Source organism: Perca flavescens, chromosome 21 (assembly GCF_004354835.1).
Source record: "Perca flavescens isolate YP-PL-M2 chromosome 21, PFLA_1.0, whole genome shotgun sequence".
Taxonomy (NCBI): Eukaryota; Metazoa; Chordata; class Actinopteri; order Perciformes; family Percidae; genus Perca; species Perca flavescens.
This window is the reverse complement of record NC_041351.1, coordinates 24,726,735-24,870,913: the sequence shown is the minus strand read 5'-3', so window position 1 is coordinate 24,870,913 and position 144,179 is coordinate 24,726,735. Positions and strand designations below refer to the sequence as shown.

Genomic DNA, 144,179 nt, shown 5'->3' with positions numbered 1-144,179 from the left:
TGTACTCCGCTTCACATGTAGATAAAGCTACTGTTGGCTGCTTCTTAGATCTCCATGAAATAACAGGTCCACATTTAGTTAAACTAAAACAATACCCTGTTATGCTTCGTCTGTCACTTTGATCTGCTGCCCAATCAGCATCACTATATACTATGAGGTTGAGGTTTTCCACCCCCTTTTTGTAACATAACTCCTGAACACATGTTTAGCTGTTATCCATTGTTGCTCTTTTGGTTCTGATAGGTATTGTGACAGTTTGCTGACAATCCAACTGATATCCGGTCTTGTACATGTCATCACATATATCAAACTGCCTATCACTTCACGATATCTTTTTGAATCAATAGGCTCACCATCAACATCAAAATTTGGTTTTTGTTCACATGGTGTTGACCTTGTTTAACAGTCTGACATACCAAACCTCTCCAGTATCTTGTTTATGTACCTTGTTTGGTTCATCTTTATCTTCCCTTCACTTTGTGTAAAATCAATGCCTAGGAAATGTTTAAGCCTCCCAAGATCTTTCATCTGAAATTTTTCACTTAACATTTCTTTTACACTTGTGAGTGAGACACTATCACTAGCAGCGATAATTAGATCGTCCACCCAAATTATCAAAATGATCCTTTCTGTTGCAGTGTGTTTGTTATAAACACAGTGATCAACTGGGTTCTGTGTAAAACCATTTTCACTAAGGTGATCATGCAACATTTTGTTCCAGTTCCTTCCTGACTGTTTCAGGCCGTACAGTGACTTGTTTAGTTTGTTTCTGGCCACAGTTGAAGCAGGTTATCTCGGTCCCTTTATCTCTTCCTCTTGGCCAGCTAACGTTAACGTTACTTGCCTTCATCACGTTGTCGTCAGTGGAAATGGCGTTAAACTTCTCGGTGCTTTCGTAGCTCCTCAACTTAGTTTTGAACTCGCCAAAAGTTATCTGCTCGTCACTCTGCGTTATGTGGATGGCAAATGGCTTAAATGATTTCAGAATCATTGCAATCAACAGCCCGTCACTTAAAGTCTCGTCACCATTCCTCAGTGCTGTAATAGCCATCTCAGCACGAATGATATAGTCTGTAACACCTTCGTTAGTGGCTTTCTGAAGAGAATTTTTGCTCAGTGTAGAGGCTAATCACACGTGGCTTCCCTTTACCTGCATAATGTTCCCTCAATATCTTTAACGCTTTTCTTCCATCATCTGCTGCTTCTCTCATTATCAGGGAAAGACTTTTATCATCCAACACCTGTATCAATTCGGCGTAGGCTTCTTAATTTTTCTCTCCATCTTCCTCCTCTTCATCCACACTCAATATGGCGGCCTTTAGCCCTAGCAAGCGCAAGTGCCCCAAAAACTTTGTCTCCCACAACTCATCTTCATCTCCGTCGAAACATAATCTATTCCATCGGCTTCCATGTTCCCTCCTGGGCCCATAACCTGTTGGTGCTGTCATCTTCAGGGCAGGAATGCCGGCTCACTTAACAGAGGAATAAACACACATGTTCACCGTTGGTGTTTTAACCAGAACGGGGGAGATCCACCTTTTTTATTTTTCCGCACATGCGCAGTTGTACATCTCTCATAGGGCAATGACTGTACCAGTGTAAGAACACAATTTAACAACATATTAGTCTATATGTTAACACTACAACTAGCAACATTGTGACAGCAGTGACAACCATTTGGGATAAAATATATTTTATTGGGGGGACATATTTAGTTTGAATGAAACGTAAAGTACGTTCTGCGCCTGCGTGAGAGGAAATAACTCTCAATACCAGCTGGCGACGGTAATCTATTCATCATTCAACAGGGGAAACCGAATAATGTTCCTATGATACCCACAACAAACGGTTTGCCATCATATGGACATAATGTGCAAAAATAGATATTCCAATCGTTCTAACCAGTTTTTATTTTAGAAGGAACATTCAAATGTCATTTTTGACAAGTTTTGATAGCTCTTAAAATGAAAGGAGCCTTGTGTGTGCCTGTCACAGTTGTTTGTTTTCCTCACTCTCGTTTTCAAACTGAACAGTCAACAGCTAATTTTCTTTTGCCGGGCCTGCTAGCTTCGGTGCCACGCCGTAGGGAGCAACCTCCGTTTCCAGGTCTGCTTTCACGCTTTGTCCGTAGGGACTTCGCGAGCCAGTTAGCAGTAACTTCGTCTGGATCAACGGAGGTACATTTCCAGGATAATTGCCTGACATACAGCCCATGTCCTTCACCTTATGGTCTCTGTGTGTTGCTGTTTTCAAACTCTGTTCGCTTCAGGAAACAGCAACAAACTTTGAAATTATAAGTGGCTTCATCTGTAAGTGCAGGGATTTTCCCTGTTTGGGCAGTTCCTCATTAAAATGTTAGCAGCCACACAATAACTATCCCACCCATTATATTACACTTCAAGACATCTAATTATTTGTCCTGTCTACCTGGGAACATATAAAGTGTCTCCAACTGGATATATAAAAGACAATTGTGACCCCGGTTGAAACCACATGAAAAAAACTGAACAAATGAAAGAAACTGAACAGATGCAGCATTTGTAGCCATGTTTTTACAGGTTAATTTGAATAAAGTTTGAAGCTCAGAAAATCAGCTGGTTGATGGTCAATTGGAAAGCACTCAAACTCAGGAGAGTTCCGTTTCTCGACCCGTGAAAGAAATGTACTCAACTCTGTCTGATGGCACACTCGACAATAGTCATAGCAATTACAGCCATGCACCAAGCACCCATCTTCCTATCTCATTGTTAGCCCAAAGGGTTAAAGAGTTCTGTTACCTTTCTCTGTCTTTGCAACTGTCTCTTTCTCCCTCTTTCCCTGTCTGTTTTTCTCTCTCAGAGTAAATAATTCCATTAAGATTCTAGCATGTTGCAGAATGGAGTAGAGCTGATGGGCTCGAGGCTGCCCTATATCCGCCATGACAACCAGTGATCGATGACGAATGACGGCACTCTCTAATGATCCCAGGCAAAGGGATTAAAAACAACCTTCCATAGCTTTCGGGGCTGGTTTTACATTCACCAATCATCTTCCTTCACAGAATCTCTCCATTGCTCTCCACTTCTTCACTCTTCAATTTTTGTTTTATTTACTCAAACCTTCACACGAAGAATATATTGTAGTGAATACAGAATATGACCAATTTTTTGTTGCAGGATGATTTTAGTGGTGTTGTGTGCAGGATGGTAGTCTGACAGCTACAAGGTAGTTGTTTTTGGCAGCTTATATTGTTTGGGTTATATTGTTTAATTTGCTTCCAATCAAATAATTTTCTAGTTTTTTCATTATAACTATATTGGTTTTTAATACCTCATAATTTGTTAATAAACTTGAATTGACCTTTTAAACTGAACCATGTCTCTGGCTATTGTATAATGCCTGTATGCCTTTATATTATTGGTAACATTACAATTAGAAGTGAAATATTTCCCTGGGTGAAATTTCCAGGGTGGTGTCTGTTTTTTGGTCGTATTCCATCTTATTGTCTCTTTTCTTCATCTGTTGTATTACACACATGTCGCGCACCAACGCCCTCTTGCCACATTTTGTTCATTGGAAGGTGTGACATAGAGCTAAATTAACCAAAAAAAAAAAAAACTTAATTTAAAAATATTTGCATTGCAAAAAATAAATACATTTATTTTATAGTGTAGTAACGTACTCGTTTAACCTAGCTGACAGCAAAGGTAGTGTCGTGTTGCTACAGAGCAAAATCAAAAGTGTTGGATTTTAAGTGTTAGGGTTGAGTGTAAAAATATAGTTATTTCAACTCAGGTTTAGTGTTTTTTAACTACAAGAGAGTTATTCTTCAAAAATAGTTGCTGTTAATATGTCCAATGTCATATCCTATGGAGAATATATTTATTCATAATTCAAATTGAAAGAGAAAACGAAGCAAGATCAAATTAAAAATATTATTTTACTACGCTGCTAGGAAAAATCATGCCATAATTGAATTTAAAAAAGAAAAAGAAAACTGAAAAAGCAAAGTTGAAATGTAAAATGGTAATTTGAAAATGTAAAGTGCAATGCAAAAACTCAAATTTAAAATACAAAGTTTAAATATAAATGCTTAAACTGAATTTTGGCAATGCCCTTTGACATTTCGATTTAATATTTGGCTTTTCCATTTTGATTTAACATTTGGCTTTTCCATTTGGACTTGACAGATGTCAAAAATTTATGTAAATGAGGAGGCGTGGCCCAAAGGCTGGTGAGAGGGTCCGAAATGAAAGGGGTGCAGAGGCACCTTATGGACAGCAGGGGGAGCAGACTGCTGGGAAGCACACTGAGTTGAGGAGCATCTGGCTGCAGCTTCGCTACCAGGCTGGCTTTGCCTCTTGTTTCACATTAGATGATAGAAACTGATGATGTAGGCTAAACACAAACAACATTTCAAGTAACAACAGTGAAGTTTTCATGAAGTTACTGTAATTGGGCCGTGTACTTTTTCATTCATTTGATTTCCGATTTTTTATTAAGATCCATCCATCCATCTTCGTCCGCTTATCTGGTGTCGGGTCGCGGGGGAAGCAGCTCCAGCAGAGGACCCCAAACTTCCCTTTCCCGAGCCACATTAACCAGCTCCGACTGGGGGATCCCGAGGCGTTCCCGGGCCAGGTTGGAGATATAATCGCTACACCTAGTCCTGGGTCTTCCCTGAGGCCTCCTCCCAGCTGGACATGCCTGGAACACCTCCCTACCTTCCTTACCAGATGCCCGAACCACCTCAACTGGCTCCTTTCGAGGCGAAGGAGCAGCGGCTCTACTCCGAGCTCCTCATGGATGACTGAGCTTCTCACCCTATCTCTAAGGGAAACGCCAGCCACCCTCCTGAGGAAACCCATTTTGGCCGCTTGTACCCTGGATCTCGTTTTTTCAGTCATGACCCAGCCTTCATGACCATAGGTGAGGGTAGGAACGAAAACTTAATGGTGGATCGAGAGCTTGACAAATCGCAGCCCTGGCGGAGGCCAACCTTCATCTGAAACGAGTCTGGGATGGATGGGCATACTCCCAGGCTCCCTCCAGGATCCTTGCGAGAGTGAAGATCTGGTCCATTGTTCCACAACCAGGACGGAATCCACATTGTTCAACTATCGGTCGAACCAGGGGCGATTCTAGGATCTGACCTTTGGGGGTGCTCAGCCCCTAATGAAAAGTTGATAGCAGTTAAGCTAGGGGGTTTTGGGGGCATGCTCCCGTAAGATTTTTTTTGTTTTAAACCCTTAAATCATGACTTCTTGTGAGTTTTGGGGAAAGAAATAGACAGATTGAGATATGCAATTATGACAAACTATCAACAGATTTAAGGCATCTGGTGTGAAAAAAGATGGAAACTACAAAGCATGATTATTGCAGCACACATACCCAGGGGTGTTGGACTGGGGGGGAAGGGGACTGAGTGCCCAGGGCCCTCATGTGAGGAGGGCCCAAAAATATGCTAGAATTCATAGTTTTGGCTGCAGGGAGGGGCCCATAGAAAATGCCTTTCACAGGGCCCAGAATTTGGAGCTACACCCCTGCACATACCTTGAATGGTAAAATAAGCCTTAAAATATTTTTAGACAAGATTATTCATGTTTTTTTCTGCTGCTGATTTTCAACTTTTTCATCTAATCTAATAATGCCTCTGAACCAGATGGGGAAAACACAACATCTCTTTTTCTTAAGAGCCTAGTCCTCCATGAAATGCATATGTAAATATAATGTGAATGGAATGTTTTAAGTGTTTTTGCCCGTATAATATATGTCCACTTTCTCACCTGGTTCTTCCAGGTCCCTCTTTGTCCACTCTCTCTCCATCCTTCTCTCAACCTAATCCTAATCAACTAGAAAATAATCTTCAAATAAAAGAGAAAATAAAACACAGTAGTCCTACTATATACATGTCTTATAGGCTACCTAGCCATTTTCTCACCTTGTTCATTTTGCTATCTCTGCCCTTCTCCCTCTCTATTCTCCTCGCTCCTTTGTGCTGTCAACCAGAAGGCAAATGTAATCAACTAATCAACAGAGAATGCATTGTGTAGGCTACCAAAGTAGAGCTGATGAAGGTCCTGCTACTCCCGAAAACATGTCTTTTTGCTTTTTTCTTTTATTTGAGCCGCTTGGGTAACTTTTTTTCATTTTTGCGTTTAGACCATTGACATAACAGAAAGGTTTAGACCGTTTAGACTCGTCTGTCTCCGTCTCTGTGTACTTCCCATTTCTCCTGTCACCGTTTATCTTTGGCGGCGCACTGTGGGACGGACTAGCCATTTCATTGTGAAAGTAGGGGGTGCTGACCTCTCTCAGCAAGCAGGGCGACTGCAGCTGCTGGGGGCGCTGATCTGCCAATTCCCCACACAGTGAAATGATAGAAAACAGAAAAACGCTTCGCAGCACAGAGGATTATTTATATATTTTTTTAAGTTATGTGTCTGCCCGGTTCGCCCGTGCCAAAAACCGCCACTACTTTGAGCACTAAACGATCTCACATTATCACAATAAGGACTTTATTTTTAGGGGTGCTGAGATGATATTTAGGGGTGCTTCAGCCCCCCTAAATATCATCTAAATATCACCCTAAATGCTTCAGCACCCCTAAAAATAGCCTAGCGACGCCTATGGGTCGAACCCTCCTTTCCAGCACCTTGGAGTAGACTTTACCAGGGAGGCTGAGAAGTGTGATACCCCTGTAATTGGCACACACCCTCTGGTCCCCCTTTTTGAAAAGGGGAACCACCACCCCAGTCTGCCACTCCTTTGGCACTGTCCCAGACTTCCATGCAATGTTGAAGAGGCGTGTCAACCAGGACAGCCCCTCCACACCCAGAGCCTTGAGCATTTCTGGACGGATCTCATCAATCCCAGGGGCTTTGCCACTGTGGAGTTGTTTGACTACGTCAGGGACTTCCGCCTGGGAAATTGACAACGATCCCCCATCATCCTCCAGCACTGCCTCTAACATAGAGGGCGTATTAGTCGGATTCAGGAGTTCCTCAAAGTGCTCCTTCCACCGCCCTATTACCTCCTCAGTTGAGGTCAACAGTGTCCCATCCTTACTGTACACAGCTTGGATGGTTCCCCGCTTCCCCCTCCTGAGGTGGCGAACAGTTTTCCAGAAAAACCTTGGTGCCAACCGAAAGTCCTTTTCCATGTCTTCTCCAAACTTCTCCCACACCCGCTGCTTTGCCTCTTTCACGGCAGAGGCTGCAGCCCTTTGGGCCCCTCAGTACCCTGCAACTGCCTCCGGAGTCCTCTGGGATAACATATCCCGGAAAGACTCCTTCTTCAGTCGGACGGCTTCCCTGACCACCAGTGTCCACCACGGTGTTCGTGGGTTACCGCCCCTTGAGGCACCTAAGACCACAGCTCCTCGCCGCAGCTTCAGCAATGGAAACTTTAAAGGGGTGATAGAATGCAAAACTGATTTCACCCTGTCATAGTTGAATAACGACAGTTCGGTGGGTAAATATGACATACATAGAAGCTCAAAGTCCCACTGACACCCCTTTACTATGAAAATCTCATATTTTGAAACTGACACTGAAAACGGGCGAATCTCAACAAAGCTGGAAGTTGACGTCAACCTCCCAAAAACTGGAACCTTTGTCAGCCCATGGGTGTATTACATGGGTGTCACGCCCCAACATTTACATAGGCTACACAACTGACCTGAGATCAGGTAGTCTTCTGAATCTAGCTAGGTCACGCAGATCTCTGCTATTCCATTACAAAATTCACTTCTGAAACTTTTTTATGCGAGAAATCAACTATGTAATGCTCAAATATGGGCCGCTTTACGAAAATGGATGGCTAATTGCCAATTTTGTCCGACTGTGTGTCGGAGTTCAGCGCCGGTGCTGCCTCACCGCCCAGCCTGCCTTCCTTCACAGACCCCGGCCTGCTATGAGGTATTTGGAGCTCCGTCACGACTGGCAGCCCACAGCACTCCATACCCGCGCAAAGTCACCGTATCTTGGGGTAATAGACAACTAAATGCCCCTGCTCTGACAGAGCTCCAGGGCCTGAAACTCCCCTCTTCCTGCTAGCTAAATGCCCGGTGTATGTGAGTGAGAGCGCGGTCAGCGAGCTTGTTACACCAGCAATCTCTTACCACAGGTTTCAGTTAATCTTTTAATGTGTGTAATTATAATGTGTTGAGTTATTTAAACAAACGATTGGGGAAATACACGGCTCTTGTCCGAGAGTCTCATTGATAGAGCCTGCGGCTGGATGGAGCTAGCTAGCCTCCTCTTAGAATTCCTCTGGAATTCACAAACATTCATTAACTTGAAATCGGACACGGTTGTTAGCTTTATAAGACATTTAGTTAGATGTAGTATAACTGGCGTGACGAAATTCAAACTGTAAAAATACTCGGAATTACGCCGAAAATGAAGCTAACTATCCGTGTTTTGTAGCTACACACAGCTAGGATTGAAGGGACAGTCGCAGCTAACAAAACCCTTACAGCTCACAAATATTCATTAACTTGAAATTGGACATCATTGTTAGCTTTATAAAACATTTAGTTAGATGTTGTATAAGTGGCGTGACGAAATTCAAACTGTAATTATACTCGAATTACGACCAAAAATGAAGCTAACTAGCCGCAGTCTTGTACACATAGGATTGTAGGGACAGTCGCAGCTAACGAAACCCTTACAGCTCACAAATATTCATTAACTTGAAATCGGACACAGTTGTTAGCTTTATAAAACATTTAGTTAGATGTTGTATAAGTGGCGTGACGAAATTCAAACTGTAAATATACTTGAATTACGACCAAAAATGAAGCTAACTAGCCGCAATCTTGTACACATAGGATTGTAGGGACAGTCGCAGCTAACGAAACCCTTACAGCTCACAAATATTCATTAACTTGAAATCGGACACCGTTGTTAGCTTTATAAGACATTTAGTTAGATGTTGTGTAAATGTCGTGACGAAATTCAAACTGTAAATATACTCGAATTACGACCAAAAATGAAGCTAATTATCCGTGATTTGTAGCTACACATAGATAGGATTGAAGTGACAGTCGCAGCTAACGGAACACCTAGCTAAACTTCACAAATATTAACTTGAAATCGGACACCGTTGTTAGCTTTATAAGACATTTAAATGTTGTATAGCTAAGTGGCGTGACATTGTGTGTAACGTGGTAAGAGATTGCTGGTGTAACAAGCGCGCTGACCGCGCTCTCACTCTCACACAACGGGCCATTTAGCTAGCAGGAAGAGGGGAGTTACAGGCACTGGAGCTCTGTCAGGGCTGCCAGCCTAACGGAGCTCACAGCAGGCCGGGGTCTGTGAAGGAAGGCAAGCCGGGCGGCGAGGCAGCAGCACCGCCACTGAAGTCCGACACTTACCATACGTCTTACCATATTTGCAATTAGCCATCAATTTTGGTAAAACGGCCCATATTTGAGCTTTATATACTTGATTTATCACATAAAAAAGTCTCAGAAGGGAATTTGGTAATGAAACATTGCAGTGTCTGGAATATGAGATTCTGTCGCTTCTCTAATGTGTGTGTATTGGGGATTTGCTCAACCAATCAGCGCGCATCTCTAATGTCTGCGTATGGCAATTTGCTCAACCAATCAGCGCGCAGCTCATCTAAATATTCACGAGCATACCATATTTGGAAGAAAAGCTCTTGTTACAAATAGGGCCAAAACACAGGGATGCATAAGGGCCAATAAAATATCAACAAGGCCATTTTCAGCCCAACCAATGTTACATACCCCATTAGGAGACCATAAGGAACAGTGTGAAATACTCCATATGATCATTCTATCACCCCTTTAAACATTGTCCACTCGGGTTCAATAGCCCCAGCCTCCACAAGTGTGAGTTGAAAGTCCGTCGGACAGGGGCCTCCTCCAGACGTTCCCAATTTACCAGCACTACCCGTTTGGGCTTACCAGGTCTGTCCAGAGTCTTCCCCCACCCCCTGACCCACCAGATGGTGATCGGTTGACAGCTCCGCCCCTCTCTTCACCCGAGTGTCCAAAACATATGGCCTCAGATCAGATGAAACGATTATAAAATCGATCATTGACCTTTGGCCTAGGGTGCTCTGGTACCAAGTACACTTATGAGCATCCCTATGTTCGAACATGGTGTTTGTTATAGACAATCCATGACTAGCACAGAAGTCCAACAACAAACAACCACTCTGGTTTAGATCAGGGAGGGCGTTCCTCCCAATCACGCCTCTCCATGTGTCTCCATCATTGCCCATGTGCTCGTTGAAGTCCCCCAGCAGAACAATGGAGTCCCCCACTGGAGCCCCATGCAGGACTCACTCAAGGTCTCCGAGAAGGCCGAATACTCCACCGGGGTAAACTCCAACGTAGCGGCTCTCAGCCGGGGTCTTGTGAGTACCTCCGCCATCCCGTTTTTGTGGCGCCTCCCCAGCAGGCCGCCTCGCGGGTGCCTCCCGGCTTATGGAGCGTCCTTTTTGGCCGCCTCCCGGCCACCTCATCCAGCACATCCCTAGTAGGCCGCCTCGCAGGCGCCTCCCGGCTTATGGATGGGTTCCGCCATCCATTCTGACATACCCTCACTCCGACATTGACGTCTAATTGTCGGGAGTGGCGGCACTTCCATTGTTTTCAAACGTCCCACCACTCGACAATTTTTGTTTCCATTAGGGTTAGGGTTAGGGGATAGGGTTACGGAATAGCAGTATGTCTGAATAGCGGCATGTCTGAATAGAAGCATGTTGGAGTGGCGGCATGTCGGACTGGCAGCAATAACTTAGATCACTGATTGCATGATGGGTTTGTTTAACATTGCTTAACCATTTTAACGGTTACTGTTCAAAGTAAAATAGCTAATGAGCTAGCTATCTTTGGCATATAGTTATTTGGTAGCTAATGGGACAACGTGCCTTTAAACTTTAACTAGCCTACACCCATTTGCTGCAGAAAATAGTAAACTAACGTTATATTCAACCAGCACATCTTTGTCTTTTTCAGCCTTTGTAATTGCAGTGTAACGTCTAAGTAATGCATAGTGCATTGCATAGTACTACTGAGAAATGGATAGGTAACTCTTAGTTGAACCAGTCCTAAATGATGAATTTGAATATATATTTTCTTTGTTAACAGGTGCAAAATGCTGTTGCGTGTTCAAGTCGGGGAAGAGCAGAAATATGTCAAGCTGTCTGAGCTGACATTCGATGCTTTCTTGAAAGAAGGTGGGTACGTTAGGTTACAGGTCGTTCCTTAGAGCGTCATGTGGCGTGCTAAGAATAATAAGTTCGATCAGATGTTCATTCAACTCCTCAGCGGTAAATTGGCATTTCAGCGCTAAAGTCTGGCTCTAGTCACAAAATCATTGATGTTTTCATCCTGTTTCTGTCTGTATTGCATTGGTGGAGTCTGTGTATTCTAAAGTTCACATTAAGCTTCAACTGACCCTCAAAAAAGTTCCACAGAACGTCAGGCTTTTTCTTTTCATCATTGCTGAGTCCGCTAGCATTCAGTCTTTGTAGTCCTTCATCTTCCTAGCTTGTTTAGCTTCGTCCTCTGTTTCCTCATCGTCTAGGTAAAGACACATTTACCAGCGTCTGCACGCACTTGTGTTGCTCCCCTTAGCCACCTAGCTTTCTCCCACTAGCTGCTTAGCTAGCCTAGGTCTCACTCACCAGTCTGGCAATAGCAATATTATCCTTGAACAATTTCACCTGACACACAGAGCGGGTCTTTCACTGCTGCCACCTTGAAGTATTATTTAGGAGTCAATGATGAGGACTTGAGGATAAATCCAACGCATCTTTACTTCCACTGTAGGACACATTACATACATGCAGGAACTACTACGCTACTCATGTAGTGCATATCACTCCGCCTAGGGTGGTAATCTAGTTCCAAATAACATATCACAACAACGTTAGGTAAGTTAGAATGTACAGTCGAGAATGTTTACAAGCATTTGTGTGTGTCGATATCATGCATGACCAGAAAAATACAAATGTCAGAGGCCGAAGGAGTAGAGTCATTAAAAAGACAAAAATGTCTGCACAATGGAGACATGAAGAGATTTGCAAGCTTGCTGTTCTGGCCGACACATAACGTTAAATAGACGCTCTCGACTATACCACTCAGGCTCTTTTAAAGGGATACTTCACCGATTAGCATTAAGCTTTGTATCAGTAGAAACCCAGTAGTATTTTTTAATGACCATGCTTCCCTCCCTCATGTCCCCCTGAGAAGATAGGTCTCTGTATTGTGTCTCTGGAAAAAAACCTCGGTAACAGTTTACTTGACAGTACCGTCATAATCGTGACATGACTCTGTCATAACTATGACATGACACTGTCATGAATGTGTCATAAACCTTATAAACATGTCATAAACGTTTATGACTTCTGTCATTAAGTGTCATTCGGTTTTTGTCATGACAAGTTGACATTGTTTGGGTTGTCTTGATTATGACAACTTGACATTAATCAAAGTGATATTACCAGAAGTTGTCTTGGTCATGACAAGTTGACATTAAATTTGTCTTGATTATGACAACTTGACATTAACCAGGATGACATTACCAGAGGACGTCTTTGTCATGACCTCAAGTAAAGTGGTATTAATATACACAGAAATATGGCATACATACAGATAAACTAACTGAAAAAATAAAGTGCGCACATAAAAGAAACCCTTTTCAGTTCATTGAGCTCAATTGTTCTTTGATGACAAGAGTTCAGAGATGTTCAACATTGGGGCCCATATGAGTTTGGTTTCCGTTTGTCCTTCCACCATGAAGAATGAATCAAGGGAAATCCGTCTAAGTTCAGAGTCTCGATCCTGTAGCTCGCCACCCAGCCCACTGAACTGGGAATCTCTAAACCCTGGAAGTCTCTGGGATCTGAAGAGTCAATGTGATTCAATATCCCTCTGTGGACTGGACCTCCCCTGCGTAGCCTTTTCACCTCTTCCACCTGTAGATAAGGCCAATTAATTTCTCTCAATTACTATTAAAGTATTCAGTAATAAAATCAATTGCTTAGGCTACAATGAAAATAAAATGAGGTCATATTTCAGTTAACCCTTATTGAAATATCTAAACCTCTATTTAGTTTGTACAACCGTTCTTAAATTTCTTCTCTTCTCTCTCCAAAAGCACATTTATATTAATAGGCAATTCAAGTTGTATGGAACCTTAGTAACATTAACACTATACCAAATATAATTGCATAAATTATATGTAAACATCTCTCAAATTGTATTATTTTCCCATAACTTAAGCTACAGTGTTGTAATCTAGAGGCATTAAGACATGCGTGCTTATTTATCCCTCTCTGCACCGCTAACAGTAGAAAGAATGCACCAAAAAATTGCCTCTTTAAGTTAGCTACTTCACCATAAACTCCAGTTAAACAATTAAACTCACAATTTGTACTAACATTCATTCAACAAAAAACCCACAGCTAGCAATAGTGTTGAAAAGCAACATTACTTTCCATAACCAATAGATAGAATCATTAGCCTTTTCACAGGCAATATGCAGTAGCTAGTCTGCTAGCCTTTTGTGGCTAATTACCCTATTAGCATATGAATACAGCACCTTATCTAACCCGTTAGCTTAGCGCTATTAGCACCGATTAGCATGGATGCTAGCAAACTCTAGTGTTAAGGAGTGACTCACGATAGTTGATTCAGGCACAACTCTCTTTCGCTCTATTTACAACAAGGTATAGCCAGTATTAGATAGTATTTAGTATGTAGAATTGATTTATTTCACTAACTGTTGTTCTTTTTTATCTTACTGAGTGAATAATGGCAGCCTCCTACGTTCTGATGCGGGCGCCAAAAGGGATGTGAGGAGACGTAAATCTGATTGGTCAGCTCACGGACTCAAGTTCACCCATTGGCTTATTTACAAGCCCATCAAAGTGTTTTTCAAGCTTTAAAGTAAATAGGAGGAGTAAATAAGAGGAGTGTTCCGTCCTTGTTACAACCCTTGGTGTAAATTGACAGACAGTTTAACTCCTCCTCTAGTCACCACACTGGACGAAGGTGAATCGTTTACTTCTTTAATGATGACCAAAGGTAGGGTAAAACGACGACGCTCGTTTATAACTTGAACGTGAGCAGATGGCCTTAGATTGATTCACAAATACAAGACATTAGGCTCGTTCGAGATGAGCCAGATCTGCGCAGAATCGATCACCGGCGGTCGCCGCCCAATGCATGCCGGTTAGATTTGTGTCCGACTTGATCCCGACTTGCTCTGACGTCATGCACACGTGGGCAACGATAATCTCACGAGACCAAGGCGGCCGCAGTTCTGAGACGCAGGTAGCGCAGTTGCTTTTCACCAACTGCAAGAGCCAGGCGGACGCAGGTGGACCCACTGCATGCTGGGAAATGCCGGCCTCTCAGCTGATCGAACAGCTGATTGGTTCAGAATCGACTCAACATGATGACGTTTTATATAAACTTTTTTATTGATTTTTAATCGGAGGGATTTTAACTGCTATTTGTCTGATTTAAAGGCTTATTCTGTACAGAACACCTGTTGTGAGGCCGATAGTTACGTTTAGAAGTCAGAGAGACTAAATCTGTTCAGGTTATGGATCATCTACAGCCTGTTGGTAATTAAAATCAGCAACAGATCGCATGTAGAGAATTTTGACAGCTACTCTGTCATAATAAAATCAACTGGAGACTGTGTAGGAGCTGATATATGGGTCTGATAACATTTTATTAAATCGTAATCGAACCACAGTGTTTGTGTCACTTCCTGTTCAGCCTGAATGCTGCTGGAATCAGCTGGAAAACTGTCCGACTTGAGAGCGGACTTTTGTCACCGCCCCCGGCTGCTGCCGCCTGCTTTCGTCTACTTTACAGGCGAGGCGCAGTTCATCTCGAACGAGCCTAATGCTGTCTGGAGACATTCCTGAGCGCTTCCTGATGACATCATTAAAGGAAGCCACAGAAAGACATGACTGCAATATCTTTTAGTATACCACTAGGGGGAGACAATGAGTAACAATACAGAACAGAACAAGGAGACTGCCGTTATTCACTATTATTCACCATTATTCATTCATTGTAGTATTTGATATGGCATTAACATTAACAAGAGAAAAGCTTTGCCTTGATTGCAATTGTTAAGTTGTGCAGTACAACAAAACAAAAAGCAAGACTTTCCCAAACTTTACTTACTTTACTATTCATGGTGACCAGAGAAATATGGTTCCCAGAGGTGACCTCAATCTCATGGGTGCACTCACATATTGCCCTACTTGCAGGTAAGGGCAACTGACATATAGCAATGCAAAGAGGTTGTTACATGTTTCCTCAATCCAGAAGGTATAGCTATACTTGTCATACTAGATAATTCAAAATCAACATCTACAAAATAGACCACTCTACCATATGTCATTATCACTGCTTTCTGACTAATAGCACGTTTTATAGTCGAGACAAACAAAAACAATTACTTCAGTCCAACAGTGATTAAAATTTTGACAAAGTCTATCAACAAAGAATATTTTTGGAATTACTCTTTACTACTCAACAGAACTTGTTGAATGAACATACTCTGCTCACAAAAGTGAAGCTGGCCATTTTCATCCATCACCACAGCTCCAGGCAGCCATGGAATAGTGCCTCCCTGTCGTGGAACACATTCTTTTTGTGAGCCTCTATGTCGCATCCTCCACATTGAAATTCCATGTCCAGTGGCACACAATCCAGGCATCTAATTACTGCCTCTCTTGCACCGCACCTGTGGCATTTTTGGTTGATGTCTCTTTCAGCTGACAGTTTAGCATCGAGTAGCACTTGCCCTCGTATCAGCGTGTAGCTGCCACTGTGCCCATACTGTTTTTTCTGCTGCCACATTGACCTCAACTGAGTCAAGAGTGCCCCTCAACTCTTGAAGACGTGTTTCTGAAAAACATGTAAATAAATAAACTGTTAAACAACCGTTCAATTGAAGTGAAGGAACAATAAATAAAAATTACTTAATACTGAATGGTACGACAATAATAATGACTTAAAATCTGACTTTTCACCATGCCACATACTACAGTGTCCAATCAATGTTGGTTTAATGTATTTGGACTTGCTCATGGTATTGTAACAGGCCCCTGTCGATGCCTATGGTCAGATTAAAATGTCGTTCTGGAAAGAACAGGAACATTATGAGACCGGCAACAGGTATTGCGTTTCCTTCTCTCGCTTCTGCCAGACTTTATTTTACACATAAACATGTACTTTAAAAATGTTCTCAATTTCACATTCCTTCTCATAAGGAAATCATCAAATTACCATAATCACCACATAACTTGAACTCAGTTTCCCAAATAAACATAATTTTCAGAATCCATGTGTGCTGTTTGTCTTCATATCCAAATCAAAGTAAAATACACTTTTTCCCAAACATCTTTGGTCTGCTGCTTACAGCTTTAATAGCTGTACTAATAACTGCAACGTTGCTCGTTACAAATAAGATTCCAGATGCACAGGCTGAATGCTAACATATTAGCAGAATGCTGTTAATTCTATTATAAAAATAGTACAGCTGGCGTGAGACATTACACAACCAAAAGTTAACTCTATACATGTTAACAGTATTTCAAACACACACTTGCTTAAACAGCATTTAACATGACAGGACTTTACAAAATAAAATCACATAGGAGCCTCAAAATAGGACAATTTACCCGACGTGACACACACGTTCTGTAAGTGAAACTAGCTTGCTCAGCTTTAGCTGTAGCATTCCAACCACGTTACTCTGTGTTCATCTAAATACCTTCTAACTACAATCTTTATCCAGTATAAAACACGGAAAAGCATTCATACTTGGTACTGACATTATTTTGACATAGTTTTTGCTAGTGACTAAGGGAATGTTCGTTATTTATTTCAGGGGCCACCGGAGGAGTTTTGGGACATTTAGCCAAAAAAGAAATGACCCTCCCATCGCCAGCAAAAACATTTCTATGACCCACCAAAACCAAGGCTGGGTCATGACTGAAAGAACGAGATCCAGGGTGCAAGCGGCCAAAATGGGTTTCCTCAGGAGGGTGGCTGGAGTCTCCCTTAGAGATAGGGTGAGAAGCTCAGTCGAAAGGAGCCAGTTGAGGTGGTTCGGGCATCTGGTAAGGATGCCCCCTGGGCGCCTCCCTAGGGAGGTGTTTCAGGCACGTCCAGCTGGGAGGAGGCCTCGGGGAAGACCCAGGACTAGGTGGAGGGATTATATCTCCAACCTGGCCTGGGAACGCCTCGGGATCCCCCCGTCGGAGCTAGTTAATGTGGCTCGGGAAAGGGAAGTTTGGGGTCCCCTGCTGGAGCTGCTACCCACGCGACCCGATACTGGATAAAGCGGACGAAGATGGATGGATGGATGAAGATGATATATGACAGAGTCAGTCTCAAAGAAAACTAAAACGGCGCCGCCGATATGGAAACATTTTGATTTCAAGACGAGGAAAGAGGTGAGCTGAAAATGACAGGGCAAAGTGTAAACACCTAACCAAAGAGGTTATTTCTAACTAAATATTCCAAACCATCTCTGTTATAACCACCGCCACCATGTGGTCTGGAGTCACTATACACTCTCAGATGGGCTTTCTCATCAGTCTCACTCCGTCCAGTGTCCGACTTGATATCAAACCGGTTTGAACATTCTTACACCGGCCCAAGCCTAGCTTACAGTATATTTCAATCTTCTTCCCCACCAGGTAAAATGAAGATACATGGCTGATTTATATTTTTTAATTCATGTGTTTTCATGTTAATTACATTTCATGTGGCGGTAGAGAGCCGAAGGTTATCAAAAGGGAACTATAGCATTTTCAGGTTCATATTGTAGGATATATATTTTTTGTGAGAATAAAGTGTGAGGCTTTAATGTTCATGAGCTGACCTTGTCGTCTCGCATTTCTGGGTTATGAGAGGCCATCTGGTTTTTTAAAGTAATAAGAGATTATAAAGGGAGTGCGGGATATTGGCACCCGGGGAATGACTGGAAACTGAGAAAGGTCTTGTCTGACCGGAGCAGTGTTTTGCAAGCGCAAGAAGTGTAAAGCAGGTTGTGAAATGTCCTTGGCTCTCACACAACTCCCTAGGTCTGCAGAAGATAAAGAAATACACAGGTATTCAGTAATATGAACATCATAAAGCATTTTGTAACCAGTGTATAGATTTGATAAATAGAAAGTAACCATAAAATATCCCAAGAGTAACAAATGTCTATTTCGGCCTGGGAGTGTGAGAGTCAAGGTAACATTTCATACATTGCGCTACTTCGTGGTAAAGCCCGATTGGAGCCGGGAGGATCTGGACTGCATCCAAACTGATGACAGCAACACCAAGAAGATGGGACAGAAATGGATAAAAAGACAGGTTTTTAAGATAACCGCATCAGATGCTTGGCTATCTTATCTTATCTGTTTGATAGAAGAGAGATAGACTTTGTCTTGTAATATCTGATCCATCTACACGTAATTGTAATTGCAATATCATTTATCACTAAAGCTTGTTATAGCTTGTGTACTGCCTCACATTGTCTGTGATGAGGGTTTGAGGCGTACCGTGAACAGAGAAGTGTCTCTTCAGATTTGTGACCATAGCTGCTGAAGTTGCGTCATGGAGGTCAATTTCATACCATTCTGAGTACAAGTCTACCAGCACCTGGTATTGTTGTCCCTGCCATTCAAACATATCAGTAGCCACTGTGGACCATGGCAAGACTGGAACTGGATGTGGTTGTAGAAGTTCCTTCTGCTGATGTCAGTCCCTCCAGGATTTCGCGATGTTTCGATCGCGCCAATTCACGCGAATTCAACCAATCACCTCAACTTTGGTGCGACTCGCAATTTTCTGCAACTTTGACCAATCATCGCAGTCTCCTGCAAAGCGTGGTCATACGTCAGCAAACTCACTTCCTTGTTTTGTTCAGAAGATGCAGCAGCATGCGCAGCAGACGTGTGTGCTGCCAACGTCTCACATTTACCTACAAAAATAACAGCAAAGGACCGTAAAAAACAGTATCCAGATGTTCTTTACAAAAGCGGGGGTAAAGTGTTTTGCAAAACATGCAACGATTTAGACTTTAACGATTTAAAAGTCGCTGAAGTTGCTGCCGTTTCAGTCCTGGCTGTCGGCTCTCTGCAGCGTGTGGGGCTACTGCTCCATTCCCTCCGCGACTGACGCTTGCACATACACAAACACACACACAGACACACACACAGACAGACAGACAGACACACAAACAACACACACACACAGACGCACACACAAACAACACATACGGTGGATGCAGGAGAAAAAGGAGATGAGACGACACAATGACCTAAATTGAGGACAGCTACGCTCGTTATTGTAAGTGCAATGATCAAATCAATCAAAGTCAGTACTTTATCAAACTGTATGAATGTGAGTCCCAGGCCAGGTTAGGAAATTAACTAACAACGTAAAGATCAACAAGCCACTGATAGATATTTTCAAATTTGATTCATTCAATAAATTATTATTTTTTGTCTTAAATCCACCAGCCATTTTCATATTATAACAACATTTGCAGCATCCTGAACCTTTTTGGTAAGGTTACTAGGAAAACTCAGCCCAGGATAGTTTTATTCTCCCCAAAACATGTTTCCTTTTTATTTTTAAAGAACTATTAAAAAAAAAAATCGCAACTTTTTTGCAACTTTTACTGTCTCCCGCAACTTCATTGCAACAAACATACAAAATACATCGCAACTTTTATCGCAATTTTTTACAAAAGCTCCTGCGAAATCAGGCATTTTGGACCACAACAATCTCAAAAAAAGGCCGCGAAATCATGGAGGGACTGTGATGTGGTCTGGTGCTATTGAAGACGGAGCATGACAGCAGCTCCTCTGCAATGTTGTTGTTCATCGTTGGCCAAAAAACTGTACTTGTGGCTTTGCGCCTGGTTGACTCTAAGCCTGGGTGACCTCTGTGGATGATGTTGATGTATTCCCGGTGTAGAGAGTGGGGAATTACTGTTCTGTGGCCCTTGATAATTATCTCATCCTCCACTACCAACTCGTCTCTGTATGGGAAGAACGGACGAATGGAAGGGTGGACGCTGCGTTCTTTGCCAGGCCATCCGCGGTGGATGACTGTGCTGAGAGTCTGTAGCACCTGATCCTGTGCTGTGTAGGTCTGGAGCTCCTCTAGTCTGTTAGTTGAGATGAAGCTAACAGACATCGCCTCAAACGTGTCATCTGCAGCTGAACTTTGTGAGATAGTTTTGTTTGGAGCTCGTGGTAGGGTATCGGATAGGTACTTGCTTACTTGTGCTTATCCTTCTTGTAGACTAGTGTGATGTCATAGGCCTGTAACTGTAGTAACATCCTTTGCAGTCGGGCAGGAGCAGTGTGGATGGGCTTCTTCAGGATTGTGACGAGGGGTTGGTGGTCAGTTTCAACAACCGTAATCCTTGAATTTGATGCATGCAAACACCACTGCCAACAGCTCCTTTTCGATTTAAGCATATCGGGTTTCTGTGTCTGTAAGCGTGCAAGACGCATAGGCAACTGGTCTCCCATCTTGTAGACATGCAGCACCAAGTCCGTAACATGACACATCACAGGTCAGTGTGACTGGTTTTCATACGTCGTAGTAGGATAGAATCGGTGAGCTGGATAAGCATGACTTGAGACGATTCGTGTTCTGCGGCATCACAGCCTCCTATGATGATGTCATCAACTATGATAGCACACGGATACCATGCAAATATTGCTGAGCTTATGCCGAGTGGCATGTGAAGGAATCTGTAGCGCCCGAAAGGCGTGCTAAATGTGGTCAGCATTGATGACTTGTGTGCATCTAGCACAGAAAACACTGTAGCACCTGACATCTGGGTAGCAACGTCCTCGACGCTGCGCATTGGATAGTGAGGCCTCTTCAGGGCTGTGTTAAGGTCCTTCGGATTGATGCACAGCCTGATTTCCTGCTTGTCCTTTTTTCTGTGCTGCAACCATGGACGAAACCCACTCTGTAGGTTCAGAAACTGTGGTAATGACGCCTTTGTTCTGCATGCTGTTGAGCTCAACTTTGACTCGTGCTTGCATTGCCACCGGGATGCGGTGTGCTGGACGAACTACTAGTTGTACAGCCAGATCCAGTGTCATGGAGTATGTGATAGGGAGTTCTCCAAGCTCGTCACTAAACACGTCTTTGTATTATACATGGATCTGTTTGGTGAAATCAGCATTGCTCTCGGTGCTGACCTGATGAACGTGTGGGCTCATTGTGACTATTCCTAAGCGTACACACGCACTGAATCCCAGTAGCGGCACTATGTCTCGGTCCACTAGGAAAAAAGTATTGTGTGTTGCTGTCCATCTAAACAACAAGGCAGTGTGATTATGCCTATTGTCTCTCTTTTGCTGCCTCCATAAGCCACTAGGTTGGTATTTTTGCTGTGTTCCACTGGTTGTTTTCCATTAGCCAGCTGTTGGAAAGTGTCTTTTGACATTACATTGCATTTTGCACCTGTATCAACCTTCATCTCAACTTGCCAGTCATTTACATGCAGTGAAACAAATCCTTCATCTTGATCTTCTGTTTGGGGATTGATAATGTCCACTTTGACACCATCCACATAGAAAGTGTTGTCACTGCCACTGTCATCGGGCTCTTTTAGCTCTAACTGGTGCACCCATTTTCTGCAGTCCCCTCTCTTTTTGTAGCCTTTGTTTTCATAGCTTTAGCTATGGAGTTGCAGCATTTTTTGTAATGATTGAATTTTTTAGTTCATCCGTCAGGTCTCCAAAGTGACAACTTTTAGCTTTGATCCTCAAGTCACTAATGTAGGATTCAATAGTCTCACCTTGCTTTTGATTTTGTGAAAGGAACTTGTGTCTCTCCATGATTTTGTTGTGTTGAGGGTTACATACTTCACGAAATTTCCGTTTCAAGCACTCTGGGTTTTCTCTGGATTCAGCTGGAACGATGACGGCTCCATCTTCACCAAGCGCCCTCACCTCCGCTGCGTAAACAAATGAACGCTCCCGTTCTATGGCCTCTACTCCTGTGAGATTGAGGAGGATATATGCTTTTGTTTTGGCAGGCTTGTCCGAGTGCGCCGCTGCTATGAAGATATCACACTCCTATTCAAAAATCCGTCAATTCTCGGCGATGTTCCCGTCAACGGGGGTCTGGTCTGCGAAATCCATCTGCCATTATTTCTTTTAGCCGTGATGTTAGCTCAGTTGTCCACTCCGCTCGAGACAAAAAATCACATGGAACTCACAGGGATGAATTTATCCCTCTTCTGACACCATTTCAAAATAGGTGAGGATTCTTTACTTTTAATCCAAGCCAGTTATGTTTATTTATAAATTTCCAGAAACATATAGAACTTACCCAGTCAGAGTAACAGGCAACACATTACAACCTGGCGGGAGGTGTGCACCCGAACCAGACATTGACATATATAAAATGGACCAACAGAGACGGTTGCTCTGGACGGAGACCAGTGAAGGATATTAGAAGCACTTTTCCGGTTAGCGCTGAGCATTCTTGCGCAGCCTCCAACTGAGAGAGACAAAGTAAATGTGACGTGAGCAACCTGTCTGAAAGTTGTAAGTCTTCTGGTAGCTGTGCCAAGAGAAATCTCAATCATTCCCAATCTTACAGAGACAGAGAGTAAGTATATGTAAGGAGATAACATGGGCACAGGCTAATTATTGCTAACTAAAATGCTAGTTAACATCAGTAATTAAACCTAAACAGCTAATGTAAGTTGAAACTGCCTGCGAGCTTCTCCTGTACTATACGGTAATTCCTCTACTATGCGACAGTAAGTCGCTTGGTTATGACACAATCGTTAGCCTTACAAATGTTGTAATGTTACCTGAAATTCATCTTCTTGTGTGTAGGTGATAGTCATCGCTGTGGCCTTCAGCTGTGGCGCTCACTGATCGTACTTTCCCTCTGCAATTGTAGCTAGATGATGCAAAATTGCACAACACACGTATTGTTAGATTAGCGTCACATTTGGTTACCGATAAGGTTGTGTAACTTAGAACTAGTCACAGTCTAATGAGCTAATGTCTAATAATATCAGCGATGACTCAACTTATCTCTGCTAATACATTCTAAAAACTTTCTGTCGGACTACGGTTAAGGTTAAGGTTAGGGTTAGGTGCCTTAAAGGCAGCGGTCGCAGCGCTGCCTGGAAGGAACACAACATTGTTCTCACAAAGAACTAACGTGCAATGGCGCTCACTGAGGTGGTCTGGTTTTTTACAAAACACACATAGGCCTATGGGTTAACTTAACGTTAGCTAACAATGTCTAACATTAGTAACAATGTCACATTATCACTTAACTTTAGATTTAGATTCAACTTACATTATGGAAAAGTAAAGCGCTGTGACCGTTGCTCCTCTTCTTCAGTAGTCAGATGCTCCTCTTTCAAACCGCCTTGTGCAATGCAGTATTAACAGTATTAACTGTATATACATAATTTACAGTCAGAACGTAACTTGCTTGTAATTTAACAATATGTTACCATGGAAAAATGCCGTCAGCTACTGTAATTATTTTCGACCCACAATGCATTGCGATATACAGCTAAACTTTGTAAAATGTCAGAACAAGAAGTAACTGTAAAATTTTACTGTAGAAACTACAGCAATTTGTTACAGTGTAAATATTAAATCTAAATCTTCATCTAAATCTTAAGGTTAAATCTAAATGTCTTGCCGAATGTATAGCTAAATGTTAAAAATATGCAAATAAACAAAATAATGGACACAAAAAATGAACTCACACCACAAAAAAAAAAATACAACTCATTGAGCTTTGAATTTTTTTATGACCAATGTTTGTTTCATTTATAAGATACTGCATGGATTGTTTGAGAGTCCACACCTCTTAAACAATTCATTCTAACAGCTCATGGTGAAATAAGACAAACAAGATCAACAAGGAGAGGCTGTTAAAGGTCCCATGGCATGAACATTTCACTTTATGAGGCTTTTTTACATTAATATGCGTTCCCCCAGCCTGCCATAGTCCCCCAGTGGCTAGAAATGGCAATAGGTGTAAACCGAACCCTGGGTATCCTGCTCTGCCTTTGAGAAAATGAAAGCTCAGATGGGCCGATCTATCTCTGCTTTGCCCGCCCAGAGAATTTGGCCCACCCATGAGAGAGAGACATCATGGCTTTAACCATAGACAGTATATAATGGACCAATAGACCCCGTTGCTCTGGACGGAGACCAGTGAAGGCTATTAGAAGCACTTTTCCGGTGATGGCCAGCTTTACTGCGCAGCCTCCAACTGAGAGAATGTGACGTGAGCAACGTGTCTGAAAGTTGGAAGTCTTCTGGTAGCTGTGCCAAGAGAAATCTCAATCATTCCCAATGTTACAGATACGGAGACTGTAGGTGTATGTAAGGAGATAACATGGGCACAGGCTAATTATTGATCACTAACATGCTAATTAACATTAGTAATTAAACCTAAACATCTCATGTAAGTCGAAACTGCCTGCGAGCTTCTCCTGTACTATACGGTAATTTCTCTACTATGCGACAGTAAGTCACTTGGTTATGACACAATCGTTAGCCTATTTTTACAAAAACGTCTGCTACGGAGCCATAACGTGAGGTACAAGGTAATGGAGCCTTTTATACATTGTCGTGTTTCTTTGGAACTAAACAACGGACAAATAGAGTCTTTAAACGCTTCAGATGTAAAGTTATTCGCAGTCAAGTGACGTAAAAAAAAAATGGCGGTCAGCGGAATGCTAACAGGAGGTGATGGCCAGTTAGCAACAAAATGGCGCCATGATGGCTCGAGTTCTGAAGTGAAGCTTACCCCCTTGGCTTTAACAAGCAAAGTGGCAGTTGGTCAAGGCCACACCCCCACCCTCCATCTTGCCCCCTCCCTCTCTCCTCCTCAGTAGCTACAGACACAGAAATGGCACATACTAAGGAAAGCTCATTGTGGGACTAGCTCTAGTGGCTGTAATTCTGCACCAAGGCTGAATTTCGGGAAAGAGACTTCAGATACAGTATTAGGGGACCACTAATATGGGACCTTTAATATATAATATTGCTCGAGAACATTTGCTCAAACTGCTTTTTTCAGGTACATGAACAAAACGTTCATGTACGTTTTAGTTAGTTTGCTTTCTAAGTGAGCTTGGCATTGCAGAATAAATTGCTTTGCTTGCTCCCCTCACCTGATCCCCGGCAGCGTCTCACACCTGAAGCTCATCCCCCTATCAACCTGCTCTCTGATAAACCCCGGCTCCACAATCAATCTTCAGCCCTATTTACACAGGATTAGTACTACCTGGTGACCTCTAGTCATTTGTAATAATTACGGAGGTTGTCTGTGATCTTAATCCCATGCGAATCGGCCATGTCTGTAATTTGTCAAGTAAAAATTCCCCCACAAATGATCTACCATATTCCCCCGAACACCAAGGTCCTGTGACAATATTAGTCTTGTGCGAATCGATATGTTTGTGATTTGGCAGGGTCGTATATCATTTTTTCAAGGTTTATGTTTCCTGTGCGCCTTTTTATCCCTCTCGCGAAGATGGATATGGGATTGCAAGGGGCTGCGGGCGCCATCTTTCATGACCAACCTAGTCTGGACCACTGCCCGACCAAAGTCCTGGGTTGACGGTTATGCTGTGTGGGTGCTGCCGCGGGTGCACCATTTCTTTTTGCAAATAAACCTTCCTTAGCTGATTCACCTCTGCCTTGTGTCCGCTTTTGAATTCTTGTGGAAAACGTAACAGTTTCACCTCAGACGCATGAGAACATTTTAGGTATCCCCTCAAATACTGAGCAATTTCTACTCCTGCTGTTTTTTGTAAAGTAGCATTACAGAAGGCTGTAGCCTTGCGCTGAAGTCCCGTGGGAATTCAGTTGTAGCAGGAAAAGGTAAACAGCAGTGTGCAGATCGGAGCGTAGTGTGTGAAGAGTGAAGAGCGGAGGTGTTCACAAGGGAAGAAGCTTGTGGTAACGTAACTATGGAGCTAGAGCTAGCCTTCAGTAACTCTATTATACTGTACAAGAAACAGGCATCATTTGGTCTGTTTCCATGTAGTTACATAGTCACTGATATGATCATAACCACTACAGTGCTCAATTACATATTTTTGAGGGGGGAATAAACTTCAAAATTTTGCCGCAAAAGCATGAACTGTCCTCTGGAGGACCTCCACCAGACCAGCGGGCGCCTGTGGATTGTTGTCGGTGCGGCAGGCGAGGGAGGCGGGGTGAAAGTAGAAGCTGGATGCCGGTCAGGGCTGCTAGCCTGGCTAAGGAAACTACCACACAATTCGCCACTGCAGAGACTCATATTCACCAACGACAGCACACAAAATGGATATATATCAGCCAGCTCTCACGGCAGGTCGTTATATAGTTACGTTATTTTAATCTATTAAGTTGTGGACAGGTTACGTAAAAGCTTTTTTTTTCGTGTGCCAATTACAAAATAGAAAGCAATGCATTTTAATGGGAAAGCATTTTTCGTGATCCCAGAACGCTGACGGTAGCGAGTAATATTGATAAGGCGAAAGTCCGCGTAGGGAGGTTGGTCGGGGTGGTGGATGGGTCAGAAAACACAGGACTTTCACCCCGGAGACCGGGGATCGCAACAAAGGTACTGCAACATGCATTACCTTTGTCGGTGTGTCCCGCGTGTGACGGTTCCTTTCCCCATTCTTTTTTTTCCCTAACCAAAACCGTCCAGTTATTGTGGCGTTTGATTTCCCCGTTGTTGTGTGCCCCTGCGCCCGTGGATCGCGTCATGCGAGTGGCGGCCCGCGAGTGGCGGCCCGTCCCGTTGTTGTGGCCGGCGTGTGGCGCCTCATTTCCCCGTTGTCGCGTCCCGCAGAGCAGAATCGCGTCCTGCGAGTGGCGGCCCGCGAGTGGCGGCCCGTCCCGTTGTTTTGGCCGGCGTGTGGCGCTTTATTTCCCCGTTGTCGCGTACCCCAGAGCAGGTTCGAAAAGCGTCACCTGTACACGTTCAAAAGTCGTTGCATATACACAAAAAAAAACGTCAAAATCGTAACCTGTACACAAATTTAAGAATCAAAATAACGTGACTATTACACGACCTGGCGTGAGACCGGGTTGTATATATGCTACAAATACACATGGAACTGCTGCGTGATGATTATTACCGGAGCCTGGCTGAACACACTCACTCATCCCAGACGGCAGCCAGCAGCTAAGAGGGTAGGTGAATTTAAACAATAGCTAAGTTGCTAAATGCATCTTGTTGTCATGTAAGGGCCCTGTTCATGTTGCACAGACATTTTAATTGCATTTTGTGTCTGTTAAGAGGCACAAAGGCACTCTTTATCTTATGCCCCCATAACTGCCGTTTTAGCTGAGTGGGAGCTCTCAGCATTAGCTGCAGCAGCTCCGTGTTGCTAGCACCGATTCGGCTCGTTTTTTTTGCTATCGGCAGTACTCATATACGTATAGCAATCAAGATTAATGGAAACTTGCCCGGAGTTCTCCTTTAAATAAAGACACTGCCTAAGACTGCCCTAAGATTATTTACATAGATTGTTATAGATTTTGACAATGTCTCATTTTAAGGATGTTTTTGATCAATTATTGATGTGTTAATTGACTGTAGGAACTCACTTTAGAGGGGTTGTTGCAGCCCATGGCTCTGGTGTAAATGTGTAGTTTAATATTGTAAATTTGATGCCTGACCTTGCTAGAACAGATGAACATAGTTTAACGCTTTCCTTGCATTTTTGCTCTTCTGTTAATATTTTTGGAAATACAAAGCTTAACTGCCTGTTAAGCTTTGTAAAGGCCATGCCTTATAATTTCTAGGACACGGGTTGTTCTTTGTTTCTCATTTTTCCTGTAAGGGACTGTTCATTATTTATTTCAGGGGCCACCGGAGGAGTTTTGGGATCTTTAAAGGTCCCATGACATGGTGCTCTTTGGATGCTTTTCTACAGACCTTAGTGGTCGCCGAAGTCTCTTTCCCGAAATTCAGCCTTGGTGCAGAATTACAGCCACTAGAGCCAGTCCCACAATGAGCTTTCCTTAGGATGTGCCATTTCTGTGTCTGTAGCTATTGAGGAGAAGAGAGGGTGGGGGTGTGGCCTTGACTAACTGCCACTTTGCTCACTTCAAAGCCATGATGTCTCTCTCTCATGGGTTGGCCAAATTCTCTGGGCGGGCAAAGCTGAGAAAGGGGAGGTAACCTTGCTTGTTATGACCTCATAACAAGCAAGATTCCAGATCAGCCCATCTGAGCTTTCTTTTTCTCAAAGGCAGAGCAGGATACCCAGGGCTCGGTTTACACCTATCACCATTTCAAGCCAATTGGGGACCATAGGCAGGCTTGGGGAACGCATATTAATGTTAAAAAACCTCATAAAGTGAAATTTTCATGCCATGGGACCTTTAATCAAAATAGACCTGACCCTCTCTTCACCAGCAATACATTTTGGATGACCCTCCCTAACAATTTATTGATGCCTTCTGTACTTCTTTGCACTTGGCAAAGATGTACAGATGGGGTTCCGCCATCCATTCCGACATACCCCAACTCCGACATTGACATCTAATTGTCGGAGTGGCGGCACTTCCATTTTTTTCAAACGTCCCACCACTCCAACAATTTTTGTTTCCATTAGGGTTAGGGAATAGCAGCATGTCGGCATAGCGGCATATCTGAATAGAAGCATGTCGGAGTGGCAGCATGTCGGACTGGCAGGATGTAACCGTATAGATGCCCATTGTTTTTCTACAGCCATGACATATGTGACTAAACCTCTGCATTTTCATCTGACGCATCACACTCCTCTGTTATGGTGTGGTGGCCATTTCAGTAGATTTACTCACTAACATTGTTGTGGAAACACAATAAGCATGGAAACTAAATGCACACTTGCTGCATTACTGCATTACTTCAAATACTAAGTTACTCATCTAGTAAACTAGTATTCACATGAAATAAAACATTGAGACCATTTAACAAAGCACACAGGGTAATAAGACATTCAACACTGGTTGCTATGGACTCGTCACTAGGCTTCCTCAGTCATTGTATATTTTAGCACTGCATTGTATATTTTAACATTATCCAAAACTCAAAACTGAAAGGATATTTGAGTTGGGTATGGCTGCAGCCTGGAGACCCTCCGTCTCATGCCTTCCCGGCTGGTGCTGTCCGTGTCGTGAGCTTCGACTTTTCAAAATAAAAGCTTGCGTCTGGTCACCCTCCCATCAACAAAGAATAAAAAGACATGACCCTCCCCTATTTTCCTCCAGTGGTCCATTCCATAAATACCGAACTGTCCCTAAATATTTAAATTGTAGCTATTAGGTATTGGTGTGCCTCAAAGGAAGTATAGGTAAGATTTCTAAGGACACCAAATGGGTGCTGATTTTACTGCCGGGGCAGTTAATACAGTATGTTTAGGACTGATTAATAATCTGTGATGAACTGGAGATCTGGGGAGCCTGTACTGGGGCAAAAGGAATGACTCCAACAAACTGGCTCAGAGAAAGACAGCAGCACACGTCTTCATTAGTTGGGGAGATAACATTACATGTCATTTAGATGACACTTTTATCCAAAGCGACTTACAATTGCTATATATGTGTAGGAGCAACTAGCTAGGGGTTAAGTGTTGTGCTCAGGGACACATTGGTCTATGTATCACAGTGGGAATTGAACCCAGGTCTCCCACACCAAAGGAATGTGTCATATCCACTGCGCCATCACCACCCAGATAAGTGTCAGTGATGCACTTCGGACATAATTGTCAGCTGTATATCACATTTAAGGGAGGATGAGTTTTTACCTCATGTGGGATTCGTTATTAAGAAGAGGAGCTCTGACATTCAGCAATGACAGATTGAGAGACTGATACGCAGCCAGGGATGCACCCTGTTACGAATCGTAAACTTGTGACATTTATGGAGCAAAGACACGCACGCACGCACGCACGCACGCACGCACGCACACACACACGCACACACACACACACACACACACACACACACACACACACACACACACACACAAGCTTTCACTGGAAATGCACCTGTCCATTTCACCAATAAGGAGCATTAGAGCTGTGAGTCATTACAGGCACTCATAATCACCCAGAGTGAGGCGACATCATCAGTAATGGGAAACATGGAGGAGATGAGACGACAAGGATCTGGAGGTAAGGGATGATAAGAGGACAACCTCAGCATCAGTGGCCAACCAAGGCATAGCAGAGGGCTGAAGGTGGAGTGGATGTGATGATGAGCAATGTCCTCTGCAATGAGATAGACAGCAGAAGACAGAGGGCAACTGGTGAGTGTTTGTGTGTGAGCGAAGCAGTCCATGTCCACTAACCAAATAACTGAGAGACCAGGTTGATGGAACACGCAGGTCAAAGTGGGAATCAGAAAAGTGAGCACCCTCAGTAAAAGGAGATGTCATTACGTGTTGGGAAATTTGGAGGCAGTAAATGAAAAATTTCCACAAAATAAACTAGACACTTTTGGGATTGCACGTTTTTATTTTTAGTAAAATTAGCTTTTCCTGATAAAGTTAAAGTGTTGCTTTCAGTCTGCTAATTCTAACATTGTGTCTACAGAGATGTGAGCAGAACGTTGGCAGAGCAGCAGCAGCAAGGAAGATTACACTTTTATCATTATGTCACAATTTAATACAAACATTCAGTGACAATGTAGGATGTAGTATTTTTATGAAGTGAGGCCAAAAGTAAGAATTTGAAGATCAGGGTGGTGGATGGGTGTGTACTAAGGCCGCCAGATTCACTTAAGAAGTTAATCCATCCAGACAAATGCAGCTGGTTTGAAGAAATGTAACAGCCACCTCACTAATGGTTTAAAATATAAGCCAGTACAAAACTTGACAATTACAATTACCTACGTAAACCACCATGTTCTGAACAGGCATCTTACAAAATAGCATTAAAATGAAATAACAAAGTTAACACAATACTGGAATCCTAGAACTGTGGACTCCATTTTTTCTGTTTTGCTGCTATTTAACAATAAAGAACACAGTTTGGAACAATTTTTCTGTTTATTTATTGTACTGTATATCATTCCATTAAAGAGAGCACTTTGACATATTCTATTTAACTTGATTTCATCCTGTGTACTATGAATTGGATTATCAAATGTAAACTGCTGTTTTGAAAAAGTGAAAAGTGCTATAGAATTAAATTGACTTACCAGTAAGTACACAAGGCTGAATGAATTCAGTGATAAGCTTAGTGTCTTTGCGCTAACTGTAACTTGTCTATGTTCCAGCTGCTAATATTGGAGAAGAATTACTGCCTTCACTCCCTGAAATTCAGTAGTAGCGTGAAAAAGGTAAATAGCAGTGTGCAACTAGCCACAACTGCAGAATATCATGGTCATGGAAAGGAAGACGATGAAAGTTTAGGTTCTTGTATTTTCTCATTCTGTTGCAACAATTCGGAAAGGCACAAACGCGAACCATTTCTTTTCCATAGTAAATCAACCCTTGTTTTTCAAACTCTAAGCTTCTTCCCTTGTGAACACCTCCGATCGTCACTTTTCACACACTACGCTCCTCCAACCGGCACACTGCTATTTACCTTTTTCACGCTACAACTGAATTCCCACAGGACTTCAGCGCGAGACTACAGCTAGCTGTCTAAAACACTATTTTACTGTACAGGGCATAAACATAATTTGGTCCGTTTCCATGTAGTTACATAGTCACTAATATGGTCATAACCACTACAGTGCTCAATTACCTATTTGTGAGGGTGAAATAAAATGCAATTTTTTGCCGCGAAGGCTTGAACGGTCTTCTGGAAGACCTCCACCAGACCAGCGGGCGTTTGTTGGATTGTTATCGGCCTCGGCAGGCGAGGGAGGCAGGGAGGAAGTAGAAGGATGCCGGTCGGGGCTGCTAGCCTGCCTAAGGAAACTACCACACAATTCGCCACTGCAGAGACTCATATTCACCAACAACAGCACACAAAATGGATATATATGCTACAAATACACATGAAACTGCTGCAGGATGATTATTACTGGAGCCTGGCTGAACACACTCACTCATCCCAGGCGGCAGCTAGCAGCTAAGAGGGTAGGTGAATTTAAACAATGGCTAAGTTGCTAAATGCATCTTGTTGTCATGTAAGGTCCCTGTTCATGTTGCACAGACATTTTAATTGCATTGTTTGTCTGTTAAGAGGCACAAAGGCACTCTTTATCTTATGCCCCCATAACTGCCGTTTTAGCTGAGTGGGAGCTCTCGGCATTAGCTGCAGCAGCTCCGTGTTGCTAGCACCGATTCGGCTCGTTTTTTTTGCTATCGACAGTACTCATATACATATAGCAATCAAGATTAACGTAAAAATTGCCCGGAGTTCTCCTTTAAAACCAACAACTTTCCTGGGCTTTGGCTTGAAACAAATACAATTTTAATATGTAACAGGAAGAAAATGCATGTTCATATTTAACTAACAAGTAAAGGCACACAATATAATAGAAAGGTATCCTATTAAATATTGTAAATGTCTAAATGTAAATGTATTATAGGTGGAGATTATGTATCTTTCAGGTCCTGGATGAGCTGCAGAGAATTATTCAACCAAACAATTCCCGGTACATCTTGGAGATGAAGATGCGAAAGCTTCTACTCAAAAGTGTCAAAAGAAAGTAATGAAACCTCCAAAAGCTTTGAATGGAGGTAAGGTCACAAAATCTTGATCTATCTAATTTATATTTAGAGATTTCATGAGTGGTTATTTATGTTGCCTTGTATTGTGCCTTTTTTGTCAAATAAGTGGAGCATGCCAAAGCTGTTTTCAGAGCCCTGCCACTGTTCTGCCCATCCAGCACCGTGCCACATAGGAAGCTGGGCGCAAGCAGTGCGGCTCTTTTCCATGTCCTTACGGTGAAATTTGGTAAAGTATTTTATACTGTATGTTGCAGGTATTCATGCATACAATATGTACTGTTTTAGTTATTTTTCATGAAAAGCTTTGTTGTTTCTGGTCTTTTTCTAATCTTCTACATTGACATTTGTCATTTAGACCTCAGAAGACCCCGATGCTATCCTGCACCAACGACCTCTGTCTTGTCCAGTAAGCGTTTTGATGAGGGACTGCTCTACATCATGGCGTATTACTACACTATGCACCTCACCTACCCAAAGTGTATTTCCACACTGCTGTCAGTATTGCAAACCGAAATACTGCAAGATTCCAACAATGAACGGGATTTAACCTCCTCCTACAAAAAAGCCATTGGCTAGTGGAAGTCCGTCATTGGAAGTCCTGGGATGCAAAGCACTGCCTCTTTCTCTCACTCTCTCTCTCCCTCACTCTCTATCTCCCTCTTTACCAGTCTCTCCCTCTATCTTTCTCCCTCTATCTCCCACTATATCTTTCTCCTTCTAGCTATCATTCTCTCTTTCACACACTCCCTCTGTATGTATTTATTTCTATCTCTCTCAAAGTTGTGTTTTCAAGTTAGTTAGTTATTGGACAAGCCCTAATTGAAAGTTGCTTCTCAATTTGTTTTTTCAATTGTTGAGATCTGGAATCATGAGAAGAAAGAGGTTCTGTCCAGAACAATGGACTGAATGTTGTGAAATACAATTTAATAATGTGATCATGCTGATACTGTCTGATACCAGTCTGTGTACTTTTTCGTTCATTCTTTATTATATTTTGCAGGTCACATGGGAAATGAAAAATAAGTGATATATGAATTTTTACACTTCTGTATCACTTGTTAAATGGAAGTCAATATCATGTTTTCATCTGTTTTAAGGATTGAAAATAAAATACTGAACCATTGAACAAAAGAAGAAATAATTAAAAATTATTTTGGACCTATGTTTTGGTTGACCTGGAAGTACTACTTTTTGGGTGGGTTGGGAATTGCTTTGGATGGTTTTGTTTATATTTTCATCTGCATGACATGGCGTCTTTGGAGGCATATTCCGACATAATTTGTGACATGTTGCGAAGGCATGTGACGCATGCAGATATTGCACAGCACCTTACGGACATTGGCACAAGACGTGGCTGCTCTGTGATGAGTGTTCAAAGATTTTGTGATGTTCACAACCTCAAGTGAGTAGTATCTAATGCACAGTTGGAAATTCCCATTTCGTCAGCAATTGAAGAGGTACGTTTTTTTTTTATTATTATTTTTTGGGCTTTTCCGCCCTTTAATTTTTGACAGGACAGGTAGGAGAGAAAGGGGAGAGAGTTTTCATCACCATTTTAGACCTCTGCTGAGAAACAAAGTTTGTTACAAGCTACTTGCCAAAATGTAAACATAAAAAGTATCGAAGTATTTGTATTTCGTTACATTCCACCACTGCTTAGTTGAGGTCTGCAGTGAGTGATTGATGCATGATTTGCATCCGATTATGGCTCTGCAGCATTTTGAGAGAATTGGTTCCTTCACTGGCCCTGCAAGACAGAGATGATAAGTACTTAGACACAGAGTTGCACCTGAAATTATTCAAAACCCTTTTGCAAATTATTTTTAAGCAAAACATGAATATTGGTACTCTCTGAGCAATATACTGTATACATGTTCAAAGAGATGCAGCCAAAATGCCACTTCAAATGACTACTGAAGTGTCAAATTATTTAGCCACTTTATGAAAAGTGTCTTTTGTACTTGCTGCGTATTGATATCCACGCAGCAGGTCTGGGAGTGCTCCTGAGGAATATTACAACATACTTCGACAGCCTCCAGTTCACTTACTTTAGATTTGTATGGATTGTTATAAACGGTTAAATATTTTCTCTTGGGATTTCCAAATTTATGAATGAATCAATCCTCCCCTTCACATGCTGCAAGTTTCTGTGCCAGAGAAAGTCATTTCCCAGCTTGACTTTAGATGTTGGACTTTTCTGTGTATGCTTCTTTCTTCCTCCTCCTGACACACTACTATTGCATAAGCCCAATCAGAAAATAATCATGAACCAAAACCATGTATATGAATCAAAGAACTTTTTGAGGTAACTGGCTTGGTCTGGAGGATGAAAAACTAATAGACCTTTTTCACGGCAGACATGTTGACATGTCATAATAGGAAAAGCACAGGTGTATTCAAAACCATTGATGATGGCTGAATTCCACTTAGGAGAGGCCCTGGTATTGTGCATGCTGACTCACTGAAATAGCTTACTGGGACAATTGATGGAATTGAGCCATCGTTAAGGCTATCAATTTCAGCTGTGCTTTTCCTATTATGACAAGTCAAATGTCTGCTTTGAAAAAGGTCCATGAAGAAGTACGAAAGCAAAGCGTGGGTGATGCACGCGGGCTGTTTTGCTCCCTCTGGCACTGGCATTTTGTATTGAATTTGGGGTAACACTTTATTTGACAGCACCGACATAATCATGACATGACTGTCATAACTATGACATGAACATGTCATAAACCTTATGAACAAGTCATGAACGTTTATGACTTCTGTCAAGTGTCATTCGGTTTTTTCATGACAAGTTGACATTGTTTGGGTTGTCTTGATTATGACAAGTTGACATTAATCAAAGTGACATTACCAGAAGTGTTCAGTCAATTCTTTGACCTCAAGTAAAGTGGTACCATTTTCATTTGTCATTAAGATATGAAGGATAAGTGTAACCCTTATTACGTTGTAGTAAGAATGTACATTTATGAAATAGCTTGTAGTAGTGTTATGTAGTTGATACCAGTGTGAATTTGGACCAGAATCAGAAGAAAACTAAATTGTTAAGAGCCAGAGAATTGAACGTCAATAAAGAGACTAGGAAACCAGGATAAAGTTTGAGAAGTGTATTATTATACACAGAAATATATACAGATAAAGCACAGGTATGAAAAATAACAACTAAAATAATAAAGTGTGCATATAAAAGAAACCCTTTTCAGTTCTATGACCTCAATTGTTCTTTGATGACAAGAGTTCAGAGATGTTTAACGTTGGAGCCCATATTAGTTTGGTTTCTGTTTGTCCTACCACCATAAAGAAGGAATCCAGGGCAATCCGTCTAAGTTCAGAGTCTCGATCCTGTAGCTCACCACCCAGCCAACTGAACTGGGAATCTCTAAACCTTGGAAATCTCTGGGATCTGAGTTGATTTTCTCAAATCTCCACCTCCTCCACCTGTAGATAAAGCCAAATAATTTATCTAAATTACTATTCAGTAATAAAATCAATTTCTTAGGCTACGATGAAAATAGAATGAGGTAATATTTCAGTTAACCCATATTGAAATATCTAAATCTCTATTCAGTTGTACAACTGTTCTTAAAATTCTTCTCTTAGGTATCAAAATTATATAAATCACTTTCAGATATCAAAAGTACATTTATATTAATAGACAACCTTTATTCAAAAACTAAATTTCTTTGAAATAATTCAAGTTAATAAATTGCATGTAAACATCTCTCAAAGTTATTTTCCCATAACTTAAAGGAACACGCCAACTTATTGGGAATTTAGCTTATTCACCGTAACCCCCAGAGTTAGACAAGTCGATATATACCCTTCTCATCTCTGTGCGTGCTGTAATGCTGTCTGCGGCTCCAGCGGCATCAGGCCAGCACAGAACCTGCAGGTGAATGGTTCCAGCAATCCTACTGCTCCGAATAAGTGACAAAATAACACCAACATGTTCCTATTTACATGTTCTGATTTATAGAGTCACAGCGTGTACAAAAAACAACGTAACATGAGACACAGCCGTCTTCTAACTGTAAACAAACCGGGAACTATATTCTCAGGCGAAGAATATAGTACTTGGGCGGAGTGATATGCTCGCAGCAAGCCTGTCTGAGAATATAGTTACCGGTTTGTTTACTGTTAGAAGATGGCTGTGTCTCATGTTATGTTGTTTTTTGTACACGCTGTGACTCTACAAATCACAACATGTAAATAGGAACATGTTTTGACTTTTTGTTTTTAAATTCAGTTCAGTTTTAATTTGTTTTAAAGCGGGTTTGCTAGTGTAGTTTAGTTTTTATTAGGGCTGGGCAACGATGGCATGATTTCCCTGATTAATCACGATTAATCGCATTGTTATGCGCAAAATCCAATAATAAATTCAAAAGTAGTGTATAGCGGGAGAAGCACGTGACCGATGGCCGCTATGGTTGCAATAGACTGAGCTCCTACACTCGCCTCCAGTATTTCATTCAAACATTTCACATGCCAAATCGTTTTGTCTGTTGTCAGGGTGACTCTGTGAAACGCCTGCTGGCACGAAAGAGCGGGTCTCGTTGTCGCCTGGGCTGTCTACTTGTTCAAAGAAGTTTCCTAACATGTCTGCGGCTAATGGAGTGGTGGCTAATGGAGCAGCTAATGTGAACACGCTCTCTAACATGGAGGAATTAATCGACCAGGTCTTGGAGAAGCAGCTAAGTGTGCTTAAATCAGTGATGTACAGCGCGGTGAAGGGAGTGCTGGTCGAAATGAATGCCTCGAAGCAACACATACACAGGCAGAACCTGAGATGCAGGAAAGCATGGTATGTGAGCCGGACCAGTCTGACTGCGTCACACTCAAGATCCAGCGGCTTCGGCTTCCTGAAGAGATACAACACGAGCTGGCACTGCACGCTGAACGCAACTCTGACTCGTTCATTTTCTGCGCTGCCCTGGGAACGTCCTGCGGGGGGAGAGGATTCGCCTTCGCTCCGGCTGCGAAACCGGGTATTTTACTGGCTGGAATTGGAGGAAGAGGAGGACGCGCTACATGTATGGATTATCCCCCGCTGCAAGGAACCGGAGTGCAACTGTGGGACTTTGATTCAATACTGGGGGCTGCGACTGGAGGACTCAGCACCTGTAGACTAACGGTATTTGGTCCACTGTCTTTGATCCTGTCTGATCACTAAATAACCACATTCCGTTGGGATATGTTAGGAGAAAGATCTAGAAGGTGGTAATGTAATAATTCCCTTCTCCAAAACAAAGTGTTTGATACAGAGTTTAAAGCCAAACTAGCGGAGTTTATCAATCAATACTGGCTCAGTTTTGGACCTGGAGTACATCTGGCAAGCCACTAAAGGATTTATTAGAGACTTCACATCTTTTGTTGCGGTAAATTTGAAGAAAAAGATAGAGACAAGGATTGCGGAGTTGGAAGAACGTTGTAAATCGTTAGAGCGGTCTTTAAAGACATGTTTTTCTAAATCTACGCATACTCTTTTAGTCACAAATTGAGCAGAGCTAAATGATTTGCTAAGAAGGAGAGCTGAATTCATAATGCACAGAGTGAGGCAAAATTACTATTTTAATGGTTGTAAACCAAGCAAATTGCTAGCTCTGAAATTAAAACAAAGTGAGTCCAGAGCTGCTGTCAACAGCATCCGCAAGGACTGAGGTATCTCAACGAATCCTAAAGATATCACCGACACTTTCCAATCCTTTTATTCAAAGTTGTATGAATCCTCCTGCAATCCGGACCTGACACAGTGCCAAAAGTTCCTGAAAGACCTAAACCTGCCAGAGGAGGCAGAAGAACTGGGTCAACCTATTACGTTAGAGGAACTCAAATCAGCGTTAAAAACAGCTAACAAAGGGAAAACACCGGGGTTGGATGGAATTCCGTCAGAACTTTTACTACAGTACTTTAACATACTAGGACCTATCATTTTACAAACTTTAACCTGAGCAATAGAGAGGGGCAACTTTCATCAACAAACAAACACTTCACTGATTTCGGTCATACACAAAAAGGGCAAAGATCCCACAGAGTGCTCAAACTATAGGCACATCAGCCTCATTGGGACTGATATTAAGCACTATTCCAAAGTCTTGTCACTCCACTTAGAACGTTTTATTGAAAAGCTAGTCCACCCCGACCAATCAGGTTTTATACCAAAGCATCACACTGTAGACAATATATGCAGATTACTCCATGTAATAGAAGAAGCCAAAAATCTTCCAGCAACGGCAGCAGTTTTATCACTGGACGCAGAAAAGGCTTTTTGACCGCCTAGAGTGGAACTACTTGTGGCAAGTAATGGAGAGACTTGATTTGGGAGTCAAATTCATTGACATGGGGGGGCTTGAGACAGGGATGCCCGCTATCTCCCATGCTATTTGCAATCTCTCTCGAACCGTTAGCACAGGCCATAAGGCAAAATAAAATATGTAATGTCAGATTAAATCCAATAACAACTCAATATCGTTATTTGCAGATGATATCTTGCTGTATATATCTGACCTTCAATTCAATTCAATTCAATTCAATTTTATTTATAGTATCAAATCATAACACGAGTTATCTTGAGACACTTTACAGATAGAGTAGGTCTAAACCACACTCTATAATTTACAAAACCCCAACAATTACAGTAATTCCCTCAAGAGCAAGCAGTGCGACAGTGGCGAGGAAAAACTCCCTCTTGGGAAGAAATCTCGGACAGACCGAGGCTCTTGGTAGGTGGTGCAGTAATCGTCACATTAATAATGGAACAGTGACTTCAAATGGTAGTCGTGAGGACTCTGTTCCAAAAACTCTTAAAATCTTTAACGAATTTGGCTCAATCTCTGGCTATAAAATCAAATTGGAATAAATCTAATCTTCTTCTTTTGAACAACAGACAGGTGACATCAGCTATTAGTGATACAATACCAACCCAAAGCAAAATTACATATTTGGGCATCACCATTCACGCATCGCTACAGCGAATTGTCCAAGATAACTATGAAATGTTAGTTTAAAAAAAAGTTAAAACATTGGTGATGTCTGATAAAAATGTACTTTAAGTTGAATGAACACTGTAGCTGGAGGAAGCACTGAATCAACCGATTGCATCACACCACACTAATCAGCATTTGTCTGGCTCACACCTTCTCATAAATGTAAAAGCGCTAGAAAGACTTATTGTTTAAACAACTTTGAGAGCCATTGCCAGTTGAGCCAGACGTGATTAAGACAAAGAACGAGTATTGCTGTAGTTTGGAAACAATTGACACCGTCTCAGTAAGATCCTGTGACCGGGTGTAGCCTCAGGAACATACAACTTTTCTTTTGAGATACATCTGACCAATAGGGGAAGATTTCATTTGAGAAACCACCCAGATGTAGGGGAATAAATGTATGATCCGGGGAATGTCTCAGGACTGTTCTTCTGTAACTCCGCAAGGAGAAGCATGAGATCAGTCCGCTGTCAGCTGCAGTGTTTTATGTTTTATGTTTGATTGTGTTTTGTCTTGTCGTTTTCATGCAGTTTCATTAAACCTTTTGCTTAACTTTCAATTCGACCACAGCCTCTCCTTTCTCCTCCAGAAATCAGAACGAACACGTCTTTTAGAGAATTCTTAACAGATGGTGACCCCGCAACGTGGATTTTTGGAGGATGAAAGAAAAAAAAGGCAAATTGAAAAACTGGAGTGTGACTGCTGATCTCTCACACAGGGCCCAAAATTGAAAGGTGAGCCAGAACCTGTTTTTATCGAAAATCTGCAATAGTTAATTTAGAAAGATTTAGGTGGGAGAGATCAGCAGCGTCAAACTCGTAAGTCTATTAAAATCTGTACAAGTATTGATAAAGTAATGCCCAATTGAGAACTGCGTTGAGAGCGATAAGTCAAAGGCAATGTATGTGATTGTGTGTGATTTGTATGGGTTAAAGCTTAAAAAGCCTGAAAGAAGGTCCATGGTATAGTAAATGCACAAGGAACCGACCGGGACGGGAGACCCGAGGTAGCGTTTGAGCCACGTGCAAGTAGGGGTCCGTTTGAATCGGCCGGGTTAGAACCAACGAATAAATTAAGAATTTAACGTGCACCAACATTAGGTTGAAATCGTTTGAGTCGTGTGCAAAATTACAGGTCCATTTGAATTGGCCGGGTCAGAACCAAAGAATAAATTTTAGATAGAAAGACCGGGGGACGGCGACAGAAAATTAGTTTCTGTGAAGGCACGGAAGAAAACATTAAGACTTTTTTTAAAGCCAGTGTAAACAACTGTGAAGGATAGGACTTGGTAATGCTGATCTCGCGGCGACGGCGGGGATAAAGCGCCATTGGAAGACTCTTCAGTTTTTTTTTCTCGTGCCCATAGTATGGAAATAGGAAAATCAATTTAATAATAGGTATAGTCGAATTGTGTGAAAACACTTAGGAATTGTAAAGAAAGACCTACTGTAAATACATTTTAAAAGAATTGTGGTGTTGGGATTTGAGTCCGCGGCAGCGAAGTTGTGTTTTGATAAACTGTAAATAAGATGTGTTGAAATTGTGTGGTGATAACTTCATTGTAAATAAGAATGGTTTGTGGACGTGTTGAGGTTACAGACGCAGTCTGGTTGTGGATATTCGTTTGTGTTGAATTGATAGCATTGAGGATTCCATCCTCTGGGTGGCAGAACGAACAGCGTCTCCATTAGGTAGATCTATCTTTTGAGGAGATTGCAGTGTGAATGCAGTACAGTATATTTTTGATTGGATGATTGGTTTGAATTTTGTGAAAAAAAAGCATGCAAGCTCAAGCAGTGAGAAAATTGATTAATCTGTATGAATGTCTTTGAAGAGTTGGGCGCCGACCCTGAAGTTATGAAAGACGTGGAACATTTTAAAGTTTCAGTGGAGTTTCTCAGTGAATGCATGAATGAGCAGCAGTTGAAAATGGTAGCAAAATGTCTGCTCAGAGTTTTTGTGAATTAATGTTTGTTGCTCAATGGTTCAGGTAGTTGAGATAAGTGCATTTCATTTTTAATCATCTATTTTCTTTTCTTTTCGGTTTTTGCCTTGAGTAGGATTGTGTCTGAATGATTGATAAGCCCATTGCAAGTCAAAACAGCGGCTGTTAGAATTTTTTCACACATATTCTTTAAGTCACACTCATGAAACAAAGACAAAAGGTGCCTTTGTTTGAATTTACACTCTCACCGATGCAACTCCGCCATCTTACCTGTGAGGGGGGTCCAATGGGGGGTGGAGATAAATTCAGCAGTATGGAGAAATTGAGCTACTTTAAGCAATTTAACATTAGCTACAATTGTAACAAAAAGAATTTAAGATTCTTAGGGGGTTTTCAATGGATAATTTAGTAAATGCATATTTGGCATTTTGGGCATCTTGACTCAAAATTGGTTTGTTTTTCACTAAAAATGATAAATAACAGGCACATGGAGATAAATTAATTGTATTTTTAAGCATTCTGATCTTACTGTAGCTAATCTTCTTCCACTATTTTTTGTTTTGTTGGTTTTTATTCTTTTTCATGTTTCTGATGATGTCTCTGAGAAATCATTGGGTTGAGAGAGTCAAGGTAGTAGCTTTTCCATTGATATTTCTTTATGGTTTGTTGATTTTTAATTATTTTTATTCCCTAGTTGTAAATATTTTGTTAAAAAATAAATAAAAAATGGGGGGAAATCAGAGGATTTGTAAAGTTTCACTGTACTGGCCACACAGAGTGCTATGCAAATCTTTTTCTCAGGGTATTAAATGTGGCACAAAAGAATGACACGGGACTTATATAGAAATTGATTTGCTCAAAAATAGCAATTTGCTGATCAAGTTTGTTAAAAATGTTTGAAGTAATAGTAAAAGATGAATCACGCAGCCCACATTCCCCCATTGAGAAAGAAAATTGTGGAGTTTTTATTTTTTTGTTTTTTGTGTTTTTGTAATTGATGATCTGTACTGTATGTTTACAATGGACTCATGACTTTTTGGGATCATTTATTGTGTTATGGACTGAAGCTTTTTGCCCATTGTCTTAAGGACTTTGGAAAACACAGATGACAAAGGAAATTTCTCCTCCATGAGAAATTAATGGACAAATCAAGGACAAACCATCACGTTTTTTCTTCTTCCTTGTTTTCACACCTAGACATTGCCCAGCAATGAAAACAATAATATGACCTTTCGCAAGGCAGTGTGTCGGCTTGTCACAGCCATTTTATTCACAGATGAAAGCAGCCTCCAGATTCCTGCTGATGAAGTCATTCAGCCTGATGACTTCATCTGTTTAAGGGGTCCAGGTCCAGATCGGCATCAGCATCGCCCAGGGAAACCCCATATCGGTCGACCTCTAACAAGGATCCATGTTCACACTTCAACTATAAACCCAGCAGAGTGCCTACAGGAACCCAGTTCATCTGACCAGACGCTGACGGAGAGCATGGAGCATCCCTGCTGCTGACTTCCTGCGTGGTTTCCTGACAGAGCAAGGAGACTGGATCCCACCCCCTGACCCTGGGCCTGCTGACACACCAAAAAAGCTAAGGATGGCTTTTTCCTACAGGATGTAACGCTTGAATGCCAGCACAGTAAGATGGACACCAACGCCAACAAGGGGAGTGAGGAGAATTGGGTCAGCAGTAAATCCACAAGGAGACCCTGGGCTCCCCTCTGATCTGTCACCTTCATGTTTCAACGGTTAAAGAGCCAGAATGCTCAGGAGGATAAGAGCATTTTTTACAGCAGCTGCAGCCAAGCTAGGCGCGCAAATGTGACGTCAAGAGTGCGCCATAGCCTGCTAAGGTTTTTGGTGACGTTGCCGCCTGTGCTGGGTGCATGAGAATGAACCAGCAGCGATCTGAGATTTTGTCCCAAATTTTCAGATTGGACAATATTGAACAAGGAACTGTCAAAATCTGTATTTCAGACTTTTATCACAAGTCTGCATCTTTCACTACAGAAAGGACATTGATGAAGACTGTTTCTTTGTGCTCACTCCATCTGAACTGATAGCATATATTGAAGTGTGTGTGTATCAGTTTTTAGCTATTTTGAGATTAAGATCAAATCTAATGCATTTTTTTTCCTTGAGCCAGATAAAAGATATTTTCTGCCATAGAATAGATTTCAGCCCACCTGATTGCATTACAGATTTGAGACAAGTTATTACTTGTGCAGTATTTGAAGTGCAGTGTGGAAAGTTGAATTTGGTTTTGTTTTCTTTGATTTCTAAGATGTTTTCCCTTCCATTGTCTTTAGCTGGTCAACAGCTTTTATATCTTCTGATTTAATTAAGTGTTTCTGTTTTTGTTTCAAATGGAATGCAAGTCACTGTGAGTAAAACCAGCGAAACATATTTTGTTAAGAGAAAATAACCTTCTTGATACAAAATGAGGAGTCAGATGATGAGGTCAGAAGAGGACATGAATTTCTTTTATAAATTATGATTTAGTTCTTACAACTTTGCTAATGTCTACATTTTTGGTCAATAACATTTATAAGTGATATTCACACCTTTTTTAAGGTGTGAAGGGGTGGACTGTTAGTTTAAAAAAAAGTTAAAACATTGGTGATGTCTGATAAAAATGTACTTTAAGTTGAATGAACACTGTAGCTGGAGGAAGCACTGAATCAACCGATTGCATCACACCACACTAATCAGCATTTGTCTGGCTCACACCTTCTCAAGCTTCTAAAGAATTGATTAGGTCATTGCTGATTTACATAAATGTAAAAGCGCTAGAAAGACTTATTGTTTAAACAACTTTGAGAGCCATTGCCAGTTGAGCCAGACGTGATTAAGACAAAGAACGAGTATTGCTGTAGTTTGGAAACAATTGACACCGTCTCAGTAAGATCCTGTGACCGGGTGTAGCCTCAGGAACATACAACTTTTCTTTTGAGATACATCTGACCAATAGGGGAAGATTTCATTTGAGAAACCACCCAGATGTAGGGGAATAAATGTATGATCCGGGGAATGTCTCAGGACTGTTCTTCTGTAACTCCGCAAGGAGAAGCATGAGATCAGTCCGCTGTCAGCTGCAGTGTTTTATGTTTTATGTTTGATTGTGTTTTGTCTTGTCGTTTTCATGCAGTTTCATTAAACCTTTTGCTTAACTTTCAATTCGACCACAGCCTCTCCTTTCTCCTCCAGAAATCAGAATGAACACGTCTTTTAGAGAATTCTTAACAGAAACTATACTAAATCGTGTTCAAAGGGATCTGGCCAACTAGTCTGCGCTGCTGGTATCGCTACAGTCCAGGATTGCTGTTAAAATGAACATAGTTCCTTGTGTGAATTTCTTAAGTACAATGATTCCCTTACCCCCACCAATACATTTTTGGAAGAACCTTGATAGCGTAATTCGACAGTATATTTGGAATAATAAACAACCTAGGCTAAAATACTCTACTCTGCAACGTACCACAAACACGGGAGGCCTGGCCCTCCCTAACCTTAAAGTATATCACAGAGCCTTTCAGCTATGGACCTTCAGAGTGTGGATGAACCCCTTATCTATGTCCAATGGAGAGAAATAGAGCAAAACCTCACTGGAAGTCTAAGACTGCAAGACCTTGCCTTTGCAGGTGTGTGTCCAAAAAAGTGTATGCTAGCCTATGGCCCTATTATCACCAACACGTTGACCAACTTTAAACAGGTGGAGGAGCAACTACACTACACCAATAAGTGGCATTTGAACATCCCAATTTGGCACAACATGCACTTAATGTCTGGTAACAGACCCTTTGTTTGTAACCAGTGGAGTGACAGAGGTATTTATACTTTAGACCAGCTATTCAATGAGGAAGGTATGTTAAGTTTTGAAGACTTTAGAGCTAGCTTTGAGGTCCCTAGGACATCCTTCTTCCTTTATCTTCGCTTAAGATCAGCCCCAAAATGTTATGGAGTGCCATGGGGCGTCTTGAGATGCACCCAATCATTAAATGGCTTGTTGATTCACCTGTGAGAGGATTGGTGTCCAGGATTTATGCTAAATTGATGCAAATATCCGTAGGAGAACTCCCAATAGTAAAGAAATGGGAGCGAGAGCTGAGCCCCGAGGGGAACGTAATTTACATCAAGGATTTCTCACGTATTGCCTGCCCCTTGTATAAACTTTTTAAAGAACCTGCAGAGACAGAGACCTTGCAAAACAAAAAGAGGAAGTGGCAAACAAAACGAAACAGTAAAGGAATGCCATCCAACACACCCACTGAGTGGACTGATGCACACCAGTCAATACTGGAACAGTTAATAGACTGTCTCAGTGATTATCTATACTATGCACCATTCTTCACCGTCTACAGTGACAATAATCCACTTACCTATGTGCTGTCCACTGCTAAGGTGAATGCAACAGGGTGCCGGGGGGTAGCAGAATTAGCAGATTTCAATTTCACAATCAAATACCGCCCTGGTAAAGAAAATATTGACGCAGACAGTTTGTCCAGAATGCCTTTGGATGTGGAGACATTCATGAAAGAGGAAATGGCATATGATGTGATTGGTGCAGCTACACAGGCAGTGGAAAATCAGGATGAATCCAACGTGTCTTGGTCCATGGGCATTTCAGTTGAATGTGCGGCAGTTGCTACAGACAAACCCCTCATTCCACTACCAACAGGACAAATTAAACACGACCAGAGGAATGATCCCACTGTTGGATCGGTGGTTCAGTTCAAACTGGCTGACAAAAAGCCATCAGGTCAAGAACTAAAACAACTCAGTCCACAGATCACATGTCTTCTCAGAGAGTGGGACAAACTGGAAATTAATGAAAGTGGAGCGTTGTACAGGAAAACTGCAAACAGAAAACAGTTGGTGCTTCCTGAAAAATATAAAAGTACAGTGTTAAAGGAACTTCACGATTAAATGGGCCAACATCCCCGGTTACGAGACCGATTTTACTGGCCCTACATGCAGCGAGAGATAGAGGATTATGTTGCAAGAAGATGTGTGTGCCTCAAACACAAGAAGCCAAGTCACGAGACAAGAGCACCGCTGACGAGCATTGTCACCACTCAACCGTTTGAGCTTGTCTCAGTGGATTTCTTGCAACTTGATAAATGTAAAGGTGGTTATGAATATATTCTTGTAATCATTGACCATTTTACACGTTTTGCACAAGCTTACGCCACAACTTCCAAATCAGGCAAAACAGCGGCAGACAAAATATTTAATGACTATGCATTGAAATTTGGCTTCCCAACAAGGATACACCACGATCAGGGTGGTGAATTTGAAAATCAACTGTTTACACAACTGAAAAAGTACTGTGGAGTTGCTGGGTCGAGAACTACTCCCTACCATGCACCCTCAAGGGAACGGACAGGTAGAGCGGTTTAACCGAACATTACTCGAGATGTTGAAGACCCTCACAGAGAGACAAAAGACTCACTGGAAAGACTCACTAAACAAACTGATGTATGCGTACAATTGTACTCGCAGTGAAGTGACTGGTTTCTCGCCATTTTACTTGTTGTACGGGCGTTTCCCACGACTGCCAGTTGACATGTTGTTCAACTTGACGTCGGAACAAGGAAACTGTAATCACAGTAACTACATGGAGAAGTGGAAGCAAGGCATGGAAGAAGCCTTTGAGATCACAAGAGAAAGTGCTCATAAAGCTGCTGTAAGGAGTAAGAGACATTATGACAGTAAAGTGAAAAGCTCAGTACTACAGCCTGGTGATCGTGTCTTAATCAGGAACATGACACCTCGTGGTGGTCCAGGAAAACTGAGGAGCCACTGGGAGGATACTATTCACACAGTTGTGCGCCAAGTGAGTAAAGACATCCCTGTTCATGAACTGAGGCCTGAGAAAGGAAAAGGGAGATCAAGGATCTTGCATCGCAATCTTCTCCTCCCATGTGACCACCTGCCACTGGAAACCTCAGTACAGCCACAAGCAAGGCAGAGAAATGCGGAGGAAATCAAGGAAACAGAGCAGTCAGAGGAAGAGGACGATGATGAGTATTATCCAGTTCCACTTAAGCACCAACCTACAACATACACATTTATATGACATTGTTGCTGTCAGTCACATCACATTCATAGATCTTTATTAAAGGCAAGTGCACTTAACTTGGACATACTATAAGAACCGTCAACAAGACGGCAATGAACTCTGTGTAACTATGTGGACACTGTAGGTCAGAACAAGTACCGAAACAGAGAACTAGGACACTGAGGGACACTGGATGTTTATCCGAATATAAAAGAATGTTTGAAAAGAGTTCCAGTCTGTAATATTGCACTATATAAGAGAAAATGCAGCTGAATTGTTGGTCTAAAATAGTGGTGCATTGTGTATCTATTAATGTTGTACGGTTTAACGCCTTTTTTGCACTAAAGGTCAAAGGTTAGGATGTTGGGGACAACATCTGTTTTGAGGGGGAGTATGTGACTAGTTGTATATAACAATGTATTCAGACATAAAATTTATTTTGAGTTAAACATAATATCACTGTACTATAGTATATATTTTCAAAATATGTAATTTAATTTATGGTAGTTGTAAATGTATATGAAGGCTAAGCAACTAGTGAGTAACACCAAGAAGAGGAATGCAGATAGCTAATTCAGATCCTTATCTGTGTGGTTTAATGGTTCGTCGATCTGTTGGTAATGCCTAGGGGCTCCAGTAGGGGGATCGCACTCTTCTTCCTCTTTCAATACAGACGAGTGAAGGAAAGAGCTGTGTGTGTGTGTGTGTGTTTTTCTCATCTTTCTCCCGTTACTATTCCCCTTTTTAAGGTAATTACCGTTTGTAAAGCACTGTATGAACACATGGTGATAGTATTTTTCTTTATGTTACTGTGGTTTTAAATGCATGGAAAAGACGTTTTGTTGGACTTATTTGTTGTTGAATTTCTTGCTAACTCAGACATGTAAGCTAGTAGCCGGATACCTTGTGGCCACGCCGTAGAGTCTGAATGTGGTGTTTAAGCACGTTACTGTTTCATTTATATATGTATATATTAGTGTCTACTTCATGTCATAATGATGAAAATTTATAAATATAATTTACATGTCATGTTTATTTGGTTAAAACAATAATTTAAATAATTTAGAACATGTTGAAAATACACTCATGATACCTGTGGTCCTAAAACTGAGTGTGCGCATATATACATTTTTCTGTTGTTTGTATGTATTGTTTAAAATGTATTCAATACAGACGAGTGAAGGAAAGAGCTGCGTGTGTGTGTTTTTCTCATCCTTCTCCCGTTACTATTCCCCTTTTTAAGGGTACACCATTGAGAAATGTTAAGATGTGTTTCTTTGATTGATGAGGAAGGATTGAGGCTTGGTCCAATGAAGATTAAACAAAAGATTTATTTAAACAGAATGACATGACAAAAGCAATATTAAACTGCAGTGGACTGAAAATATGCTTCTCCCTTGTGGAGTCACATCAATCAGCCCTGAAAAACCTCAGTTTCACAATAATATTCTTTAGAGTTGTGGGTGGTTCCTTAAATGAAATCTCTCCCTATTGGTCAGATGTCTCCCAAGATAAGGCGCACCTCTGAATTCTCAGGTTACTCCAGGTCAAGATGAAAGGTTGTGACGTGTGAATGTCAACTTACAAGAATACACATTTCTTTGTTCTAATCAAGTCTGGCCCAGCAGGGCTCAAGTCAGAGCCAAAAAGATCTCTTCCTGCCGTAAAACAACAGGTTTCTTTCAATATGCTAAATGTTTGACTTTGAGCTGATCTTATCTGACAGAGACAGAGAAATAGAGAGGGAGAGAGAGAGAGAGAGAGAGAGTATGAGGTGTGAAATTGCAACACTATTTGATTCAATCCTTTTTGCCTAACCCGGCTGCAGCATACATGGAATGTGACAACAAATAAAGAACATTGTTATCAAACATCAGCATTGTTTTAAATTTTTTAAACTCAACAATAGTATATCCTTATTTATTTTTTAAATGTATTTAACATTAAACCATATCTTTGCAGTAACGTTAGTTAGCTACTGCTTTTTGACATAAATTAGCTAACGTTAGCATTAGCAACGGATAGCTACTTTGCAAGCCAATAAAATATAGCCTTGGCAAACAGAAATAAGGTTAATAAAACACGATAACTATGTAACCAGTATTACAAACTTCATACATGTGGCTGTATTGTGACATTTTAGGTTGGATGCATAGACTTTATCCATGCTGGGCTAACGTTAGATTGCTTGTGAAGGATGACGTTAGTCACACACAGAGATATGTTATTGTAATTCAAACACAACGGTGTTATGATTAACACAACTATTAAGGCATGTCTGTAATGTACTGGTCGGTCAATAATATAAAATACTGTAGATCAGTGCTTTCCAACCTTTCTGGTCTGAGGTTCCCCCACAGCCCTGTCATATTAACTTACATAGCTCATCCTATCAATTCCCAATGTGTTCACACTAGTTATTATATTAAATTGAATATTCTTACATTTTCATGCAATTGAACTGTAAACATTTAGGTTGGTTTGGTCAGAAATTCTACTAGCTAGGCCTACTACTTGAAGTGTGGTTAATGTTTCGACAGTCATACATTATTTGGATTAATTCATAATACTTCCGCTCCTCCTCTGAAAAGATTTGTTAGGCTACACTCTGCTCTGAAAAAACAACACAGGTAACTAGATCAGCCAAGGGGCGAATGTAGTCTTCCACAATGCAAAACTGCATTTGGAAGGACATTATTCTCCTTTGTGGCTATAAATCAGTGGAATACTCTTCCTACAAAGCTAATTTCATGCACTAACTTGCACTCATTTTCAAGCTTAGCAAAACATTGGTTGTTAACAAAGCAGACTTGCTCCCACCGGTGAATTGATGTGCTAAATTAGTGTGTGTTTATGGGAGGGTAGCTTTAGATGGGGGGACAATAATGTCCGTAGATTTTTCTGACTTTACGTATCTGTATTGATTACTGTAAATACTTTGTATTTTATTGCGCCATCTACCTGCCCAGGGACTAAGGGGGGCACACTTGTAACGCTGTGAAAATTTGAGCGAGTGTGTCAAGAGTTGAGCGTGCAGAGAGTAAGAGGTTGAAAGCGAGGGAGACATGACCGGAGCCCAGCAGCGTCTACCTGCGCGCAGAGAAAGAGTTTGAGAGAGCACATGAGTAAACTGCGTGAGAGAGGTTATTATTGCATGTTAATATGGATAATAGCAAACATGCCAATAAATTTATTGAGCACAGAATACAGTAGGTTTTAATTTGCTAAAACTAAATTATTTTTTTAATTTCTGTTCAAAATGCAATGTAATGTGCTTGTAAAATATAGTTCTCTGTGCTTAAAACATACAATTACTCGCTCAGGAATGAGGCACATATATACGCTGGGAAGAATGTGAAGGGGGCTGAAATTGACCGACCGTATTGTATCGCTTTAAGGAGTATAGCAGCATGAAACTGTGTGTGTGTGTGTGTGTGTGTGTGTGTGTTGAATAGGGTGGTGTAGGTCAAAAGGAGGGGGAGGGAAAGGAGGAAAGAATGATGCCTTTTAATCTCACGGGACAAACATTTGCAGTCCCCCCACCCCTCAGCACTCCACCGCACACACACGCACACACACACACGCACACGCACACACACACACAACACACACACACACACACACACACACACACACACACACACACACACAAACACAACCTATCTTACTGTTATTCATATCTACTGCATGTAGTCAGAGGAAATCACTGATGGACGTCACAATGTGCCATGTATCCTCTCAGACAAGCAAACACCTATATGTAGAATATTTGCATAAAGATAAAACTCATCACATTCGAGACAAGCTGGGTATTTTCCCACCTCCAACAATTTAACCACCATCATTGATTTCTCTCTATCTTGGTCCCTGATTGAAAGTGGTCTTGCCTACCCTGACCCAATACCAACAGAGCTATTTGTATTGTTTACAAGAAGGGGATGAGCAGACTCTTTTTCCTGAGGAAGCTGAGATCCTTCAACATGTGCAGCACATTGGAGATGTTCTACCAGTCTGTTGTGGCCGGCGCTCTGTTCTCCTCCGCCATCTGCTGGGGCAGCAGCATCGGACCCAGCGACATAAACAGAAACTGATCAGGAAATCTGGCTCCGTTATTGGCTGCAAACAGGACACATTTGAAGCTGTGGTGAAGAAGAGGTAACTGAACAAACTGTTATCTATCATGGATAACCCTGACCACCCTCTCCACCCCACACTGGTCCAACAGCGGAGCACCTTCTCTAAGGCTCTGACAGCTTCGATGACGCACGGACCGCTACAAGAAATCATTCCTACCACAGGCAATAAAACTTTTTAACACTTCATGCACTAAGTGCAACTTGCACAATTGGTTTATTTACATATTTATCAATACTAGTTAAGTAGTTGTACATTTTAGGGAAATCCAGCAGATTCCGAGATTCCGGAAAAGGTATTCAGTTGGATCCAGTGTGTGTCCAGAGGTTGAGTTCGAGAATCCAGAGCCGTGTGTGCAGGAGTGGAGACGGGAGTCTGACCAGGCCACTAGGGTACAAGAAAACTGAATTAGCAGGAAAGAAGTTATAAAGAGGCTGCAAGCGTAACTGACTGGGTAGAGTAGTTTGCCAAGTGACGGAATGAACAGTGTATATCAAGCAGAGTGGGATGAGGCTGATGAATACTGCCCTACAAAGGCAAAAGACCTTAACTCCCGAGTTTTTAATTAAATACAAAATTACCATCTGTGGTGGTTACATTTTTGATTAAATGTGCTCTGTATCCTGTCTTTGTGATCCTCAGATTTTACTGTCCTGCAGCAAGAAAGTGAAGGGCCTTCCTCTCCAAGTTTAACAGATGCATTGTCAATCTCAGGCAGTCTAAGCAGCAACACAAGTTATGCTGGATTTCAAGTGATTCAACCTGTCATGGGACTTACCCGGGCAAGAAATGTAAATGTATTTAACTGACTTTTACAGTTGTTATTTAGTTGTCCTTACCTCAAAACCAAGCTTAGATTTGGGTTAAGAAATTGAAAAAGCATTGCAGTGTATTATCTGTAAGATCAATATATTGCAATACCTGTTTTAGTTAAAAAATTATGTTGTATATTTTGTTGTTAATTGTTTTGTATTTTATATCGGTTGTATTTAGACTGTGGAGCAGATTCTCACTCCCAAGCTAGTAGGGATGACTGTGATCAAACAGTATGAAGAGACTGGGAGTTTGAAAGATTCAACAAGGCGATTATTGGTGAACATCATTGTAGCTCACATGCATGAAAAGGAAAGGTAAGAGACTGAGGGCCCTATCTTGCACCTGGGCGCAGCGCAAAGCCCAACCTTGACCTCCACGAAGTAGAAGTGTGAAGAAATGCATTCTTAAGTAAATTGTGTTACCCTGTCAGCAGAGTGGGACAGCGACATGACATCTATTCTGGTATTGCTCCATCTGCTAACTCATCAATCAGCTGGAAGGAAGCGGCCCAAAAAGATCAGTGTTGGAGAGGCAACACTGATCATTTGGTTAAATTTCACAAGGTTTGTCAAAAAAATTGAATTTCAATTTCAAATATTGTGGTCCACACACTATTTATTTTTAAACTAATGGCTTATGTGAATAAGTTTTTCTTTGTGTTTCAGTCTCGCCACAGCCTTGAAGCCTCATGGCGATCGAAGGAAACCCCTAGCCGTATCTGCTGGCCACAGGGACTTCAAAAGCACAGGTTTTCAGCTTCTACATAGTCTTGGATTGAAAGCTTCTTCCATGTCAGGCTTCTACATCCTTGGGCACATTTGCTGAGCTGTTCAAGTCCCACAAGTTCTTCACACAATCTTTGAAAAATTTGTGTTTGGCTTCGAATCTCATATGTCCAGATATGAATGAGTGGTCCAATTTTTTGAATGCAGCTTGGATAGTGGACCATGAAATTATGTTTTGGTAACAAGTTCTTTGATGGGTACAGTTCTTTGAAGAGTTTGTGATGTTCAATAATCAGGTGCTTTAAGTACACAGTCATTCCTTCAGTGATAGAGTATGAGAACACAATGTTTATAATGTTGTGATCTGGAGGGATTGTCAGCTGGAAGTAAGTTCAATACTTGGTCTGAATATTAGACTGTAAATCTTCCACACATTCCTGTAAATTTTCAATTGTAGAAAGAACTACATCATTGGGTACACTGCTTCTCAAAAGTTTGGCTATGATGGAGGCACACATATCTTTGCTGTGAGTTGACACTGAAGGGCCTGCTTCAACATTTTGGCATTGAGATGAAGTAGAGGGTGTTTCATCATTCAAGCACTGAGAATTATTGTGCAGTTAAGTGTCATAGTGGAAGGGGTTTCACGAGGTACACGTGTTGTCAGTAGGATCATGTATCTTAATTAAATGTCTTCTAAATCCAGAATAACTTGAAAATTGCAAGCAACATCCTATTTGACCACATCTTAGTCTCAAATTTTTCCCAGGATACATTGCATGAATTAGTTTGAGGTGCCTGAACAGAAGTAAAGCTGTATTAAAGGATGAAGCACAAAGGACACATCTGAACATGTTTGCTTGTTTAAGTGAATGTTTGCTGAAAACATGTTTACACTGTCAGTAAAGAAAGCACTTCTATTCAAAATATAACTTGTTACACAAGTAAGGATCCATGTAGCAGGGATTGTTGAATAATGTATGGATTTGTCAATGCAAATAAATATTTGTAGTAATAATGGTGTATTGTTTTTCATTTTATGTAGTCCTTTTTCACCTAAAAACTTATTTTTAGACATCAACTCTATTAAGTGTTAAATAAAACATACTTTAAGTGTTGCTTGTTAACACTATGAAGGAATTCACATTAAAACTGACTCAAGGTTAGAGTTTTATTTTACTCTATATGGGAACTCCCACAATAGTTCAGTTTTAACTCCTGAAAAGGGTTAAATGATCAACTCCTACAAAATAGTTACTTTAACTCTGCCCTAGAGTTTATTTGATGGTCACACATGTACACTCAAATTGAGTTGATTTTAACTCCCAGAGAGTTTATTCCAAAGGCTAAAATTTGCAGTGAATAAAGAGCCATGCCAAGGCTTTTCCATAATAATCAATATACTGTAGACTACAATTATAGAATTAATTGCACTTTATTATTTTGTTTTATTCTCTATTGAACATGTTTTGTATGTCTTGTTATGACATTTTGATATTTTTCAAATATTTTAATGAAGTTCAGGGACGTCGTTAGGCCTATTTTAGGGGTAGCTGAAGCTACCCCAAAATGTTTCTAAGCCCCCGCAAATAATAATAATAAAAGACTGGGGGGAGACTGGGGGAAGTCTCTCGCGGGTCCTTTGTTCTAGACTTCCTACTACAAAAATGCTCAGGAAACTTTAGTTCCGAGTAGCGAAAATGGAGGAGAAATTAATTGTGGCGGTTGCAGCATTTCCAAATCTATACAACCCATATTTGTTGTCCTATAGGGAAAACAACCAACTTAATTATGCCTGGAGGAGGGTGGCAGAGGTTGTTGGAGTCCCTGGTGGGTTTTATGAGTTTGTGTGTAAAATAAAATGTTAATTCAACAGATGAGTTGTAATGGTAGCAGACAGCACATGTGCAGGAAAATGCATGTCCAGGGAAAAGAGGAAGCAGAGGGAGAGGAACAGGAGTGGGGCTGGGGCCTCATCAGCTCGGCCATGGAAGTATATGGCTGTGATGGGGTTCCTGGCCCCATTCCTGGAGGGCAGGCTAACCTGCCCCGCCAAGCTACCCCTGCCACACTCCCACCAGCTGCACCCATCCCATTGCTTCACTCCCACCCAGCTACCACCACATATTCAACACCCCCAGCAGCATTTATTGTAACTGTACAAGTACAATGGAATATTGTTTCTATGAATCCTGTTGATACCGACATGAAAAAGACAAACTTCAGAGATAAAACTAATAATAATAATAATAATAATAATAATAATAAATTCAATTTATATAGCACTTTTCATAGACTCAAAGTCGCTTCAAAGGGGAGGTAGAATACAAAACAAAACAAAACAAAACAAGATTCAGGCACAGATGGAAAGGGAGGGGGGCGTGGGGCTACGGATAGGCAGCGGTGAAGAGAGGGGTCTTGAGGTGGGACTGGAAGATGGTGAGGGACTCAGAGGTGTGGATCTCTTGATGGAGGGAGTTCCAGAGCCTGGGAGCTGCCCTGGCGAATGCTCTGTCCCCAAAACTGCGCAGGTTGGATTTTTGGATGGAGAGGATACCAGCTGAGGTGGATCTGAGGTACCGTGAGGGTTGGTACGGGGACAGGAGGTCAGTGAGGTATGAGGGGGCCAGATGGTGGAGGGCTTTGTAGGTGAGGACCAGAATTTTGTAGGTGATCCGGTGGGAGATAGGGAGCCAGTGGAGTTGTTTTACGACTGGAGTGATGTGGTGCCAGGATTTGGAGTGGGTGATGAGTCGGGCAGCTGCGTTTTGGACCAGTTGGAGTCGGTTGATGTTGGTAGAGCTGATGCCGAGGAGGAGTGAGTTGCAGTAGTCCAGTCGGGAGGAGATGAAGGCGTGAATGAGTCTTTCAGCAGCGGGGGGTGTGAGACAGGGTCTGATTTTGGCAATGTTGCAGAGGTGAAAGAAGGAGGTTTTAATGACATGACGGATGAAACAATAACATTCAGCTTATCAAGGTAGCCATTTAACCTATTGTACACTACTCTCTCTAAGACCTTAGAGATTATAGGCAAGATTGATATAGGACGATAATTGCTCATATCATTTGTATCCCCAGATTTAAATACTGGTATAATTCTTGCAATGTTTGCCCTTTTCGGCACAATAACAGAGAGCAGTGAAAGATTGATACAATAAGTAAGTGGCTCACATTGTGCTGTTTCATTCTGAGATTATTGGTACTATATCCATGAAGGGGGGATTTATTTATTTCTTGCATGTTTTGTTTTGTTGTGCATGATCAAAAAACATCCTCTTTGCTTTCTTCACAAATCGCACCCTGACAACGTCCATATAGGCTACAATAGCTGTTAGTCCGCGGATAGAGTCATAAAAATGAACGTTCTGATTAACAGTGGATGGATTGTGGGTGAAATCAAGTATAATCAATGAGGAAAATATAACTGAACAGAGCAGAGCTGCCGTTTCTTATTATACATCTTATTTTACGTTTTATGTTCACGTAGGAGTTTTGTTAAATTACTGCTGAACCCAACATTTCCTGATTTGGCTGGTTCAAAATAAAAGCATTGATATAACAAAATAACGGACTTTTAATGTGAAAAACGAATAGGAAATGAAACCGTTCAACAGCCGCAGCTTTGACCACTCAGACACTTTTCAGTCTCGCACACAAAATAAAGGGCACTTATTTTACACAGTGTGGGCTGACTGACGCACACTATGAGATTCTGCCAGACAGTTGTTGTGAACTTCAAAGGCATTAGGTGGAAGAAGTCCTGCATTAAGAATAAGTTAAAGTACAAGTTATCAGCCTTAATAACCATATAAAATACAAATACGTACACACGAGTGTTGATGGAAAAAGAAATAATGAATGAATAATATAGGATGTCAATGGAAAAAGAAGGAAACATTTATATATATATATTTTGGAGCTTTTCCACAGGTCAGTGTCGAACCTGAGTGGCCGCGATATTGGTAGCCTATATTGAGAATGGAATAATCTCAGTTTGCATAATCCGGTTGCAGTTCATATTTTTTAAGAATATTCACTCACTTGTACTTAGTCATTCATAATCACACTAAGGTATATGCCTACAGTATTCATCCTATGTGTAAATTATCAGAACAATTACTGCACCGGGTGGCAGCTTAAAAATATTTTTTTCTGAAATAGCACATTTTACATTGCTAAGAGTACACCAGTTTAGTGTGAGTTTAAACTGTTTGATACTATCTGGCATGTAGGGGGGGGGGGGTTCTGCTGCTAGCACTGAAGGTGAAGTGTTAATGACCCATCAGCAACACAAAAGGATACAGACACTCTTATTGAGGAACATGCAAGAAACATTTCACCTTCGAGCCTTTGAGCAGCACAGTGAATTCATATTTTTCTCAGTCTATATTAACTAGTAAAGTTGACAAAGCAGCAAAACATCTTTCATTTTATAATTTAATTTGGCTACAATGTATGTAAAATTGCTAACGTAGGAACATGGTTATATAGCCTAACCTTTGAAATGAGCGTAATTTTAACTGTGCACGGGTAAAATAGTGCACGGGTAAAATAAACAAATTTAGGCATTATGTAGGGCTAAATTACGATAACTAAATAGACTAACTAAAAAAAAATAGCTAGAGCAGAGAACAATTACTACAGTAGTCTATAACTATAGACATCATTGACTTGGAATGAACTTGATTTGCTTCCTGTCTCTGAAGGATAGCTTCAGTGTAGTAAAGCTTAATTTAATGTATAATAAATGGTGTATTAAGTCACTCACTACTCTTTGTGAAGGAAGCGCCATCTCATGGTGAAACCCTGCAAGTGAATGAATAGGTGTGGTTACAGTGGAATTTTCTCCCCGTCTTCCCAGGTGGAGCTTGGCAGAGCCAGTTATGCTGCATTCTATTGTACTCGGAAATTGGAAACTTCCGACAACGAAAGATGCAAAGAAACGGTACGTTAATCGGGCTGGGTGCTACATTTCATTACTGCTAACTCACAGCGGCGGACCAACAGACAGAGAATGAAGACCGTTCAACTTTGAATCCAAATTTTAAAAAAATAAACTCCCACACATACAAGAGGACCGAGCTGATGCTGGCTGAGATTACACGTCAACCTCTTCGATCGACTGCAGCCGGTCTGTGTGCAACTCAGGTGGGACACAGACACCTGACACCCGGTCTGTACTCCCTGTATTGAACCATCCTCTCTCTGAGTCGATTTTCGGGACAAAAATTCAGGAAGTGATAGCTGGCTTGGCTCTCATCTCCGCCCACAGCAGCAGTCAGGGCACAGCCAGCGGGTTTGGCAGCGCCGCTAACCCGGAGAGAGCTTCGGGGATAGGACTGCCACTTGCCATCCTGGACTTGCTCACTCCCTACCTTGGGCTTCTGGCAGGCCCATGCCGTATCTTATGGAGAAGGCAGCACCACCCCTTATTCCCCTTATTTAATCAATAAAGGGCGTAAAATTTGTATAGCCTCGAGAGTTTTTCTCTCCTGCACATTCTGATGCTGAGGTTGGTTAGCACTATTAGCAAAGTTGTGTCAGTTAATATTTTAGCAATGTGAGGCGCTGCACTCGCTTGAACGGCCCTTTCCTCCCCGGGTGAGGCGAATAAGGGGAAGACGGTGCTGGCCGCTCTTCCTCAGCCTCCGCTTCATCAGCTAAGGTTATATCACATTCTGCCTCAGTGGCTAGTAGGGTGTTTGTGTCACATAGGTTAGATCGAATGCTATCGCTACGTAGCTAACCGTGCTAATACAAGCAACAGTGCTAATGCAGACAAGATGGCCTCACTGTGGAAATCATCGCACCTCCTTGATAGCCTTGGTGAGTATTCCCACTGGCTGCGTTAGCACTGTTGACCGTGTTGGCACAGTTAGCCACGTTAGCTAGCCGCTGCCTACCTGGCTCTATCATCTCCACGGCTGCGCATATCCCCACACATGGCCCGTATCTTCATGGATATATTAGCTCTTAGCTCATTAGCTCATCTTAGATAAATTGCTATCAGTGTGGACAGTGAAGGCATCACGCAGGTTAGAGCTGCTAATGTACTGACGACACAGTCGACACCTGCCTGCAATTACACCTTAGTGCCAAAGCTGCCGATAGAAACAACCTAACTCAAATCTTACAGACAACAACTTTAAACAGCAGAGGGATTCACTCAAAATTTTGAAGGCCTCAGACTAGATTTATTCACCCGGATACAGCACAAAGGGGAAATCTGACTGGATAAAAGCTCTAATTTATGAAATGCACTGGAAGCCGCACAATCAAGGTAGAGCATAGCAATGATATTAGGTATGGCAGCCTCAGCCACCATGGTATAAATTGTATGTGTGAATCGTGCCTGTACTCTGTAAAATCGGTTTGAGTAGTCGTTAAGACTAGAAAAGCGCAATATAAATGTAGTCAATTTACATTTATAAGCCTTACAAGAACATATACTTCTCCAGCATTGGGAGTATGCTGGAGTATGACCAACATTTCCCTGTACAAGTTCTCATTTGACATAGTTGTATATTCAAGGATTTGAAGGTGTATTGTCGCTGTCTGTATTAAGTATGATTCCAAGGAGTGATAACATTCTTTGCCAGTTCATGCAAATAGCCAGACAATGACTGATCTGTTGTGCAGTGATTCTAGACTGAGGGGCAGCCTCTGCCCTGTCATAACTGTAGTCATACCAGGAAATAAGGACTGTAGAAAAAAATTTAAATAATATATAAACCTATATAACATTTAGCTCAGGGGTCTTCAACGTTTTTTAGGGCAAGGACCCCTTATGGTGTGGACACATTAAGCCGACGGCCGACCGTTGACAGAAGCCAGTCGAGATGATCATCCCCGAGGTCCAAAAAACTGCCCCGGGACACACCAACTTGACAAACGTAATACGTCTTTATAAGAGCAGGCGGCGCTACACTGTATTGTTGCCCAAGAAATGAAAACCGGCAGCTGATTGGACGAACGTGTCACATGGGTTTTCTCCGGAAATTCAAAGCCAGACTGTCATGGCAGCCGTTCAGAATACGATCTCATATTGTACTAAAATAGTTCACTGAAACATGTTTCTAAAAACATTTTAAGCGAGAAATAGACCATGCAGTTCCTGAATCTGTCTTCATTTCAGCTCAACAAAGGTCAGTTTAAAAGAGTTTTGTCGCCATTTCTGGGTGAGTCCCGACTGCCCTGCCGGCGACTGAACATGTCAGGTCGGCCAAAATGAACGCCGACAGCCCCCCAGACTGACAATGGCACAGGACACACCGAACTGATTCGAGTCACTGACCTCGCCAGACTGTTCAACGGCTGATAATCGGCTTAATGTGTCCACACCTTTAGCTGAAAGAGAGACGGAGTAGGGACCCCCTACTACTGTACATATATTGTATAAAATTTAGTTGCATGTTAAACTGGGCCGGATGGATGAAAATGAATAGATATATATTATTTAGACATCATGTCCATCCATCCATCCATCTTCGTCCGCTTATCCGGTGTCGGGTCGCGGGGGGAGCAGCTCCAGCAGGGGACCCCAAACTTCCCTTTCCCGAGCAACATTAACCAGCTCCGACTGGGGGATCCCGAGGCGTTCCCAGGCCAGGTTGGAGATATAATCCCTCCACCTAGTCCTGGGTCTTCCCCGAGGCCTCCTCCCAGCTGGACGTGCCTGGAACACCTCCCTAGGGAGGCGCCCAGGGGGCATCCTTACCAGATGCCCGAACCACCTCAACTGGCTCCTTTCGACGCAAAGACATCATGTTTTAATGTTAAACATATACAGTATGTGGAAGGCACAGTGAATTCTTAAAGGAACACGCCGACTTATTGGGAATTTAGCTTATTCAACGTAACCCCCAGTGTAAGACAAGTCGATACACACCCTTCTCTTCTCCATGCGTGCTGTAACGCTGCCTGACGGTTCCAGCGTTAGCTTAGCCTAGCACAGATCCTGCAGGTAACTGGTTCCAACTAGCCTACTGCTCCGAATTGTGACAAAAGTGACAAAATAACGCCAACATGTTCCTATTTACATGTTGTGATTAGTATAGTCACAGCGTGTACAAAAAACAACGTAACATATACAAGTACTATATTCTTCCGCCTGAGAATATAGTTCCCGGTTTGTTTACAGTTAGAAGACGGCTGTGTCTCATGCTACGTTATTTTTTGTACATGCTGTGACTCTATAAATCACAACATGTAAATAGGAACATGTTGGCGTTATTTGGTCACTTATTCAGAGCAGTAGGATTGCTGGAACCATTCACCTGCATGTTCTGTGCTGGCCTGATGCCGCTGGAGCCGTCAGACAGCATTACAGCACGCACGGAGATGAGAAGGGTATGTATCGACTTAACTAACTCTGGGGGTTACGGTGAAAAAGCTAAATTCCCAATAAGTCAGCGTGTTCCTTTAAGCCTAACTAATGTTAAACATATATGTGGAAGGCTACCTATATTAAGCTTATTTTCAATATGTAAATTAAATGGTTTTCTTTTCACAAATAGGCCAAATTATCTTTCCTAATAATAGGTTGGATTCATATTATTGTACATTTTCAGACATATTTGAATTTTTGAAAAAAGAAACTTTCAAAAACATTTTAGACATAATATGGCGGCCCCCCTGCACTTACTCTGAGGACCACCTAGGGTTCACGGACCCCCTGTTGAATATCTCTGATTTAGCTGATGCTTTATCTAAAGCAATTTCCATTCACACACACACATATGGGGCAGCATCAGCAGCAATTTGGGGTTCAGTGTCTACCCTTAGGACAATTGGAAAGATTGCAAGACTTAGGATCCATTTGGAAGACAGGTGCTGTACCAACTCATTTGCATATTAGCGTGTACATACTACTTTTTTTAGCTGACACGCAGACAACTTTTTATCTTGCACACATACAAGTTTTTGTGAGAGAAAGTAGTGACAAAAAGTAATGTATGTTATATGTGCATGCTTTTAATGGGTGTGTGCGAGGTGAAATTGGTGTATGTGCATGCTTTTTATGTGTGTGCATGAGAAAACGTGGTGTATGTGCATGCTTTTGATGTGTGTGTGAGGTAAAATTTGTGTATGTTCATGCATTCTTGATATATGGCCTAAACGGCCCCTCAAAGTACTGGCCCTGGCGGGCCACCTTTGCTCTTGTATATGTGAAATGAAATTAAACCTATATATCAATGTTCACTGGAACAAATCATTTTAAGTAATTAATAGCCTTGATACAAGTGATCTGCATCATTCTGCTTTGTTTCAAAGTACTAAGGCACGAACATTCCTTAAATAAAAGCAGTTGCATTGAAACAAAATGGCTTACCAAGTAGGACAAAAGTTGGAAAAGAAAAGCAACATTTGATTATGTTATATATTTTTTTTGAGTGTTATAAATGCAGTCCATTTATATGATTATTTTTATTGAGAGACATTCCATCAAAAACCCTCGGGAGGACTACATGAGCTCAGCTGCTCATCTCCTCCGCGTGTGTGTGTGTGTGTGTGTGTGTGTGTGTGTGTGTGTGTGTGTGTGTGTGTGTGTGTGTGTGTGTGTGTATCGGGTGGGGGTAGCCTACAAAATGAGTCAGCTGCACTGGAAGGAGCAGATGTGAGAGGCACACTGTAGGGGCCAGACGCGCTGCGATAATTAGCCGCTGTTATAATAGCGGGAATAACCGGATTATGAAGATTTGAGGAGGAGAAATCGTCAGAATACGACATCATTCAAGCGAGGGATTAAGTTAGGGGTCTTCACTCAACTGGTCGCCGTTATGGGGATAGACCGGCGCCGAAGAGCATCGTTGGCTCTCACGTTTAACTTCCTCGCTTTGCTACTGGCAGTGTTGGCTCTCACCACCAGCTACTGGTGCGACGGGACGCGGAAAGTGGTCAAGCCGTTCTGCACGGGCCCGGTGACTACCAAGCAGTCGTTCTGCATCAGGTTCAACAGCTCCAACATCAACGATACGCGGCTGGTGCAGTACATCTGGGAGACCGGGGAGGATAAGTATGTGATGAGGAAGTTTCACACCGGCATCTGGTTCTCCTGCGAGCAGAACATCAACATGATCGGTACGTTTTTAAAGAAAGGCACCCGGCCGATGTTGGGACCAGAGCGCAGCGGGGCGCGCAGGCTGTGGTCAGCACATCGATCCAGTAACCCATAAAAATATAGCTAATAGCTAAGTCCTGCTTCTAGTAAAATATCTTCCATCATACAAAACAATCCTGCTTTAATACAGACTAGATTTCGTGATATATCTGAGAAATTAATTTCAAAGTTACATTAAAAATATCAGAAACCAAATCACACCTGGTCATAAGCTTTGAATACAAAAATAGATTATTAAGGTCCTAAGGATATTAGATGCAGGGTGGTTTTATTCAACTGAGAATGAGGATGTGAGGTCCATAAAATGTCAGAAAATAGTAACAAAAAAGTACAATATCCAAGTTGACATATAGGCCTATATCATGTGTGATCAACATCTAATCCACATTTGAGAAACTGACACCAGAGATTGTTTGGCAAATGTGATTAAAAAAACTTTTTCAAACCACGTTAACTAACTTCCTGTCAGTTGATTAATTGAATCAGCTCTTTTTTGATGTCACTGGAAAACATGGAAAAAGCGCGGTTTAAAGGCTGATTATGTCCACTTAGTTGATGTTTTATTCTTTTAGCTACAGCATTTAGTGTTGGGTGTGAAAACAGTTCAATTGATTTATGGTCCAGTTCCAGATAAACCCACTGAGAGCTGCATGGTTCCCCAATTCTGGATCTAGGAATGTGTTCCCAGTATAGTGTCTGTCTCCACACGCATTTGTCCTGTTGACAGTAAAACCCCACTGAATTTTTGACCAGCACACTGCTACAAGCTGAATTTGATGCAGGAGATTAGGACATGCTGGAGATAGTGGTAGAGCTTGTTTTTACACAAACACACAAAAGAAATTCTTCTCAGATTGGATCAAATGGTGATTTTTAATTTTACATCACAGTTTTATCTGTGTCACACAAAGTGGAATCTCTATCTCAATCTGGAAAATTGATGGAATGCAGATAAAGTTCCTGTCTCACTTATCAGCATGTTCCAGTAGTGGTTATACTGTCACTGAGTGTCAATTAAATGTCTAATCAATCTTTTCCAGGTGAGAAATGCAGAAGTTTCCTTTATGTTGCACCTTCAAATGAAAGAGGTAAGCATATATGTTTTAAAATAGTATCACTGACACGCATACAATTCATACATCCTAGTCCATCACTAATTCAGTAGCATGTGCTGGTGCAAAGGAAACCTGGAATAATAACTATTTTTTTCAAGATTTTAAAGATGTTTGTAAAATCAAGCTTCAAACACACTTTGCACATACACAATGTAAGGGCTGTGTTCTGATCACTCAAAGTAAGCTGCTTAGGGCTGTGGTGAACATTTTGACTGAAGTAAAAAAAAAAAAGGTATTTAAGATTTTTTGTCACTGTAATGAAATACTGGCAATGCTCGTACCAAGCAGACAGTAGACCATCTGTCGGCCGCCAAGAGCCACACTTTTCATCTGTAAGCTTTCCATTACATTTTAAGCCTTATTAGTAGGCTTACTGCTGGTTACTTGTAATGAAAATTTCACTATAAGTTTGTAAGGGGCATTAGCTTATAGTATCCCTGCCTTAAACAAATAATTGATAGTAAACATGATCAAGCAGGGGCGGAGCCAGACATTGTAAACATTTAGGGCTCAGCCCAAACCTAGCGGGTGGTTTGGGGGCATGCGCCATTTAATGGCTATGTGCACTATTTTTGAAGCTATTTGATAATAGAAACCCTAAAAATCTGTACATCTATTGGAAAAAAACATGATTGTCACCAAGGAAAAGAATCTTCCTGTATATATCTAGGGTTGTATCTATCTAATTATCTAATTGTTCTCCAACTTCCAGAACACAACACATGTTGAGGATGGCTAATTTCCGCTCCTGCCACCTAAAGTGAGGCACATAGCCGGATGTTACTAATTTTAGGTTACATAACCTAGGTAGGGGAGGAATTTAGCACTAACAGCATTACAAATCGTTAAACATATTTTTAGTAGAGTTCACAGAATGAATGGCGATATTTCCCCAGTAATATAACTTTTGCTCCATTGATTTGCGGGTCTAGTCACAGAGACTGTAGGGAAAGTTAAAGTTACTTTAAACCCTCAAAGATTCAGGGCTTTTGAGAAAACATTCGGGGCTGGAGCTCCAGAAATTAGCTTTTCCCCAATGTTTAGCCAGATAATCAGACAGTTGTCATTTTTTTTCAATATATAAGTCTAAAACTGTGTTCATGTTAGCTGTTTTCTGTTAGTGAGGCATTTTGCCCGAATCAATGAGTAGCAAGTGACATATGCATCCCACTAATGACATTTTTAGTCTACATGGAAGCTGCAGTCAAGGTTGCCAGAAGTTTGTTGATCAAAGTAGTATAATAATTTAAAAGTTGTTATTTCTGTAAGTCAGCTTACAACAAATGTAGCTGCCTTAAAGGTTAAGGCTGGGTAATATTCTATCTCTTTCTTATTTTCAAGAATAAAAACTATTAAAAGACAAGAAACAACAATGAATGTATCCTACTGAAAAGTGTATAGCTGAAGCCTGATATAATTTGTAGCCTACCTCCTTTTTTTGTTTGAGAAATAAATAGGTTTCTTATTTTTTTTATGTATTATGTATAGGGCTGGGTTAAAATAATCTGTTTTATTATTAACTTTGTTTAAGTGAACTGATATCAATTATCGACTTTTGATATATGCCTTTTCACCATGGATGTATAAGTAAAAAAGTACTGTAAACAAAATCTTTGGGGATACATTTTTTAACCTGGTACATTATTAAAAAAATATTTGAAGGTTGATTCGTGCTAGTACAATTTACAGCATAAGTTCTTCCTGTATATATCTAGGGTTGTATCTATCTTATTATCTTTTATATCCTTTTATAAAACTGTTATTGCAACTGAAATTTCCCTAACCTAATTGATATTGAATCAAATCAGAATAAATCGAATCGGGACCTTGTGAATCTGAATTAAATTAATCCTGGAAATCATTGCGATACCCAGCTCTAATTATTTTTCAATAAATTACACAAGGAAAAGCAGAGGCTTCCTTCATAAATTAATCCCAACAAATGCATTATTACTACTGCTTACTTACAACTAATGTACATTCACTTGAAAGCATCTGTCTCTTTTGCTGCAATTTCACTTCCATGCCGCTCTCCCACATGCTGGTATCATACTATTAAAATATTAGATATATCAAAGCAAAATGAGAAGAAATAGTTTTAAGGAATGGACTTACTTTCTGCCTGTTTTAACACTTTTAATGTCTTCTTATAACATTCAACCCTCTACACCCTCCTATAAATTTATTCAAAGAAATATTTGTGTCGAATTCAATTTAGGACAGCTAAAAAGACCTTTTAAGCTGAAGAATGTAACTATTCATAATTCATACTGAGCTATTTTGGGTAACAGGAATATTACTTTCATCCACCTTGTGATTATTTAACCACACAATAACTACCTGCCCTTGGGTGATATATGCAATTACATCACAGCTTCCTTTTTTAAGTCTGTTGATATTTTGTCCTACCTCACGCATGGAACTGAGCTCAGGATGTTGAACGTCCCTTGCTAGATGAGACTGTATATCTTTTCTCCGACTGTGAAGGTTAATGATATGGGTGACAGGGTCACTGGTTCACCTTTCCTGTCTCATTCTCCTCCTTATCCTTCTTTTTCAGTCCCTATTCTCTCCCTTCGCCCTGACTTACCCATATTCTTTTTCAATTCCCCATCCCCCATCTCTCCTCTCTCTCAATTCCTATCACTACACCCCCTCCATAATTCACTCAACTGTGTCCACCCCCACCCCTTTTTCCTCTTTGCTATTCCTTTGCTATAATTAATTCTCTCCGTAGGAGTGCTGTGGCTGTGCATCGTTGCAGAGTGCCTGTACATCCTCCTGCTGGCCACCGGAGGAATTCTCATGTCCATAGAGGTGTGTCAATTTGGCAATGTCATTGACGGTCTCAAGCTTAACGCCTTCGCTGCCATATTCACTGTGCTTTCAGGTGAGTAGAATCATGATCTTTGCCATCAAATTGAGTACAGTACAAAATGTTGAATTTAGATGGTCGCAGATAATCAGCAGCATATAATCTCCTCATTTTTAGTGTGAGAAATATCATTTAATATTCATTTAATTTATCAAAGGAGGATTCAAATTGTTTGTGGGAAAAGTGTGTCCAGGCTTCAGGCCTCTGTATGGCTGACATTTGAGAGCCAAATTCCCTTTTGTCTTTTTATTGTATGGTCTAGTATTTATGGCCCAGAAAATGCTTTCAAAACAAGTTGAGGGGCATGCATGAACTTGTCACCACATTGGCAATGACTACATTATTTTGACCATTCATTCTTTTAATCAGAATTTTTTTTTATTTAGCCAAAGATTATTGTACCGACAGTAACATAGTTGAATCAGTGCTCAGTTTTGTAGGAAAGTAAAAGTAAGATTACAATTAATCTATATATAGAACATTTGGTAGCCTACAAAAATACAGAATTGCTTGCTCTGTAAATATCTAAAAAGTTGTTTTGAGGTTAAAAAATAAAAAATAAATACAGTGGGGGAAATAAGTATTTGACCCCTTGCTGATTTTGCAGGTTTGCCCACTTACAAAGAATGCAAAAATCTACAATTGTAATCATATGTACATTCTAACAGTGAAAGACAGAATCCCAAAGAAAATTCCAGAAAATCACATCATATGAATTTATTTAAATTGATAACCATCTGATGAGGAAAAACAAGTATTTGACCCCCTGGACAAACAGCAAGTATTCTGGCTCCTACAAGCCAGTTAGTCTTTCTTTAAGACACAGCCCCAATCCGAACCAATTATCTACATCAAATACACCTGCTTCACCTCGTTACCTGTATAAAAGACACCTGTCAACACCCAAACAACCAGCATCCAACATCACCACCATGGGCAAGACCAAAGAGCTTTCTACGGACATCAGGGACAAGATTGTTGATCTGCACAAGGCTGGGATGGGCTACAAGAGAATCGGAAAGCAACTTGGAGAGAAAAGATCAACTGTCGGTGCAGTTATCAGGAAATGGAAGAAGCACCACACCACCGCCAACCTCCCTCGGTCTGGGCCTCCACACAAGATCTTGCCTCGTGGGGTGTCCCTGATCATGCGAACGGTGAGGAATCATCCCAAAACCACAAGGGGGGAACTGATGAATCAACTGAAGGCAGCTGGGACCACAGTTACAAAAGAAACGGTTGATAACACACTACGCCATCATGGATTGAAATCCTGCAGCGCACGCAAGGTCCCCCTGCTCAAGAAGAAACATGTACAGGCCCGCATGAAGTTCGCCATTCACCACCTGGACGACTCAGAAGAGGCCTGGAAGAAGGTGATGTGGTCAGATGAGACCAAAATAGAACTGTTTGGCCTCAACTCAACTCGTCGTGTTTGGAGGGCAAAGAACACCGAGTACAACCCAAAGAACACCATCCCCCCACCGTCAAGCATGGTGGTGGCAACATCATGCTTTGGGGGTGCTTTTCAGCCAAGGGGACGGGACAACTCCATCGTATTGAGGGGAGGATGGACGGGGCCATGTATCGTGGAATTCTGGACCGACATCTCCTTCCCTCAGTGAAAGAGCTGAAGATGGGTCGAGGATGGGTGTTTCAGCACGACAACGACCCTAAGCACACCGCCAAAGCAACAAAAGAGTGGCTGAAGAAGAAGCACATCAAGGTTCTGGAGTGGCCTAGCCAGTCTCCAGACCTGAATCTGATTGAAAATCTTTGGAGGGAGCTTAAAATTCGAGTTGCCAGGCGACAACCTCGGAACCTGAATGATTTGGAGGCTGTCTGCAGGGAGGAGTGGGCCAACATCCCTGCCGAAATGTGCACAAACCTTGTCACCAACTATAAAAACCGTTTAACATCTGTGCTGGCCAATAATGGCTTTTCTACAAAATATTATAATGCTGTTTGTCCAGGGGGTCAAATACTTGTTTTTCCTCATCAGATGGTTATCAATTTTAATAAATTCATATGATGTGATTTTCTGGAATTTTCTTTGGGATTCTGTCTTTCACTGTTAGAATGTACATATGATTACAATTGTAGATTTTTGCATTCTTTGTAAGTGGGCAAACCTGCAAAATCAGCAAGGGGTCAAATACTTATTTCCCCCACTGTATGTCATATATTTACAGTAGATTGTTGAACACAGTATACCTCGCGGCTCTGCTGTGTGTGTGAAGCGCAGGCATCGGCGTTCAGAATCCCGTCCTTCCAAAATACAATGCTCTGGTTTACCCGTAGTCCAGTGTGATTAGATCCTCTCACAATATCAAGAGGATTGAGATGTTACCTGCTGTGACTGAGTTATGTGAAAAGTTTTATGTTTAATCTACGTAATTTTAAATATAACATTATTTGTCAATGGACACCTTAGAATGTGTAAAATATAAGGATTCTGTCAATATTTTCGCTCCACTTGTATGATAAAAACTTGTGAAGCTACAAATCTAAATACATGACATATTTATTTGTATCCTGCTAGTCTCCAGAGGGTTAAATACTGTAGCTACTTAGTGTTAACGTTGTAATAAAAAATTCCTATATTGTTATAGTTTCCCATTGCTAGACCTATCTCCACAGCACTGTGGAATAAATTCTGGCTACACCACAGATGCATTCTGGGATAGGAGAAAAAACGCTCTGGGTTGTTTCAATTTATTTAAACCAATCACAACTAACGCAAACTTCCGGATGCAGCGATGATGCCTTTGCGGTTCCTCCGGAAGGAACTTCTTTTGGTGGAACATTTGCATACCGCAAAAGAAAAAGCCACATTAATATTAATATTAAATTAATTTCACTATTCACACAATACAGTAGCAAGAGCTAGAAAACCAAATAAATATCTTTTTGGTGTTGTTTTTCACACACAAAAAAACAATAAAAAAATTTAATAAATAGAAATACAAAATAAATAATTTACCAGAATATACAGTACCGTATCAAACAATCCACTGCAGGAATACAAACATTTATAAATACAATCAAATTAAATAATTGCACACAAAATAAATGATAGGAACCTATTTCAATCAGGAGAGACTTTGTTGCAGATGTACAAATATTTATTGTAAAAAAGCATAATATGAAATGTACAGAGTCTTGGGGATTAGACTCCATCATTAAAATATTTAAAGGGGTAGAGAAGCCAGACATATTCTCCCCGATGGAGCCTACACACTGGTGATGGTGGAGAGGGAACCTGGAGACTGAATGAAGGACCTGTCTGCCGGAAAGGGACTCAGGTTGCAGTGGTTGACAATGCCCGAAGGTGGAAGGGGAGAAGGGCGGTTGCACGTTTGCCTGAAAAGACAGCTGATAGCAAGGAGAGAAGACATTTAAAGCAGGATGTCATGCTGTGATTGGATCATGAATTTTGTGGCCGTTTCTGGTTGTTTACTGAAAAGTGAATGCCTCTATATAGCTGAATAGTTTTAGGGAGAGAAATGGTGATTGAAGTTATTTAGATGTCTTCCTGAAATAATTTGCACTGAGCTTCATTACTTAAAATTCTACAAACAAACTACTTATAGGACACAAGTGCAGAAATCAAGATTTAAAATATAATTAAATAAGAGTATTGCACACAAAAACATATTACAGAAACCTGTCTTACAGATTTTGTTCACTTTAAAGTACAAAACACCCCACACAAAATAGGTGGATGATTGCACACATAGCTGAATTGCAATATGAACTAAAGTACATGCTTAATGTGACACTGGCCTGCTTTGTTACGTCTTGCTCTTCAAGCCTTGCAGCAAAGTCATCTATGACATCATCATAGGACAGCTGTTGTGAGACAACATGATTGAGATGACATGATTGATGACAGAAAGTCAGCTCAGACGTTCTTGTGCCATAGTTGAGCTCAGGTAGGTTTTGATGAGTTTTAGTTTTGAGAAGCTCCTTTCAGCAGCAGCCACTCTCACAGGAAGTGTGGCAGAAATTCTCAGAGCAACCCAAAAATTAGGGTAAATTTCATTCAGCTGCTTCTCATGCAGGAAGGTAGGACTGACAGTATCGTTTTAACACTGCAGCGTTACCTTTAATGTGTCCATCTCAGATTAGAACGGAGAAATGTCTTTGCCATACCATGTATTATATTAAATGTTACCTTTTAAAAATAATTTATAATAATGTGACACACAAAAGAAATCCCCCATATAGCCTATTTAATGGACTGTCAATCCAAAGCTAAAGTGACGAGCAACTTCTCTATAATCTCTTGAATATAGGATAGAAGACAGTTGATGAGGATAACTACACAATTATTGCTTTCATTATATTTCATATCACACGACATCTGTTCTCCTGTAACATTCGCCAGCAAAAAAAAAAAAAAATGCTGTGATGGCGGTGATGATGTCATCACCGCAGTGGTGTCACGTCACCGCTGGTATTGCCACGTCACCGCTGGTATTGCCACGTCACCGCTGGTATTGCCACGTCACCGCTGGTATTGCCACGTCACCGCTGGTATTGCCACGTCACCGCTGGTATTGCCACGTCACCGCTGGTATTGCTGTGATGCGGTTATCGTCACAGGAAGGTAAAGAGTTGCATGTTAGTCATCTGTTTTGATAGTAAATGCGGAAATTTCTAAAGCAAGTCCTTTGCCATCTGGTTGGCCATCGTGGGTTAGAGCGGTTAATAAGCACTCCAAATCAGTCATTTACCTTGGTTCTAAAATCTAAAAATTCTTAATTTAAATACAAATTTTAAAAAAGAGAGCTGTGTCCACTACCACTAACTTTTTTTTGGTGAAGCACATTTGTGATGTGAAAAAATTTGTGTCACCAATAGGCTCATCTGGAGATTCATAAGCAAAGTGCCTTCTGGTGCTTTTCAGCCGCTTTTGTTTGAGCTCGGCTTCCACATTCATCTCCTCGCACATCTACTTAGCAGCTGTCTGGGCATCAGAAAACCCAGTGTTTTGACATGTTTCATGAGGATGACCCATCTATGTGAGGAGGCTGAGAAAAGTTTAAATAATTTAGTTAAATAGTGGCATCTGGTGAGCTCTTAGCAGCATCAGCTACTACCAGATTGCGAGTGTGGGCACCACATGGTACACAAAAGGCTCTTGAATTTTGTCGGGCCTGAACACCTGTTCTTCCCCCTCATGTTGGCACCGTTGTCATAAGACTGTCCTCAAAGGGGATATTAAGTTCCTCCAGCCTTTTAAGGATAAGGGTTGACAAACTTTCAACTTTTGACTCCTCTGCCACAAGAAACCCCATGAAATGTGTTTCTCTTCTCCAGACAGTTGCTAGGGTTAGGGTCACTAGTCGTTATTTTGAAGCTGCCCCCGCTGCTATACAGAGGCCTGCAATCAATGAGCCGTCTAGTAAGGATGTAGCAACTCCCCGCCCCTGCTGCTGTACTGGCATGTGGGACACACACACACACACACACACACACACACACACACACACACAGACACACACACACACAGTGACAAGGACTTAGTTTCAGTGTCCTACAATTCCCTCCTTTCACATTTAATGTAGGGCTGTCTGTATTGTGGAAAGATTTATCAGCGTACAACAAACTAATAAAATGGTTAGTTATTAGATAAGGAGCCTTTGATCCAAATTATAATGTTACTGTTTGAGGTAGGACACTATTCTTCATGTAGTGGTCAGTTTTGAGATTTTGGTCCATTTTGCTTCCATGTCTTCTTTTTACTCTATTGAAAGGAAAACCAAAATATACATTTAGATGGTGTTTGTTTTAGGCCTACTACCCTCCCTCTGTTTGCATCTGCAGATTTCTGCTAAATTAACCAAACAAGCTAATCTGCATATTTAAACATACCATTTCAGGGGAAAAGACTCTTGATGTAAATCATTAAGTGGGGAAGTTCTGCGGTGACATGTTTTAGATATTTTGTTATTCCTATTCACCTGCAGTGCCTTGTCAAATGTATGCAAATGAGCGGATTTTAGTTAACATATAATTTGCATACCAATGTGGCAATTGTGATGACATTATTAGATTACTGTATTACCTGTAAGTATAGTACATTAGCATGTATGGCCATGATATATTGGCTTAGCTAAACCGTAGCTAACTTATTACATTAGCTAGTAGCTCATGCATGTTAGCAAGACAAGTTAGCTATATTTGTCTTTTGGCTAATTCGCTGTAAACTCAAGACACTGGCAGCTTAGTCTTTTGTTCTCACCTCCACACAAGCCAAGAAAAACACAACTGGTATAGGTGCTGGGAGGTACTGTCAGACGTGTGCCCATGTATGGTCACTTCTGCGAGGGGGTGCAGAGGGAGAGAGGGAGGGCACTGGAACTTGACAAAATGTCTAATCTCTGATATTTATATAGATTTTTTATATTCTAAATAAATATATACACCACTGGTCAAAAGTTTTAGAACACCCTAATTGTTTTTGTTTTGTATTGAAATTGTAGCAGTTCAAGTCCAATGAATAGCTTGAAATGGTACAAAGGTAAGTGGTGAACTGCCTGAGGTTAAAAAAAAAGTAAGGTTACCCAAAACAACAAAAAGGCCTTTTTCAGGGAACAAGAAATGGGTAAACAATATAAAGCTGTTCTGCAGCAATGGCGGTTGATCAAGCTTTGAAAGTTGGTGCTACCAATTCCCACAGGTGTTCCAACTTGTCTGGATTACTTACAAACCCCTCTGTTTGTATAAAAGTATTATAAAGTACCCTCATGAGCATTATTTGAACAGTATTGTACTGCAGAAAGTAGTGTGTTGCTATAAAAATGGCGGGAAAAAGGCAATTAACAATGGAAGAGAGACAGACCATCATAACACTGAAGAATGTTGGTCTTTCCTACAGAGAAATTGCGAAGAAAGTCAAGGTGTCAGTGAGTACAGTATTCTTCACCATCAAAAGGCACTTATAAACTGGGGGAAACTCTGACAGGAAGAGGTCTGGCAGACCCAAAGCCACAACAGAATCAGATGACAAGTTTCTGAGAGTCAACAGCTTGCGTGATAGGCGGCTCACAGGACAACAGCTTCAAGCACAGCTTAATAGTGGTCGTAATAAGCAAGTCTCAGTTTCAACTGTAAAGAGAAGACTTCAAGCTGCAGGTTTGATAGGTCGAGTTGCAGCAAGAAACCATTGCTAAGACATCACAATAAGGAAAAGAGGCTTGCCTGGGCCAAGAAACGCTGCCAATGGACTACTGAAGACTGGAAGAAGGTGCTATGGGACTGATGAATCAAAATTTGAAATCTTCGGTTCATCACGCAGGATTTTTGTACGCCATCGAGTAGGCTAAAGGATGGTTCCTCAGTGTGTGACATCAGCTGTCAAACATGGAGGAGGAAGCATGATGGTCTGGGGCTGTTTTGCTGGATCCAGGGTCGGTGATTTGTAGTGATTTTTGAGTGAAAGGCACCCTGAACCAAAACGGCTACCACAGCATTTTGCAGCGCCATGCAGTACCCTCTGGTATGCGCCTAGTTGGTCCAGGGGTTCATCCTACAGCAAGATAATGACCCAAAACGTAAGTCCAAGCTATGCCAGAACTACCTTAGGAAAAAAGAACAAGATGGTAAGCTTAAAAACATGGAGTGGCCAGCACAGTCACCAGACTTAAACCCCATTGAGCTGGTTTGGGATGAACTGGACAGAAAAGTGAAAGCAAAGCAACCTACAAGGGCCACACATTTATGGGAACTTCTGCAACAGAGTTGGGAAGAACTTTCTGAAGAATATTTGATTTCCATTGTAGAAAGAATGCCACAGTGTGTTCAGCTGTTATATCTGCCAAAGGGGGCTACTTTGATGAGTCAAAAATTTAGAATACATTTTGGTTTATAAATTGATTCCATGATTTCTTTTTTAACTTAAATTGTTCATTTGTCCTATTCTATCATTTCAGAGTAAAATAAGACATTGATCTGCATGAATTTCAATAAAAAACTGGAAAAACTGGGGTGTTCTAAAACTTTTGACCAGTAGTGTATATAAATATGTTTGACAGGGAAGCTGTGCTCAAGCAGGTGCTCAAGCCCCCTTTGATGTCTGTGTGCCAGTTTCACACCACCTGTTTCTAGTGTCTTCTCATTTTTATCAATTGCCCCTTTGCAAAATGGATCTCAAAATCTTTCCATATTGTTATGTGTGTTGTGTTCCAGGCCAGCCTTATGGGTCTTAAACACATTAAAGCCTAATCTTTCCCTAATGAAAATACAGTTGTAGTAACGTTAATTCTAGCTTTTAATGAGTTAAATTAGGAAACATGGATACTGTCATGCGTAAGGTTACTCGCATAGTGATGAGGCTGCCACAAGGGGGCGTGATACACATTGCTTAAGGCAGTCGGAAAAATGTCCTAGGATGTAATGCTGCATGCTACGGCCCATACTGTTCACATGTCAGGAGACAAATAAAAATTCTCGAGTTGTATAAACGTGTCACAGAGCATTCATTCCGCAAGTAGAAACTTGTACATGGTGTCAGAACATGGACTTAACTTCAACCCACCCGAACCGATGGACTTTACACAGCCGGAGAAGTGGCCAGAATGGAGGCAATGGTTTCAATCGTATGGCTACTAAGCTAAACGGGGTTATATATATATGATTTTCAGAATTTCCCAATTCATATAGCGGCGTGCAGGTTAGCATGCCGCTAAAGATAGATATCTTATATAAGCTATTTATTCGGTTTGGGAAATCCCACGATCTCTACAAAGCTAACTTTTATTTTGTTAGTAACGTTAACAGTATAATTGTGTTGGCTTACCGTTTGAAGAACCCACATCACCTCTGTTTCTGGCAATGATACAAAACCACTCGAAGCCGCCAGTTGAGAACCAGCTAGGGAGTCTGAAATTTTTGTTCTGCTTCTTTGAAACAACGCAGGCATTAGCCACCGCTGTATACCATTTGTTTTAGCAAAGTAATTTGGGATTCAAGGGCTAACACTCAATTTTTGTTTCCTGCCGCCTCCAACCACCCCTGAAACCTATTCTCGTCCACTGTCACTAGCTAGATAACGTAACATAAAATCCTGAAAATGCTGCAAGTTCTCATCTCTAAAAGACTATGGCTACAAGGTGAAGTAACCCAAAAAACATATGATAATTTACGGTAGACAAATTACCCCATCATCTTAAAAACACGGTCAGCAAATTTAATACCTACAGCAAATTTACAGTAAATTTAAGAAATTTTATGACCTTAATTTCACGGAATTTAATTTCAGACATTTTAAGACTTTATAAGGACCTGCAGGAACCCTGACCAGAGCAGGTTTACCTCCCATCCCCAAATGCTAACCTCCTCTTATTAATATCAGATCCCCTTCTAATGAGAGGCATGAAAACCTTTTTTATTGTAGTCTTTTGTGGTCTCATATTGTATACTTGTAAATTTGTATTATTTTCAGTATTACATGTGGGTGGCTTCATTGTTGAGCTATGTTTTCACCTGGCATACATTTTTATGTTATGCTTGTCCTTTTTTGTACTCTTATGAATTTGCAAAAAGCATTAAAAATATATTTTTCAAGTCATCGCAGGTTTCATCAAACAAACAATATATGTTAACATCAGGGATTACCACATTAAGATGCACAAATCTGCCAACTATAGGCTTGTATGGCTAAAATTGTTAATTTAAGAATACAAATTGTTAAAGGTTTTCAATTAATTGCAACATTCTCACTAACTTAACCCCTAACTTAAACCCAATTTCATATCTTTGAACCTCTGAATTTACCGTTGGACATACCCAGGAATGAAACAGGAGGGCATGAGATGGGAGCAGACTGACGCTGATGCACCTATTCCATCCCAACAAAAACATTTAACAGCACATTTCACAGTTCCACATCCACTTCGTCCAATGTTTTGAAATGTGGCGCGGAAGTGAAGGCAAAAACATTTTCGTAGGAGAAACTGAATTACGTATTTCCTGTTACGTAATTTCCGTCCTGACAGATGAGATGAGCCCCAGATTGCCTGGAGCCCCACAGAGGAGGTCTGCAGCCAGACCCTATTGGAAATTACAGCTAATGTTAAACATTTTCTTAATGTAGCTAACTTTCAACACTATAAATCTAGCTAAACTCTTAACTTTCAACGTGGCCAAGTTAACTGCACTAACTTCACCTTAACACAAAACTACAGAAGAGAGCTGTAACATTTTTACGTTAGTTGAAATAAAGACGTTAGATATAAAGAAAAATTAACAAACCTTCAGACTGGAACAAACTCTGCAGAGTTTCTCTTTTTCCTCAAGAAGAAATTTTGAGGTGGCTGCTCGTTAGGAGGAGAAACACAAAATGGCAGAAATGGTGCCGTGCAAACTGACGAATGACGAGTCTGTCGCAGAGATGGGGACTCGAGTTTGAGACTCGGACTCGAGTGCGACTTAAGTCACACACACAGTGACTTCAGACTCGACTTGAGACTCGTCCTTGAAAGACTTCAGACTCGACTCGGACTCGAGCTGCGGGACTCGTGAACATTGTTTATTTTTAGGAAACGTCTGATCAGCTCGCTATACCCCTCCCTCCGTTACCTATAATCTGTCTACAACACATAGCTTACTATGTATTGCTGGCTGCGAGAGCGCGGCCACACATGAGAGGACAACAAACAAACATGTCAAATGTTTGTGCCATTCATCGTAAGCTTTGGGTTCAAAAACTTCAAACAAGAAAGCCCAAACAAAAGAAGCACTTAATGATCATATAACGTTACAGTTTCATTTAGTTATAACGTTACACTGGTTTGAGAGTCTGGGATGTGTTGACTTACAGTAGGTTATAAGGTATAGGAGCCAAGGCCTTTCATTATAATTCATTGACAGACAAGGGAGTCCTTTTTCTTCCGAACCTCAATTTTTGGTCTGTACTGTACTGTATGTTCAAGCTACAAGGCAAAATACAGATATTAACTTAAAAGTAAAGCATTCTTGGTGTTTTTGTCATGTTGCAATAGTCTGTTTACACTCATTATATACCAAAATCAAAGCTGATACTGTATGCTAATAGATAAAGGAGTCATAATAACATATTACATGCTTTGAATTCCTTATATATAGCTATGCAGTGTTCTAAGCAGCCTGGATGGGTCGCTGTACGTGATGCAACACTTATTTTTACCAAAAGAGACTTGAGACTTGACTTGGACTATAGCTCAGAGACTTGAGACTTGACTTGGACTCTAGCTCAGAGACTTGAGACTTGACTTGGACTCTAGCTCAATGACTTGAGACTTGACTTGGACTCTAGCTCAGAGACTTGTGAGCATCTCTGGTCTGTCGTTCTCTACTGTTCTGTTTAATGAGCCTAAACGATACCACGATGGCTGTGGTTTGCACCATGCTTGCACATCTTTACTTTTAAAGTGATATTTGTTTGTTCTTAATAAACACATTTTTTTTTAGAAATATCAAAAAAATAATGTGTTTATTAATTTAACTACAATGGAAAGGACATAATGACTTATTTTTTTTTTTACATTTTTATATTTATATTTAAATGTAAAAATCATAATCTGTACTTTAGACGGAATAGTACCGTTTATTTTAGGGTAAATACATGCCTGTGACATAATGGTATGGTTCAACAGTTATATACTATTTTGGATTTTACAGTTTTTATTGCTGCTATTTGACCGTTTTTTTGTTTGTTTGTTTTTTATCAATTTTTTATTATTTTTATAATTTTTAACATACAGAACATACAAACATAACTGAACAAAATCAGAAACCCTATATAATACTTGGACACTAGGGCTGAAACGATTCCTCGAATAACTTGAATAATTTGATTACAAAAAATCCTCGACGCAAAATGACTTGCCTCAAAGCTTTGTTAAATCAATGTTACCAATGTTGTATGCTGACGGACGGTGTTTCCGCACGGATCATTATTACTGTCGCACACCACGCGCTGCTCAGTCTGATGCTGGCGACACATGCTAGAGCGTAAATAGCGAGGGGCTAAGAAAAGAGACAGGCTGGAGAAATCATTGCACTTAAGAAATTCACAAAGGAACTATGTTCATTTTAACAACAGCAATCCTGGACCGTAGCGATGCCGGCAGCACAGACCAATTGGCTAGATCCCTTTGAACACTACTTAGTATAGATTCATAGTTGTCATAGACAACTCACTGTAGCAGTGCGTGAATGGTGATGCCCAAATATGTAATTTTGCTTTGGGTTGGTATTGTGTCACTAATAGTTGATGTCACCTGTCTGTTGTTCAACAGAGGAAGATTAGATTTATTCCAATTGATTTTATAGCCGGAGATTGAGCCAAATTCGTTAAAGATCTTAAGAATTTTTGGAACAGAGTCCTCAAGGTCAGATATGTACTGCAAAATATCATCCGCAAATAACGCTATTGAGTTGTTATTGGATTTAATCTGGACATTACATATTTTATTTTGCCTTATGGCCTGGGCTAACAGTTCAAGAGAGATCGCAAATAGCATGGGAGATAGCGGGCATCCCTGTCTCGAGCCCCGCGCGATGGGAATGGCTGAGAATGCGGGCCATTGGTTGAGACTATGGCCATGGGAGTCGCATAAAGTACGTACCATGTCAATGAATTTGGCTCCCAAACCAAGCCTCTCCATTACTTGCCATAAGTAGTTCCACTCTAGGCGGTCAAAAGCCTTTTCCGCGTCCAGTGATAAAACTGCTGCCGTTGTTGGGAGGTTTTTGGCTTCTTCTATTACATGGCGTATGTTGTTTGCAACTTGATGCTTTGGTATAAACCCTGATTGGTCAGGGTGGACTAGTTTCTCAATGAAGAGTTCTAGGCATAGTGCCAAGACTTTGGAATAAAACTTAATATCAGTTCCAAGGAGGCTGATGGGCCTGTAGTTCGCGTACTCCGTAGGACCGAAATTGCCACCTTCTAGATTATCACAACGGAATGTTGTTATCAGCGCATTGTGATCAGACAGGATTGCTGGTTCTATTTCTATCGTGTGGAACATTGCCTTAAATTCACTGGAGCACAAAACATAATCAATGCGGCAGTGGGTGAGGTGACGTGTGGAGAAAAATGTGTAATCCTTGCTAGTAGGATTGTGCAGCCTCCATATGTCTGTTAGATGGTGGGATTCCACAAGTGCATTGAACATTTCCAATATGTGTTTTTGGGCTTTCGTGTGGCTGACCCCTGATCTATCCTGATTTAAATCTAGTACCACATTCATGTCTCCCCCTATAATTAATGAATATTCATTGAAAGAGAGCAATTCATTGGTTAGGCTGACAAATCTGTAGCAAAGGTAAACTGTTGGTGTGACAAAAACATAAAAAGTAAAATAAATCCCCTAACCCTCTGAGACTGCAGACCTCCTCCCCTATTTGTAAGATGCGTGTCCAAATCAAATGCAGTTTGCGCAAAACTCCAGCTCAAAACTACACTTCCTGTCTTAAGTCACAGGTTAATTAAAACAGTTCTAGTGAATTCTTATGTTAAACATGAACAATATTCTAAACACATTCAAACAATTTCTGGACTAAGCTGTGTCAAAAACAGACCAATTTAGTTAGAGCAATAAGCAGACTATGAGCTGAACAGACTGTATCCATCATGTTCTTTCAGTCTAGCTTAACTGTTAACAAACGTAAACTGTAAACTGACCAGCCAGCATTTATCATGTATTTTCAGTCTGGTTAAGTGTCCCTTTAAAGCTCGGCTTCAAAATTTGCATACAGTATCCTTAGGATTCATCATGTTCCCTTTTTTCAGCCCGATTAAGTGTCCACAAAAATATAGATTGTATACTGAGTAGCCAGCATTCATTAAACTGACCAGCCAGCATTTATCATGTATTTTCATTCTGGTTGAGTGTCCCTTTAAAGCTTAGTTACAAAACTTACATAACGCATCCTCAGGATGGACTGAGTAGCCAGCATTCATCACTCCTTATAGTCTGGTTAGATGTCCCTCCAGGGATTAGCAGGGATTATAACTAACTATTAATTGGATCTGTAGTTAACATTGCTGCCTGGAAGTGAGAAGTCTGTCACAGTTTTGATAACTATGTTGGTTCTTTTTTAGATGAGAAAGTTTGTACTTATTTGAACTTGGAAGATGTAAAAGGTAAATCTTTGTATAAAATGATGGTTGAGTGTCTGAATAAGAGTTTGGGGTGACACACCTTGGCAAGGTCATCTCCGCTTGGGAAATGTCGAACCTGTTTGGAGGGGTTTATATAAGCCACCGTTTACTAAGAAGTTAGCTGTTTTACACTTTATAGCCTAGTAGCAGTCAATGCTTTTCTTTCTGTTATTAATCAAGGTATGAGTGATAAATGTCCTTTTTGTCCTTCCAAAGAAACTGTATAGGGCTGCAGCTGTCAATTATTCTAGTAATCGAGTATTCTACCAAGTATTCCATTGATTAATTGAGTAATCAGATAAGACATACTTTTGCTTTATTAAATAGCAATTGTAAAGATAAGGGAAGAAGGGACCGGTTACACACTTCTACCCTCAGTCCACTAGGATCCTAAATGAGGACACTGTCTAAGACTGCAACCACGTAGAGCAGTAGTGGTAGTTTGCACATCCCCACCGGTGAGGTGCAGGGCAAAAAGGGGCTGGATACAACTGAAAAGAATGAGATGCCCGCATACATTGAGACTGCAACCCCCCATCACAACCCAATGGGTTTGGTTGTAAATTGAGAGGGAGATAAAGTTGAGGGTGGCACAGGCCAGTGCCCAGGGTGAGGAGGGGATATGTGAGTTAGCCTTGCTCTTCGTCATTAATTCTTTCAGTCTTCCACACATTGCTTCCCTCTAGTGGTCATTGTTGGTGATGACACTAAACCACTTTTTCACTGTAATAGAACTGAATAAGTCAGTCACATGTATAATCATAATAATAATAATATAAATGTATACTTTATTAAATCCTGCAAGGCAAATTACAATGTTTTCACTCTGTTTTATTATACCCATTACACACAGGCCTGCATTACACACACATGCTCAGTACCTATACATGCACTAATGGAGAGATGTCAAAGTGAGCGGGCTGCAGCTGTCGATTGGCAGGCGCCCAGAGCAGTTGGGGGTCCGGTGCCTTGCTCAAGAGCACCTTGGCCACCCAACTCCCTACAGACTGAGCTACTGCCACCCCAAATGATGCTGTGTGTCCTTGTTAAGTGCTTTGGCAGTAACAACCTGGATTGAAACTTTATTGACTTCATATGCAATATCCTGACCTTGTGTGAGCAGAGCATGCATCATTACCACATCACAGAACGTGCTAAGGTCTTAGATCTCAGCTTTGTTCCACTTATCCTGACACAAAGCTGCTTCTGATCTGCTTAACATTATGATAATATTGCACTGGGATATATTTGGGAATAAACATGAGCATCTATAGGGATGAGATGGGTTTAGGTGTTTGGTTCTGAATCTGGCACGCTCTTGTTCAGTCAAGGGATTTGGGGGGTTTATGTGGTAATCGGATCGGTGGGCTATAAATGCTGGTTTTTATTCCTGCTCTATTTTATAGACATTGAGAAGTCCAGTGTGAAGAGAGCCATAGCCTGTGCTTCGGCTAACAAAATCTTGGATATAACAGAAAACAACGTAGACACAAAAGGAAAAAATAAATGAAGGGGAGTAGAGAAAACCAGCCAAGAGCTGGAAAAGAAGACAATGAGAAGTGTACTTGAAAAAGGAAATGTGGTATATCTGTTGATTAGTTTGTTCATGTCTTACATGGCAGTCACAGAAGGTAGAAGGCAGGTTTGTTGTGCTGTTTTAAAGGGTATTCTGTCTAGCATAATAAAACACTGCCACCAGGTGGGGACTGAAGAGAAGTGCAGTGATTGGCCTTCTAGTGAGTCGGGTATGGCTATAGCTTGGAGACCTCCCGTCTCATTTCTCACATCTCATGCCTGGGCGTGTCCAACGGTAAATTCAGAGGTTCAAAATATGAAATCGCAAATTATTTTCTAAATGGAGTTAGAGGTTAAGTTAGTGAGCATATTGCAGTTAATTGAAAACTGTTTAAACTCTTAAATTAACGATTTTTATTCTTAAATTAACGATTTTAGCCATAAAAGCCTATAGTTAAGATTTATGCATCTTATTGTTGTTATCCCTGATGTTAAAGTGCTCATATTATGCTAATTTTCACGTTCATAATTGTAATTATTGGTTATCATAATTGGTTTACACCCTGTGTGTTGAGCTTTGTTTTAGCTACAGAGTGAGGCATCACACTTCTATTCCATCTTTGATGGGAGTAGCACATGCACAGTAGCTAGGTAAAGACTACTACCCAGTCAGAAGCAGAGTATGAGGGCGTGCCATGCTAGCAGCTAGGCGAGCATTATAATATGTGCTACAAAGTAACGCACGTGTGTCACGCAAGTAAAGGCTGGACTACAAATAGAGCAGTTTGGAGCAGTTTGTGAACAGTGTTTTCTGTTGGAGATGGTAAGTTCCTTTGGGGTGGACTTTGGGTTTTTCAGTTTGTAAACCTATAACGTGCAAAAAACAAATATATAACACAATAAAGGAAAGGGAAAAAGCCAAAAAGCATATTATGAGCACTTAAAGTATATTGTTTGTTTGATGAAACCTGCGATGACTTTACAATTTAAAAAATATATATTTTTAATGCTTTTTGCAAATTTATAACAGTACAACAAAGGACAAGCATAACATGAAAACGTATGCCAGGAGAAAACATAGCTCAACAATGAAGCCACCCACATATTATATAATACTGAAAATAATACACATTTACAATCATACAATATGAGACCACAATAAAAAAGGTTTTCATGCATCTCATTAGAAGGGGATCTGATATTAATAAGAGGAGGTTAACCAATATTTTATTATAAATCTTATTTTTTTTCTAGAATTTCTAAAGCTGCATTTATGGATATGAAAGAAAAATTAGATTAATAATTAAATATTGGTTTACCTCTTCCTTTCTGAAATCATAAAAACAAAGTACATTTTTAGAGGTGAAGGGACAATTTAAATCTGCATCAGCATTTAACGTTGACGTTTCTTTAAGCAGTATTACATGAGAGGGTTAAATTTCGAGGTCCGGATATAAGCATCACTAAAGTGTACCCTTGAATGTAATATTGCGATTTCTACAGTACAACAACTTTATACAACAACGGTTACCAACAAAATAAAGGTGATAATCAAACTGTATTCATATTGTGGAGCAATTCACTCCCAAAATAAAAAAAAACAACAGACAGGATTTCTAGTCTATTCCCTGTTAAGTCAGCCAGCCAATTTGTAGAAATCAAAATTATTTTATTCATTAGCATGACTGCCATACTGTGTAGTTCAAAAACATCCTAAACACAATGACATGACAATGACATAGCGGACCATATGCAAGCTTTTATTTTGAAAAGTAGAAGCTCGGGGACGGCACCAGGCAAGAGGGCATAAGACGGGAGGCTCTAGGCTGCAGCCATACAGTCTTGCTTAGAGTAGAAGGTCGTGAAAGGATGTAATTTTCTTTGTCATTTCTTGTCCCCTCTGTGTTTGGCAGGTCTGTTGGGTATGGTGGCCCACATGATGTTCACCACAGCCTTCCAGCTGACTGTTAGTCTGGGCCCAGAGGACTGGAAACCTCAAACATGGGACTACAGCTGGTCGTACATGTGAGTACACATACAGCATTTTACAATCTGCAGATACAGACAGACAAGATTGTGGTACAAGTGAATAAAGGAATATACTTTGTAACAAGTAAACTTTAATTACATTATTAATTTAAATGTTTAAGGAGTTTAGGCATTAGGAAAATTGAGTTGGCTTTGTGCCAATCAACTAAATGTACATGTTTCTAATCTAATCTAATCTAATCTATATTTTTTTACAATATAACATGATACATCTGGATTAATAAATCCAAGTTTGAATGAAGGAAAACAGGGTGTAGTGTGCATGCCCTGATTCTGATCATCAAAGAAAAAGTGTCATTCTGACTTGTTTTTTATTCTCTTTTTTTTGTTAGTGATGCCCTTTCTGTTGTAGGTATCAATACAAATTTTGGCCAATTGCTGGGCTTGCTTGCCTGTATTACTAAAAAAAATTAATTGTGATTTTTATAACTATAATTTTTTTTATGTTTCTAGTTCCTATTTCTTTGTTCCACATGTGGGTAACAGACAGCGTTAATCAGCTCTGCTCTGATTAGTCCAATTTGGGAGTAGATTGACTCTCAATCATGCAGATCACCTGAGTGATGAATGTGTTTGTGTCTATATATTGCTTGTTCTGCTTTGTGATGGTGATTGGAGTTTTTAAAACTATGTGCAGATATTTTTACCTGATTCTTTCCCTAGTTTAAAAGAAGAGGCTCAAACTGTTTGTTTTATATATCCTTTAGTTTGGCATGGAGCTCCTTCACAGCCTGCATGGCATCCTCTGTTACCACCATCAACCGCTACACCAAAACCATCATGGAGTTCAAGCACAAGCGCAGGAATATTGAGAAGAACCTGAAGATCAAGCAGAACCTGCTGGAACTGGACTCTCCGGAGCAGGTGTGGGACATGTACATCAGCTCAGTGCCAAGCACTGCCGAGGAGCTCCTAGATCTGTCATCCAATGGTCGCAAACTCTCCAGCACCTCCATCTTTCTGGACCTCAACGACCTGCCCGACCCACAGGGAGAGGAGTACTGCTAAGAGGAGCAGCGTGTAGCATTTTTAAACATCAGCAGGTCATTGTCATGTTAAATGTAGTACCATAATATAATTGCTGTAAACTAAATGTGACCATGGTTGAGAGCTCTGGTGATTAATTACCCCACAATAAGCTGAACATTACACACATATCACATATAAAGTTAATGTGCCTAACGTGTTAAACAGTTTCAAAATCTTTTAGCGTTTTTTCATGCACACGCTCGAACCAAGCACATGCTCTGCTTGACTCGGTGCCTCAGCCCACGGCAGGGATTTGCATTTTGAATACAACAGAACAAATCCGCTTGGTTGTCTTCAGTGCTGGTGAGTCAGTGCAGACTGTTCTCATGAACCATTTGTACATATGGCTATGAAAAGTAATGCATATGCAAAGTATGTTGAGACCAACCCACAATCCAGATAATTAAATAATGAGCAATTTATTGAAAGTTATAGAGTTATTGAAAAGATAGATACATTTCGGTAAAGTGTCCTTGGGTTTCATGAAAAGCGCTATATAAATAAAAGGTATTATTATTATTATTATTATTATCAACCAGAGGGTTGAGAATTAAGATTTTAGGGGCCATACTAGCATACATTTTTGTTATATTTACATAAAATTAGACCTTTTTATTATGATCAAATGGTATAACCATAAGCCCACTGCTTAGGCATTATTGAAACCAGGCAAAAAGAAAGAAATCTTAACCTCCGTGTTTGTAAAGTCCTGATTACGGCGCTGGCTTAACTTTCCTTTAACTTGCTCCATCATTTACAGTTACCATAAACTCTTCTCTTCCAGCTGTTGCAAAGCAAATTCCACACCAAAGCCAATCACATTAAGTGTGAATTGCAGGACATATTCAGTCTGTTCAGCAGTGTTCCCAGTTGTCAATGTCTCAGAATTAATGTGGTGATGATGTATTGATGCTTAAATGTTACATGTAGGACCTTTTACGGACCAGTACACACCATATCTTTTAACCATCACATCAACTCTACAATTGTGTTAATAGTTGTAAACTTACAGTATACCTCTGCCCAAGCACTCAGCTCACTAAGCTATACATATAAACGTGGCTGGACAGCCCAGTAATAGGGAGCTCCACATATTGATTCTAACATGGTTCACATACTGTATGTTGAGTGATAATACACTGCCTCCCACCCATTATGTGAACCAAATGAAGCTCAGCGATGAAGTCTAATTGCCAAAGACTCAATATAGTTGAACCTTGTGCATATGTGACAAATTAACCTTTTGCATTATTTGCAACAAAATCTCTCCTGATTTAAATAGCATTAGGTAGCTTAAAACACACCTCATCAGGTGTTAAAGGCAGGGTTGGTAACTATTTCCAAAATACACTTTTGTTTATACATTATTTGAAATGGTCTTTACACCCAACAGCAATAAATAACTTATGGGCTCTGAAAAAGATCCGTTATCTGTAGCTGCTGTAATCCTGTAAAAACCAATCACTGCCATGCGGTCCTCTTGGAAAGAACCAATGAAATGCCTCCATGAGTATCCCTCCCGTCTACAAGCCTGAGCTCATAGGCCATTGTCACCAGAGTTACTGCAAGTCTACTATAGAATGGAGGAGAAAACTCAGATAGATATTGCAGTCCTTTCTCCACTCTGCTTTGAAGCAGCGACGCTGCGGTGCTCGTGCATGTCTGTGTTTGGGGCAGGAAGCAGGGGGAGGGTTTAGATGGAACCCTGAGGAGATGCTACTTTCAAATAGAAACGCTAGCCTTTCATCATTAGCAACCCTGCCTTTAATCCCAGCTACAGTATTTACAGAGTATTTGTCTCGCCATGTAAGGAGGGAAGTTACAGATGGTGAACCTGAGGACTGTTGCATGAAGTGTAAAGAATGAGTGTGGGTGAAGGATGCCTATAGACCATGCTGAGTGCCTTTACTTAAAGTGATGGTTCGGAGTAATGTCCCCCTAGGGTCCTTTGCACCATGACCTCGAGCCAAACACCCCCCCAGAAGCTTTTTTCACCTGGGTCTAACATTGGGAGAGTTAGCGTAGCGTTATCAGCTGAATAGCTTAGCGCAGGGGCTAATGGATCCGTAGTGTCTCTTAACATTTCCCCACTAATAATGCCCGAAATTATACCAAACGTCTACTGTAGTACAAATAGGTTATTTACTCATAAAACGATGGTAAAGTTTGTAAGTACACCAGAAGTTTATGTAAATAACACTTGCCTACTGGCTTCTGCTCTCTGCTGTTGTTGTTGCTGCTGTAAGACTGCTTAGGGCCATCTACAAATTACAACACCAAAAAGAGATGCAACAAAAATATTTATTAATTTAACTTATTTTTTAAAGTAAGTGCTGTAGAATAACTAGCAGGAGACAAGTTATAATTGAGGTAAGTTTGGAGACATTACCTTATTTAATCATTAAATTAATAAATATTTTTGTTGCATCTCTTTTCGGTGTTATAATTTGTAGACGGCCCTAAGCAATCGTCTTACTGCAGGTAGCAGCAGCAGCAGCAGCAGAGAGCAGAAGCCAGCAGGCAAGTGTTCATCAACTTCTGGTGTACTTACAAACTTTACAATCCATCGATTTGTACAACTGTAGACGTTTGGTATCATTTCGGGCATTATTAGTGGGGTAATGTTAAGAGACACTTCGGATCCATTAGCCCCTGCGCTAAGCTATTCAGCTGATAACGCTACTCTACGCTAACTCTCCTAATGTTCGACCCAGGTGAAAAAAGCTTCTGAGGGGGTGTTTGGCTCGAGGTCATGGTGCAAAGGACCCTAGGGTGACATTACTCCGAACCATCACTTTAAAGCAGCATGCCTCTGATCGAACAGCATGCTCTGTGCTCACCACATTTTAACGAGGGTGATGCTGTTTTTTCCGTCTAATAACTGCTTTGGAGGAAACATGTAGCTGTCCGTGCAAACTGCCAAAACTCATCAGTAAGAGGATTGTGCCTCTATTGAAGTTCTCTGTGTAATATTTACTTGATGGGGTACTTTTCTTACATATTTACAAAAATTGTATTAATGAAAAACACAGACCAGGATTGTTGTTGTTTTTTTACAGTAAAATGTATATTATGTATTATATATTGTATTAATTTATTCAATATTCAAAGATAAATGTATTGTAGACAACTTAAGATTTTACTCTGGTTCAGTTTAAATTTCATTATTGTAATACATGCTGACAAATGGACTGTTGTGTCTTTTTGTGTATGTCAGACTTATTTACAGAGGCACCGTGTTCTGTAGTTACATTTTTTGTGGATTATTTGCAACCTAATATATTAATATGACTAAATTTATATGAACAGATATTTGAAAGTAAACAAGGAGGGAACATCATAATAAAGAAGAGACTTGTTTTACATGTTTTCTGTTGGACTTTTTCCCCACCAATCTTAAAATGCTTCCTTTATTGTCCACGAGATGGCATTGTTGTCCCATGCTGACATTACCAGAATGTCTCTTCTCTTTAAACCCAGCAGCTTTCAATTTTTGTTGTTTGTGTTCTAAATTTAAATTATAATTTATCCCTTTACAATGAGATTACCCCTTCAAACCAACAGTATAACTCAGCGATTTATTAAAGGTATACTATGAAGTATTTTCCTATAGACTCATACAAAAATAATCCCTCTTAATCATCCCTAATGACCTACTAGAAGAGTGTGCTTTTAAACGTTGGGTGTGTAGCCTTCACGCAAGCGTTATCATGCATCCAAGAGGAAGCTACGAAAATGGCACCGGGGTTGGCTTTCACTTTTGCTGCTGTATGTGATGCTGCAGGTGGTGCACTGTGCTGTGTTCTGGTAACCGCAATCAAGGACGTGTGCTTCTGGGTGTCTTCGAGCCGGAGGGAGGAGAAGCCAACAGTATGCGACAATTTCTGCATAGTATTCCTTTAAAATTCAACAATTTCATTGCCATTATTACATGGACCACCTTTTGCATCTGATGTAAACAGGTTTACATTTTCAAAGCAATTGCACTAATGTTGTCTGCGCTCACATTCAACATTTATCCTAGCTACTCTCATTAAGGCTTGATGAGACTTTATAACACAATATTTGATGGCAAACAATAGGGAAAAAGAAGAAATGTGAGAAAGATTAACACAAAAATCAATGGCTGGGGTGCCCCGTTAGCCTACCAGGTAGAGTCCGTACCATTAAGGTTCAGTCCTAAACCGCAGTGGCCAGGGTTTGAGTCTGGCCCTGAACCCTTTACTATATTGTCTTATCCTCTCTTTCCTCTCTGTTTCTGTCTTTAATAAAAGCATAAAATGCCTAAAAAAATATCTTTAAAGAAAATCAATTGGAAATCCTTGGATTAAAAATAGTTTTATTTTTTATGCTTTCAAACTAGTGCAAATACATATGATACATTGATAACAGACAACCCTGTAGGCAGGCCTTCTCACAGAAACAGTAAAGCCTGAAAGCCTTTTCATCACAAGAAATGGTCGTTGATATGACCTGGTCTCGTTTTGGTTGTCCCCCAGTGGTCCCTTTACTTCACTCAAGGTACATTCAGGTAGTTCTGCAGTCGGATACTAACGTAAACCTAGCACATAAATGTGCCAGTAGGCAAGGAAGCAAATGAGCCGGAACAGTTCTCCTATATCCATTTATCCACATTCATTATTTAAGAATACAAAACCACTCAGTCAAATCTCAGCTCATATAAAGATTCTCTCTCTCACCCCTTTGCTGCTCGCCACATAAAAGATTCATCCCCCCCTTTTAGGGAAAAATGCTTGGATGACAATACTCTATGTATGCATTGATTTCCCTTAAATTCTTAACCAGTGAGACTGAAGAACAAGAAGGTAGAAAAAAGAAAGTTGTGGAAATTCTGGAATATGAAAATGCACCGGTTCTAGGTTTATTGTGCCTACCAACTAGAGCATCAGGATTAAACCGCAAACCAGAAATGCTAACAGCTACTGGGTATTTCACCATTAAACTTTTTACAGCTGTAACCTATAGCAAGCACTATCTCATGACCTCACAAATGTTTTATTTAACCACCTCGCATAGGAATAAGTTGTCTACCAAATGAGGAAGATGTATATAGTACATTCCTTACTGAACATCTATGATAGATAAAATAATGCTGCTGTCTTTCAAACACATAAACAAGATGATTGATTGATAGGGGTAAATGTAAATGACACTGAGTTTTTATTATTAAGTCTCTGAGATGTCCTGCTGGTCATAAGCGGATAATAATAATCGGTTTCAGTCAGATGGAAGAATTGCTCATGCTTCTACCCAAAGCAGTGTAATGCCAACAAAAGCCTCTGGTTCCACACAATCAAAGGGTCACTGCCATCCAAAGTCCTGGCCCGCCATCTGATAGAAGCGCTGGTTATGCACCTTATAGAAATCCCTCAGTCTCTGCATCACCTCTGGGTCGATGGAGGCATGCGTTCTCCCTTTTGTCTTCCCCAGGCAGTGAGGTTTACTGCTGCCTTCCGGCTTCTTCAGACAGGGGAAGCCTTTTGTTTTGTTAAAGTAGAAGTGCTTGTCTGTGACAATCGTCTGGAGACCCAGAAAGTCCTGGACTTTGCCCAGTTCTCCGGCAGGGTCGGAGATGAGCCTCTCACCACTGACCAGATGGATTTGAGTCCTGGGGAACCAGGCCAGCCAGCGTTCCAGGTGCTGGGCGTACAGGCCTATCCACAGCGGGCTCCACAGTGAGTCGATCTGACCTAGAGACAAGACAGAGATATACCAAGTCTCTTTATTCAAAATCATCATTGCTACCACCATTGTCTCAAATTCTCATTCAACTATTACATTTAAAGGTGCTGTAGGTAGGATTGTGAAGATCCAGGACTTAATAAGGTCATAATAATTATAATGCCTAAAAAGTACCTAAAATTTTATACTGAAATAATATCGGCAAGTATATCACAAAACAGGCAGAACAAGAGATATATTTAATTGCTCAAGAAAGTAACGATGGTGCCAACCCCCCGCCGCCACCCCCAAACACACACACCAACACACACACACACACCGTTCTTTTAATACATCCATGACACACACACACACACACACACACACACACACACACACACACACACACACACACACACACACACACACAACTTCCCAAGCTCCCCGTGGGTGCCCTTCCCAGTGGTCTGTTGGATTGTGCCTGACGAAGTTTGACAGTAGGCTAAGTCAACTTTTTTGGAAATGGCCTCAAAAAGACAGCAGGAGTCAGGAGCAGAGAAAAGAAAAAAGAAGAAACTGCGAGATGATGCCCGTGCATGACTTGCAGTTAATGTTTAATCATTCTTAAATATGGGAGTTGTGCTGCTAATGTAATGGTTAGCCTATGCATACACCTCGAACTAGCTGACGTTATTGCTAATGTTAGACAACTCAAATATGTTATAACTTAGGTGCAAGCTATGTTGAGATTTTACTGTTAAACACTATCTATGCATTTTACAAGTAACTGACGCCAGCTTTTATTTTGACGTGATGTGGTCAATACTTTCTCAATAACATTTTTGTAGTAGACAAAATGCTATATTTAAGTTGTATTCAATTAAATGGTAAAATAATGTTTAAGATTCAGAAATGTAGTCTTGTGTAAGGTGTAGCATTTTGCTTTTCCTGTAGGTAAGTAGATAAGTTTTATAAATATAAAATGTCATTATGAATGATATACAGCAAACATTATTGTTGAATTGTGTGCAATATTGTAACTCATTCTATTATGCTTTTGTATTAGATTAGATCAGATTTATCAAATAGTTGATAAATAAGTAATAAAGGGGAGAGCTCCTTGGCTGCATGCTTTCAGTTTTAAATGTTTATAATTGTTTTCGGTATAAGATTCTTTGTTTGAATGTTTTGTCTCTTTCTATACTGATCCTTTTTCTTTGTATTTCTAAATTAATGCAGGATCAATGCTGAGATACGTACAAGGAGGAACACGTGGCCAAGAGGAAGATACAGACGACGAGCAACCATCTACAAGCAGTTCAGGCACACATCAACCCTAGCCGGCCAGCAGGTCTGTAGACTCCACAACAGTACCAAGCCCTGATCAACCACCCTCAACCAGCAGTTTAGGGACAGATACACAGCAAAAATCTTTGGTTTATTTTGATAATAGGGCATCATAAAGGAATTATGCTTAGGGCACCAAAATGGCTAGCAGCACTGATCAGCAGCAAGGAAAACAGGGTTGTCTTTTTTTATGGTCTGAGTCTGTGCTCGTAACACCAGGATCAGTACCTGTGGTGCGGTTCTTGAAGGCCAGGCTCTCAAAAGGAGGGATGTCGGGGGTCTTGGAGATGATCTGTGTGTAGTCAGATATGGCCCTGGTCACAGGGTCACGGACGACCACAATCAGCTTCACATCCTGTGACATAGCATGGACTCGTGCTGGTGTTTCCATGGTAACAAAGTAACGAGGTGTCTTCTCAATAACAATCTGACCGTCCAGGGCTTTGGGCATCATACTTCTAAAAGTACAGGAAAAAGACAATATCATATTAAATAGACTTAGGTCTGCACTCCTCCCTGTGCAGCTGGGTCTTTGACTTTCTGACCAGCAGACCCCAGGTTGTGCGAGTGGGCAACCATGTCTCATCCCCCCACACCCTCAACACCGGAGCCCCCCAAGGCTGTGTACTGAGCCTCCTGCTGTACTAATTATACACCTACAACTGCATGACCACATCAGACTCCAACGTCATTGTCAACAAGCGACTGAGTTCGTGAAATTACATTTATTATTATTATTATTATTATTATTATTATTATTATTATTATTATTATTATTATTTTTTATTATTATTATTAACATCATTAAGTTTGCTGACGATACAGCTGTGGTGGGTCTGATCACCGAGAATGTTGAGATGGCCTACCTGATGGAAATCGACCACCTTGAGAATTGGTGCCAGGAAAACAATCTCATGCTGAATGTCACAAAAACTACAGAGCTGATTGTGGACTTCAGCAGGAAACAGCAGAGGATCTACCATCCACTCAGGATCAGCGGGGCTCAGGTCGAGAGGTTTGACAGCTATAAATATCTTGGGGTTCAGGGCTTGACATTAACTTTTTGAGGCACTTGTCCTTTGGACAAGTACATTTACATTTCACTTGTCCATGCACAAAATCATAATTTTATAATTGTTTTGGTGTTTTGCTAATGCAGAATTCGAACAAACTGTTGAAAGCATCCAAACTCTATCAACATTAATAAAATTAAGTTGAAACAGTAGAAACAAACTTCCCAATCAACAAGAAAAAATTATCCATAGACTCCATAATAAATATACTTTGCACGGCGGTGTGCAGAAGTTAATATATTGAGTTTCTAAGTCAATATTTTAAAGTTCGTCATTACTTTAAGATTGCTAGTCAATATATTGAGATACTAAGTCAATATTGAGATATTGAGATATTAAGTCAATATACTGAGATACTAAGTTATTGACATTCTAAGTGAATATTTTAAAGTTTCTCATTACTTTAGATTTTTTGTTTATATTATGAGTCAATATATTGAGATACTAAGTCAATATTTTGGCCAGAGGTAGTGGTGACTTGAACTTATACTATATCTAAAATAGTTTTGTAGACATAACAATGGATTTTGCCATTGGTGGTAACTTTTTTTTAATTTTTTTTTTTTTTTATACAATTTCACTTTCTAGATGAACATAGACGTAATGAGTGGCACATAACGTGAAGTAACAAGGCATTTTATTTTGTTTGAGTTTTAACTTGTCCAGTGGGGCAAGTCAATTACTCTTCCCCTTGCCCTACAAAAAATCCACTTGTCCTGGACAAGCGGACAAGCCTTAATGTCGAGCCCCACCGGGTTTGTATCACTCAGGACCTAACACGGTTGCTCCACATCACCTCCCTAGTGAAGAAGGCCTGTCAGCGTCTCCGCCATCTCAGATGCCTGAGAGACTTTAAGCTCCCCATCAGGCTGCTCAGGAACTTTTATATCTGAACCTGTCTGGGAGCATCACCACCTGGATGGGCAGCAGCACCCAAAAAGACTACCTGGCCCTAAAGAGGGTGGTGGAGGATGCGTACAGATACAGGTATATGCCTGTAAAGTGTGGTTATTCTCCAAGATGTCTCTATAGTGCGTTCAGCGATTAGAAACAAACACACACACACACACACACACACACACACACACACACACACACACACACACACACACACACACAGACAAATACAATCCCACATTAGTCACTTATAGACAGTGAGAGAGTATCCATCTCCAGGGATCCAGACACCCAGGCAGGGGACAGCAGTGCTACATAAACACAGGAGTCTTTCCTTGAATGTGTCTTGCTCTAACTCCACACCAGAAGGCCAGCAGATGGGACTCATTTAGAGATAAATTACTCCAGAGGGCTCAAAAAAATGGCTGGGGACTTGCGGACATCTGCCAACACACCTGCCAACACACCTGCCTGACTGACTCACAAAACACACACAGCCTCTGCAGCATGGTCACACACAGCACTGAATCAGCTTACCAGCTTGTTTACATAAACAAAGCTTAAATGCCCATACTAAAGTGTATACAATTTTTAATTCTTAAACTACAAATACTACAAAACTTTATATTTTTGGTGACTATTTCTTAATGTATGCTGTACTGTTTTAGATTTTTAGAGGTATTTTCCAAACATGGTTCCAGGCAACCATTAATTTGCATATGTTTGCTAATAGAAACTAAAAGCTACTGTTCAGCCATTGGTTTGAAATTATTTATCTTTAGCTATGAATCAATGGTCTACAAAATCGCTGTTTAGTTCCGGTGTTCCGGTGGCGAGGCGGCAAGACAAGTGTTTAGGGACGGTCTACAAACACTGAAAAGCGATACAAAAATATTTTCAAAAATAGGCATATGCTTATTTTTTTAAAGTAAGTGCTGTAGTACAACTAGCAGAATACACGTTGTAATTGAGGTAAGTTTGGAGACACCTTATTTAATCATTAAATTAATAAATATTTTTGTTGTATCTCTTTTCGGTGTTGTAGTTTGAAGACTAAGCACTCGTCTTGCAATCTTAACACCGGACTAGGTATGAATTAGCACTTTTATGCATTTCTTTCACATCTACTGCAGCCATATTCACTGTGTTCACGCGGAAGGAATCAGTTCACATGGCAAGGCCCTTGTAACGACATCTCAAACATGTTAAGAGGCTAAAAGCACGTTTTTGCCTGGAATTATTCTGTAATGAATGTTATCAAATATTTATTCTCCCTTAAGCTGTTTGTACGGAAGCCTTGAAAGGCAAGGCAGAAAAAGTCTAGAAGGTTATCTACTATGTACAAGATGTTATCTTCTACATACAAGATGTTATCTTCTAAGTAGGAAATCATTTTTAAAATGTTTATCTTGTACGAATGAGATAACCTCTCGTACGTAGGAAATACAGTAGCTATGGGTATTATGTCCTATGTAATAATAATTAATTCAATTACATTTTATTTAGTTTCAAGCAGCTTTGGGGAGTAGATACATGTCATCGATTACACTTACTGGGAATTACAGTTACCTATGAAAATGTTCACAATTACTTTGGGGGTTACATCACAATATTTTCTGTAAAGCCCAGTTCAGACCACATATTTGCAACGAGACAAAACCATTTCAGATAGATAGAACACAGCAGTGAATCAGAGAAAGCTAGCGTAAGTTCAGATAGGAAGACTATCATGTACTCACTCACTCTCACACTCCCTATCCTCCTGCTCCACATTACCAGCTGATTAGGGGGCGTTTACACTTAGTTAAACCAACCAGGTTTAGCCACAATCTCGATCAGCCAATCGCATTCTTGCTGTCAATATTTAAATGTTGCCCTCTCTGTTGCTGTCAGCTCTCATTTCAGCATGAATCATTGCGAACCTCCTCCACCCCGTTCGCCTCCACTTCATCAATTCCGGCTTCCAGGTCTGAGCTCACCAGACCTCGCTCCTCTTCTCATTCATCCAGGTCTCAGCATCCTCTTCATTCATCACCATCACCACCAATGTCTAGACTCTATCAGGGGGGTATCCTACATACTCACGGCTTCTCGCCCCCCCCCGGAAATATGAAGACGTCACAATGGTAATTCGATGATGTCACGATGGGGTCTAACCGCCAAAGACTATATTTATCATTATCATGCACACGTCAATAATTTTTCACTCAAAACGAGGTCTCTCCTGATTGAAATAAAATGTTTTTGCTATGGCGATGGGAAATTGTCTTGTCTCGTCGCATTGATGTGATCTGGCAGGTTTTAGAACGTTGCATGTTGGTGTGGTGGTTTTGGGGATTTTAAAAGGATTTTGACAGTAGTCTGTGTTGAGTACTGCTGTAAGGTTAACACTGCCAACAGGGCCGAAGTTGGACTCATTTTAAGCCCTTGAGATTCATGCCCACTTTACTTTACAACTAATACACAACCTCCTTTCAATACATCCACCCTCCCAAACTGGCCTCATTTTATGAATCTGACAAACACACACACACACACACACACGCAGAATACATACACAATGCAAAAAACAAGCAACCAATCATTCACTCATTAGTCAAGCATTTGCTATTATGCTTCTGGCCTCCCAATGGACCCATCCCTTACATTTTAAGGCCGCGGTCAGACTGCCTGGGTCAGCTGTCCGATGGTCCGGCAAAAACGCAGGTCTTTCCATTCATTTTGAATGGGGGTAGTGCATAAAGGATGGGTGTGGTAGATTTTTACCAGACCCTTTAAAGACTTTGTGTGTGCTCATCTAACTATGTGTGTGTGTCTCTGTGAATTTGCTTACGTGTTTTAAATGAAAGGGGTGGGGGACTGATGAAGGAATGATGGGAGTGGATACAAACGCGCCTCCATTAGCAATCTGTCTGTGAATAGCCTTAGAGCCGAGAGCCCTATGCCATTACCTAAGCACAAAGAGCTAATTACTGCCCCAAAGAGCACCATCAAAAGAAAAGAACTATTATAAATATGCTTCTGCTATTAGCTTTGCACAGACGTAAAAATTCCTTATCCTACTTTGGCATAAAAAATGTGTGATCCCGGGGCTTCTGTATTTTCAATTCCATTTTATCCCTGAATAAATGGAGAATCAAGACGGGACGAAACAAAGACATTATGCAACATTTTCTCAGAATCAGAAACAATGTCATTGGCTGACCTAATCCTCAGTGGGAAGAACTAAATAATTATAATTTTGCTAAAGTAATTTTAGTAGATATAGCACATTAAGAAATGCAAGAACCCTCAAAAAACAATAAAATGGAGTTAAACAAAACAGTGCGAAAGGTACAATTTTTATTTTCTAACTTGGACTATGGCTTGTGTTAACGATTACACCCTGACAGTGTAATATTTAGGTGTTCATTCACTGGTTGTTGAAGATCGTTTCAATACCACTGTTTAGTAGTGTTTGCCAGATCAATGTAAATTAAAATGTGACTCTCCACTCCGATTTATGGTTAAAAAATGGCAAACTGAATAATTGACCTAAGTAGCTTTCTGATACATCAGAATTGGGACACTTTACACTGTATTTTACACTTATTGTATTACATTAGTCACCCTACACTTCCTTCAGGCATTGTGGAGAACACTTTCCCATCAAGAATGGTTCTTTTTTCCCACACATGATTTGATGTCACATACTGTACGTGAACTCAAAGGTAATAAATTCCAATATCTGATAGCTGAATTTGATGTGTGCGAGTGGCCAACAAGTCCTTATATCTAAACAACAAAATTGGTTGCTTGTTAATGACATATGACTGTTTAAAAAACAGGAAGTAAATCAGGACATAAATCTGTGGGTGGGCATTTGATTTCTGTGAACAGGCCTAATGTAAACATAATAGGCGTTTAAAAAAATAAAAGTTACGTTTTTTTTTTTATGCAAACAAAATGTTCAGAATTAAGCCCTGACAAAATGAACTGGCAACACCGCTGCCCGTTCCCATAGTAACTCACTCCTGCCAGCAGTGCACACGGCAAGAGAGGAGGTAAAGAAGCTGTGCTGCTGCTAGAGGAGCAAAGTTGACAAGTGCTCTTCCGGCACTCCTCTCTCCAACTTTTTCACTCGCCACATTTCAGAACAAGACTTCACCATATTTCCATAATAGAGCTCAATAGTGACCACCCACTTTTTGAATGGGTCCAGTTCCGTAGGTGATTTTACCCATTTATTCACTCCATTTACTTTTTGGAAAATCTTTACATAAAGAGTTATAAGCCTGGAACCAAGGTAACCAACTACAAGATGAATTGTGACCATAAAACATTTGGCGCAAAAATAAATTTGAAAAACGTAAAAAGGCAAAGGTACAAGAATGTGTATATAAACAATCTTAGAGGTCAGTGGTAGCAGCTCACAAGCTGTTCAGCTTTGCATGTTTGGTAAACATTACCATTGTAACAGTCATCTCCATTTCAAAGATATTGCTGTTACGCTTAGGATTATGGGTTGTGTAGTACTCCATGACATTGCAAATAAACATGTTCTTCTTAAAACAAGGTTGTTATACGGACTTGAGACTTCCACAGGAGCATAAACTATTGTTTCACAATCTCATAGCTTGTGGTAAGTCTAACTTGAATGGTTAAGTACAGTTAAGTATGGCTAATATTAAAACTTCTAATTCAGAATAAGAATGGGATTTTCACTTCCTGGACCTCACTGTTGAGCTCTATAGAGTGCTGCCTTCCCTAAAAACCAAGAAACTTAAAAGGAAGAAAGTTATTACTCCTCACTACATCATTGGTGCTAAGCCAATATCTACATGTGTTCAATGGCAATTGGGCATCTTTGTTAATAATAACCATCAAACTGTTAATGATATTTAATAATATTCAGGAGGGTTAATGTTAGCCAGCTTTCGATAATGTTTCCTATTCAGGAGGTGGCACTAATTGCCAAATTAGATATTCCTACAGCTATTTTGTGGGAAAATGTTTTCAGTTAAAGGTGAAACAACACATATATGATGGGTTATAGTGTGTCATGCCATGCCTGCCCCATTAACTTTATTTGGAATTGGCACCAAAGTCTTGCACCAATGCACGTTATGAGTAATGACTCCTACCTATTTTATATGACTCTTTCTTCTTTAATAGGTTACTTGGAAATGAGTTTGCATTTTGGCACTTCCATTTCCCTTGTCTCGAAGTCATTGTTTTTTTTAATGGGTTTTTGATTGATGCCTGAAATAAAGTCAGGGGTTAAAACAAGCTTAAGGGATGTTCATGTTTTGTTCTACAATATAAAATACGTCAGTACATACCATTATGGCAAACATGCAAAATCTGTTGGAAGCAGTTTGAAAGCTAGTGGTGGTGGTCATGTGACCGTGGTGTAGTTAATTTATAGTCTAATGTTAGCTTTTTATGTCTGGCAATTGCATTTATGCTTCTAAAATCATAAAAGTGGTGTTTATTTGTGAAGATTATCTTGCTAAACAAAACCTAGTATTGTAAACTTTTGTTTGCCCCATAGTTTATTATGGTCATATTTCTTTATCTCTCTCTCTCTCTCTCTACCACGTCAGATAGCTGGTCAAAGGAAGTTTTTCCTCGCAACTGTGGCACCAAATGCTTGCTCTTGGTCTATACCTACTCTATCTGTAAAGTGTCCTGAGATAACTTCTGTTATGTTATGATTTGTCACTAAATAAAATTGTAGGCCTATTGAATTGCAATAATCCAAAATCCAATGGAAAAATCCCTTAGGCTTTTTGTCAAGGGAAACAGGGCAATGCTAGCCTACAAAATGTGTCATCCATGCAACACTCAATGTAGTCAGATTATTTCTTGGGGCATTTTCAGCCTTTATTTTGACAGGACAGCTGAAGACATGAAAGGGGAGAGAGAGGGGGAACGACATGCAGCAAAGGGCCGCAGGTCGAGGTTGAACCTGGGCCCACTGCGTCAAGGAGTAAACCTCTATATATGGGCGCCCACTCTACCATGTTAGCTATCCAGGCACCCTAGTCAGATGCTTATAATAACAATCTGAGCATGTCAGTGGCAAAAACAAGCACTTTTAGTGGAACACGGTTCACGGCTGTCGGTTACAGCACTCTTGCTCAATACTGGACATGTTATTTGTTAGACACAAATACATGGGAAAACAGGGTCCAGTTTGAAAAATACCGAAATTCCCCTCTGAACTCCCAAATATTAGAGCCCATCACTGGCAATTGAATAGAACCGTCTGGTGACACCATGTGTTACAGAGAAAATCTCTACCAAAATGAGATTGCTCACTTAATTGGCAGTTAGTTTAAAAGCCCTGTTTTAGTATAACATTCTTACACTGCTCATTTACTATTGAGTGTGAGATCAAACATCAAGTATAATGAACACAGAGGGATTATCCACATCTTATAATAAGCCTTTGTTTTCCATTGAGGTTTGGTCCTTCATTTCCCAATATTTTTAGCAGGCCTTCCAGGTGAATAACCTCGGGACAGCCAAGGCCACTGGCTATTAATCCTTTGGGGGCTTAGGTGGATGTGGATGGTGTACAACCGGGAACAGTAAGGATTGTGTGTATTGGGATGAAAGTATAAAGCAAGAAGGTGTTGGTGTAAATGTCAGGGGATGGACTGAGAATGGTAATGCAGCACTAGGCCTCAGCTGGGACCCAGAGTGGCAGGTGGAAACTGGGAAAGCCAGGACCCTCTGGAGCCCCATCAGTAGCATGCTATGTCATGTGACGTTTTTGTTAACAAATATGAAGCAATTGCAATATTTGTCATTTGTACAGCAGGAAAAATGCCAATGGGCTAGATGTGCTAGATTAAAGATGTAAAATCTAATCGGTTTATCTTTGATGCTTGATCTAAAGAGGAATCAATAACCAATCAAAGAGCAGAGTATTCACTGTGTTTATTTGCATGCACAAGTGCGTTATAGTGTGTGATATTAGTGGACCGCTTATCCATTTTGCTCTGTATGGGGGACCATTAAGGGGTCGGCGCATTATGGCTGCACCCTGTCCACTTCAGGAGACATCCATCACAGAGGCCACACCCCCCTTTCCCACCTCCTTTGCTTTCCAAGCCCCAGGGGAGGCCTTAATGAGGGCCCGATCACCCCACCCGTCTGGGCCTTATGGTGATCACCTCCAGTGGATTACGGGGACAGGATAGACCACACCACACCTGAACCCCAGTTACACACACAACAAACAAAACATAGCCAAAATCAAATCTGTTCTTATAGCTTCAACCAATTCACACTTCAGCATGATGAATGATGAATGATGAAAATTTGCCAAAAAGATACTAAAAATATAAAATATTAGATTCCCATCTTGGAGATCAAACCAGAAAATCTGCCTATCCATGGTTGCTACTAATTTCCATTCACTGAATCCTGCTTAACATCAAATGTTTTGGCAGCCATTCTTCTGTGCATGGAAATTATATCCACTGTACAAACAAAAACACAAGTAGCCCTACGTGCTGTGTGGCATGGCAGGACAAAGCCACCAACGTAGGGGTAAAAGCCTCCCTTAAAGAGGTGCCATCAGAGCAGCTGACGCTGAAAACAGAAAGTTTGCTAATCCAGCGGGATTCCAGGATTCCTCTGGCTGAATTAAAGTTGCTACAGCTGCTAAATGCCTGTCTCAAATATAACATTTTTGTTGTTGTTTTTCCAAGGTCATGTCTAGCTCCCCCTTAGGTCATGTTTTGCTCCATGTTTATTTCTCTATGTTGTTGCCACTTCCTGTTTTATTTTGATACTCCCCTCACACGAGGAGAGAGGAGTCGAGGCAACAGTCATTTAACAAACATGAGACATCTTCGCCTCGGAGCTGTCGTTAAAAGCGACGGCAATTAAATATGACGTGCAGCACAGCTGCATCAGCTGTTCATTGTTTTGTCATATGCTGTATTTTATGATCTCGGTCGGATGAGCAGAACAGTGTTCATGACAACTTTTATATTTACTTTGAATTCATGTCACAACATGGCATAATGTGACAAATAAATAAAGTGATAATCGGCTCTTCATACAAATCGACGTGCAGGCTTAAAATCATCCCTCCACCCACCTGAATAAAAATTATTTTAGACCAGCATGGACACTTCACTGCCCCTCTACAGTCCCTGAAGATTGATTTTTATAATTATGTAATGTATGAGTGTTTTCCATATAACGATTTACTTTAATGATTAAGATTTTAATTTAAAGGGCCAATATGTAATATATTTCTGTAATAAATCCCAAAATGACCCCAATGCATCATTAGATATTAAGGAAACATGCTAAGTTGAAATACTATCTTTTATGACAACAATGCTAATGCCAGTATTTTCTCCTTTTGAAATTTCCATAACGGAATTTATGTTTATGTTTTGGCCTGTGTGTTGTTATCAACTGCCCAGTTTGACAGCCAGGCCAGGTTGCCAGATATACCTGTAAAAATGTAAACCCAGCGCGCTACAGCTTAACGTACAGCCATGAAAGCGGCAAACAAATGAATGGGATCAACTGAGATAGATTCTACCCTACCAGCTTCAGGCTAATTTATCACAGCTACTATGGACAGGCATTTTATGTAATTTCAACATTTGTGTAGCTACTCACATTGAATTATATAGCTAGAGTACCCAAGTTGGTTACTCACAAAAACAATTGAGACACAGTCAGTAAAGCTAATGCCACCATGCTAACCCTGCTAACTGCTAACCTTACGGAAGGACCAGGCAAGCGGGCCACGGCTGTTTACAACATGTAGCCTGTTCAGTGGCTGTAGCCGACAACGGTGAGCTATCTGAAGCCAAGACAAATAAATAGGGAAGAGAGGACCTTGAGTTTGCAGTGTGTTTAGCGATTGCTGCCATAATTCTAACCCAATAAAGTGTGTATTTCAGTCGCGTGGAAAAGGACGGCAAGGTAGTGGTATTTTTAGCGGTTCCTATCGTAATTTTAAGCCAAGGAAGTGTGTCTGTCTGGCATGTGAAGAGTACGGCGAGGTTGTGGGGTTTTTAGCGGTTCCTACTGTAATTTTAAGCTGAAAAAGTGTGTGTGTCAGTTGGGTACAGAGCTCCATACTTTCGCTTCAGTCTTTTAGCATAACATCATGTATGTATTTCAACAAGGTCACAGACATTTAGTGTTAGTACCATCTTTCGCCAGCTAGCTGATAAATCTGCTAGAGACATTTCCATAGCTGCCAACACTCCCTTTTTCCCAGGTTTCTCCCGTTTTTTAGCCCTATCTCCCGGAACCCTTTTTTTTTTTACTTCTGTGTAAAAATCAAAAAAAAAAATTTCTTTTATAAATTACTAAAGAAATATGTTTCATTCAGTTTATTCAATTGTATCATGTTGAATGATAAACATTGGGGACTTCACTGCAGCAGCAAACATTGACAATGCTGTGGCAGTAACTCAGAGTCCATCATTTATCAATAAATAATGCCTCAAGAACAAAGTACAACCTGCCCCACTGTCTGCAGGACAGAACAGTCTCCAGACTGTGACAGAACCTGAAGAAGTCCGCTTTTACAGACACATACAGGAGTCCAGCTCTGATGACAGTTCCCCAGGTTGAGGTAAAGATCGGTGGAGATGCGTTACACTTCACTCTTTAACCTCCAGCTCTGCCTGAGCCTTATTTCTTAACCCTCTATTTTATCTCCCACTCTTTCAGGAACAAACCATCACGGGTAAGATGTGAATTTCCAACTGAGCAATTTTAATGGATTTCTCCAGAGCTACAGAGGAAAAAAAGCTGTGTGTAACATGACCTCTGTGTGCCTATGGGGGGGCAATGTAGAATAAAGCTTCCTGCTAATTGTAACAGAAGCAGAGCTGACTAACGCTAACCGCTCTAATGCTAGAGTCAAACCAAGGTCAGAGCGAGGAGAGCTATCGATCCCAGACAACACTGTAAGGAGGAAATTTCCAGTCCATCTCAAGGCTGCAGCGTTCCAGATCCAATCTCTGCTCCAAAAGCCATTAGTGGATCTTTGTCAGGGGCTCTGATCTCAACTGCCCTGATGAAGCTAAAGCTTATTTTTTATTTTTATTAAGAGACACAGACTGATTTAGACGAAGACACATACATCATACTCATACTCTTTGATATAGGGTTAAGAGAAGAAAAAAAACGTTACACAGAAATGTAATGTTGGCTGTTACTACACTACAGCTGACAATGTCAATGACATATCAAAGTGTACTATTGCCTTGAAGGATAATTCTGCTTTATATTAATCTGGGTCTTATTTTCATATTACACAACACTTAAGGTGAGCTAAAAAGAAAGAGAGAGAGAGGGGACGACATGCAGCAAAGGGCTGCAGGTCGGATTCGAACCCAGGCTGCTGCCAAGGACTCAGCCTAAATGGGGCGCACACAGTAGCCTCGTGAGTAGATCTCGCGAGCTCCAGTTTTCCACTCGCAGATCAGCCTGGCATCTTGAGATAGAGAAAATTTGGAGCCGTTAGCCAAACGACCGGGCCAATCAGCGTTGGTTTTGAGGTGGGTTAGGTGGTGATGAGCACTGCGGGCTGGCGGCCATGATGGAGCTCCATCTAGCTCACAGCGGGCAGAGGTCTGTGAAGGAGAACAGGTCGGGCGGCGAGGCAGTAACCCAGGTATCACTGGCTGCTGAATTCTAACACACAGTCGGACAAAATTTGCAATTAGCCATACATTTTCGTAAAATGGCCCATATTTGACCTCTACATAGTTGATTTCTCGCATAAAAAAAGTCTCAGAAGTGAATTTAGTGATAAAATAGCAGATGAACAATGTATATAATTTCTGAGATCTGCGCGACCTATTCAGAAGACTACCTGATCTCAGATCAGTGGTATAGCCTATGTAAATGTTGGGGCGTGACAAAGATAGAGACTAGAGCCAAATAAGGAGGAGCCTTATTTAGCGTTGAGATTTGCCCATTTTCAGAGGCAAATTGTGAGATCTGCAGAGGAAAGAGGTGTCAATGGGATTTTGAGGTTCTATGTATGTCCTATTTACCCACCAATATTACCTTGTCATATTCAACTATGACAAGGTAAAATCGGTTTTGCATTCTATCACATCCTTAAATGACATGCTACTTGTCAACACAGTAATACAGTAGAGACCAAATTTATTGATATATTTTTATATTGATTCTAAATTGATGTATTTTAAACTAAGTAAAGCTCTGTAATGTGAACAGTCTATAATGCGATAGAACGATACAATTTGAGCGGGAGTTGCTGGTTAGCTGCTACAGATCTCTGGGACTCCGGCTACCAGCAACAGTTGTTTAGACGCCAATAGGTGACTGCGAGGTTACAGGCACCGCCAGATGACGGTCCTTTCAGGGGCCATGTGGTGGAGTTTAGCCAGAAAGAGTGAGCGTCATAAATTTAGGCACCAAAACGACTAGTTAAGTTTAGGAAAAAGATTGTGGTTTGGATTAAGCTCTTTGGCTTGAAAGCGCTGGGTTTTATGTTGACACCACATTGTGCAATTACATTTTGACGATTATTTTCCATTGAATATCGAAGTGCATATTTAAGTGTTTTGGCATGCCTGGCCGAGTGGCACTATGTCTATGGTATTATAAGGGGGACTTAATTCTTGCATGTTTTTTTTTGTTTTGCATATCAAAACACATCTGCTTTTTTTCACAAATCGCACCCTGGTTATAAGGCTACAACAACGTTCAACACGCTCATATTTTTAGTATGATTGATTTGACCACGACCAAGTGCTAGGCTAACCCACAATTAAAGGGGTGATAGAATGATTATATAGGGTATTTCACACTGTTCCTTAAGGTCTCCTAATGAGGGTTGGGTACCGAAACCCGGTTCCACTATGGAACCGGTTCCTACGCAAACGGTAGTATTCGGACCGGATTAGAACGGAAATTTCGGTTCCTCATTTCGGTTCTGATTGAAATATTTTCCCTCTGTCACTCCGGACAGTGGCAGACTCTTTTTTTCTTTCTCCCTTTTCTGTCGAGTGGCGCAGGTACATGCACTCTACAATCCCTGCTGATAGACGGCTTTTTATACACGCTCCGAACGTAAAAATATCACACTTTCTCTGTAGTCTACCGTTAGCTAGCTACAGGAAATGTAGGCTACTTTTAAAATGCCATATTTTCCCTCTGGGCTCACCAAAACGGACGTAAAAGCATATTAACCATTTACTGACTGCATGTGATCGCTAATAAACATATTACACTTGCTCTGCTAGTCTATCGTTCAGGACAAGAGCCTGTAGCCTGGGGGTGGGGGAAGACGGACAGCCTCCCCAAATTGTCTGCCCTTTCAAACTAATACCTGGGTGTGTACAGACCTTTTGGACACCATCTGAGAGAGCTTTCTCCTGTGCAGGACATGCCATAAGTCAGGAGAGGTGTAGTATATTGCCAGAGAAGGAAAAAAGAACTGCAAAAGAACTGCAAAAGTTTGAAGCTGGTTGGCATACCAACTCAACAACATTTATTTTGTTGTTACTTGTTAATAGTATAACTTGTATTTGTTAAATTATTGTAGTTGTGCATTAGGTGACATAGGTTTAGTTATTATATTTTTAAGTACTTTAAAAAGTTAATATATTGTTAAATTTAAATAATTTTCAATTGAAAAAAAAAACTCCATTGAAAAAAAAGCCTTTCTTTTATGCCATTTTTCAGTTTTTCAAGAATCGGTTTAGGAATTGGTTAGGAATTGGAATCGTATTAAAAGTACCGGCATCGGAACTGTAAAAATCCAAACGGTACCCAACCCTACTCCTAATAGGGTATGTAACATTGGTTGGGCGGAAAATGTCCCAGTTGATATTTTATGGGTCCTTATGCATCCATGTGTTTTGGCCCTATTTGGAATGGATGAATATTTAGATGAGCTGCGCGCTGATTGGTTGAGCGAATCACATACACACACACACACACACGGAGCTACATGCACACACACACAAACACGGGGCTACACAAAGACACGTAGCTACACACACACACACACACACACACACACACACACACACACACACACACACACAAGGAACTACACACACACACACACACACACACACACACACGGAGCTACACACACACACACACAGAGCTACACACACACGGAGCTACACACACAGACACTCTGTGACATGCCGCAAGCCGTGGCTGCAACGCGCCTAAAACAGCGGAGACAAAATGCAAAGTTTTGACACTTTCATTACAACTAGTGTTGTTTTAACGTTACCCTTGGAACCTCCACCAAAGAATCACAACTCACCCTGTAGCTAGTCAGCGTGGGGAAATTTTGCGGAGAGTGAATCCCTGCAGGCATGTCGTCTGCGCCGCTGCGTTAGATCCAAACTCCCACTCCATTATCCAATATCTACTCGTTCTAAACACTTTTCTCTGGGCCAGTATTCCATTGTACAGCCTGGAATACTGCATTTACGACCGTGGTTCATTTCCAATATCCTTGAAAAACTTCAAAACTTTCTTCTTTCTAGAGTACACAGTGCAGCTTGTGTGTGAGATCCTGACAGAGCTCCCGCTCAGCGGGTCTGTGAAGGGGGAGAGGCGGACAGGGAAGGCATCAAACCCGGCCAGCAGCTGCCTGCTGTCACGGCAGATTGTGGAGCTCTTGAAGTCCGACACTGTCTTACCAAATTTGCAATTAGCCATACATTTTCGTAAAACAGCCCATATTTGAGCTCTATATGGTTGATTTCTCACATAAAAAAAGTCTCAGAAGTGAATTCAGTAATGGAATATCAGAGATCTGCGTGACCTAGATTCAGAAGACTAAGCTGACCTTAGGTCATTGGTGTAGCCTATACAAATGTTGGGGCATGACAAAGACTACAGACTAGGAGGAGTTGAGGAGTTGACGTCAACTTTTAGCTTTTCAGCAGCAGTTTCAAATTGTGTATTTGCAGAGAAAAGAGGTGTCAATGGGATTTTCAGGTTCTATGTATGTCCTATTTACCCTCCAAACTGTCATTTTTCAGCTATGACAAGGTAAAATCGGTTTTGCATTCTATCATCCCTTTAAATTCACCACATAATGTTAGCTGTATGGGTAGTCGACTAATGCCGAATTAGCCAGTTCGCACACTCTGGTCTGTCTGCCTCACTCCCTGGCGCTAGGAGACTTTAGTTAGGATAAGAGCAGACAAAAGCCCTGGGGACACAGCCACAGTTAGCCCCTAGCCAGCGACTACAGTGACTACTCCCGCCTCTGGCCAAAAGCCACAAGCCACAACAGCAGCCATTGGGACGTCTCCGGTCCGCCCTAGAGATGCCACCCTCACCATCAAAGTAAGTCTCCTAATTGCGGGTAGTATACGAAAAAACCCCTTTCCTGCCGGTGCTGAAAACATCCGATAATAGACTAACTTGTCAGGGAACAGATACATTATAATCTGCAATGGTGGTTAACAATAAAAACAATAATCGCCCCGCAAATTTATGATGTCATAAAAATTCTGTGTTTCGATTAAGAAGCCCCTACCTGCAGAAAATTACATATTGCACTATTGTATGGTCTAGCTTCCCTCTTTTATTATTCTGGGACAGGGGGAAAATGCCATGGCTTGTTTGCATTTCTTAAACCAATCACAGTCGTCTTGGGCAGCACTAAGCCCTGCATGCAGCGATGGTGCCCTTGCAAAATAGACAGCGGAGATGGCGGAAGGGGAGGAGAATGCCTGACATTAGGCACATCTCAGGCTTTATCCCGTTAAGCCAGACTAATACTGCACTAATAGTTTGTCCACTGCTCAGCTAGCAGGTTGTAGCAGTTTGTCAAGAGTCTCCCAATACAGTTGGGTGCGGTCACTTTTAGTTTTAGCAATTACTTTGGTTAGAACAATGTTATCATACAAACAAAATTACAAATTGTAATAAACTACAATTATCTTGTAAGATACAAGGAAATATGCTGAGAATTGATAAACACATTTTAATTTAAAGACAATTTTGCAACTTCTCTGTATTTGATTCTGTTTGAGCAACCGAAACAAAGACACATTTCCTTTGTCAGTCTGTGTACTCTGTGTGTGTGCTTTGTTGTGACCACATTATTATCTTCCAGCGTTAAGTGACCTGAGGTCAGAGGTCAATTGGCAGTGCTCGACATGCAACGAGTCCCATCTTGCCCAAGGGGAAGACGTGACAATCTGGTGTCACATTCAAATGACCTGGTGTGACACACACAGCAGACATGCTGCACATGCTGGCAGACAGGAGTACATTCAGATTGTGGCTCTGTTTACATCCCACAGTCTAAGTGCATGCACACATAAACACAATACACCACCTAGGGTGAAAATTCATTCATTCACATTATCTTTATCATAGGTTAAATTGTTGCTGACATGTCAAAGAGGCCCCAGAGCTGAGCCAATGTCACTATTGAGCCCCAGTAATATACTGTAAGCTGGTAAACAGCACGCTACACAGTCCAGATTTGGATGCATTTTTAATATGTAATATTTGGAGCCAGGGACGTCGTTAGGCCTATTTTAGGGGGGCTGAAGCTACCCCAAAATGTTCCTAAGCCCCCTCCCCAAATAATAATAAGAAAAATAATAATTTTTTCTTCTTCTTTTTTTTACAGTGCACTCTGTATCACTACTTTGAATTAATCTTCCTTCACCATTTATCTATTTGTGTCGTCATGCGCTGCAATCTGTTTTATTTATATTTCACAAAAAAAATTGTCAACTGGTGGAAAAGGCAGAGACGGAGGCTCCCGCGTGCATGTAACGGCAGGGCTGGACTGGCCATCTGGCATAGCGGGCATTTTCCCGGTGGGCCGACGCACTTTCGGGCCGAATCGCTGATATAATTCATAGGCCTTTTTTTTTGTTTTGTTTTTTGGCCACAAACTGGCCCATTGTTTAATTGTCTTTATTGGCACTGGGCTGACCCAATAAAATCCAGGAACCCCCCACTCCCGGCCCCGAGACACAAGCTGTAATAGTTATACTTATGCTGGAAGTTTAGCATCCATGTTAAAATGGACAAACGACCACCAAAGTGCAATGGAGGTGCAGAGAAATTACGGGAGAAAAAGATTAAGAATCTACAGGCAGATGCCTCAAAATGTGCCAACATTTCTGATATGTTTGGGGCTGTATAGCTGCTTCAACATCAGCCTTACCTGAAGTAGAGGAAGGAGGAGAGGTAGCTGGCTATACAGAGAAGCAAAAACAACATCATGACAGGGAAGAAGCTGAGGAGGAGGAGAGTGACCATGACAGGGCCATGGGAGCAAGTGAGGAAAAGATGGAAGAGAGAGTAGTTGACAACGTGGTAAGGAGTAAGCAAATTAACAGGGACTCTCAGGAAGGGAGTGTGTGTGCGTGCGTGCATGCGAGCGTGCGTGCGTGCGCCTCACGTCATAACAACAACAAGCAGTTTGGTTGTAACATTAAAGTTAGTGGCTGTCAGGTAACCTAACTGTTTAAGCTTACATTGAAAATGCTAGCGGTTAGCCTGTTGGGTAGCTGAAAAGTCTGTGTGATCTATAAAATCAGTGTTGATACAAGCATCAGTGTTCCTTGAATTGCTTAATTAGCTTCTCTTGTAGCTCTTTTCCAGGGCATATACTACTCTCAGCTTTATTGTAGCTTTTGGGAAGGGTTATGGTTATTGTATTTAGCAGACACTTTTGTCCAAAGCGACAAAATATGAATAATACAATAGTTAAAATTAGTTAAAAACAGTTTTTAAAAGTTGCTAAGCCAATATTAAGCAAAATAGTAATAATAATGGCAATACAATATCAAATATCAATAATTTAAAAAAAAATGTTGTCCCAGTCCAGCCATGTGTAACGGTATGTGGACAAGCACGGTAGAGAGTGACTGAAGAGAGAGACACCAGGCGGCATTAAAACAAAGCAGTAAATCAGAAAAATAAAATCTCACAATCACTATGTTATCCAAATTCATATTTAGAAACAACAAATAATATATCCAGTAACAAAAAAGCTGGAAAGTCAAAGGTTAGACAGAAGTACAAAGAGTCAATGGCTATGAAGATGATACACCGTCTTGTCTCATTGGAGTAAACTGGCAGTTTTCAGAACGCTGAAAACCGTTGCAAGAAGCTGCATGTTTCATCTTGTCTTGTTGCGAATCTTTGGTCTGAACTTGCTACTGCACACACAGTGAGTGATACAGTGTGAAATTGTAAGTTGTTAAAGGAACATGCCGACTTATTGGAAATTTAGCTTATTCACCGTAACCCCCAGAGTTAGACGATACATAGGCCTACCCTTATCATCTCAGTGCGTGCTGTAAGGCTGTCTGACGCTTCCAGCGTCATCAGGCCAGGCATGGTTGTGTCTCATGTTACGTTGTTTTTTGTACTTGCTGTGACTCTACAAATCACAACATGTAAATAGGAACATGTTGGCGTTATTTTGTCACTTTTGTCACAATTCGGAGCAGTAGGATTACTGGAACCATTCACCTGTGTGTTCTGTGCTGTGCATTTCCACCGCTTACATAATGGCTGCATTCCGACTCCGGCACAGCTCCGGCGGTCCGCAGCCCTACGGAGCAGATACGCAGAGCTTCTATTTTTGCCGGACGCCAGAGAGCTCCGCAGCAATTCAGCACACGGCAGATAGTGCGGGACAGGAAGTCGAGCACAGAAACAAAATAAATATCCGGTTAATTTTCAAAATAAAATACACCGTGCTCACGGCGGATCATATTTCCCTGCACTACACCTTGAAAACACAGCACAGAGCTGTTTCCTCTCTTCTCCTCTGGATGAAAACTAACTGTTGTTGGTTTTGTGGTTCTATTCTACGTGAATTCCTCGTGACTACAGCTGTCAGTCATGGCCGCAGCCGTTCCGCAACATATCCGGACCTGGTGGGTATTGACGGACGGCGGAGCACGCAGCAGACACGCAGCGGAGCCGGTCCGCAGCCGTTACGCATGTTGTGGAAATGAGGAGTAACAGCACGCACTGAGATGAGAAGGGTATGTATCGACTTTGGAGGTTATGGGAATAAGCTAAATTTCCAATAAGTCGGCGTGTTCCTTTACTTTAGCTATGTTTACTTGAGGTAAAGATAAAGGGATATTTTAGTTGGCTATGGAAATGATAGTCTAGCTAGAGTGAATGAGTGAAATACAAGAAATAACTAGTTAACTATCCAAAGTTCTCTATTCTTTGCCATTAATATAGCCTGCTATCTCTATAGTATTTAAAACAACATCAGTACCCATAGAATGTTGTCACTGAGAACTGAAATGTCATAGTGTCACTGTTAATGCTACCGGTATATCCTTCAATTTATTGAGCAGATGGATACTGGAAGATATTTAGGAGAGAGAGAGAGAGAGAGAGAGAGAGAGAGAAAGAGAAAGAGAGAGAGAGAGAGAGAAGCAGGAGTTTGGCAGGGCAGCTGATTCTGAGGGAGGCAGCTTGATTGAGGTCAGTAATGTGCAGTCTACAGGGCTAAAAAAAAGTGTGGGGTGTTTTGTTTTCTTCTAATAACAGGCATTTGTTGGCAGGTCTAGGCACTAAGGCATAGCCTAACCTAAATTATTTCATAATATTTATTTTGCTGTATATGCTATATTCTGACCAATTTAACTTTCTGCATTTATTTGCTGTAATAAATTAGACAAGTATATGTAGATGTTGCCTAAATGTACCCTAGGCTATACATACATACATACATACATACATACATACATACAGTACAGGCCAAAAGTTTGGACACACCTTCTCATTCAAATGCGTTTTCTTTTATTTTCATGACTATATACATTGTAGATTCTCACTGAAGGCATCAAAACTATGAATGAACACATATGGAATTATGTACTTAACAAAAAAGTGTGAAATAACTGAAAACATGTCTTATATTTTAGAATCTTCAAAGTAGCCACCCTTTGCTTTTTTATTAATAAGGAAAACATTTCCACTAATTAACCCTGACAAAGCACACCTGTGAAGTGAAAACCATTTCAGGTGACTACCTCATGAAGCTCATTGAGAGAACACCAAAGGGTTTGCAGAGTTGTCAAAAAAATCAAAGGGTGGCTACTTGAGTAATCTAAAATATAAGACATGTTTTCAGTTATTTCACACTTTTTTGTTAAGTACATAATTCCATATGTGTTCATTCATAGTTTTGATGCCTTCAGGGAGAATCTACAATGTAAATAGTCATGAAAATAAAAGAAAACGCATTTGAATGAGAAGGTGTGTCCAAACTTTTGGCCTGTACTGTATGTATGTATGTATGTATGTATGTATGTATGTATGTATGTATGTATGTATAGCCTAGGCTACATTTAGGCAACATCTACATATACTTGTCTAATTTATTACAGCAAATAAATGCAGAAAGTTAAATTGGCCTGTACTGTAGATATAGTAATCGTCAAAACTTTTGTTCCTCCGTTATTAAATTTAGACAGCAGCTACTTTAAATATGATCCTTATCAACAGCTAACATGATAAAGTATGCAACAATAGCTATTCATTATTTTATTCTTCCAATAGTACTGTTATTTGTCATTGTACACTGGCCTCTGTCTGTTTTACTGATTTGTGCTGGACATGAAATTTTGGATGTTGACATGACACTGATTCAACCACTCTACCATGAAGTAACAGTAATTATTGTAATTAAATAGTCTTATTTTGACCTGCAATTTATCTAATAGAGAGAGGAATTAGGTGTGGTATTATTAACCCTACATTTACACGAGCAGATGAATAGCATTTAAATCATAGCCTACATAATAACTCAAAAGCACAGTCTGGCCTAAGTAAGTTCCCCCCATGCAACTTTGATGTATCTAAAAGCTAACATTAAAGTAATGTTTGTAAGTAAGATTTTGCAAGGGAAAGTCCCCCCCTATCTTTCAATCTTAGTGACATCCCTGTTTGGAGCATAGTTGGGGTCTATAGGTTCACAGTACACACATTTAGAAAAAGCTAAATGAAGCCCAGATATCTGAGATTGTGGGTCTGTTTCCTTTCCTTAATCTTCTAGCAGTTTAAGCAACTTGAATCAGCTTCCCCTGAATCTTAGTCATGAGTGAGCGTGTTCTGATTACCAAGTTTTCATGGAACAGGATGAGAACAAAGCCACATGACAACAGTAACATCTGGCTCATGCTCTAGAGATGATTACTCTGCTGCTTCAGTGAGAACTCATCCTGCAAGGCCCTCTCTCTCTCTCTCTCTCTCTCTCTCTCTCTCTCTCCTTACTGTACACACACATGCACAAACGCACACAGCAAGCACTGGAGGCACATGCATGCACACATGCACAGATTGGCATAGCCAGATGGCAGAGTCTCTTTGACTGTCCCCAAACCTCGTGGAATAGCCTAGCTGTGGATAGGTTTGGGTATGCAAACAACACACAGACTGGAGGCTCCTAGGTGGCTCTCTGACTTAGATTACAATGATATAAAAAGGGCAGTCACTAAGAGCATTGACTTACATTTTGTGAATGTCAAACAAATTGCAAATGGAGTAAGAAAATCTCTCCTGCTTTAATGAGAGACGTGTACATTTAATTAGAAAAACTTTAAATACAGTAGGCTATTTAAAGTTTATAAAAGGAAAGAAAATATGAAAATCAATACAATTTGATAGATTTAATGAGTTTGCTGAGATGGATTCCCCGCGTAATGTGTGCGTACCTGTACCAGTCCAGTCCCCGTGCATAATGCCGGTCGAAGAAGTGCGGCTCCGACCCCAAGGCACGGATGTCCGGGTGAAGCCGCAGAAACTCCAGCAGAGCTCTGGTGCCTCCCTTTTTAACCCCTATGATCAGAGCCTGGGGTAACCTCCGAGTGGCTGTCCATTCTTTACCGGAGCTGTTCGCCTCTAGCCCTGGATGACCTCTGAACGCTCTTTCGCCAACCGCGGTGGTAACCTCCTTAGCAACGCTGGTTCCGTTCCTCTCGTAAGGCCATCCAGACCCTGAGACAAGGAACTCGCGCGTGGGTGGCTTGATCTCAGAGTTTTCTCTCAGCTCCGACTCGCAGCATCCAGTGAAGAGATAAACCAAGGAGAAGCAGAGTATGCTTAGAGAGGACGCGATGGTGAGCCGATGAAACAGCCGCCGCAGGTCTGCACTCGCATAGTGCTGCTGATGGTGGTGGTGAAAAGTTGCCATCCCTCAGAAATCCATGTGAGATAAGTTGCCATTCTACCAAATGTTCAGCTCACATCCCTTCATACTTTACCGCTGTTAACACAACGCTAACTATTGGAGAGTCTCTCTCAGTGCGCTCCGCAGCTCTCGTCCTCCTTTTTGCTGAACGTCAGGAGCGCATTGAGCCCCCAAATCCAGCCAACCAGCCAGTAAATCAGAACTAGGTTTTGCCTGACATCCAACGCAATAAATCTCAAATAACACAGCCGGGCTGGTGCTGGGATCTTTCTCTCTTTCCACTCCAAGGGATTACTCTGCGTCTCTCCACCACGGCTCATGACGGGATTCGCGTTCAGGAATCTCTCTCTCTCTCTCTCTCTCTCTCTCTCTCTCTCTCTCTCTCTCTCTCTCTCTCTCTCTCTCTCTCTCTCTCCTTGATTAGAGGGTCATGGCCTGAGGCGTGTATAATTCCAGTATTATATATTGGTGAAACCTGGGATCGGATGGATCCAGTGAGCAGAAGATGGTCATGCCCCATATGCCCTCATTATCACGCTAATCTAATATGATTGATTGATTAATTGATTTCCAGTCACACATTATAGCCTATTGTATCTTCTGCAGCTTTGTGCCATATAATAGCGCATCTAATTGCTACGATAAATAGTTATAAAGACACTTAAGTACCCATACAAATACTTTGATGAGTATATATATATATATATATATATATATATATATATATATATATATATATATATATATATATCAGTAGCTAAACAAGTGTGGATAATTGGTGCCATTTTCATACTCTGAGCTGGCACTTTAGCCGGTTACAAAATTGACTTAGTGGTCAGAGCGTATTAGACTGTAGTGCATCTGCCAATAGTCAGCTGATCCTGACCCCAAGGAAAGTCTGTGTGAACACACATCATGCAGAAATGTCTCACAATGTTAAGTGACAACTTAACAACTTAACTTATGTCAATTTTTCACTCACTTTAACAAAAAACAACTTAAAAATGATATCATTCTTAAACAAATGACACAGTATGAAAGAAACAAACTGCTCATTTAATGTTTCCAAGAAGAGGTTTGCACTTTATAAGTGGATGCTTTATCACTTGAATTAGCAGAGGCGTGTGTTGCACTCTCCTGTTAGGGAGCTCTGCAATGATGGCTTTTATTATTGCAGAGTGTGGAGCTACGGTATGGATAATAGCTCATAGGAGACTCATTAGTTCCCCCTTCCAACCACACGTACATGAGCACATGCACATACTTGCACACACACACAGATACACAGACACAGACACACACACACACACACACACACACACACACACACACACACACACACACACACACACACACACACACACACACACAAATAAGCACATACCTCATTTTCCATTTGGCTTACCCCTGTCATTATCCCATAGCAGATGTGACCTGTGCCATAAAACCACTGCATTGTCCTGCAATGAGACTAAAGAGATCCGCCGTCCATTTTCAACAAGATAAAACTTTGTGTTATTTGACTGTCCTATCTACTTTTATCACCAGATACGATATACTCTATACCTCTAAATTTTCAATTCTTATCTCAGGACACTTACACAAAATACAAAATACAGAAATATGACTAATAATACAATATAGTACATTATGACTTTAAAAGTAACGACATGCACATTCATTTCGATTATCATAGTTTTCATCAAGGCTAAACGAGAAAAAAATCAACAGATTAATCGACTATGAAAATAATCATTAGTTGCAGCCCTAATCTGCTCCGCATTGCCTTCCCTGCCCTCCTCACCTGCATCACACAATTGCCCACCTGCTTCCCATTCCCTGATTAAATACAGCTCTAGAAATACCAGCCCATTGCCTTTGTTCCTTGCCAGTTCGTCATCATTGCAATACAGTTCTTGTTACCTGCTAACTGTCTGCCTGTTGCCTGCCTATACCTGCCTGCTGGATCCTACTTTTGAAGCATGTAGGCTTGATCTTTAAAGTGCTCATATTATGCTCATTTTCAGTTTCATAACTGAGGTTATATCAGAATAGGTTTACATGGTTTAATTTTCAAAAAACACCATATTTTTGTTGTACTGCACATTGATGCAGCTCCTCTTTTCACCCTGTGTGTTGAGCTCTCTGTTTTAGCTACAGTGGTGAGGCATCACACTTCTATTCCATCTTTGTTGGGAGTTGCACATGCGCAGTACCTAGGTCAGCAGCTAGTCAGAAGCAGAGTATGAGGGTGTGCCACGCTAATAGCTAGGCGAGCATTATAATGTGTGTTACAAAATGAGGCACGTTCGTCACAGAAGTAAAGGCTGGACTACAATAGAGCTGTTTGGAGCAGTTTGTGAACAATGTTTTCCCCGGAAGATGGTAAGTCCCTTTGGGGTGGACTTTGGGCTTTTTCACTTTGTAAACCTATTACATGCACACAAAAAAAAGATATATAACACAATAAAGGAAAGGGACAAAGCCAAAAAGCATAATATGAGCACTTCAATAAATCGATGAAATCATCCTGCTGCCTCCGCTGTCTGCATTTAGGTCCAATCCCTGTTTTTAACCAACGTGACATTTCTCAACCGTTTGGTAGAGCACATTGTGAGTTATGATGTTGTTCTCAACCTGATTGAGCCATCTTCAAACACTCAGCTGGCCCAAAAAAAAACTGATTGCACTACACTTTTCAAAACCAGATTATCATGTGGCTTCCAACCAGGAAGTTACAAGCGTAAAATGAAAAATATGGTCTTCGTATCTGGCCTATTTATGGTATTTTCATGACTAATTTTATTTCAATTTAGTTTAGTTTCAGAGGCCTTACTGAACTAATGATGTAAATACATACTCCCCAAAAAGTAATCATTAAAAAAAAACTAAAAAACTTTCTCAACCAAATGGTAGAAATGTTTATTTATAGTAAAGATAATATTTCTAACAATTCTAATACTGGTATGCAGTTTGCTGATCATAAACTATTGTCAATGTGATAAATCTTAGGTTATTCCATTGTGTATTTTGTAAAATTAATATGTGTATGATTTTTCAGATATTTTAGAAATGCTTTAAATGCAAATAGAGTGACCAATTAGGTAAATCCATGTTGATGATGCCAATACGGGTAATAAGTCAACAAAGCCAAATATACAGTAAGTACAGTATAGTAAAGGTTGTGAACTTTTGACTACCTTGCACTGATAAATGTCCTAAAGTATCAGTCCAGTAAAAACTCTGTGCAGTGCTTAACTGACCCTGTAATAAGACAATCGTTATGTGCCCCAATTACTCAATAACACTTACCACCAAAGTCACCCTAAAGTATCCCTATCTCTCTATCATGACATGACAAACATTTATGAAGTGGGGTAGAACCAAATTAAATACAGACATAATAAATATATCTATCTTATTATTTCCTGTGTATTTTACTCTCCAACATCCCTCCATGGATCATGAGGCAAGGTCATCAGGTGAGGGTGTGTGTCTTTTGTCTGCAGTCGCCCAGCAGATTGTTTTGTGATGAAGTGGTCGTCCATAAAAGCGTGACCCCAGGGTCAGGGCCTGAGCGCAGGCAGTGATTTATTATCAAACACAGGGCCAGAGCTAGCTGATTAATACACTCCTTCATCACCATGTATGAAATGAGGATGTTTTAGAAATGTGTTTATTTTTAAACTATACACTGAACTGAACATCACTGCGTTATACACTCTGTTAATTCTTATGATGTTTTGATTGTCTGTGACTTTATATTCCCAGTCTATATCATACATTGTTGGAAGCTACTCTCTTTTAATGCACTGGGACCTTCTTTAAAATGAACATATTTGTCATCCAAACTGCATCTATTAATCTTTTACAGTGAGTTTGTGTGCATCCTTCATCCCACCTCTGAGTGACAGTCTAATTAGAGTTAAAGTAATGGTGTTTGTAATCAAGGCTAAATTGCAGCCATAAGTCAATCAGTGGAAAGCCTTATACCTGGAAGCCAATCACAGACACAAATTAATGTACCACACTCACTGACCACTGAGCTCACCATCCATTTCAAACATAAGGACCTGGTATTAACTTCTCTCAGCCCCAGGCCATTACATGATTTTTTTGGTCAAAAGGGTCACTACAAAAAAGCATATTTTACTATTTATCCCAAGTGGCAGATACAGTAAATTGACAGAACATTTTGTGATTTGTGTCTACTGACCCTTTAAAACCAGTCTGCATGGGTCATGGTCTTTTTTATGATATCAATCCAGTTTAAAATGACCTACTTTAAAATGCTGGTAATCTTTCTGTGAAACCACAAGAGCAGACATTAGCAATAAGACACCAAAAATAGCCGTAACATGGCTATGTGAACATATTATTTCATCATGCACGGTGGGTCGAAAACAAGATCACTGAGAGCTAATGAGGAGATCAACATTAGGAGTGTTTTTTTGTGCCATGAACTGGTAATAGGTGGGACATTACAATACAGACCCTACCTATTATTTTGTTATTATAATTGCAAATAAGAGTTTCCTTGTGTGACTTGGTGACAGCTAATAGGGATGACTGATGGCTTTGATTGAAAAATGCAACACAATGTTATGCTTTCAATTTTGTTTCACAAACGTGTGCAGTTTCTTTTCATAATTATGTATGGCTGATAAATAATTTACTTATTATCTAATTAAATCCTGTATACTGTACACTGCAGTCATCTAATATGATTTGTTTCACTAATAGCATTAGCATATGTCTAGTATCTGGTACATTTTATTGGTAAATAGCAGGATTTTCAGGCAGGTCGATCTTACTAATATAGTGTAGCCTCAGTTAGCATTTTACTACAGTAGCCTAGCTGCCATTTGTCACTCGAATATGTATCCTGTTAGCTAGCTTGAGCTCGCAAATGTCTAGCATACTGATGTGTAGAAAACAAAAATTTGGGTTATGCGAGGATGCCAATTTACCTCTAAACGGTAGGCTTAATGGTACTGGTTCCCAGCAAGTTCCTTCATTTATAAATACTGAAGTTGCCCACATTTGCATAAGCTATCATGACAATGAGTTTTCTTTGTCTTGCTGCAAGCGTCTTAATTATTTGTAAATGGACAGACAATTTCAGTTTCCTTTGTTTTATTCACCCTTGAAACAAGCTTGCAATATTATTTCTTAGATGAATCTTAGCAACACGTTCTAAGAGGTGCAACTTGTGAACATCAATCAATCAACTCTATTAGGCTCATTTATAAGTTGAGCTAATTTAATGCTACCAACTAGGTTCCGGTCAAAAAGGGAAGAACGATCTAGCCAATTACTGTTAAAGTCACCCAGTATTAAAAGCTCATTCTGGCGACCTAAATAGTTAATGGTAGACAAAATAGTAGATTCTGAAGGAACATTTGGAGGTCTATAAATATTGCCTATAGTCTATTGTTTGTTTTCATGAAAAATTATTTTAATAAAGAGACATTCAAAATACTTAGATGGAAGACTCCTGATATTTGGATCGATAACATATAACCCTTTAGTGGTACTCATTGTGCATAGATGGCAATAAAACAGTAGAATGCATTGTTAGGACGTGTCACAGGTATATAATAGAGAGAGGGGCAGGGGGTAAGATGCAGTTTGCAAGGTAGCCATACACACTTACACACGCAGACACACATGCACTTATACACAAAAAACAAACATTATACAAGCTGGCTAAACAAAACAAAACGCTCAGTCTGCAAGTTTTAGAAGGGGTAATGTGAATGCAGTATAAAACTGAAAGTGCCCTAAATAGGTGGAAACGTTTTACTATAATTGTAAGTAAGTAGTAAGTAAGTAAAGTTTAGTTCTATAGCACATTTAAAAACAGCTTGCGCTGACCAAAGTGCTGTACATAGCGCATTAGCCACAGGGTAATAAAATAAAATAAAATACACTTACAAATCAGTGATTTAGGCTAAAACGACATCAAAAGACAAACACTTAATTACAAACATAGCAGGATAAGACAATTAAGTTCCACAGCTGAGGGCATATCTGGAAAATCATAATATTTAAGTTATAGAACAATTTAAATACTGTGTTCAAAAAAGGGAGAGGAAGAAATAAACAACAAATAAGAAATAATAATCTGTCATCCCATCCTCATTATATTTGACCTAAATTTCTATAATACTACTGAATTAACTATTTGAGGTTATCACCTGTCGCAAAATTCACAGCGTGACTGTACGACAGTTACAGGTATGTCCCCATTCATGGCCATGCTGGGTTATCAACCTCCCCTGTTTCCTGTGCAGGAAGGGGAAGTGGCAGTTCCGTCCATGCAGATGCACCTTTGTCGCTGTCGCCGGGTCTGCAGAGAGGCCAGAGCTGCGCTGTTGCGCACCTCCGCCAGAAACCAGCGCCTGGCTGATCGACACCGTTCTCCTGCTCCTGTCTATGCCCCAGGTCAGAGAGTGTGGTTATCCTTCGTGACCTCCCCCTGCAAAGGGCCCCAGTTTACCTCCTGTTTTTGGTAGGAATGTTGCAGGCTGCTGGGAGCTTCGACCAGCCTGTCCTTTCATCCACTAAAAAAGAAGAACCAGGAGATGGAAACGGTTACTTCTGCAACTGGCCTGTCCCTCTTTCAGTGCTTGAGAGGTTATCACCCACCTCTGTTTCTGGAACAGGAGCGGGAGACGAGTGTGCCGTCTGTCCAGGCTTTCATCAGATGCACCTGGCTCAGGGCCTGCTCCACCCTTCTGCGGACCTCTGAAAGGTATCAAACGGCAGCTAGCCGGTGGCGCTCTGCAGCACCCCAATACTTACCTGGCCAGCGAGTTTGGCTCTCCACCTGAGACATTCCCTTGAGGATGGAGTCCTGTAAAATGGCTCACAGATTTATTGGCCAATTCCCCATCCCCAAAGTCATAAACCCTGCTGCGGTGCGTCTGCTCCTTTATGAATCAATCCCACCTTCCATGTCTCCCGCATTAAGCCAGTCAAGGACAGCCCTCTATGTGCAAGTACCAAGTTTAGCTTAGACCAAATAAAAGAACTACCTACTCCAATCCATTGTGCCTGTGTCTGAATCTGCCTTGGGGTCAAAACAAGGTGAAAACCAAATCGTAACAATAAGTGTTCATCTTTGAGAGAATGAGCAGCATTATGAGAGCTTTTTTGTTTGTTTCTCACTCAGCTCTTACAGTGTGTTTGTGAATACGATAACTGTTACTGTGTGTAAATAAGTGTAGTCTTTTTCATTGAATGTAATTGTTGAATTGAATGTATTCTAAATTGAATGAGAAGAAAATAAAGGTTTATTATTATTATTGTTGATATTTTGAAGTGTTGAGTTTACAGCTCACAGCAAATAAAAGCAATATTGTCTGCTGAAGTTAGCATACTTTAAAAGTAGTTAGCACACACTGGCTTGTTTAATCTAATTTTACCATGAAATCAGGTAGTTTTGCATTTAGTAGCAAAGATTAATGTTTATTACACAGAAACTACCAGAAAAGGAATGTAAAGTGCTACCAAGTAATCTATTACAAGTTTAATGGTAATAACTTGGAAATAACCTGGAAACAAACAAGACTTAGGGCCCTATTTTAACGATCTGAAACACAAGTATCAAAAGTTGAAACGCTAGTGGCTCACGCTACATTATGGCCAACCATGCGCCCCTAAAATAGCATCTGAATAACGCGCCACTGAATTTAGACCAGGTTTTTCCTGGTCTGTTGCGGAATTGTTTTCTGAAACTGCAAAATAGCACCAGGGAATGTTTGCGCCTGAACATGCCTCCTCTTTTTGCTGAACCGCCCCCGGGAGCGCAAATACATTCCCTAATTTACCGATGTGCGTCTACAGTGCTGGAAGTAACACATCACAAAAGTAACGCAATTACAGTAATGTATTCCTTTTTGCTGTAACGCAGTAATATAGCCCATTACTAATAAAATTTCAGTAATATTATACCTGTTACAATCTCAGTAACGTGCGTTACAATGCATTTCAACCCAAAATAAAGTGCTGTTTTTTTAACAACCAACTCCGAGAAACATTTCAGAATCAGAGAAGAAAAACAAGACGTTTTTCCTGTTGCTGGACTTCGACAGTTGAGATGACGACTGAGAGGGATTCTACATTTGCGAGATGGGCATTTTCCCATTATTTTTAGTTAGTTAGAGACAAGGATAAGAACGTTATACTCAAGTGCAATCTATGTGCGACACCAAAGGAACTCTCTACATCGAGAAATAGCACAAGTAACTTGAAGAAACACCTCAGGGCTCGACATTAAGGCTTGTCCGCTTGTCCGGGACAAGTGGATTTTTTGTAGGACAAGTGGAAGAGAAATTTACTTGCCCCACTGGACAAGTTAAAACTCAAACAAATCAAAATGCCACTCATTTCGTCAGTGTTACAGAATTGAAACAAATACATATTTTACCCCACAATCCCGGGCAGCGGGTCGGCGGGCCGCTAACGTTAGACCCAGCCCGCTGTTCAGCGCATTCTCCGAAAGCGAAGCAGCATGAAAGCACGGCGAGCTAGCCGGTGTTAGCTTGCTAACTCCACCTTAACGTTACCTACTCGCCACATCGTTCACAGAAAACAAGCTGAAAACAGAAGTCACTCGTGGCGATAGCAATGTGCTTTGTGTGGATGAAGCATTATATACGTTATTATTTGCCACTCATTCCGTTTATGTTACAGATTTTACTTTACCGATTTGAAACAAATACATTAACTAACGTTAGACCCAGCAGCAGCGGGAGAGCGGACCGCTGACATTAGACCCAGCCCACTGTTCAGCTCATTCTCTGTAAGCGATACAGCATGAAAGCACCGCGGAACCAGCAAGCCAGGCAGCCGGTGTTAGTTAGCTAACGTTAGCATGCTAACTAGCTACGCTTTAACGTTACCCCGTCCCCACATCGTTCACAGAAAACGAGCCGAATAAAGCTGTCACTCGTGGCGATAGAAGTGTGCTTTGTGCGGATGAAGCATGAAGTTAATTTGACTCTTGACGGCTGGCTCTCTGCCTCGTAACGTTACTAGCTGCTCCGCTACTCGTTTGTAGCGGATTACATATCAGGTAATAATCAACTGTAAAGTAGCTACACCTTTTTAAAGGATCCCTTGGTAAGTGAAATTGTAGAAAAAAAAAAAAAAAAAAACAGGTTGACACCAACATTTAGTGGCAAAATCCATTGTTATGTCTACAAAATTATTTTAGATATAGTATAAGTTCAAGTCACCACTACCTCTGGTCAAAATATTGAATTAGTATCTCAATATATTGACTCAGTATCTCAGAATATAAACAAAGAATATCAAAGTAATGAGAAACTATAAAATATTGACTTAATCTCAATATATTGGCTTAGTATTGTAATATATTGACTTAGTAACTCAACATATTGGTTCAGTATCTCAATATATTGACTTAGTAACTCAGAATATTGACTAAGAATCTCAAAGCAATGAGAACATTCAAAATATTGACTTACAATCTCAATATATTGACTCAATATCTCAAAATATCTCAATATATTGACATAATAACTTAGAATAAGGTCTGGTCAAAATATTGAATTAGTATCTCAATATATTGACTCAGTATCTCAGAATATAAACAAAGAATATCAAAGTAATGAGAAACTATAAAATATTGACTTAATCTCAATATATTGGCTTAGTATCGTAATATATTGACTTAGTAACTCAACATATTGGTTCAGTATCTCAATATATTGACTTAGTAACTCAGAATATTGACTAGGAATCTGAAAGTAATGAGAAACTTTAAAATATTCACTTAGAATCTCAATATATTAACTTCTGCACACCGGCGTGCAAAGTATAACTTTGTATTATGAGTCTGGAGATCCTTTTTTCTTGTTGAAGGGGAAATCTATTCTTGGGACACATTTGTTTCTACTGTTTAAACTGAATTGTATTAATGTTGATAGTGTTTGGATGCTTTCAATGGTTTCTTCAAATTCTGCATTAGCAAAACACAAAAAAAATTATAAAATGATTAATCTTTACCCGGACAAGTGACTTTTGTTCATGGACAAGTGAAATGTAAATGTACTTGTCCGAAGGACAAGTGCCTCAAAAAGTTAATGTCAAGCCCTGCACCTGGACCGGTGCCACGCTAACACTAAACTAACCGAGAGAGCTGCAGGCGTAGAGAAGAGTAGCTTTGAGTAACTTTGTGAAGGCGTTCAAGGAGCATCAGCATATTGAGACCGAGGAGGAAGATGAGGTGGAGGGCGATGGCGAAGTGGACTTTACAGACCTTCACAGTGTGTTTACCACCGATGATGATGATCCCGAGCATGGGCTATATGTACTCCCTCCCCACCATAGATGCGCAGCCCATACACTTAATCTAATTGCCAACAATTCAATTCAATTCAATTCAATTCAATTTTATTTATAGTATCAAATCATAACAAGAGTTATCTCGAGACACTTTACAGATAGAGTAGGTCCAGACCACACTCTATAATTTACAAAGCCCCAACAATTCCAACAATTACAGTAATTCCCTCAAGAGCAAGCAGTGCGACAGTGGCAAGGAAAAACTCCCTCTTGGGAAGAAACCTCGGACAGACCCAGGCTCTTGGTAGGCGGTGTCTGACGGGCCGGTTGGGGGTGTGATGAACAGTGGCGATAATAGTCACATTAATAATGGAACAGTGACTGGATGTAGCAGGAAGCTGCAGGGTTCAGCCGGAAGAAGCATGACATTGCAGGGCACCGCTGAGCTCGGCAGGGAGTGCAGCAGGACCACGGCGACAGCTGGAACCAGGATCTTGGTGCCAACGTTCTCCAAGGAAATACGCTGGAGGAAAAAACATAAGGACCTGGGAGTAAACTCCCCAGAAGCTAGGATTAGTAACAAGCATTTCTGGGACTGGATACACACAAATAGTAATAGTAAAAGTAATAGAAAGGGAGAGGAGAGAGCAGCTCAGTGTGTCAAAGGAAGGAAGGAAGTCCCCCGGCAGTCTAGAACTATAACAGCGTAACTATAACAGCGTAACTAAGAGAGACAGGTCATAAGGAAAGGTAGCTTTTTCGGCTTAGAACTCTCCCCTGCCGGATCGGGCTTGGCTGGCCTGCCTCCCTCTACTTTGTTATGTATTATTAGTCTAACAATTATGAAGAGAAGCAGGTGGGCCAGTTAGGTGAACACTGCAACTCCTCACTCCCCTAACTATAAGCTTTATCAAATAGAAGAGTTTTAAGTTCATTCTTGAAAGCGATTACAGTTTCTGCCCCCGAACCCAGATCGGGAGCTGGTTCCATAGGAGAGGAGCCTGATAACTGAAGGCTCTTGCTCCCATTCTACTTTTTAGAGACTCTAGGTACCACCAGTAACTCTGCATTCTGGGAGCGCAGTGCTCTAGTGGGACAATAAGGTATTAGGAGCTCTTCTAGATATGATGGTGCTAGACCATTTAGAGCTTTGTAGGTCAATAGAAGGATTTTAAACTCAATCCTGGATTCAACAGGAAGCCAGTGCAGAGAAGCTAATACAGGAGAAATATGATCTCTTCTCTTAGTTCTTGTGAGAACACGCGCTGCAGCATTCTGGATCAGCTGGAGAGTCTTAAGGGACTTATTTGAGCAACCTGACAGTAGAGAGTTACAATAGTCCAGCCTGGAAGTAACAAATGCATGCACTAGTTTTTCAGCGTCGTTTTGAGACAGGATATTCCTAATTTTGGCAATGTTACGAAGATGAAAAAAGGCTGTTCTTGAGGTTTGTTGTAGATTGGCATTAAAGGATATATCCTGATCAAAAATAACTCCTAAATTTCTGACAGTAGTGCTGGAGGCCAGGGCAATACCATCCAGAGTAGCTATATCTTTAGATAATGAGGTTCTGAGGTGTTTAGGTCCCAGTACAATAACTTCAGTTTTGTTAGGGTTTAACATCAGAAAATTATAGGTCATCCAGGATTTTATATCTTTTAATGCACGTTTGAAATTTAGCTAGCTGACTGGTTTCGTCCGGTTTGATTGACAAGTATAATTGGGTGTCATCCGCATAACAGTGAAAGTTAATTGAGTGTTTCCTAATAATATTGCCTAGAGGAAGCATATATAAGGAGAATAGAATTGGTCCAAGCACTGAGCCTTGAGGAACCCCATGGCTAACTTTAGCGTACTTGGAGGATTTATCATTAACATTAACAAATTGAGATCGATCAGAGAAATAGGACTTAAACCAGCTTAGAGCAATTCCTTTAATGCCAACCAAGTGTTCCAATCTCTGTAACAGGATTGAATGGTCAATAGTGTCAAATGCAGCACTAAGATCTAGTAAAACAAGAATGGAGACAAGTCCTTTGTCTGCAGCAGTTAAAAGGTCGTTAGTAATTTTCACCAGTGCCGTCTCTGTGCTATGATGCTTTCTAAATCCTGATTGAAAGTCATCAAATAAACTATTGCTATGTAGAAAATCACATAACTGATTAGCAACCACCTTCTCAAGGATCTTGGAGAGAAAGGGAAGGTTAGATATAGGTCTATAGTTTGCTAAGACCTCAGGATCGAGGGTGGGTTTTTTCAGAAGAGGTTTTATCACAGCTACTTTAAATGACTGCGGTACATAACCTGTTAATAAGGACATATTGATCATATCTAGTAATGAAGTGTATACCACGGGTAACGCTTCTTTAAGTAGCCTCGTTGGGATGGGGTCTAAGAGACAGGTAGATGGCTTTGCTGAGGATATCTTTAATATTAATTGTTGAAGGTCTATAGGATAAAAGCAGTCTAAGTATATGTCGAGACTAGTCGTTATTTCTAGCGACTCTGCGTTTAAAGGTGAACCGTTAGAGGTTGAAGGCAAAAGGTGATGAATTTTATCTCTAATTGTTGTAATTTTATCATTAAAGAAGTTCATGAAGTCATCACTACTCAGAGCTAGAGGAATAGATGGCTCAGTAGAGCTGTGACTATCTGTCAGCCTGGCTACAGTGCTGAAAAGAAACCTTGGGTTGTTCTTGTTTTCTTCTATTAGTGATGAGTAATAGTCTGATCTGGCCTTTCTTAGGGCCTTCCTATAGGTTTTCAGACTTTCTTGCCAATCGAAACGGGATTCTTCCACTTTGGTGGAACGCCACTTACATTCGAGGTTTCGCGAGATTTGTTTTAATTTGCGGGTTTGGGAGTTATACCAAGGTGCTAATTTCCTTTGCTTCATCATCTTCTTTTTCAGGGGAGCAACAGAGTCTAAGGTCGTCCGTAGGCAAGTCGTAGCACCGTCTACAAATGTATCAATTTGAGAGGGACTGAGGTTAACATAGAGGTCCTCGGTTATGTTAAGGCATGACATAGAGTCGAATGCTGTTGGAATATCTTCTTTAAATTTAGCTATAGCACTGTCAGATAGGCATCTGGTGTAGAAGCTTTTATCTAATTTAATATAGTCAGGTAGTAAGAATTCGAAAGTGATTAAAGAATGATCTGACAATACCGAATTCTGCGGAAATATTATTAAATCCTCAATTTCAATACCATATGCCAGCACAAGGTCGAGGGTGTGGTTGAAACAGTGCGTCGCCTTGTGCACACTCTGACTGAAACCGATTGAATCCAGTAATGAGTTGAAAGCAGTACTAAGGCTATCATTGTCAACATCCACATGGATATTAAAATCACCTACAATAAGTACTTGGTCTGATTTAAGGACTAAACATGATAAAAACTCTGAGAATTCAGATAAAAATTCAGAATACGGACCTGGAGCCCTGTAAATAACAACAAATATAATTGGCTGTAATGTTTTCCATTTTGGATGTTGAAGATTAAGAACAAGACTTTCAAAGGAGTTATAATTTAATTTAGGTTTAGGAGTAATTAACAGGCTTGCATCAAAGATGGCTGCAACTCCCCCTCCTCGGCCTGAGCCTCTAGGAATTTGAGTATTAATATGACTGGGAGGAGTGGCTTCATTTAGACTGACATAGTCTTCATGGCCCAGCCAGGTTTCAGTAAGACAAAATAAATCAATGTTGTTATCTGATATCAACTCGTTAACCAATAATGCTTTAGAAGACAGAGATCTAATATTTAATAGTCCACATCTAATTTTCTTATTTTGTTCTATCGTTGCAGTCGTTTTAATTCCAATTAGGTTGTTAAGTATAGCGCATCTTTTGTTTACCTTTGATTTAACCGATCTGAGTCGGGGAACAGACACCGTGCTTATTAGACTATGAGTGGGTGACTGCTCCAACGGAAGCACAGGGGGGGCGTATTGCACTGCACCCCTGATTACTAATATCAAACTTGGGTTGTCATGGTTTATGTCTGATAAACTCGGTCAGATTTTTTTTGATATGAGAGCGGCTCCGTCCCAGGTGGGATGAATGCCGTCTCTCTCCATCAGACCAGGCTTTCCCCAGAACGCCCCCCAGTTATTCACATAGCCCACATCATTAGCTGGGCACCACCCCGACAACCAGCGGTGGAAGGATGACGACGGCTGTACATTTCATCATTGGTCAGGTTTGGCAGGGGTCCAGAGAAAACTACTGAGTCCGACATAGTCTTTGCGTATGCACAAAGTGACTCAACATTCAATTTAGTGATCTCTGATTTACGACCATTACCCCCTACGTGAAGTATGATCTTACTGTATTTACGCTTCTTTTTTGGCCAGCAGCTCTAGATGGGTTTCTATATCGCCCGCTCTGGCCCGGGGACACATATGACCGTGGGTACTTTAGCCGCTGGGGCCGCCCGGCTTCACATATCGCAGTATAGAGCTCCCAATAACCAGAATCGGCTTCTCAGCGGGTGTATCACTGAGTAGGGAGAACCTGTTAGAGAGGCGAAGACGCCCGGTTTAGAGCGACCGTCATCATGTGCACTCCCTGGTCTAGATCTAACGCCACGCTTCCCTCGGACAGTCACCCACCGCCCGGCTGCTCGGGATTTGACGGGGACAGCTAGCAGAAGCTAAAGCAGCTAGAGAAGCTACAGTATGGTGGTCCGCATTAACCACATGGTGCTGGCTAGCTACGGAAGCATACGATTCTGATTCCACGGCAGTTGGAGCCGTGACTCAAATTCACTAAGCCTTGCCTCCAGAGCAGCGAATATACTACATTTATTACATGTATCGTTATCACTAAAGGAGGCAGAGGAATAGCTAAACATTTGACACACAGAGCAAGAAAGAGCAGGAGAGGGAGAGGAATAAGCCATTGCTAGTGGCTAAGCTAAAGTAGCTAACAGCGTTTTAACAATTGTAAATTCAGCGAGTCAGTCACTGTAAGTGAAGCTAAGTATAAGTGATTGAGTAAAACAGTTGTAATTCAAATGCAATCCAGGCAAATAGCCGCTAATTTAGCCAGTAAAGCAGAGTTCAATAAGTTTTTGCCGGAGCAGCAAACTAGCGTTTAACACGGGAACACCGGAAGTGACACAATACGCTCAACAATGAGGTTGATAAATGGCTAGCATCTAATCCAGAATCGAGGGCTGTGTATCGTAGTGCCACAGCCAAATGTTCAGCGCTATGGACAAAGGCCAGCCACTCCACAGTCGCAGCCGAGTGCCTGGAAGAGGTTAGTGATAGAAAGTTGATTGTCCCCACAGTAACACGGTGGAACTCATTCTATGATGCCTATGCTCGGATTACAGAAATGCCCCTATCTGACATAAATAAACTTTGCACCCATCTTCAGATTAAATGTATGAATGACAGGGAATACCAGTTTCTCTCAGGAATACTGTTCCATTATGAAGCCTTTCACAGTCGCACTGGACATCCTACAGGGTGAGGACGCTTCAACCATCCCTAGAAGTTCTAATGTCCCAAACCTTGGCAGCGAAAAATGGCTTAACGCAAATGACCACTGGGCTGCCTGAGGTTATTGCGGGAGCAATTAAAACTCGATTTGCAGCAACAATTGACTCCAAGGATGCGCTACTGGCTGCCGTCTCACTCCCCAAGTTCAAGCTACGCTGGATAAAAGAAGAAGCCAGAAGAGACATCAAGTTCCTCCTCACGACACCATCCAGTGCACCAGTAGAAAGACTTTTCAGTCTCGGGAGTCTTGGTGATGGACGCTTTCAGCGCCTTCTCCTGATGCGCTTCAACAGATATTTCGGTCAACTGGGTAGTCAAATAGGCTAGCCTCCCCCCCAACACACAACTGTAAATAGGCCATAAGTGTCTTCATAGTTCTATTTATTTTACCAGCCTGGTCTGGCTGCAGCTACCTCTGTTGTGGAGTAACAGGTTTCCTGTTTATACTTTATTTTTTTACTTTCAATTTTCCTTGTGGGTGGGTTCAATATAGCCAAGCTTACATTTTTGTGAAGTTGGACTGAAATGACTGAGCTGTATTTTCACATGAGGTCTTATAGGCCCAAGCACTTTGACTTTATTTTTGGTATTCTTGAAAAATATGGCCAGCCCCACAGAGCCGTTAGCTACATGTCTAGTTATAAGTGATTTAAATTTTCCCAGCCTTTATTTGGTATCCTATGTTTTAGCCAATCTCTGGCAAATAGCAGGATTTCTCTGTTTTGCCTGTGTTTTTTGTTTTTGTTTTTTTAAATCAATTATAGGCTTTGTTTAGCCCACATGTTAATTTTTGTGAAGTTGGACTGAAATTACTGAGTCATATTTCCAGGAGGCCTAATTCTCCAGGAGCACTTTTTGATTCTTCATAAAGCATAAGCTATGTCATCCAATGCGTGCCGTCGTGCGTGTCGGGTGCAAAATAGGAATGATACATGCGTCGGTGTACAAAGGCAATTGCGCTGAGTGCAAGATAGGGCCCTTAATTTTACAGTCCAGTTTCAACTTATTTAATGGTGTTATGTCCCTATCACATCTAGGGGCGGAGGACACTAACAATTAAATAAACCCGGGGGGGAAACCAAGGGAAAGGCGGAAACAGTTTGAGATAAATAAAATAATTTATTGTTAAACTAACAAACCGAAAATGGTCTTCACAAAAGAAAGACGAAAAAAATCACAAAAGGAAAACTAAAGAGTGAAGTTTTAAATAAACAAATAATCTTAATTAACACTAGCTTCAGGATGCGTCTGAAGCAACACACACGCAGCTTCCACACTGGACACACTGGTTTGGTTCTCTGGCTCAACTTCTACTGAGTTATATGGTAAAAACAATAACCTGGAAACAAACAAGACTAACCCTAACCCTTTTACAGTCCAGTTTCAACTTATTTAATGGGTAAATATTCATGTTTTTCTAAATTATTTTGTGCAACCTATATCGTAGAAGTTGGTGTTGAGTGCACAAACAAAGGGAGTAATCTTACAAGTTACATGGTAATATCCTGGCTGGTGTAACGGCTGGTGCTGGATTCCAGGAGGGGCTGATGTGTTGTTGTTGAATGCTCTTGGTGGTGAAGGCTGTTTTGTTGTTTCTGATGCTTTTCTGTTTGCTGTCTTTTAGCTGGAGAAGGGGAATGAACTGTCTCTTTAACATGGCTCTGAAGTTATGACGTGTTGCGGGAGTGAGCGAGTTTGCAAGTCTGACATTAAAGTATGATTGAGTTTTGCTTTATTGTACGTTCTGAGAAATGGAATTCGTTTTCTTGTAGTGTTTTGTGAAGTGTGGTGAAATCGGCGTGCTCCCACACCTTTTATTTACTTAATGACATGGCAAGAGAGAAAATGAAATATTTAATTCTTTTTTTCATAGGGAGAGGAATATGCACTGACCGTCATACAGTCATACATTTCAATCCCCTCTAGTTTTCTCACTCTCAATCGCTTGCTCTGTCTCTAAGATTCTTATCATAATTTACAACTTATATATATATATAAACACACAAGGTGCCTTTCCTGACGTTTTACGTTGTGTTTATCAAAGGTGTAATTTAATATATCAAGGCCAGAAAATGACAAGGAGGAAAATGGGGAAAACAGGTTTCTTTTGGGGCCTACTTTTGGGGCATGTTAAAAATGGTAATATTTTGGAGATGTGACTTTTGATTCTGTCACCAAAACCTTTCCTACCAGGTTTTATTATTTAAAAAAATATATAAAATATGCTCTCTGGTTTGAGCAGAAAAGGGAAAAAGAAAAAACCAACCCAGAGTGTGCACAGCTTTTTATACTTGTTCGGCTGGGATCTGAGTGGCTGGATGAGGCGAGAGAGAGTCATCTAAAACTCCTCCCCTGTCCCCTGTTCTTAGCCAGAATAAAAAAACAAAACAAAAAAAATCAGCAGAGGAGGTCAGCAGGTTTTGCAAAAACCTTCTCAGCAGGGTCAAGGAGTGCACTGTCAACTTGCTCAACCATGGTCCTTCTGCACGCACAGGCGCAGAAATGGGCCTGAAGAGGCCATGCCCCTCCCTCCTCGTCAATAGAACACACAATAAAAATATATATATAAATAAATAAAGCAATTAATCAAATAAACTTCAAGCAAAGTAAATCAAACGTTGACAATCTCATGATTACAAGGCCTGTTTTTTTTTTGTTTTTTTTAGAAAACATGACTTTCTAGAAACAGTTTCAAAAAGTTAAGTAATTATGAAGTTCAAATGAGCAACTAGACAGATATAAATGATAAATACTCAAAAAGCTCAAATTCCACATTTTATAGATTTTAATAGGTATAAAGAAAAAGTATGAATGCCATTATATGCTGAAAGGATGTCACAGCTCAACTGAATATTAGTAGATAAAAGCAACCTTAAAGCATTAAACATTTTTTTCTCCAAAGCAAGCTAACAGGAGACATAATATTATTGATTATAAACAAAAAACCTAATTAAGAACATTACCTAAAACTTCAAACAATATAATGTGATTATAAGTTTCTATAGACAATAGTCAGCACTTTGCATGTTTGTTCTTCGTATATGTCCATGTTGTATTTTTCATCATTGACATAGTTATTATCATAATGGTTACTCTTATCATTTCATCATTATTATTATCCCATCATTATTGGTGGAATATAAGCCTTAATGCCAGGATAATTAGAGTGCCATGAACACCCTCATTTTGTGCTGTTTTACAGCCCAAAACTTCACTTATCATTGCCATCTCCTTCAACAGTGGTTACTGTCCGGTTGTACATTTTTGAAGGCTTCAGGTTGACGGGGGACCTCACTGGTAACGCTGCTGTGTATGTTGAGAAGACAAGAACCAGGTGGGACTCGGACCATATAATAGACTTTGTTTGGTGGATTCACTCGCTTCGTGGATGAGCTGTGGATGGTTGAAAGTGGGGTCTGGCACAAAGCCAGGAGTTGTCTGAGTGAAATAGTGAGGTGACGTCCATTCTAGAGATGAGGTGAGTAACGTTAGATGAATAAGTTGGTATTGTTAATAGAGGGATTGCTAGTCATTTTCTTTACTTGAAGCGCTCAAACTGGTGTTTGGTGCTCTCGTTCTGGTGCAGAATGCAAGAGCAAATGAGAGGAGAGGGTCAGGTTTTATTCATTCATTCATTAATTCTTTTGATTGCAAATTAATTGTATATAACAATGGAGCAGATGAAAGGGTTTGTGCTTGATGAATACGTAAAGCTTCACTGAATCACCTCATGTAACGGCTCATCAAAATGGGTAAAGTAATATTCCAGCACAAAATTCCAGCACAGTTATAAAACTACTTTTTACAACATGTTCATTTATGAGTTGTTTTAAAAAAAGTACAATCATAAAATAAATACTACTTACAGTATATATTATAGCAGAACTTGTGCTGAATACAAAACCATGGGACTTTGAAAATACTGCTTACATTTGTTCAAATTGACAACAATGTCAGAGCATGCTAAAATCATCAGTGTCTGAAAGTACCCTCAGACTCCAGGGGGTTAAACATCATAAACACACTTGTCTAGATGTGGCTCGATGACACACTGTACAGCTGTACAGATTGCTTGAAGCATACTGTGACCTTTCACTGAGTATGTTCTTGATTCTCAAATGCCTTTCTCTGGGGTTATGGGTTGTCATGCCTCCTCCAGAGCTCAAGAACAGACAGTGGGATTTGATGGGCTTGCTCGGCCGACCCTAATCCACCCTAATGCCCTACTGCTGGTGCCAAGTCCGCTATTAGCATTGCTACGTCTCCACAGTGCAGAGTCGGGCTAATCAGCTGAGCCACACCTTCTAACCTCTTTAAGTTACAGGATTAACACAGTTAAAGGGATGAAGGCTTTTCACATGGAAGGACAGATGACATTTACAGTTTGTTTAAAAGCTGGAACTAGCCTGCAGGTGCTGCACAACTCTCTGTATCGACAGAACAGTTTCTCTACGGATCCTAATGGAATAATAATGAATTGTAACTGCAAAGAGCCTCTCTCCAGGTCTTGATTGACCTGTCAGCAGTCAGTTGAAGCATGAACACCTCAAATTCCATATTGATTGGGCTTTTAGAAGGAGAACCAGTGGCATGATATCTTTTCTGCAGTTTTCTGCCATTAAATGTATGTATTATTACACTCAGGCCACACATGCATGAACGCCCACACACAAACACACACACACACACACACACACACACACACACACACACACACACACACACACACACACACACACACACACACACACACACACACACACACACACAGCTATTGGCACCCAACCTCACAGAATTGCACCACCGAACTTTAACCGCTAGAACCTGTTTACACTTGTCTGTGTGTCTTGAGCAATCAGATCACAAGTGGATAGCGCTAAATACAAGTGTAAATGACCACCAAGATCTGATAGTTAACAATAACGTTACACACAGCCTACCGTAGAGCTAGTAGCTGGATTAAACACGGGTAAAATGTTGACAAAGGTGTTAAGTATGACTGTATTTCAATATAGAGGATTCCAACACCGGGAAACAGTCTGCAGCTGCCATTGTCGGAAAAACAACACTTGAAACTTGCCTCGCCAGCCTCGTGGTGTATTCAAAGTTATTGTAAAACACCCTTTTCCCATCTATTGATTGTTTTTGTCTGTTTGTTTACCAGCAACTTACTTTTTATTATTATTACATTATTAATAAATCATTTAATTTTGACCATATGGCCTTAGCAATAAACAAGCCATTCTTTAATGTCGCAGACTGTCTTTTTGTGCTCCTTTTTTAACAGATATATGTGTTAAATGATTCGTTTGAGACTTTGCTCCACTCTGCCCATGTCTGTTTGTTAACTTTATACATGAAATTATGGTCAACATAAGCAACATATGAGTTAAAACGTAAAAGAACATCATTGCGTCGCTTGAAAAAGAACATACAACTGGTTTGAGAATGATGTGTGCGAGTGTGTTTAGGAATGTGTGCGAGTGACCATACTGCCATACTGCACTTTGTGCAGCGTTTTCCAGTCCAGAAAGAGTGTCACGTGTAATTGTTGTGTAATTGGAATAGATAAGCAGAACCGAATTTCATTTTATTTTACAGTTACCCGCATCTCTGCCTTTTGGAAACGATTCCAATTTGGAACCGGGTTTCATTGCCCAACTCTATTTGACCACATATGATGCATCCCCAACAGGACGTAACATGAAAATATGTCATAGATACAAGGTGTGGTGGTTGTTTTGATGACACACAAAACGTTCTATAACTTGCCCATTTCATGACAACTTGAGTAAAATGTTGCGTGACCGTGATACTCTGCGTTATCCTATTGTATGAGATGTGTTGTATTCTGCTGACAGCTATATCTCCAGCTGTACTGACACAACCGCTATATGACTGTTGAGAGTGTAATAATTGCTTTGACCATCAAACGGAAGTGGTGTAGGCAGTTACGAAATCTGAACAGTGGTCAGCTGGAGACGCATGAAAGACAAAGGTGTGAATGTCGATGTGTCTCGGCTGTCCACTTGTGTTCACCAAAATGCATTTTTAAACCAAGTGTAAACAGGGTCCTAGAGACAACAGGTAAATGTTCTAGCACTCAGAGGCAGAGAGTGCAGAGAAGACTCTGTGTGTGTGTGTGTGTGTGTGTGTGTGTGTGTGTGTGTGTGTGTGTGCGTGCGTACATGCGTGCGTGTAGGACTAAGTGCAAGGCAGATCAGGAAAAAAAGAGATTAAGACTACCTGCTGGAAAGCCTGTCCTCATTTCCGCAGGCTTCCAGACACATCTGCTAGCATTGTTTAACATCCCTGTTGTAAAGAGAGATGGATTATTGCTCCCCTTGGCCTTTGAGAGGAGGAGAATATGTAACGACATGGACGTTATCCCAGATAAATCTGTTATCCAAGGTTTGTCCAAGGGGATTAAAGACAGAGAGAGAGTATAGCAATATGGGAGTAATCCCATCTAGTTTCCTGTTTCACCTATTATAAAACCTGCTGTCATGGAAAGACAGACTTCTCCTCATAAATGTCTACAAGCGTGTTTGTGAATTCTACACGCTCCTTTTAAAGGTTCAGACATTCTCAACACCTAAGGGATGTATTATTGCTGCAAGTCCTGGCCTATTTTTTTCATTCTATGGCTTACAATAAAGAAATATTAATCCTAAAAACAAATGTTGGGAATAATTATGCAATCTGTCTCCAGGGAGTTTTGTTATGTTATGGATATATAGTGATTAACATTTTGGACTGCTCGAAGTTAAAGGACCAATATGAAATATATTGACTGTATAAAAGGACCACAATATGTCATCAGTTATTAAGGCTAAGTTGAAATACTGCCTTCTCTGACAGAAATGCTAAAGCCAGTATTTTGTCCTTTACAATTTTCAAATTTCCAGGGGCCTCAGGTATAAACGTTGTGTATGCACAAAAGGCTTGCATACGCTGGTTTTACGGTGTGATTTATTTGTAACGTGGCAAATTCTAAGTGAAAACTGCTGAAACTCACCAAACATTACAAAATAAAGTTTCCACTTCACTTACTGGCATACGTCTGTGACGTTGTCTATAAAAAACATAATTTTATCCGCCAATACCCCATAAAAGTTTGATAATTTATGTGGATAATGTTTCACATCTTTCACACTACTAACTTTTTAATTTGCAGGCTATTTAACCTCTGTTAAACATGAGGATGGGAAAGGAATGAAAAATCCTCTTAGAAAATACTTTCAGTCATCCTCTGTATTTTCCATAGATGAAATATCTACTCACTGTGCAACAAAAAGATCGGCATGGAAAATGCAATAGTGCCTGTGATTCTGTAGTTGCCGAGGCTCAGACATCCATGGGGACAAATGACCAGCATTGGCCAAGATTACAGCAATGTCGCGTTAGCATGTAGCTTCTTAATAGTTAGCAGTATGCTAACGTTATATTGTAGTGGAATGAAGCAGAACTTTCTCCGTCAAAAATCTCAGATAAAGCCTTCTGCCGTTAGCCATGTAGCTATGTAGTTAGCAGTGGACACTTAATAGAATATAGCAGCAATTTCTACAGTCAAAATAAAGGCGTTTAAACCAAATACTACATAAACAGAAAATTTTTCAGGACCCGGAATTTGGAAGAATTTAACAACACTAGCAGCCAAAATGACTTACTGTATTTTTCGTTAGCTTGTAGTTGCATGCCACCATAGATATATACAGCATGCCACAATGTTAACACCTCAGTGGCTTAAAAAACAACACTCCAGTCCTGCCTACTTGGAGCAGATGACCAATCATAGGAGGCCTGTAGAAAAAACTTTTGAAACCGGAGCATTCAGAATAATTGGAAATTTGAACGTTTTAGCTCACAGGGATTTGTCTTAAGTTTCTTCATTATTTGGCCACGTTTAACATGAAAATCCAACATTGTCGATATGACAGAAAACATATGTATGTCCGCATTAAGTTTAGCCGATAAAAGGTAACACACAGCCGGTTACACAGCTCCGGGACCAACCACCAACATAGGCAGCACTGAACTACTCCGCTACGCTGCGAGTAATGTCTGGCAATGCGAGACTAGCATCTAGCTAACATTGATATAGTGGGACGTGGGGTTCAGCGTTCTCAACCTGGCAACCCCTGTGAGCTTCGAGTCTGGAGAGGAGGGGCCAGGAGAGACGACTCTTTCCAGTATTTAGAATTTGGACTGCAGTAACCATTTTAAATGCTGTCAGTATTGCATATTGCTTCTTTAAACAATAGGAGTTTTGTTTCACTCATTATCATTCATTTTTTTGCTTCAAGTGACCCATTAGCTTTCCATCTAACAGTGTTTTTCTGCCAAGGGCCTAAAACGCAATGCAAAACATGCTGTATATTAGTCCTCATGCATGTGTCAGATCATGGAAGTGAGGTAAGTTTAATCAAAATATATCATGCATGGCTAAAATAGGGATTAGGTTTTCCCTCTATCATCTCGCACCACTAGATTAATGCCCCATTTGACCCATAATCCTTATGTATTACCTGCCTTTCATCCGATTTAAGCACCTGGAGCCTTCCTACAAGTGTTGATAAGTGAAATATTTGAAATCCAGTCATGTCCGGATATTGGTTGACTATTTATTTTCAGGGCAAAGCAGGACTTTTTGATTGTTCCCAACATATACTAGTCCCCTCATAAGTATCCTTAAATCAACTTGTTCTGGCACTCTCTTATTAAAGTGATGGTTCGGAGTAATTTCACCCTAGGGTCCTTTGCACCACGACCTCAAGCCAAACACCCCCCCAGAAGCTTTTTTCACCTGGGTCGATCATTGGACGAGTTAGCGTTATCAGCTGAATAGCTTAGCACAGGGGCTAATGGATCCAGGCTTGTATCTCGTAAGTTACCCCACTAATAATGCCCGAAATTATACCAAACTTCTACACTAGTACAAACAGGTTATGCATTCATAAAACAATGGATTGTGAAGTTTGTAAGTACATCAGAAGTATATGTAAATAACACTTGCCTGCTGGCTTCTGCTCTCTGCTGTTGTTGCTGCTGCTGCTGCCGGCAGTAAGACGAATGCTTAGGGCCGTCTAAAAATTACAACACCGAAAAGAGATACAACAAAAATATTTATTAATTTAACTTTTTTTTTTTAAGTAAGTGCTGTAGTATAACTATTAGGAGACAAGTTATAGTTGAGGTAAGTTTGGAGACATTACCTTATTTAATCATTAAATAAATCAGCCCATGGGCCCACCACCTGTGGGAGGAACCGTTGGGGTCGGGTGCGATGCCACATGGGTGGCAGTGAAGGTCAGGGGCCTCGACGGACCAGACCCGGGCGGCAGACGCTGGCTCTGGGGACGTGGAACGTCACCTCTCTGTGGGGGAAGGAGCCGGAACTGGTGCGGGAGGTGGAGCGCTACCGGTTAGATCTGGTGGGGCTTACCTCTACGCACAGTCTCGGTTCTGGAACCATACTCCTGGATAGGGGTTGGACTCTTTTCTTCTCCGGAGTTGCCCAGGGTGTGAGGCGCCGGGCGGGTGTGGGGATACTCACAAGCCCCCGGCTGAGCGCCGCTGTGTTGGAGTTTACCCCGGTGGACGAGAGGGTCGCCTCCCTACGCCTGCGGGTTGTGGGGGGAAAACTCTGACTGTTGTTTGTGCATATGCACCAAACAGGAGTTCGGAGTATTCGGCCTTCTTGAGACCTTGACTGGAGTCCTGCATGGGGCTCCAGTGGGGACTCCATTGTTCTGCTGGGGGACTTCAACGCACACGTGGGCAATGATGGAGACACCTGGAGGCGTGATTGGGAGGAACGGCCTCCTGATCTAAACCAGAGTGGTTGTTTGTTGTTGGACTTCTGTGCTAGTCATGGATTGTCTATAACGAACACCATGTTCGAACATAGGGATGCTCATAAGTGTACCTGGTACCAGAGCACCCTAGGCCGAAGGTCAATGATCGATTTCATAATCGTTTCATCTGATCTGAGGCCGTATGTTTTGGACACTCGGGTGAAGAGAGGGGCAGAGCTGTCAACCGATCACCATCTGGTGGTGAGTTGGGTCAGGGGTGGGGAAGACTCTGGACAGACCTGGTAAGCCCAAAGCGTGTAGTGCGGGTAAATTGGGAACGTCTGGAGGAGGCCCCTGTCCGACAGACTTTCAACTCACACCTCCGGGCGGAGCTTTTCGTGCATCCCTGTGGAGGCTGGGGGCATTGAACCCGAGTGGACAATGTTCAAAGTTTCCATTGCTGAAGCTGCGGCGAGGGAGCTGTGGTCTTAGGATCTTAGGTGCCTCAAGGGGCGGTAACCCACGAACACCGTTGTGGACACCAGTGGTCAGGGAAGCCGTCCGACTGAAGAAGGAGTCCTTCCGGGATATGTTATCTCGGAGGACTCCGGAGGCGGTTGCAGGGTACCGAGGGGCCCGAAGGGCTGCAGCCTCTGCCGTGAAAGAGGCAAAGCAGCGGGTGTGGGAGAAGTTTGGAGAAGACATGGAGAAGGACTTTCGGTCGGCACCAAAGTGTTTCTGGAAAACTGTTCGCCACCTCAGGAGGGGAAGCGGGGAACCATCCAAGCTGTGTACAGTAAGGATGGGACACTGTTGACCTCCACTGAGGAGGTAATAGGGCGGTGGAAGGAGCACTTTGAGGAACTCCTGAATCCGACTAATACGCCCTCTATGTTAGAGGCAGAGCTGGAGGATAACGGGGATTGTCGTCGATTTCCCAGGCGGAAGTCACTGATGTAGTCAAACAACTACACAGTGGCAAAGCCCCGGGATTGATGAGATCCGTCCAGAAATGCTCAAGGCTCTGGGTGTGGAGGGGCTGTCCTGGTTGACACGCCTCTTCAACATTGCGTGGAAGTCTGGGGACGGTGCCAAAGGAGTGGCAGACTGGGGTGGTGGTTCCTCTTTTTAAAAGGGGGGACCAGAGGGTGTGTGCCAATTATAGGGGTATCACACTTCTCAGCCTCCCTGGTAAAGTCTACTCCAAGGTGCTGGAAAGGAGGGTTCGGCCGATAGTCGAACCTCGGGTTGAGGAGGAACAATGCGGATTCCGTCCTGGTCGTGGAACAACGGACCAGCTCTTCACTCGCAAGGATCCTGGAGGGAGCCTGGGAGTATGCCCAACCGGGTCTACATGTGTTTTGTGGATTTGGAGAAGGCGTATGACCGGGTCCCCCGGGAGATACTGTGGGAGGTGCTGCGGGAGTATGGGGTGAGGGGTCTCTACTCAGGGCCATCCAATCTCTGTATGACCAAAGTGAGAGCTGTGTCCGGGTTCTCGTAGTAAGTCGGACTCGTTTCAGGTGAGGGTTGGCCTCCGCCAGGGCTGCGCTTTGTCACCAATCCTGTTTGTAATATTTATGGACAGGATATCGAGGCGTAGTCGGGTGGGGAGGGGTTGCAGTTTGGTGGGCTGGGGATCTCATCGCTGCTCTTTGCAGATGATGTGGTCCTGATGGCATCATCGGCCTGCGACCTTCAGCACTCACTGGATCGGTTCGCAACCGAGTGTGAAGCGGTTGGGATGAGGATCAGCACCTCTAAATCGGAGGCCATGGTTCTCAGCAGGAAACCGATGGAATGCCTTCTCCAGGTAGGGAATGAGTCCTTACCCCAAGTGAAGGAGTTCAAGTACCTTGGGGTTTTGTTCGCGAGTGAGGGGACAATGGAGCGGGAGATTGGTCGGAGAATCGGCGCAGCGGGTGCGGTATTGCATTCAATCTATCGCACCGTTGTGACGAAAAAGAGAGCTGAGCCAGAAGGCAAAGCTCTCGATCTACCGGTCAGTTTTCGTTCCTACCCTCACCTATGGTCATGAAGGCTGGGTCATGACCGAAAGAACGAGATCCAGGGTACAAGCGGCGAAATGGGTTTCCTCAGGAGGGTGGCTGGCGTCTCCCTTAGAGATAGGGTGAGAAGCTCAGTCATCCGTGAGGAGCTCG

The 144,179-nt window shown here is 41.0% G+C and overlaps 2 protein-coding genes across 2 annotated transcripts; one reads left to right on the top strand and one right to left on the bottom strand.

The window, feature by feature from the left end:
* The first annotated feature begins 62,990 nt into the window (after nt 1-62,990).
* On the top strand, nt 62,991-86,190 carry gsg1l2b (gsg1-like 2b). The gene is made up of 5 exons (XM_028568601.1): nt 62,991-63,430; nt 64,511-64,558; nt 67,323-67,475; nt 85,047-85,158; nt 85,890-86,190. The coding sequence occupies exons 1-5, from the start codon at nt 63,130-63,132 to the stop codon at nt 86,188-86,190; spliced, it is 915 nt and encodes a 304-aa protein (XP_028424402.1). The 5' UTR covers nt 62,991-63,129.
* Nucleotides 86,191-90,530: 4,340 nt separating this feature from the next.
* Nucleotides 90,531-116,718, bottom strand: hs3st3l (heparan sulfate (glucosamine) 3-O-sulfotransferase 3-like). Its single transcript, XM_028567058.1, has 3 exons — nt 115,916-116,718; nt 93,469-93,698; nt 90,531-91,922 (listed from the first exon to the last, which is right to left on the bottom strand). Exons 1-3 carry the CDS (start codon nt 116,392-116,394, stop codon nt 91,534-91,536), a joined length of 1,098 nt encoding a protein of 365 aa, XP_028422859.1. The 5' UTR covers nt 116,395-116,718; the 3' UTR covers nt 90,531-91,533.
* Nucleotides 116,719-144,179: the final 27,461 nt, after the last annotated feature.

Bases quoted from the DNA above. Each gene is read 5' to 3' on its own strand.
- gsg1l2b (XM_028568601.1), top strand. From the start codon at position 63,130: ATGGGGATAGACCGGCGCCGAAGAGCATCGTTGGCTCTCACGTTTAAC. The intron at 64,559-67,322 runs GTAAGCATATAT...TTCTCTCCGTAG, and splicing joins TGCACCTTCAAATGAAAGAG to GAGTGCTGTGGCTGTGCATC. The intron at 85,159-85,889 runs GTGAGTACACAT...TATATCCTTTAG, and splicing joins GACTACAGCTGGTCGTACAT to TTTGGCATGGAGCTCCTTCA.
- hs3st3l (XM_028567058.1), bottom strand. From the start codon at position 116,394: ATGGCAACTTTTCACCACCACCATCAGCAGCACTATGCGAGTGCAGAC. The intron at 93,699-115,915 runs GTACGCACACAT...CTGTACTTTTAG, and splicing joins CGGGGACTGGACTGGTACAG to AAGTATGATGCCCAAAGCCC. The intron at 91,923-93,468 runs GTACTGATCCTG...TCTTGTCTCTAG, and splicing joins CTTCAAGAACCGCACCACAG to GTCAGATCGACTCACTGTGG.